The sequence below is a fragment of the Grampus griseus genome (genome assembly GCF_964374135.1).
Source record: "Grampus griseus genome assembly, chromosome: 14".
Lineage (NCBI taxonomy): Eukaryota > Metazoa > Chordata > Mammalia > Artiodactyla > Delphinidae > Grampus > Grampus griseus.
The window spans coordinates 44611450-44745898 of NC_139008.1; the positions used below are offsets into that span (position 1 = coordinate 44611450).

The 134449-nt window shown below is 50.3% G+C and overlaps 1 protein-coding gene across 2 annotated transcripts; it reads left to right on the forward strand.

Annotated features, from left to right (window-relative positions):
• Positions 1-24911: 24911 nt before the first annotated feature.
• SYNDIG1 (synapse differentiation inducing 1) lies at positions 24912-81389 on the forward strand (the record flags this gene model as incomplete). Of its 2 annotated transcripts, XM_082671291.1 has the most annotated exons (3): positions 24912-25388; positions 48458-48595; positions 81231-81389. In XM_082671291.1, the coding sequence occupies 3 exons, from the start codon at positions 24912-24914 to the stop codon at positions 81387-81389; spliced, it is 774 nt and encodes a 257-aa protein (XP_082527417.1). The 2 variants fall into 2 exon arrangements, with proteins under 2 accessions (XP_082527417.1, XP_082527418.1); XM_082671292.1 differs by lacking the exon at positions 48458-48595.
• Between the last annotated feature and the right edge of the window lie 53060 nt (positions 81390-134449).

A 134449-nucleotide genomic window follows, 5' to 3' on the forward strand; every position in this document is an offset into this window, starting at 1 on the left:
GCTTCACAATACTGTGTTAGTTTCTGTTGCACAACAAAACAAATCAGCGATATGTATACACATGTCCCCATATCCCCTCCCTCTTGAGCCTCCCTCCCACACTCCCTATCCCACCCCTCTAGGTCATTGCAAAGCACTGAGCCGATCTCCCTGTGCTATGCTGCTGCTTCCCACCAGCCAACTATTTTACATTCGATAGTGTATATATATCGATGCTACTCTCACTTCGTGCCAGCTTCGCCTTCCCACTCCATATCCTCAAGTCCATTCTGTATGTCTACCTCTAAAGAGTAGAATAAATTCCTGCCCTACAACTAGGTTCATCAGTACCATTTCTTTTTTAGATTCCATTTACATTCATTAGCATATATTTGTGGTATTTGTTTTTCTCCTTCTGATTTACTTTACTCTGTGTGACAGACTCTAGGTCCATCCACCTCACTACAAATAACTCAGTTTCGTTTCTTTTTATGGCTGAGTAATATTCCATTGTATATATGTGCCACATCTTCTTTATCCATTCATCTGTTGATGGACTTTTAGGTTGCTTCCATGTCCTGGCTATTGCAAATAGAGCTGCAATGAACATTGTGGTACATGACTCTTTTTGAATTATGGTTTTCTCAGGGTATATGCCCAGTAGTGGGATTGCTAAGTCATATGGTAGTTCTATTTTTAGTATTTTAAGGAACCTCCATACTGTTTTCCGTAATGGTTGTATCCATTTACATTCCCACCAACAGTGCAGGAGGGTTCCCTTTTCACCACACCCTTTCCCAGCATTTATTGTTTCTAGATTTTTTGATAATGGCCATTCTGACCAGCATGAGGTGACACCTCATTGTAGTTTTGATTGCATTTCTCTAATAATTAGTGATGTTGAGCATCTTTTCATGTGCCTCTTGGCCATCTGTATGTCTTCCTTCGTGAAATGTCTATTTAGGTCTTCTGCCCATTTTTTAACTGGGTTGTTTGTTTTCTTGATATTAAGCTCCACGAGCTGTTTGTATACTTTGGAGATTAACCCTTTGTCTGTTGTTTCATTTGCAAATATTTTCTCCCATCCTGAGGGTTGTCTTTTCATCTTGTTTATGGTTTCCTTTGCTGTGCAAAAGCGTTTAAGTTTAATTAAGTCCCATTTTTTAATTTTTGGTTTCATTTCTGTTATTCTAGGAAGTGGGTCAAAAAAGATCTTGCTGTGGTTTATGTCAAAGAGTGTTTTTCCTCTAATAGTTTTATAGTGTCTGGTCTTACATTTAAGTCTTTAACCCATTTGGAGTTTATTTTTGTGTATGGTGTTAGAGAATGTTCTAATTTCATTCTTTTACATGTAGCTGTCCAGTTTTCCCAGCACCACTTATTGAAGAGGTTGTCTTTTCTCCATTGTATATCCTCACCTCCTTTGTCATAAATTAGGTGCCCGTATGTGCATGGGTTTATCTCTGGGCATTCTATCCTGTACCATTGATCTATATTTCTGTTTTTGCACCAGTAATACTGTATTAATTACTGTAGCTTTGTGGTATACTGTGAAGTCGGGGAGCCTGATTCCTCCAACTCCGTTTTTCTTTCTCAAGATTGCTTTGGCTATTCAGGGTCTTTTGTGTTTCCATCAAATTGTAAAATTTTTTGTCCTAATTCTGTGAAGAATGCCATTGGTAGTTTGATAGGGATTGCATTGAATCTGTAGATTGCTTTGGGTAGTAGAGTCATTCTCACAATATTGATTCTTCCAATCCAAGAACATGGTATATTTCTCCATCTGTTTATGTCATCTTTGATTTCTTTCATCAGTGTTTTACAGTTTTCTGAGTACAACTCTTTCGCCTCCTTAGTCAGCTTTATTCCTAGGTATTTTATTCTTTTTGTTGCAGTGGTAAATGGGAGTGTTTCCTTAATTTCTCTTTCTGATTTTTCATTGTTAGTGTATAGGAATGCCAGAGATTTCTGTGCATTAATTTTGTATCCTGAAAACTTACCAAATTCATTGATTAGTTCTAGTAGTTTTCTGGTGGCATCTTTAGGATTTTCTATGTATAGTATCATGTCATTGGCAAACAGTGACAGTTTTACTTCTTCTTTTCCAATTTGTATTCATTTTATTTCTTTTTCTTCTCTGCTTGCTGTGGCTAGGACTTCCAAAATTGTGTTGAATAAGAGTGGCAAGAGTAGACATCCTTGTCTTGTTCCTGATCTTAGTGGAAATGCTTTCAGTTTTTCACCATTGAGTACAATGCTTGCTGTGGGTTTGTCATATATGACCTTTATTATGTTCAGGTAGGTTCCCTCTATGCCCATTTTCTGCAGAGTTTTTATCATAAATCGGTGTTGAATTTTGTCAAAAGCTTTTTCTGCATCTATTGAGATGATCATATGGTTTTTATTCCTTAATATGTTAATGTGGTGTATCACATTGATTGATTTGCATATATTGAAGAATTCTTGCATCCCTGGAATAAATCCCACTTGATCATGGTGTATGATCCTTTTAATGTGCCATTGGATTCTGTTTGCTAGTATTTTGTTCAGGATTTTTGCATCTATGTTCATCAGTGATATTGGTCTATAATTTTATTTTTTGTGATATCTTTTTCTGGTTTTGGTATCAGGGTGATGGTGGCTTCATAGAATGAATTTGGGAGTGTTTCTCTCTCTGCAACTTTTTGGAAGAGTTTGAGAAGGATCAGTGGTAGCTCTTCTTTAAATGTTTGATAGAATTCACCTGTGAAGCCATCTGGTCCTGAACTTTTGTTTGTTGGAAGATTTTTAATTACACTTTCAATTTCATTACTTGTGATAGGTCTGTTTATAGTTTCTAATTTTTCCTGGTTCAGTCTTGGAAAATTGTACCTTTCCAAGAATTTGTCCATTTCTTTGTGGTTGTCCATTTTATTGGCATATAGTTGTTTGTAGTAGTCTCTTATAATCGTTTGTATTTCTGCAGTGTCAGTTGTGATTTCTCCTTTTTCATTTCTAATTATATTGATTTGCATTTTCTCCCTTTTCTACTTGATGAGTCTGGCTAAGGGTTTATCAATTTTGTTTATCTTCTCAAAGAACCAACTTTTAGTTTTATTGATCTTTGCTATTGTTTTCTTCATTTCTATTTCATTTATTTCTGCTCTGATCTTTATGATTTCTTTGCTTCTGCTGACTTTGGGTTTTCTTTGTTCTTCTTTCTCTAGTTGCTTTAAGTGTAGGGTTAGATTGTTTGAGATTTTTCTTGTTTCTTGAGGTGAGATTGAATTGCTATAAACGTCCCTCTTAGAACTGCTTTTGCTGCATCCTATAGGTTTTGCGTCATTGTGTTTTTGTTGTCATTTGTTTCTGTGTGTTCTTTTATTTCTTCTCTGATTTCTTCAGTGATCTCTTGGTTATTTAATATCACACTCTTTAGCCTCCATGTATTTGTGCTTTTTACAGGTTTTTTTTCCTGTAATTGATTTCCAATCTCATAACATTGTGGTCAGAAAAGATGCTTGAAACGATTTCAATTTTCTTAAACTTTCCGAGGCTTGATTTGTGACCCAAGATGTGATCTATCCTGGAGAATGTTCCATATGCACTTGAGAAGAATGTGTATTCTGCCACTTTTGGGTAGAATGTTCTATAAATATCAATTAGATCTATCTGGTCTGTTGTGTTGTTTAAAGCTTATGTTTCCTTATTTACTTTCTGTTTGGATAATCTGTCCATTGGTGTAAGTGGGATGTTAGAGTCCCCCACTATTATTGTTTTACTGTCAATTTCTCCTTTCATGGTTGTTAGCATTTGCCTTATGTATTGTGGTGCTCCTTTTTTGGGTGCATAAATATTTATAATTGTTATATCTCCTTCTTGGATTGACCCTTTGATCATTATGTAGTGTCCCTCATTATCTCTTGTAACAGTCTTTATTTTAAAGTCTATTTTATCTGATACGAGTATTGCTACTCCAGATTTCTTTTGATTTCCATTTGCATGGAATATCTTTTTCCATCTCTTCACTTTCAGTCTGTATGTGTCCCTAGGTCTGAAGTGGGTCTCTTGCAGACAGAATATATATGGATCTTGTTTTTGTATCCATTCAGCCAGTCTGTGTCTTGGTTGGAGCATTTAATCCATTTACATTCAAGGTTATTATCAATATGTATGTTCCTATTACCATTTTCTCAACAGTTTTGTGTTTGTTTTTGTGGGTCCTTTTCTTCTCTTGTGTTTCCCGCTTAGAGAAGTTTCTTTAGCATTTGTTATAAAGCTGGTTTGGTGGTGCCGAATTCTCTTAGCTTTTGCTTGTCTGAAAAGCTGTTGACTTCTCCATCGAATCTGAATGAGATCCTTGCTGGGTAGAGTAATCTTGGTTGTAGGTTTTTCTCTTTCATCACTTTAAGTATATCCTGCCACTCTGGATACTTCTGGAAACTTCTGACCTTCAGAGTTTCCACTGAAAAATCAGCTGATAAGCTTATGGGGATCCCTTTGTATGTTATTTTTTGTTTTTCCCTTGCTGCTTTTAATATTTTTTCTTTGAATTTAATTTTTGTTAGTTTGATTAATATGTGTCTTGGTGTGTTTTTCCTAGGGTTTATCCTGTATGGGGCTCTCTGTGCTTCCTGGACTTGAATGACTATTTCCTTTCCCATGTTAGGGAAGTTTTCAACTATAACCTCTTCAAATATTTTCTTAGATCCTTTCTTTTTCTCTTCTTCTGGCACCTGTATAATTCGAATGTTGGTGCGTTTAGTGTTGTCCCAGAGGTCTCTGAGATTGTCTTCAATTCTTTTCATTCTTTTTTCTTTATTCTGCTCCTCGGCAGTTATTTCCACCGTTTTGTCTTCCAGCTCACTTATTCAATCTTCTGCCTCAGTTATTCTGTTATTGATTCCTTCTAATGTATTTTTATTTCAGTTATTGTGTTGTTCATCTCTGTTTGTTTGTTCTTTAGTTCTTCTAGATCTTTGTTAAACATTTCTTGTATTTTCTCAATCCATGCCTCCATTCTATTTCCGAGATTCTGGATCATCTTTACTATCATTACTCTGAATTCTTTTTCAGGTAGATTGCCTATTTCCTCTTCATTTATTTAGTCTTGTACGTTTTTGCCTTGCTCCTTCATCTGTGACATATTTTTTTGCCATCTCTTTTTTTTTTTTTTTTTTTTTTTAATTGGTGGGATTGTGTTTCTGTCTTACTGGTTGTTTGGTCTGAGGCTTCCAACATTGGAGTTTGTAGGCTACTGGGTAGAACTGCGTCTTGGTGCTGAGATGAGGAACTCCGTGAGGCCTCACTCCAATGGATATTTCTTTGGGTCTGAGGTTCTCTGTTAGTCCAGTGGTTCCGACTCGGAGCTCCCACTGCAGGAGCTTTGGCCCAACCGCAGGCTCAAGAACCAAGAAACCACAAGCTGTGTGGGGCAGCAAAAAAAAAAAAAAAAAAGAACAATAACAAAGTAAAAAATAAAATTAGACTAGGAGACTATAAGATATGTTAGAAAGAATGTAAAAATAAAAATATAGATGAGTAAACTGGAAGGTACATCAGTACCACAATAGTAAAAAAGAGGAGGAAGGAAAAGAAAAAAAAAGGAGGGGGAAGGCCTTGACTGTGGATGGCAGGGCCTAAGCAAGGGCAAGATTTGCACAGTGGGCAGGACCAATGCTCAGGACCCATAGCACTGGAAAAGCCCCTGGGGGCTGTAGGGGGTTGGACTTGGGCTCACGGAACAGAAGGGGCCCAGGCATGCCCTCCACCCCAGGTCTCAGAGGGCAGGGGACCTCACCTGGGAGCCCAGCAGGCTTCCTGGGCTTGAGTGGGTGGGGCAATCACCCTCCACTCCTCTCCCACTCCTCCCAGAGGGCCCCTCCCGCCTGCCTCTCCTGATCTCCCCAGTCTCTCTCCTATGCCCCCAGGACCTACACGGCCTGGATGGGGCTTTGGAGGTGGGGTACCAGCTTGGGAGCTCAGCAGGTTCCGACCCCAGTGGGCCAGGTGATCGCCCTCTGCTCCTCTCCAGCTTTTCCCAGAGAATCCCTCCTGCCTGCCTCTCCTGATCCTGTCTGGCCTCCACTTCTCCTCCCCACTCAGTCCCACTACGTCCTACCAGTTCACTTTGGGGTTCCTCCTGTCTCCTTGGGCGTCAGAGTCCCCCACCAGTGGCCAGTAGGCACCCTAGTTGTGGGAAGAGGCTAACTCCACGTCTTCCCACACCGCCATCTTGACTCTGCCTCTCTTATTCTTTCAGTAGTATTTTAATGAGATCTCCATCCAGGGTCAGAAGCCCGGCTTGGTCATGGGCACCCAGCCTCTCATCAGGGCCACCAGAGGGTTTTCCAAAGAACAGACTTTGTTTTTGCTGGTTCCCTGTGTTGTGCCTCTGCTTTCTATTTCACTATTTCTGCTCTTATCTTTATTACTACCTGTCACATGTATTCATTCCCTTTGTTATTATTTTGGCTAATTTATTATTTGAATGTTGACTCATTATGTTTCAGCCTTTATTTTCCTAATATATGCATTTAAGGCTATCCCTTTTCCTCTAAGTATCTCTTCATCTGCATCCCTAGGTTTTGATATGTAGTTTGTTTTATTTTTTTTAATTTATTTATTATTTTTTTGGCGGGGGAGCTGTGTTGGGTCTTTGTTGCTGCGCATGGGCTTTCTCTAGTTGCAGTGAGCAGGGGCTACTCTTCATTGAGGTGCACAGGCTTCTCACTGTCGTGGCTTCTCTTGTTGCAGAGCACAGGCTCTAGGCCACGTGGGCTTCAGTAGTTGTGGCACGCGGGCTCAGTAGTTATGGCACGCAGGCTCTAGAGCACAGGCTCATTAGTTGTGGCACACGGGCTTAGTTGCTCCATGGCATGTGGGATATCCCACTTCCCAGGCCAGGGATCGAACCTGTGTCCCCTGCATTGGCAGGCAGATTCTTAACCACTGCTCCACCAGGGAATCCCCCATGTAGTTTGTTTTAATATGTAGTTTTTTCACTGTGATTCAGTTCTAAATAAATTTATATTTTGTTATGATTCTTCTTTGGTCCAATGTTTCTTAAGAAAGTATTTCTTTTTTCTTCACTGCCAAATGAGAGTGGTTTTTACTAAATGTATTGACTGCTATATCAACGGTGTTGTGGTTAGAGAACATGGTCTATAAGATACTGATTATGTGAAATGTGTTGGTACTTCATGGCTTAGTACTTGATCTACTTTTGAAAGGGAGGGAGGAATGGACGGAGGGAGGGAAGGAAGGAAAACTAAGGAGAAACAGAAAAAAAATACATGTGCCTAGAAGAATCTATTCTTTAATTTCTGGATGCAGAGTTTTATATATGCTCATTGCTTAAAATTGCTACCGTTGCTTTTTGAATATTCCATGTCTTTCTTATTTTTGGTCTATTTCTTAACATAATATAGAGAGTGTTTTGAAGTCTCTTGTTCTGGTGGTGAAGATATCCCATTATCCCTGTAATTCTACCAATTTCGCTTTGTAGATTATGATATGAATTGATTGTGTGCACAGAAGTTGATCATTGAGCCTGGTGAGTTGAACCTCTTACTATGTATTATCTATGTTGCTATGTAGTGGCATTTCCTACTCCTTGGTGTCTACTTTGTTTTTGATTCACTAAACTGTGCCAGGTTTATTTTCTGCTTAGGATTTTTCTTGTATACATGTTTTTCATCCTTTTGCTTTCAGTACTTCCACGTCCTTATGCTTTAGGTGTGTCTCTTATAAATAACATATGTCTGGATACTGTTTTGTTTATTTATTTATTTTTAAAGAGACAATTTTACTTCTTTCTTTCCATTCTTTTTTCTTTTTCTTTTTTTTGGTTGCATTGGGTCTTCATTGCTGCACACAGGCTTTTTCTAGCAGTGGTGAGCAGGGGCCACTCTTGGTTGCAGTGTGTGGGCTTCTCATTGCAGTGGCTCCTCTTGCTGTGGAGCATGGGCTCTAGGCACGTGGGCTTCAGTAGTTGTGGCACGCAGATTCCGTAGTTGTGGCACAAAGACTTAGTTGCTCCATGGCATATGGGATCTTCCCAGACCAGGGCTCAAACCCATGTCCCCTGTATTGGGAGGCGGACTGCTAACCACTGTGCCACCAGGGAAGCCCTGGATACTGTTTTAAACCCTGAGTAAAAATCCATTTTAATTGGCATTTTCAACTAATTAATACCTATTGTGAATGCTGATATATTTTCACTAGTTACCTCAATTTTTTATTTTTATTTTTGTACTGCTTTTTTTTTAAGTCTTATTCACTTTTTCTCTCTCCTGATTTGAAATGTGTATACTATTTTTATTCATTTGGTAGTTATCCTTGAAATTTACCCAGGCGTATTTAACCTAAGTCTAAAACTGAATAATTTAAGACATTTGTGCAACATTGAAAGGTTCTTAGTATCACCCACTTCCTGATTTACATACTATTGTTTTCCAGTGTTTAAATTTTTTAGATGAACCTCACAGTTCAGGGGCGGGGGTCGTATATCCTCATTATTTGTTTGGATTCACGAATGTGATGTTGGTTTCTCTGTTCACCAGTCCTTGCCTCCCAAGCTACCTGCCAGCATCATTTCTCTTCCTCCTGAAGTGCATCGTATAGAATTCTTTTTGGCTTAAGTCTCTTCATTTCTCAATCTATCTTATCTCACGTTGTTCTTGAAAGACGATTTTACTGCATACAGTTAAAGTTGGCAGCTACTTCTGATACACTGAAGCTCTCAGCCCATCCCTGTTACCTGATGTCGGTTGTCATTCTGATGTTTGTTGCTGAGTAAATTATCTGCCCTTTTCCTGCAACTGCTTTTAAGGTCTCCTCGAAGTTCACATTTATCAGTTTGACTACAGCATGTACATGTGGCATTTCCTGTGCTTATCTGCCCTTTCTTCTCTCTTTCTGGAACTCCTACTAGAAGTGGTTGAACCTTCTTATTCTGCACTCCACACTCTTAACCAACATTTTCTATTTTCTATCTTTTCTTTTAATGATGTATTCTGGGTATTTTCTCAGATTCATCTTCTAGTTGTTTGTTTTTCAGCTGCATCTATTTTGCTATTTTAATTCTTCTGTTGTGTTTTTCTAACACATTAAATATTTTCACTTTTTAAAATTCAAGCTATTTTTATTTTTTCTGTTTATTTCTGATAGTCTCTTGTGACTTGCTCATCTTTAAATATTTCTATTTCTCTCATAAATATTTCACAAATTTTATAACTCTACATTTCTACAAATATTTCTGTAAATATTTTATAAACAATTGTTCTATCTTCCTACTATTCCAATATCTGAAGTCCTTGATTGTCCAAAGTGCTTTTTTTTTTCTATTGATTCTCACTCACAGGGACATACAGTCTTTGTGTATGGGGAACTTTAATTGTCAGCTCATTGCTTGATCTTATTATGTGCTTACATTTGGGAGGCTTTCCACCCTAGAGTTTTGATTCTATTTCTGCCTGTGGCCAGGGGTCATCACTTACTTGATGCTATGTCATAATCTACAGAACAGTGGGTCTCAAAGTGTGGTCCGTGGATCTGCATCCCCATCCCACTGAATGCATCCCCATCCCACTGGGAGTCTATGCTTGGACAAGGCCTCCAGGTGACTGTAGTGTGTGCTTACACTGACACCACTTCCATCAAGAGTCTTGGCCAAGAATAGGGGTCCGGGATCAACTTCATCATCTTGTTTCTCTACCAAGGCTGCATAACTCACTGTCATTGTTGCATTTGTCATCCTAAATCAGTACAACTCTGCCCATCCCAGTAGTTATTTAAGGAATGGCAGTGATTTTGGTGATTTTGCTTCACAACCAGCACGTCTCCAAATGTGTTCTAATCCTGGGTTTTATTTTGTAGTAAGAGAATCCCTTGGAGCCGCTCGTCAACTTTAATGCCAGAGTGGACAGTCTGTCCATTGAGGTTTTAATTTCAAAAAATGTCATTTTTTTTTACTTTTAAAGTTCTAAGTCCTGCATTTTCAAACACAGTAAGCGTGTTCATTCTACACCTTGTACCCGATGTCAATACCTGCAGCCAGTGTGATCCTGGTCGTGCAGCGTTTGCTTTGCCCCTGCTGACTGGAGCTTATTTCCTCAAGTGCTTCATCCCAGACTCAGGTTCCAGAGCATGATCTGTGAACATGTTCTGAGACCCGTCTTTAGCACATTCTTCCAGAAGGGATTTTCATTTGCTTCTGCCAAGAATCGGGGAAGGCTGGGGGGGAAGTTCCCAGCCCGAGACACTCCAAGCTGAGTGTTCAAGGCACACGGAGGGTGAGGACTCAGGGTGTGAGGACTCGGGTGCGAGTGCAGGCTTGTGGCTGCAGGTTCACCCACAAGATCTCAGGGACAAGAATACTTCCTTACAAGGCTTCTCTCTCTCTCACTCACTGGTGGGGAAGAATATTCTTGCTTGATTCTGTGTCCTCATTCACAGCTTTTTCATGGGATTCTTTGACCACGTGGGTGGTCTCCACACCTCCAAACCATAGAGTGGTATGGGCGGTGGGGGTGGGGTGTCGTTGCTGTTGATGGTGATGGTAGTGGCAACATCACTTGTGCTGGTGGTAGTGGTGTTAGCAGTGGTGGTGGTGGCATGGGAGGGGTTATGGTCAGGAATCACTCAGCTTTCCCTGTGAAGAGCCAGATAGCAAATACTTTAGGCTTTGCAGACCATATGGCCTCTTATTAAATGTGCTCAACTCTTTTCTTTTAGTGCAGAACAGTCAGAGGCATATGTGAATGAATGGATGTGGATGGGGTTCAATAAAACTGTATTTATAGACACTGACTTTTGAATTTCTTAGTTTTCATGTATCATGGAATATAATTCTTATCTTCAATCATTTAAAAATGTAAAAATCTTTCTTAGCTTGTGGGCTGGATTTGTCCTGTGGGCTATAGTTTGCCATTTCCTGGTGGTGGTAGTGGTGGTAGTGATGTGATGATGAGGAATGTGATGATGAGGGTAGAGATGGTGATAATAGGAATGTTGGTGATGAAGGTGCTGGTGGTGATGGTGGAGATGGTGGAGATGGTGGTGATGGTGGAGATGGTGGAGATGGTGGAGATGGTGGTGATGGTGGAGATGGTGGTGATGGTGATGGTGGTGATGGTGGAGATGGTGGTGATGGTGGAGATGGTGGAGATGGTGGTGATGGTGGAGATGGTGGAGATGGTGGTGATGGTGGTGATGGTGGTGATGGTGGAGATGGTGGTGATGGTGATGGTGGAGATGGTGGAGATGGTGGTGATGGTGGTGATGGTGGAGATGGTGGTGATGGTGGTGATGGTGGAAATGGTGGTGATGGTGGAGATGGTGGAGATGGTGGAGATGGTGGTGATGGTGGAGATGGTGGTGATGGTGGAGATGGTGGTGATGGTGATGGTGATGGTGGTGGTGATGAAAACCTGGAGGTTGTGAAGATGGACATGGAGGTGCTATTGAGTGGAAGGCTCTTCTCAGGACATCTTTAAGACTGAGATGGAGACCCACAAAGCTAAAGGAAGTTGACACAACTTTCACAGGCAGCAGAGGCCCTGATACGCAGCTTTTCTCACTTCCGATATCACAGCATTTCCTCTCCACATTCATGAATCAGACTCAGATCCCTGCGCTCCTCCCAGAGGTGCTGTGACAGAGACTGGCTCCTGGCAGGAGTCTGGATCGGCTGTGTGAGCAGGAAGTCCCAGGCCACCAGAAGTGATGAGTTGGAGCGATACAGCATTTTGCAATTGTTACATGCCATTTAAACGTTAAATAACAATAACTCATCTGGTTCTGAATGCTCCATTAACCATCTCCAGTGCCAAATCACAGGCTTCTCTGTGTGTTTGTGTTAAAGGCAAATTTTAATTGTTTTAATAAGGATTTGCAAGCAGATCTCTTCTCTCGACACTTGGGCATTGGTGGGAACACATCTATTATTTGCTTAGCAGGAGGGAAGTATTGCTGTTGACACAAAAGTCGTCTGACAGTGTTGGGGTTTAAGGAAGACCCCGCACCTGGTGCCCTCCTGACGTTTCCTGATTGAGCTGCATGAGGGCAGATTGTGTGAGGAACAATCCAGGCCTGTCACCTGTCCCAAATGTCACGCTAAACGAATCTGTTAATTAGTTTCATTCTCCCCGTCGGCTGCCTAGCTACTTTGCTCCATATTCTCTTTTGACTCAGAGATGCTGCTCTAAAGGTGGTTTTATGTGTGAAATGGGACTGTTGCTGCCCAAGATCTTTGGCACATAAGGGTCTTATTTAGCCACAGAAGCACGGACATCAGGTACTACTTTGTGAAATTCCTCCCGCTCAACACACACATACATAAACAAGCCCAGCAGTGCAGATCCTCATGTCTTCCTGTGGAGGTGGGGGTGGGATGAGTGAGGGGGTGGGGCAGGAGACAGATTTTTTTCAAAATTTAGAATTGTTCACAGGCTCAGAGAAAAGGACAACTCATAGAAAGAAGGCTTACTTCTTCATTTGTCTTTACTTCATTGCTCATACCTGTGTTTGGAAATTATTACACTTACAACACTGCTTCCCAAAACTTTCTTTTGATTATTTCCTAGTTATTTCCTCAGAGCAGAGCATCTATGAAACATTAGAAACAAGGTTGAGAAAAACACAACCTGGAATGTATAATCCCAGTTTCTACACGAGAGGTCCATGTATAATTCTGCCGTGTTCATAATAGAGGATGCTGGTGGAGCATGTGTGTAGCAGAGCGAGATGCAGACGGAGCTCAGTATCGCTCAGACTCTGTTTCTGGTGAGAGAGACGGGGCTGAGGCTGCAGGCTGGGCTGCCTTGTTCTGAAGCACCTGCTGCATTTCTGCATCTGAAGCATGTTCTGTTCTGAAGCGCCTGCTGCATTTCTGCATCTCCGACAGAAAGTCGGAGCTTTCTGTCCAGTGAGGAGACAGGCCCAGCCCATGGTGTTCCCTCCATCAGCAAGTTGCGTGGCCTGCCTGCCTGTGGGCTTTCTCTGGTCCAGCTGATGCAGGGGAGATCCCACCTCTGCTCACTCCACACCTGTGGCATCTGTCACTCTGTGTTCTGGCCTGTATGTGAAATGCCTTTACCATACTCCAGAGGCACAGGCTGAGGGTTTGTTTTGCTTTGTTCTGTTTTGAAGACAGTTTTATTCTATGTATTTGCCAGAAAAAGAAAGCTCAATTTTATCAACCGCTCAACAAGAGAGATGCAGTCATAATTAATCCAGTATTACATAGTATCTCAGTGAGAACCCCCCCCACCCCCGAACAAAATGCCATGCAGCCACACAACAGATGACCACTCGGCCGTGGAAGGAAGGAAGCACTGACACGTACACACATGATACACCTTGAACACATGACACTCAGTGAGAGAAGCCTGTCAAGGAGACCACGTGTGTGATTCCTTTTATGTGAAACGTCCACAGTCATCAAATTGTAGACACAGGACTTCCCTGGTGGCACAGTGGTTAAGAATCCACCTGTCAATGCAGGGGACACGGGTTCAAGCCCTGGTCTGGGAAGATCCCACATACCGTGGAACAACTAAGCCCATGCACCACAACTACTGAGCCTGCGCTCTAGAGCCCTCGAGCCACAACTACTGAGCCCATGTGCTACAGCTACTGAAGCCCGTGTGCCTAGAGCCCGTGCTCTGCAACAAAAGAAGCCACCGCAATGAGAAGCACGAGCACCACAACGAAGAATAGCCCCTGCTCGCCGCAACTGGAGAAAGCCCGTGCGCAGCAACGAAGACCCAACACAGCCAAAAGTAAATTAAAAAGAAAAAGAAACCCGTAGACACAGCAGGCAGACTGGTGGTTGCCAGGGGCCGGGAAAGGGGGCAGTGGCTGCTTGCTGTGTAGGAAGTGATGAAAATATTCTGGAATTAGATAGGCGTGAAGGTTGCACAACTCTGTGGGTATGCTGCAGCCCTTGGAATTGTACACTTTAAAAGTCAGGTGAATTTTTTGGTGTGTGAATTATATCTCAATAATGCTGTTATTTTTTTAAAATGAACAAAATTACTAATTAAAACAAGAGAGAGCAACAAAACTGATCTTCAAACACTACACGCCCCTCAGATGTGAGGGCTGACGATGGAGCCCACAGTCTCACGAGCTTCCCCAACTTTCTGGGTGACACGACGGTGTCACTCCAGCTGAGCAAGGAGACAGTACACCTTGGAGTCAGACATACCTGGTTCAAATCTCACCTGTTCCTCTTCCTGGCTGGAGCATCTTTTCCGTTTGTATTTAGATCAGCAGCTGTGATGACTTTGGACCGTGTAGAATTTGAAAGCCACCACCTGAGACATGGCCCCAGGCTGAATCTTTGAGGCCGCTGGGGGCATTCATTTTCTTGGTGAAGAGTCGGTGAGTCGGGGTCTCACTCTGGGCCTCAGAGGTCAGGAAGCCTAGTCGTTTCCCAGCTCATTGTGAGAGAATCTTTTAGGGTCAGCTTAAATGATCGCGCCTTCTGAGACTGCCCTACAGAACCAACCACCAGTTTATCAGTTGGCAGTGAGCACGCCTCCTCCCCACACGCCCCGGCCCCATAACAAGGCAGCTTATGCATTTACAGAGAGAATTAACTGACTCCCAGGCTGCTTTTGCTTTTCGCTTTAAAATGTGCTCATCCGAGCCAACGTGTTACCCTTCAACCTTGCTGGCCCTTTGGGGCGGCCTCTGTTTGGGACGGGAGGGAAACATGTCCCCTCTTCTCCAGGTCCTGACAAGGGGAGCGAGCTGAGGTCATTAGGTGACACGGAGATGAGGTCTGGGGACACACAAGGTATCTTGCTTGGTTTCTTGTCTGTGCAATAGCAGGGGAGGTACCTCACGGGCCTGGAGGACAAGAGCCTGGTGCATTGGGTTCCTTCCCCAAGAAGCAGGCCCAGGACAGGGATTCGGGGGAAACAGCAGTAGCGGAATAGGGAAGTGAGATGGGGCGCAACCGGCAGCAAAGCAGGCTCTGGGCACCAGGGTGCCGGCCTGTGGGATGGTGTGCAGGACCCTCCCACCCAGGGGCAGAGATGCTGGGCATTTGTCCGTCTGTCATTGGCTGGAGCCACACCAGGGCCTTAACCCCTCTGACCTGGCCTGTGTGAGCCAAGACAGCGCCACTGGATGGTGGCAGCCAGGGCCTGGGGTGGGGTACCTGTCAGTCAGCCCACCTGGGAAATGTGAGTTCATCACCAACCCCAACTTTCCCAGATCCATCCCCCACCGTTTCCCACCTTGGCAAATAGCACCTCTGTCCACCAGGGCTTGGGGCAGGAGCGGGGAGTGGGGTGTGCTTCACCCTTACGTTCTCCATGCCCCGCTTCATGCATATTCAAGGAGCCCCGGGCCTGCCGACCCTGCCCCCCGACACCTCCTGGGGTGCACTTTATTCATCTGCACCCTGTCCTGAGGTCCAGCTGCCCGGGCTGCGGCCGGGATCCCTGCCTCCAGCTTCTCAGATGCCCACCCAGGCCCCTCCTCTCCAGCCCGCCCCTCGCTGCACCCCAGGGCTGTCAGGACGCACTTCCCACACGCCCGTCTCCCCAGCCCTCTCTCCATCCAGCAGCTTGTTCCCTGCCTCCTTGTTCTCCCAGCCTGTCCCCTCAGCCTGGAACACGTCCCCTCGGCCTTGGCCCCCAGCTTCACGTCTCCCCTAAGTGACATCTGCACAGGAGGCTCGTTCTGAACCCCCAGACCCAGGTACTGTGTTCATTCCCTCCAGGCCAGCTTCGCCTGGTCTGGAGCCCCGGGCTTACTTCCATGCTTGTTCAAAGACCATCTTCCCCTGTGCTGTGTGCAGCGCCCAGACCAGATGGCCGTCCGGCCCCCCCGCCCAGCACACTGCCCACTCACCATCGGCGCCCACCAGAGCCTCTCGGTGGATGCACGAAAATGCCCCTGCGTGCTCGCCTCGCCAGGTGCTAGGTGCTAGATTCCTGCCAACTTGCTTCTTCCCCTGGTTTGGGGGGCAGGAGTTCAAATTCCCTATTTTGAAACTTTTATAGGTGACATTGCATTGGGGATTAAGGCCACCTCTGCTCAGGCCGCCGTCCACTCTGGACACTGGCTTTTGTCCCCTGGGAACCTGACTCCCCGGGGTAGTTTCCACTTGTACGGAGAGGGAATCATCACTGGGGTTGGGGGGGGCGTTTGCTGGTCCAGGTTTAGAAAGCCTTCGACGGGCAGAGTCATAGGAAAACAGTGCTTCTATTATCTTTAGGCATTATTATCTTTAATTAAAATAGGAATGAGGTGGGAGTCATTGCCTGGATTAAGCTGGATCATAGATATTTGCGGCTGTTTCCCCCTGGCGTCTGTGCAGACACCTGGGTGGGAGCAGAATGGTAGGTCTTTATGCCAAAGGAAGTTCTAGGAAGTTGCTTGATGAACGTCCAACCCTCACACCAAAAGTACAGGAATATGCTTTCCCCTTATGACACAGAATTTCCAGCTGGAATGGCTTCTTCCTAACTGAAAAGTTACTTATAAATCAAGAAAGCCACTAGCATTCAGTAACTGGGTCTAAGGTCGGAGAGCTTTTAGGTTACCTGTCTTTCCACGTTACTAACCAAGCAAATAATTTCTCCTGATTGAGGAAGAAGGATGATTTTTGTCTTCATCAGTGAGGTTCTTGTCACCGTATTTGAGCGTCCGGTTGTGGCCTATGTTGGCAAACAGCCTTGGTTACTCATCAAGCATTTGTGGGGACCATGAGTGACCCAGCCTTCGCCATCAGAATCGCAGATGGGTGGAGCTGGTCTCTAACGCAGAGGAGCTCCAGGCCTTGGAGGCAGGGTCCTGTCCGAAGTGCATCTCAGGGCAGCGTGGCTGGTGGTGTCAGAGGCCTGGCCAGACTCTGCTCCACAGGGGAAGTGACGTCCAAGCCAAGGCCGGTTGTGGAGTCAGGGCAGCTTTGGGGGGTGGGGAGGGGTGGCGGTGGTGGGAGAGGTGGGCCCAGCATCCGCAGAGGCCAGTTCAGAGCGGACAGCTGGGTGTCTTGAGTCTCGGTGTATGGGGTTAGGGGGTGGGAGGTGAGCTTGGACGGGGCGGTCACAGCCGGGGGCCCAACCCCAGGCCTAGAATGTAGGAGTGGGCACAGGAGAGCCTCTCACGGGGGGACGGGCTCAGAAACCCCAGCATAATCCGGACCCTCCTCCCAGCAGCCCTGGGGAGGGATTTGCCGAGCAAATCTCATGGACTCAAGGAGCACTGTTCATAATTTTTGTACAAAAATGAGCGAACAGGAGTAAATTTGGGAGATTTTTCATAAAGTCTCCATTTTCAGCATCTTTTAAAAAGTTAGACATGACAACATGGAAACTGGGTGAGGCACAGGCAAAGCAGGGGTAGGCTAGCAGCCGTGTACCCAGTCACTACGCGGGGCCCAGGCCTGCCCTTGAGACCCACTGCCCGACCGCCGCCGAGGGGGTTTTCTGGTCACAGGATCCAAGGGGCGTCTCTGAGGAAAATCAACAGAATTGGTGACTGGACGGAACGGAGGGGGAGGAACAAAGGGCTTTTGAACTTGGGGGACCAAAGGGATGAGCTGTGTGGAGAGCGATTTTGAAACCAAGCTTAACGCAACAGAAGCACCAAGAGTCAAATGCGGAACAAAGCAAAAAACCAATCAAAAATGGATGGCGGGCGGGGGGCTTCCCTGGTGGCGCAGTGGTTGAGAGTCCTCCTGCCGATGCAGGGGACACGGGTTCGTGCCCCGGTCCGGGAAGATCCCACATGCCGCGGAGCGGCTGGGCCCGTGAGCCATGGCCACTGGGCCTGCGCGTCCGGAGCCTGTGCTCCATGCTCAGCTTCTCCCAGACCCCCACCCCATCCTTCTCCTTCCTGTTCGACTGATTCCTCTTCCTGGGCGGCTCCTCAGCCTTCCAGGCTGCTCACGACTATTTTCTGTGAATTGTTCACAAGTGCTCTCAGGTGGGTCGTCCTGTCTGGCCTGAGCAGCCACAGGAGTCCGGCCACTCTGTCGCCTTTACCTCCTCCCGCACGAGCCCCGCTCACCCCGCCAGTGACCCTGGGCTCCCAGGAAGATGCTGCACTGAGCAGGCAGCGCAATGCGGTGCTCGGAGGCCCAGGCTTGGCCGCCCCTCCCTGCGGGGGGACGTGGCCAGGTCAGTGCGGGGAGCACGTACACCCGCCCAGGACCCTCCCCAGCCTGTGTCCACAGCTTCGGGCCACATGGCCACTCAGCTCTAGAAACACACAGAGATCCTCAGTAGGTGACCCTCTTGGAGTACAGCCTTGCGGACACTGGGTACCACCCACAGCCTGGAAGGGTGAGTGAGTGAGGGGACGGACGCGCCAGTTACCCGGGAAGGACCGTGTGTCTCCCGGGCGTCCCCGCAGGCTCTCCAGGCGCCTGTGTCCCCCAGGAAGCCCTCTTGTCCGGTGGCAGCAGCACAGGGGCTGCCGGCTGTGGAATCCCCTGACCACTGCCCAGGCTACTCAAATAGCCTCTTTACAACCCATTTGTCAGAGACAAAATCGCAACCACGCTCTCCTGGATCGTGCCACCCTGAGGTCCCTGCAGTCATTGGCCTCTGGCTGCCCTAGAGCAGCTGAGCTGAGAGGGGTACCCGCGGCATCACAGCCACGCCCCCATTGTCCCCTGCACCCACTCCCCGTGCTGCCCACAGACCCCGCTGCCCGAGCAGCCTCCGTGATACCACATCCACTCAGGAGCTGATCTTCAACGACGCCCAGAGTTTATCACAGTAAATGTTTTATGTGCAGATGACATTCAAGACCCTCCAGTCGAGGCCCCTGCCCTCCTCCCACTTGACCCCTGGCCCCTCTGCTAGGCGTCCCTGCCTCTTGGCTTTTGTTTCATGCTGTTTCCTCTACCTGGAACATCTTTCTTACACATCTTCATCTGTTGATTTTTTTTAACTCTTTGTTATAGAAAATTTCAAACGTACATGAAAGTAGAGAGAATTGGATAATGGACCCCATGTACCCATCATCCAGCTTCACTGATTATCAACCCAGAGCCGACCTTGTGTTCTCTGTACCCTACCCAGCTCTTCCCTTCCCAGATGATGTTTAAACAGATCCCAGACATTGAATCATTTATTTCATCTGTGAATACTTTAGTATGAATCTCTAAAAGTAGGTAGCTCTTTTTTAATCTTCATCATACACCTTCCAAAAATTAACAATACTTAAAAAAATTACAAAGCTCCAGCCAGTGTACTCATTTCTTCAATGTCTCAATACATAAACATATATAAATGTGTGTATAAATGTAGAGTCATTTAATATGAATATGTATGTGTAAGTATATGCATGTGTTTGTGTGTACATACATGGGCACGATACATACAGGTACATATATATACATACAAAAAATTGAATCAGATCCAAATTAAATTAATACATGCAATTAGGTGCTATGTCTTCTAAGTCTCTTTAATCCACAGACTCTTTCTCTCTCTCTCGGTTTGATAATCCTTACAATTCCTGGGTTATTTTTCCTGTAGAGTTGTCCACATTCCGCATTTTGCTGGTTTCATACACCCATGATGTCATTTGACCTGTCCCTCTGTTGTCTGAATTTCCTAATTGGTAGTTAGATGTAGAGATTTGATGAAAATAAGGTTGTGTTGTGTTTTGCTGTGTTGTGTTGTGCTGTGTTTGTTTGGCAAGAAGGCTTCATGGGTGACGGCATATGTTCCCACAAGAGGGAACATGTCGTCTTTGTCCTGCTTGTAGCCCCTGACCCCTGCCAGCCCTCACGCCCGCCCCTCTGGTCGTTCATCGTAGCTCGTAGCATCTGGATTCCACAGGAAGGCCTCGTGGGACCCACACTCCTCCCGTCCGCTCACCCACAGGCTTTAAGCCCGGGGTCAGTTTGAGTCAATGTAAAACCTTTGACTCAAGTCTCCCTGCCGCTGCATCTTCAGTGTGTTACTCCATTGGCTTCTGTTCTAAAGCATTTTGTGGGCCAGCCTGATGACAATCTGATTTTCTTATCCTTTTGAGTGACCCAGGTTTTTTTTTTTTCCTGGATAACCAAAGGTGTTATGTTTGTTTGTTTTTCTTTAACATTTAGTAGATTGCCTGTAACTTACGTTGGGATTAGTCATTCTTGGTCTGTTTCTCTGGGCGCTGACTCAACCCGTTCAACATTCACTTCGGGAACATTTTCTTAAATCATAGTTTTTGTGTTTGCTGTTTTCCATTGTTTATTTTCTTCTCCAAGGTTTCCTTGTATATGCATATTGTACTTTCTTTGCATTTATTCTGCATTTATTGCTTTGTTTCACAATAGTTTCAGCACTTTAAATGCACACAGTGAAATGCACGTCTTTGGTGTTACAGTTTGATTAGCTCTGGCAAATGCAAACGTCCACCATAACCCCTGCCCTACCAGGATACTGAGTCATTGCATCGACTGAGATACTGCCCTGTGTCCTTTGCACGAAATCGTCCTTCCAACCCTGATCCAAACAATGTTTTGATTGCTTCCACAACAAACACTCTGCTAGAATTTCATATAAATTGAAGTATTCATGTTTTTTTAATTTAAAACATTTTTGTTTTCCATGTTCTGTTTCTTTTAAGGGATGATCCGCTGTGTTTATTCGCTCCTGTGTCCCTTCTGGCTTAGCCTTGATTTCTGAAATTACTTTCTCTTTTATTTCTAATTCTTTCCTGGGTTCTTTTCACGTCTCTTTCTAGTCTCAAATTCTGTTGTTTCTGATTATTTTCCCAATCCTGATTTATGTTGCTCTTCACGATGTCTACCATTCTCTCCATTCCTTGTAGCTCATTCTGAAACATTAGATTTCAGTTTCACGTTGATGTGACTTTCTGACAGGTTGGTTGTGTAACTACTGTTACACTGGTTTATGTAATTGTTGTTCGCTGATTCGGCTTTTAATATCGGGAAGTCATCTTTCTGTCTTCAGCGATCACCTAACACAGTGCCTCGCAACAGTAAGCAGTTGACAGATATACATCTTATTGAACCGAAGCCTAGCCTGTTGTGGTCAGTGTGAGGTTTTTCACCACCTTGTGGAAAAGCTCCCTCTGACCCCATAAAACCCCAAGGCTCATGGGCCATGAGGTACAAATCATAGAGCCGAAGGGACCTTAAAGCTTTTCTCGCTCAACTGCGTTATCAGTAATTCCTCTTCCACAAGCAACTTGCTAAAGATCATAGGAAGTAGCAAAACTGAGGGTAAATCCCTGGTTTCCTGACTCTTAGTTTCGTCCTCTCATATCCTGACAGCCTCAAAGTAAAGAAAAGTGTGTTTCTGTACAACGCAGAATTTGTACAGCTGTTGCCTGTCTGCTTTCTGTCTGTTTTCTTTCACAGCGCCCCTCAGTTTCCTTACCTGCCTGGTGTTCACCCAAACCCGTGGGTGGGAGGGCTCTCTGAGCTGTGGTTCTGAGAGAGAGAACGAGGGAAGGAGGAGAAAGGGGATGAACCTTAGGCACCAGGAGACCCCTGTTCATCCTCTCCCCTCCCCCGACCACCAGCATCAGTAATGTAGCAGCTGTAGCGCGAATGACCAGCTTCCTCTGCCAAACTCGTCAAAGCAGACTGCAGGGCCTCACCCGGAGGACAAAATTGGGAGCGCTTGATGCAGCCCAGGAAGATCTCTGTTCACAGAAGGCAGGCAGCATCCTCGACAGAGCGGAGGCTGTTCAAGCAGAAAGAAAGGATCCAGTCAAAGGGTTTCCTCTTTGCAGCTGCTGGTTCTGAATATCATGGACTGAGAAAAAAATGAAGTATCATTTGTTATATAATATAACCGATTATATTACATAATTTTACGTCTGTTACAAAGAGCCTTGGAGGAATGGCACCATCATGGGTAAGACCCCAGTAAGCGTCGTGAGGATGCTGGAGGAGACCCCAGGCTCTGGCACGGGACGTTTTATCTCAGAGCCGCTAAACTCGGGTTCGGGAACGGCTCTAGTCGGGGAGGAGTGCGTGGAAGTAAACACAGAGGAAATGAGCGAATAGGAATTAGGGGTTAGAGACAATGACAAGCCAGTCTGTGTTAGAAGAAATAGTACTGAAGGAGGCTGAAGTGACAGAAATAAAATTCCACTCATTCCAGCCCCTTTACCTCCGATGTAATCATAATTTATCATACTCAACGTTGGAAAAATTCACTCCAAGAAGAAAAAAAAGCTCTTTAAGAATGTAAGTTGTTGGGGAATTCCCTGGCGGTCGAGTGGTTAGGACTCCGCTTTCATTGCCGAGGGCACAAGTCCAATCCCTGGTGGGGATTAAGATCCCACAAGCTATGCAGCGCGGCCAAAAACAACCAAAAGATGAAGAATGTAAACTGTTGGATGTGTTTGTTTAAATACTAAAAAGAAGGATAGGAAATAGCTGTAATAAGGAGCCAACAGCCAGAACCCACACTATGCACTACAGAGCAGGGCCCCTCCCTTCAAGGTGCAAAATAACCCTTGTGGTCGTGTTAATGCGGATTCTGACTCGGGAGCTCCAGGTGGTCGAGACCGTGCCTCCCCGACAGAATCCCAGGTGGTGCTAATGGTGCAAGTTCCCAGCCGCCTCTAGGTGGAGACGTAAGCTGCGCCTGCCTCAAAGCGCCATGATTTCGACCCACTTTGAGGCTGGTGCAGCTCAAGGAGATGCCCACGTAGCGTTATCCCAATCCCATAACCCTTGAGACTGTCCATTGGGCACCTGCTGCATACCAGGACCAGAGGGGTGAAGGAGCCGTGGTTCTTTGGTCTCAGGCTCTGGGCAGGGCAGGGGCTGAGGAGGAGGTGACGTGAGTAGCTGTCACGCTGGCAGAGAAGGACGCACAAGGAGGTAGAGGAGAAACCGGAGCCCGGCTGCCGGGAACACACCAGAAAAGGGAAGGTCACTCTGGCTGAACTGCAACAGGAGACTCCGTCCAGGAGGAGGAATTTGAATAAATGTAACCAAATGTCTTTTGTGAGATACTCACTTCGGATCCAGGCAGGAGCTGAGTCTGAGAAGCCTAACTGAGTTTCAAGAAGGTTATTCTGGTCTTGTTGGTACATCCAGCCCTGCATGAGGGGCCCAGCAGCTTCGCTGTGGAAGGATGAAGATCAGAGAAGCTGGATGTTTGCACCAGAAACGCCTGGATGAGCTTGGAAGGTGACTGGGTGCGGAGGTGATGCGCACACACAGGACATGCTTCGCAGGGGCTCAGAATCGGTGGTTTTAGCTCTCGGATTGTGACTGGGCCCCAGGGCCGAGGGCTTCTTAGAGCCACAGCAGCAGAGCCCATACTGTGTCCTGCTCTAGGACATGTGACACAGTGTCACAATGGTGACACCCACACCTCCCAGTGCATATACTGCCCTCGACTGGTCATCTGTCGACTCAGTTAAACTGCTCTTTTCCAGTTAGTCGCAAGGGTGTCTTCGCTCTCTCCTCCTCTGCTCAGTCTGAAAATTTGGATACCTGTAGCTACCACCAAACCCAGCAGTTATGATGTAAGAAAATTCTTAAATCTCATAGAAAGCCGGAGCACCTGAAAGCCCCAAGAGGGAACGTTTTCCTACATAACAGTTATTAATTTGCAAAGAGGAAAAGCTGTCTCCCAAAATCTTAGGCTTGGGTATCTTCTTTTCTTTTTTAACATTTGAAACCCTAGAAAGGAGCATGATCTAGGGAGAAACAGTTTAGAAGACTTCTTAATTGTATCCCAGCTGTTTCTCTAAGCTGAGCACCACTGAGGCAAGGAAATTTCCAGTCTGCTTCCTGGGACCCTGCTGAAGGCCAGTGGCAAGTGTGAGCGTTGAGATAATTCTAACACAAGGAAAGAACATACGAGAATGTGTGTGTGAGATTTCCTCAGCCGGGGAACTTAGTCCCTGTACAGCACTAACATGTAGGTCTTCCTATCACTTCTAAATCTGTGTGGGGCGTTTTTTTTGTTTTTTGTTTTTATCACACAGAGGTATTTTATTGTAAGTTATATGCGAAAGCAACTTAGTTCTTCAGAAAAATTTTTTTAAATAAAATAGATCAATATTTAAGATATACTAGACCAAAAAAAACCCTGAATAAAGATGATAAAGATAAAAATATATTACTCAAAAAAATCCTTGAGGGCTTCCCTGGTGGCGCAGTGGTTGAGAGTCCGCCTGCCGATGCAGGGGACGCGGGTTCGTGCCCCGGTCCGGGAAGATCCCACATGCCGCAGGGCGGCTGGGCCCGTGAGCCATGGCCGCTGAGCCCGCGTGTCCGGAGCCTGTGCTCCGCAACGGGAGAGGCCACAAAAGTGAGAGGCCCGTGTACTGCAAAAAAAATCCTTGAATTTATTAGAATATAAAACTTTAATGTCCCTCTAGTCAAAATTTTATTCACAAGAGGTCGTAGGTTGGTTGTTTGTTGGAAAAGTTCAAAAACTAAAATAGTTGCTTTATTTCTTTGTTCCATTAGTACTAAGTCACAAGATCTTTGTAAGTCAACCCTCTCTTCCTTGGTGTGAGTTTTCTGCTGGGACGAGGAGCCGCGGGCCTGGGAGGGTTGGACGAACTGCCCCACGTCCCCTGTGGTCGAGGCTGGTGAGGGTAGGCTTGCCTGTGGGTTTCAGCAGGTCGGTTGAAATCATGAGTTTCTCTAGAGCGGCAGTGGTTCCAATTCCTGCAGAGTCGCCTTCATTTGGAGCAGAGACTAGAGTATAGATGCAAGGAGTCCACCTCTGGCTCCCTCTGGCCGCTGCCCCCATGGAGCCTGTCTAACTCGGCAGAGCAGGTGGGCTCGGACCAGCGGCTGTGCACCCCGGTGACCGGGAAACCCTGAGACAGCCAGGGTCTGGCTGATGAGCAGCTCTGCAGGCGTGATTTTCTTGTCTCATCTCCGTTTCTTCCTCCTCCAGGAGAAATGGGCCCCGTGAGGCAAGCGTGACCCTCAAGTCCAGCCCGCCAGCCCGACGCCCGGCCGGGAGGACAGCGCCATGGCTGGAGTCGTGGAGCAGAAGAGCGGGCTGGTGCGCGGCAAGCTCGGCGAGGCCGGCAAGAGGAATGGCTTGATCAACACCAGAAGCCTCGTGTCTGAGAGCAGGGATGGCCTGGTGTCCGTGTACCCGGCGCCCCAGTACCAGAGCTGCCGGATGGTGGGCAACGCAGCGCCGGCCGCCCCGGACGGCAGCAGGAACAAGCCGGTCCAGCAGCTGCTGGACCCCAACACCCTCCAGCAGTCGGTGGAGTCCCTCTACCGGCCCAACATCATCCTCTACTCGGAGGGCGTGCTGCACCCCTGGGGGGACAGCGTGGCGGCCGACTGCTGTGAGACCACCTTCATCGAGGACCGGTCGCCCACCAAGGAGAGCCTGGAGTACCCCGACGGCAAGTTCCTCGACCTCTCGCCCGAAGACATCAAGATCCACACGCTCTCCTACGACGTGGAGGAGGAGGGGTTCCAGGAGCTGGAGGTCAGAGCGCGTGTCTGTCATGGGCCTTCGGGAGCAGGGTGTGGGGCTCCGGCGGGATACAAGTGCCAGGCAGAAGTCGGGGCGTGAAGCCAGTGTGCGCAAGTGCAGGGAAACCGAAGTCTTCTGGGTGCCCTTCACTCAGAACATTTGTGGAAGATGCGGGGACGGAGAAAGAGCTGAGGACCAGGACCTGGGGGGCTTCAGCAGAGATTCTGGTCAGAGAGGGCACAAGGTCACAGCCGTCGGACAGGGCTAAGATGGATTTAACGGTTGACAGTGCTGGCAGGGGGTGGGGCTCTGCTGACACCCCGCCCACAGGGGAGACCGGTCACTGGCAAAAGCGAGCAGGGGAGGGGGACTCATGGTCCTAGGGCCACACAAGGCTGGAAGTACACGTGTGGGGACAATTTGGGATATTTTTGCTGCTACGTGTGGTTTCCTTAATTTGACATTCCAGAGCGTCTACTAAGGATCATTGGAATAGCTGAAACCTGCTGGAAGAAACAGTTGAAGTTGATAGCATGAGGGACAGACGAGCTGAATTATTGCAGGATCCTGTCTCCCGTAGGGCAGGCACAGGCGTCAGATCACACGCCCAGAAATGTGCGTGTTGGCTGGGGTGTGATGCACGGCCGCCCCCGTGGAGGGCAAGGGTGAGGCTGCAGCGGTCTGAGCCCAGGAGGCCAGCGCCCAAGCCGGGGGGCAGTCATTTTGCTGCTGTGAGGCTAGAGGGGGTTCCTCCAGGACATGCATGGCAGGGAGAGAAGGGCTGGTTTCTGTCAGTTGGGAGGGAGAGACCTTTAGGAGGAAGCGTGTGGTCAGAGGGAAAGGAAGTTGGTTTCCTACTTTGATAGGTGAGAACTTTTTGTGGGTGGAGGGACACGTCCAGGGCAGAGGATGCTGGGGGGCTGGGGAGGCAGGAGTTGGCGTCCAGGCAGAAGTCTGATCTTTCTCAAGCAGTCCACACAAGGCTTGTCTGAGAAGGTTACCAAGTCCAAGTGCTCTAGGTGGAAGAGGATGGGATGAGGGCCCACGTGCGGGAGGGTCATGGAGCTGGGGGAGGGTAAAGACCCTCAGGGCGGTGACTCAGGGAAGCAACCATCCTAGAAGAGACAGCCAGCGTTGGGGGTGGGGGTAGGGGTCTGTGTGCAGGTGTGGTCAGGCCCGAGCGCTGTGACCTTCCCCGTGACGGCCGGCCGCCCTTCAGCAGGGGAGGCTCAGGGCAGAGCAAGCTCGTTGCTTCCTGCCTGCAAGCTGGGAGAGGCAGGAGAGAGCAAGGGAGGGTGTCGAGTAGACAGCCCCACCGCGGGGGCCCAGACTGGGGAGAAGGTCAGTGAGGTCACAGGGAACTGATGGGCCCAGGAGACCAGGGGCGTCAGGACCGGAGGTAAAACGAGAACGAGAAGCAGCTGGACAGGTGGTTTTAGTCCAAACAGATATTCAGAAACGGAAAACAAAATGTGCTTTTGTAGCAAACCCTGTGAACACAGCCCCGAACCCAGCTGACGGGGAGTGGAGCAGAGGGCAGCTGTCGGAGGCCGTCGGGAAGACCAGCACACCCGGGGGACCCCGTCAAGGGGCAGAGCGGGGGTGAGCTTGGGCCATGCTGAAATCTGAGAAAGTTGGGCGAGTGCTTTAGCTGCCATTCAGGAGCCTCTGTTGAGCGTCCACCTTTACCAAGGTCTGGGGTTTTGCCTAAAGCCAAAGTGTAAGTGCTGCGTGGAGTTTAGGAAGCAGACATACAAAGATGCAATTTCAGCGAAACGCGGGAGTTATGGTGATGGAAACCTGCTGCTCCGAGAGCCTCCAAAGGAGAGGCTGACCCCCGAGCTCAGCGTGGGGCTCAGTTGTGGCTGCAGAGGAGGCGCCCGGTTGTACCTGGCCAGGGAGAGAGAGACCCTCCGGCAAGAAGGTTCATCGGGGTAGGGGGTGAGATTCAAAGGGACGTCGTGAGCAGATGACACACAGAGGTGTTCAACCTAGATCTGTGGGGACAGCGAGGGGTTAGACCTGGTGGGGCCGGGAAGGCAGGACCAAGGGGACGCGGGGTCCTCTCCCTGAGGACCTCACTGCCGTCTCGGGGAGACTGGATTTTAGGTGGGGACACAAACCCAGAGGCTTGGAGACAGGAGGGACAGTAATAGGGTCAAGAGGAGCCCCACGGAGGGGCGGGGCCGAGACTGGGAGCCCAGCCTGTCTGCAGCTCCAGGGGTGCCGCCATGCAGGCTCGTGTGTAGGGGATCCTGGGGGGATGGGGGTGTTTCAGGTAGGGGTGCATCGTCAGAGCTGCTCTGGCTGCAGAGCAGGACGAGGGGCCTGTCGTAGAAGAGGATGAGAGAATCAGGGCAGCATTACAAGTGAACAGATGCTCAGGAAGTGGTACCTGCCATTGTCTGGAGGAGATAGGAAGGAAGGGTCGGGGCCTCTCTGTGCACAGAGGGTCCCAAGCCCCCCATTGGCCAGGCTGGCTGGCACAGGGTTTTCAGCTTTGTCACAAGTTCTTAGAAATCAGCTCCAACACATAACATCCCCAGCAGTGAAAAGTGGGGGACACTTAGTAGACTGAAAATGTAGAGGTAGCCCTGCCTACGCTGTTTCTTCATCACTCGTGTGGGCTTCAGGTCTCCCCTCTCTCTGGTCACATCCTACAGGCAGGAAGTGTTCTGTTTTCCCATTCCATGAAAAAATAATGGACATGTACGCATTAGCATTTGCTGTGTAACAAATATCCCCCACATCGGTAGCTTCTAACAGCCCTGTGAGCTCGTGATTCTCGGGGTCAGCATTCTGCAGGGGTCTCAGCTGGATGGAGGCTGCTCTGCTGGGCTTGCCGGGTTCCCCCACTGGCCTGAGCCTGAGAATGTGGGCTGGGCTATTGGCCCGGGTGACAGAGGTGACAGGACCACATGCCTCTCATCATGTGGCGGCCGTGGTGGGGATTCCGGGAGCAGAGAGCAGGGTGAGCAGGGAGCCAGGGCTTTTCAAGTCTCTGCCGTGGAGCACACGTTATACATCTTATCTTCCAAAGCAAGTCACATGGCCAAGACAAAAGTCGGTGTGGGAGGGGCTGCTCAGGGTGACAGGATAGGAACATGCCAACCACAGGGCCAGGACTGCAGCAGCTCCCACAGAGCAAGCATCACTTTTTAAGATCATTGAACTGAACAGAATGAGAACAGTCCTGGTCGTATTGTTACTCAAATAAAAAAAAACATGGTCCGTATTGATGTGGGGCTCTTCCCAGAAGGCAGCTCTACTTCCGATAAAAGGGAAAATGTGGTTTTGACTCCTTGGGGAATTCCATGGCTTCACTCAGTCTACAGCAGATCGATTCTGTTTCCTGGAAATCACAGTTTTCAGAGAGCTTTGCCCTGGTAGGAGCAGGGCCTTGTCACCGGAGCCTTTCCTCTGCCCCCACCTCTGCCTGGACTTGCCCAGCACTTGGAGTGGAGGTGGCCTGGTCCAGACGGGTCCGCTCACTGGGCGCACATCTGTAGGAGCTCCTGCAGCTTCATTTGCCTCTGGAGCGGTGGTGCTGGCATGAGCGGATCTGCAGCTGATTGAAAGCATCTTGTGCGGAGGCCTCGGCCACGGCATTTGCCGTGCGCTGCCAGGAGAGTGGGAGCCCGTCACAGCGGAGAGTCAGCCTGGGGAGTTGCGGGGGTGCGAGGGGATGGAGGGTGACCGGGCAGGCGCCTCGGGGGCCCTCGGGACGCTCTGGGTGCACGATCCGGGGCCTCCTCCTGGTACCCGACCGCAGCTAAAACCACAGCTCACGGGGCCCCAACCGCAGGAAATCACGTCTCCTTTTCACACAAACAAACTCAAGCAGAGAGATTTCAGGCACAAGTAATAAAGCAGTTCTGCAAAATATAAAATTTGAGCTTAAAGTTATGAAATGAAGCGGGTGCGGGTCAGGGCTGGAGGGGCCTCATTGCATGTTGAAAGGCTGATCGTCGCCCTTTTGTGACAAAGCCAAGCCTCCAGCATCCATTGGAAAGCACATGGGATGTCATCACTGGGAAATAGTGACACGGGAAGAAAGCAGAAGGCGACGTGTGTTTGTGGAGCATCTTCCTGTGCCAGCCCCTCTGCTCACCCTGCCGTCGGATCCCGGCAGCCACACTGGGCGACAGGCTCTGTCCCTAACGCTGCACATGAGAGGTGGAAGGTTGGAGGGGTCCCAGGTGGCTCTCCTGGCATCAGACTCCTGTGTCCTGATGGCGATACTCTGTGGTCCCTGAACGGCTGTTTCAGACACAGCTACCTCCCCATGTCTGAGCCCTCACCTGGGCTGTCCAAGCCCTGAGTCTGCCCTCCCGTGAAAAACCGGAAACCTTTTGGGAGAGACAGGGTTTCACACTCAGGGTAGGACCTTGCAGAGGCCTCTTTCACACACAGGAACGAAGCAGGGAGGACTCGCAAACATTTGACGAAAACCCCAAAGCGTGAAGAACAAAGAACAGAAGAACAAAAATAGAAGAGTGCACCCAGAGGAAACTGAAATCACTCAGAAAATAACAGGCAGTGTTTTAACCACGATCTTAGCATCCTATGAGGATGTGAGAGGCTGCTCCGGGGTGGGGCGGGGAGGCCGGGTTTCGTTTGGTTTGTTTGCCTTGTACCTGGGCTGGACCCTCACGTGCGCTGGTGACAGAGGTGGTGACTGGGGGTCCTCGCCTCGCTCCTGGTTCGGGGTCAGTGCTCAGACTCAGATTAAGGACCAAGTCCTTGAGGCTCTTAATCGGGTGCAGGGAGCAGCCTTTGTCAAGACTTGGTTAAACAGGAGTTTTTTTTAATATAAAAAATGGCAAATGCTGGGAATTTTTGTCCTTTATTGTATTTATGTGACCTATTATATTAACTGATTTTCATATATTCAACTGTCCTTACATTTGGGGATAAACCCCCCACGGCCATGGTGTTTGCTCCTCTTTAAATATTGCTGGATTTAATGAGCTAACAACTCGGTAAGGATGTTTGTTTCTGTGCCCGTGAGGGGTCTTGGTCCTTGACAACTACAGCTTCCTCTTCTTGTCTTTTTCTGACTTTGGTGTCAGGGTGACCCTGGCCTCATAGGATGAGTTGGGAAGTGTTTCCTCCTCTTGTCTCTGAAGGACTCTGCCCAGCATTGGTACTGTTTCTTCTCAGGTATTCATTCAGATTCACAGTGAAGCCATCTGGGCCTGGGCTCTTCTCTGTGGGAAGATTTTTGATTACTGATCAGCCCTGATTTCTCTATGATTTTAGAGCAAATCTTTAGGTTTTCCTTTCTTCTTGACTCAGCTTTAGTAATTTGTGTCATTCTAGGGATTTGCCCATTTTATCCAAGTTACCTAATTTGTCAGCATAACATTGTCCATAATATTCCATTTAAATCTTCTCACTTTCTATACAGTTGGCAGTGTCTCCTCTTTTCATGCCTAATTTTGGTGAGTTTCCATTTCTTGCTTGCTCAGTCTCAGTCTAGCCAAAGGTTTATACATTTCCTTGATCTTTTCAAATATCTGTCATCTGTTTCCATTGGTTTGTCCTTGCTTCTCGGTTTTCTATTTCAATGATTTTCACTCAGATATTTATGATATTTTCCTCTCATTTCCTATGGGCTAAATTTGCTCTTCTTTACCTAGTTTCTAAGTTATTGATTTGAGATTTTTCTTCCTTCGTAATATATGTATTTAAAGCTGTAACTTTCGAACACTGTTTTAACTGCCTGCTATAAATTGTGATATATTTTTTCATTTTCGATTTAGTTCAAAATATCATCTAATATGTGATTATTTATTTTCTTAATGGGTTTTTATTTATTTATTTTCTTAATGGGTTTATTTGTTTTCTTAATGGGTTTATTTATTTTCTTAATGAGTTTATTTATTTATTTTCTTAATGGGTTTATTTATTTATTTATTTTCTTAATGAGTTATTTATAAAAGTGTTTTTGTGATTTATTTATTTTCTTAATGGGTTATTTATAAAAGTGTTGTTTAATTCCCAAATTTCAGGGATTTCCCACACTTTTCCTATCATTTATTCCTAACTTAATTTCATATGGTTGAATAACATAGTTTGTATAATTTCTCTTCAAGTTTATTGAGATGTGACGTGTGGCCTAACGTACAGTGTGTTCTGGGAAACGTGCCTTGTGCATTTGTGAAGGAACTTGTATTTGTCGTTGTGTGAAGAACCCATGAATGTTTGTTGAGTTGAGTTGGCCACGCTGTTCACGTTTTCTGTCTTTGTTGCTTATCTTCCTGGTCGTTTCATCAGTTTTGTCAGCTTTTGCCTCATGTATTTTGGGCTCTATTGGTTGGTGCATGTACATTTATAATTGTTATATGTTGCTGGAATATTGACCATTTTATCATTATAAAATGCCAGTCTCTGTGTCTAATAATATTTGTTGTCTTCAGGTCTATTGTGTGTGGCATTAGTACAGCTGCCACAGCTTCCTTATTATTACTGTTTGCACGAGGTATCTTTTTCCATCATTTTGCTTTGAGTTTATTTTTGTCTCAGAATTTATAGTGTGTCTCTATAGAAAACACATAGGTGGGTCTTGTTTTTTAATTGTCTTACAATCTCTGTCTTTTGATTGGAGTATTTAATCTATTTGCATTAACTGTAATTTTGTAAATGGTTGGATTTATGTCTGCCATTTTGATTTTTGTTTTCTACATGTTTCTTGGTTTTGTTATTGTTGTTCCTCTTTTTCTTCTTACTGCCTTTTGGTGGCAAATATGCATTTGCACAGCCTCACATCAGCCTGGGATGTGAGGAGAGATCCCCAGGCCGCTGTGGTCCTCTCCTTTCCAGGAGCTCCTTGTTAAATTCTTGAGTTATCCTGCTGTCTGCCACTTGGCCCAACCAGGACTAGAGCCATAGTTTGGGAGAGCTGCAAGATTTCCAATTTGTATCTGGGACTGGAGTTTCCACCCTGTGCTCCCCAGTCAATTCAGCTCCTTCTAGCAGTGAAGCTTCTGGCCTCCAAGGGTAGCTCCACCCTAGCAGAAATACTTCATGGCCAAGCTGGTGGTGGATTTAGATCAGCCCAGAGCAGGAACACCCCAGACTCACACTATTCTGACTCAGAATTTAGCAGTGGTTCGTAAGCACATGCCCCTCAGTTTATCGTTGGCCCTGGGTCAGTGCAGAGGGCCCTGATGAGGCTGTTTGGACAATTCTGTTCAGTCATTTCTCAGGGACAGGCCTGCCTCCTGTCTCTGTTATACCAGAAGTTTTGCAGGATATTATTTGAAGCGCTAGATGCATTTCCCAACAGGCACTAGACATGGACAAGAATATGTTCAAATGCCCACAGATGGCTGGTGGTTAGGTTAAGAATTTTAATCGAATTAATTATCTTTAAATAATATGACATATATCCACTTACAGCATTAGGAAATTCAATTACTCATTTTCCTCCCTTGAGACAGTCTGTAAATAAAGAAATGTATTTAGATATTCCAGTTTCTTTGGATCTATGCATGGACCATTCGCACAGGAAATCTGTTTTATTTCCTATAGTCACATCTTACCTAGCACTCCTCAAGCACCTCATTCTGTAAAGAGGCCTGTGGGAATAACTTCTCACCTGGAAATTAAATTTACCTTTACGAAGTAAATGTTTTGAGGGCATCCTACATACTTACGATTTCCAAAGACAAATTCAAAACTATTGTGTGAAATACAAGCATGATTGGAACAGCAGTGCGCTATTTACCGGTTTAATTTTCTATGTCAAGGAAAACTCTCATATCAATGTGGGACTTGCGGCATGTTTCTTACACAATAAAAATCAATATCGTTATACTCTCATCTCACACGTGCCAGGAAAATGCACTGGAGCCTGTAATTAGAGCCGTTTGATGAGGAGAGAACCTCTGAGGTAATAAACCCATCTGTCATAAGAACACAAGGGGATCGTTCGTCACGTTTCCCTGAAACACTTTCTGATAAGCAGAAGGGTTGGGACATCAAACCAAATTTGTATGCCAAGGAAATAAAAGCCTTTTTACTCATTCAAGCTCACACTGATCTCTCAGCTGTGGCTTCTGAGCCCCTGCTCAGAATTGCAAGTGGGAGAGAGCCATCCGTGTAGCTGTGGCCACCTGGAACTGGAATCTTTCATCGTTGTAAGACTACAGTTACTGTAATGAAATCAGCTTTTACGTATTTACGGGTAGCTGTGAGCTGAACGTGCTAACACGGTAAATGTGGTTTGAATAACAGTGAAAGGCGGGCCCGTGACTTTGGTGAATCTCTTCCATACTCAGTTTTGAACAAATACCAGTAAAATTTTGTTCTAAACCAAATTGTGGTTTAATAAATTTTCCCCAAGCTTAGCCAAAGGTCCACCTATTTCAAGCAATACTCGTGAACAAAACTCGGTACCAAGAGGATCCTTTGGAGTCCCCGAGGGGCAAATTTGCTCGACGGTGCATGAAACGTGTCTCCTCACGGGCCTGCCGCTAACTCCTGCGTTCAGCGACCTCCAGGTGTGCAGAAAACGCTCTTCATGGCCTGGAGCCCAGGGGATGCCATTTAACCTTGGCCCCTCAGCTCCCACCTGCCACATCATAATGTCATAATGACATTATGTCATAAGAAAGTTTCAAGTTTGTTAGAAGAAGCACATCCTTTGAATTCAAAGTATTGGTGATGACCACGTCCTTTTTAAGGGAATCGTGGGAAGTGTCACCCCCATATTATGGTCTGTTCAGCTTTCTGTCCGTCCCGCTGCTGGGGAAACAATGGCAGCATAACCACAGAAATCCATGATGAGCCCAACTTCATGACTGCCAATATTTTCCATTTTTTCCCTAACAAACCATTTCACGGCATTTCTTAAAAACAGAAGGAAAAGCTCACAGGACTGACACACAGGTAGTTTGGGTGCATTGTGAATTCTGAGATGCAAAAAGAAACTAACACGGGGGAGGCAGTGCAGGTGGCCGGCACTCGTGGGCTGAGGTTAAGCTAGGTTTTTGTTAACAAGAGGCATTTGGCTGGTGCGAGAATCATCAGATCGTTCAGACCGTTAGCAGGTGAGGGAGACTCCATCGTTCCGGATGCAGAGCCTGCACACCCTCCTCGCGGCCCCGGGCAGCGGGTGCTCGGTGCTGATATTCACCTGGAGGAAACAGACACGGAGGAGGCAAGAAAGAGGTCTCGCTGTGCAAAGTGCTGAGGATTCCCGTCGGGCTTGTCTCCAGGGAGGGTGCTGCCCCCCTTCACAGGTGGGAGGAAGCGGGATGGCCCCACCTGGCCTGGCCTGCGTGTCGGCAAGGGTCCCAGAAGGAAGGCTGTTTCCTCCTGGATAATGAAAACCACGCTGTGCACCACAGCCCCGTCACCGGAGAAACACGAGGCCAAGTTAGGAAAACAGCCTTTGTCCAGTTAAAGAACAAATCCACGCAGCAGGATGTGTGTGCTGTTGAGAGCAGTGTTAGTGGGAAAATGTTCCCTTTGCACGGTTGAGAGCAGTGTTAGTGGGAAAATGTTCCCTTTGCACGGTTCATCTGAGGCACCTGTAAGTCTTCATGTCGTATGAAGCCAAACGTACACCAGCCTGCGGTAGTGCCGTGTGGACAAGTCTGGAAAGGTGAGAACCACCAGGGGGTCTGGGGGGCGTCTGTGTAATCATCAAACAGGTAAAACTTGAGAAGTTGGGGAACATTCCTCAGAGTGGAAAGGAGTATATTGAGAAACAGAACACGTTGCTTGGAGTCATAACCTTACACAAGACCTTACCCAGAGAGGTCTACACTGTAAAATGCAGATTCAGGAAGAATTTAGCAGAGAAAGCAGTGGTGTTTCAGGGAGGCTTGATGGTGGAGGGTCAGGGATGCAGTGGAGGGACAGCTGTAACTTGAGGTCAGATCCCAGAGGATACCTGTCTCTCCAGCAAACCATCCCGTGCTCTGCTGGCCCAGGCTGGGTGAAATCTGGACATGGTTCAATATGGTAGATTGTACGGGATTTTCCTCTCGTGTTTCTTCTAGACAATAGATAGATTTTCAAGCCTTTGGTAAGCTAGTCAATTACTGTGTCTCCTCTTCTAGTACTTTTGCTTTGATCCCTTTGATACATCGTTAGGTAGCAGATCACCCAAACTGAGTTAAATAAAATGCAGACACGCAGGGGCCCCGTGAGCAGTCGCCCACCCCCATCGCCTCGCCTCTCACTCTGTCCCCACCACCTCCAGCCTCCTGGTCCCCCTCCGTTTCCCAGCCCCCAGGCGGCTTTGCAGCCCCCTCTGGACCCAGAGTGTTCTCTCCTCCCCTTCACTTGGCTGCCTTCTCGCCAGCATCCAGGTCGCAGTGCTGATATGCCGTTGTTTATGTGTGTGTGTGTTTACTTGACTTTCTGTCCTGTCAGACACGGCCGAGCCACCTTAGGCTGAGTTTCCCAGAAGCAGACGCAATGCAAGGATTCATGAGCACGTGATTTACTAGGAAACGTCCCCTGGGAAACCAGCCGGTCAGCGGGGGAGCAAGGGGCAGCGTGTCGAGAAAGGAGGGGGTTTCAGACAAAGCACAGAGGGGCCCAGCCTGACCTCGGGACCTGAAGTATGGGCGGTGCCCCCATGGCCCTGGGGGCTCTGGGCGAGTGGATTTTAGCCTCCTGGGAAAGGAGCAGAGACAGGAGCTCCTGGATACACCCCGAAGCTCAGCACCGAGTGGGCACCTAATGATCCTTTGTGCCGATTGGTTTCTTAGTAAATGAATGACTGTCAGAGGAGCCCTCCTGGTCAGTGTCATGCTTTTTTCAATAGAAATGAAGCCAGACGCTACCTGTGTGAGCACCCAGGCTCCTTGAGGTCTTCCTGGTGAGCATTTATGTGACCTCGACTTTGTTTAATGAGGTGCTTTAAAAAGTGTCCCACATCAAGTGCACGGAGCAGACACGGGACCCGGGCCTCTGGTACTTAGCGCCCCGTAGGCCCTGCGGCAGCCCCGGGGCCTCCGCGTGGGACATCCTGCAGCAGCTGACTCTGTGCTGAAACACAAGAGCAGACCATGTTTCCCACAAACCACAAAAACGAAGACAGGCTCCAAGTAAGGACTAAGGAGAAAGCACGACGTGAAGACTATTATGAACACAGTGCCATCGGCATTTCATTAGAAAAGAGAGAAATCGTGAGGTCATTCTAGCCAGACAGAACTGCCCCATAACTGCAGGGGGAAGGGAGGAGAGGAGCCGGTGCCCTGACAGCCCTGCTCAACCCCTGGCCAGTCCTCGGTGTGTCCATGGGGTTGAGCGGGAGCAAAGCGCCCAGTGGCAGCCATGCCACTCCTCTGGGGAGGACCAGCATCATGTCACAGGGACGTAGTCAGAGGTGCTTCTTATGCACAAGGACAGAGAACAGAAGGACTGACGGTTTGTCACCGTTGTTGTTTACTTGCTGAAGCGGATGTTTGTCCAGAGGTGGGTAGCAGGGCAGATAACCGGGGACGTTCCTGACACACGAGGGTGGAGAGACAGCGACCCCGCCACCAGCGATGGAGCATCCCCCGTGACTCCCCATCCAAACACCTCTCCTGAGCCTGGCAGCCTCCATGTGGGCAGGTCCCGGCTGGCCGGGGTGGGGCCTGGGCATCTGCATTCCTGACGGCTCCCAGCAAGGCCGACACTGCAGCCCCTGGACCACACTGTGTGAGCAGTGAGCACAGAGAGCTCCGCTGACCAGTGGTCCAGGCGGCTTCTAACCCACCTCACAGACAGAGAAGATACAAGGCTCACCCTTTCTGGAAACGTTTCCCTCTCTAGAGATGGGCCGCCTCTGGTGCCCCTTTGGATGCCTGAGGACCCATCTCTCCTTCTTCTAAGGATGGCCCTTAACACATGGAGACAATGCTCACCCCCAACCCTGCCCTCCCCGGGGTCCCCCTCTTCCCGGTAGGGCATCACTTTACTCTCCTCACCATCCTGGTCGCTCTGAATCCCTCTTGAAATGAGTCGAGAAATGGATAATCCAGAGGTGATCTGCCCCCTGTGAAGCAGACTGGAGGTCCCTGACCCCCTTTCTGGACCCTCCCTCCCCGAGGCCGGCCAGCGCTACCGGGCAGCACCTGCACCACTGGCTGCCTCTCTCCGGTCCCCGCCCCCGGCCAGTCTCTTTCCATGAGTCCTCACTGCCTCACGCTTAGCCTCAGGGTGGCAGGGGGCAGGTGAGAATGGCTTGAGATCCTCTACACCTGTCTTCTAGAAATGCAGCAACTGCTGCAGCTTCACAGAGGAGGCAGGTGAGCTCCTGGCTGGGTAGCTGCTGGAGGCTTGGGCTATGTCCTGGCTTCGGGCCGTGTGCACAGGAGGTCAGTGTGCTCCTACGGGCTCACAGCTCTGTCCTTTGTTCCAGCTGGAACTGTCCCCCCATGACAGCCCCATCTGCTGTCCTTAGCACGGGCTGGGTGCCCACAGGAGGCCAACCACTGATCTGCCAGCTTTGAGTCCCTTCTCATAACACCTGGAGTCCACCTGGCGGGCAGAGCGTCTACATTTGGGAGGCGGAAGCTAAGGTAGGGGTGACAGGGATTTGCAGGAGAGTTTGGATGGAGCCCAGCTGCCACGTAATGGAGAGAACGGGCACTTCCCCAAGCAGGAGATACGAATGGCAAATAAGCACACGGAGATGTTCAACATCACCACCTTCCGAGAAATGCAGACTAAAGCCAAGATGAAAGAGCACTGCACGGCCCTTAGGACGGCGGAATGCCAAGAACTGACACCACCAAATGCTGGTGAGGACGCAGAAGCGGGAAGGCCTCTCTGGAAGACAATTGGTCATTTTCCTGTAAAAACACCAACACCGGACAACCCAGCAACCCCATTCCCGGGTATTTACTCTAAAGAGACGAAAACCTATGTTCACACAGAAACCTGCACGAATGCGTCACAGCCTTTATTAGTAAGAATCAAAAACTGGAATTAAACGCCCTTCGGTGGACAAACGGACGAACACACAGCGGCACCTCCCTATTGTGGAAAATCACGCAGGAACAAAACAGAGTGAACTGCTGACAGCCCCAGCAGCCTGGGTGACCCTCGGGGCGTCATGCTGAGGGGGCTGGTTGGGGGTCTTGCATTGGACAGGGTCGGTGTCCTGATTTAGGTGCTGGGCCGTGCTTATGTAAGAGGTGGCGGTCAAGGATGTGGGACTCTGTTCTATCTTTGCAGTCCCTACAGGACCTCTGCTCTATTTTTGAAACTTTTATGTGAGTCTAAAATTGTTTCAAAGGGTATGTGTAAGTGTGTGTGTGTGTGTGTGTGTGTATACACATATACATCTCTGTGACCAAGACTTAGTTGAAGAGTTTTTAGATGTGACATCACATCTCACACACACACACAGAGTGAAATAATCTATATGTATACATACATACACATATTGTACTAGGCCATCTTTAATGAATTTTAATACTCTATAAGCTTCAAACTAACTAATATATAATTTAAATATCTGCTTTCCTTTCAATAAAGCAGAATATTTCAGAACAGTAAACTGGGAAATTAGTGATTTTTAAAAAACGGCTGGTATCTGATGACCTAGAACAGCCCCAGCCAGTACCTTGACATACAACCAGAGGTTTTCTGTAATGGGATCTTGCACAGAGGCAGCCCTTGGTTTAGAAGATATTCTCATTCTTACAAACTAGGGAACCCACCTGGGCCATAGGCACATGCAAATGTGCAGGGCAGTGGCCATGGTCAGTGGCGAGGGGCTGAAGGGTGAGGGGCTCTGGGGTCCCCGCTCCCAAGTTTCGGGCAGACGGCTTTCTCCTTGCTGCAGAGATGGGAGACGTAGCTCCAGGGGCCTCACACTGTACAGGGGCTGGTGCCTTGGGCCAGTACCTGATGCTATGAGAAGATGAAGGAGAAATCAAACAAGCCAGGCGGGGGATCCACAGTCTGCCCTCACCGGAGCAACACAGACGTGACTCCCACTCAAGCCAGAGAGGTTTCTGGAGCCTAGGGTGGAGGGCATGCAAGGGTCCGTGGAGGGAGGTGGCCGCCAGCCTCTCAGAGGAAGGCACGTGGTTCCCACCTGCCCCTCCCGTGGCACCAAGTAGCTCTTGCACTTCCTCGGGAGTCAGGGCCTTTCTGGTGGGTGGACAGATGGGTGAGGACAGGTGGATGGACGTTGTATCCCCGTAGCTTGTTCCTGGGAGGTGCGTGCTCCGCTGGGCCCTCCACCCTCCTCGCCTGTCAGCCAAGGGCAGCATCCCTGTGGGCCGTAGTGAGCCACCCGCTGCCAGATTCGCCCGGGAGACCTTTGCGACCCGGGCCCCAGTGGTGGGCATGCGCAGCCTCCTGACTGCTCAGTGCCCCAGCTTTGTTCCAGAAGCCGCCTTGGGCTCCGCAGGCCTCTGAGCTCCCGAGGGCAAGTGTGTGACATCCAACACTACTAAGCAGCTTCTCTGTGGAAACATAAAGAGGACGAACTTGATGAAATACCAGCGTAAAACGAATTATTCACGTGTCATGAAAAGAGTGAATTTGATATTTTTTTCATTTTTCCCTGCAATGCTCACAGCGTTTCCATTAAAGCATAATGAAAAAAGAGGGGAAAGTGTATGCAATTTTTAATCCCCAAAAGAAAGAAATTCAATTTAAAGTATAATTTTTTTCCTCCTAAAATGGCACACGTGTGAGGGGTTTTTTGACTTTTTATTTTCAAAATAATTTCGGACAGAAGAATTGCAAGAACGGTACAGACAACCCCTATATATGGTTGTCACCGGTTTCCTTCAGTCTTAACAGTTTACCGTGGGTGCGTTCCCATTCTCTCAATGTACATATGTTTTCCTGAGCTCTTCGCAAGAAAGTGTCAGACAAGATGTCCTTTTACCCCTAAATGAGCCAGTTGTATTTTCTAAAAACAAGTTCAATTATAAAAGTCGGGAAATTGAAATCGTTACAATACTGTCATCTCGTCTATAGATCTTATATACATTTTCCTAGTTCTTTCAACATTGTCCTTTATAGCGAAAGGCAAGAGTCAGGCCCAGAATCCAGTTCAGGAGCCCATCTTACATCCTCTTGCTGTGCCTCTTTAGTCCTCTGTAATCTGGAACCTTCTCTGTCACCACCCTCATTCCCTTGACATGCTTGGAGAGTACAGGTCGGTTATTTCACAGGAGAGCCCTCCCTCTGGGTCGTCTGGGGATCCTGCTGCTTGGATTCAGGTGACGGCGCTCTGGGCAGGACCGCCGCGGAGGACATGCTTGCCTCCCCGTATCGTGTCGCTGGTGCGTCCCTGGTGCACGTGCCCGTGACCAGCGGTGACTCCATCCCGTGTTGCAGGCGGTGCCTGCCAAGTGTCTCCTGGTTGAGCCACGTTTCTCTGGAATTGGTAAGTGTCTTGCAGGAGGTGCTACGTGAGGATGGGGCACCCTGCTTGTCACTGGTTGTTCCCCTACTGGTCTTAACGTCCTTCACAAGCTCCTAACCCCACTGTTCCTTCTGTATTTATTAGCTGGCATTCAGCTGTGGGGAAGAGTTTTCCCTTCCCCCGTATTTATTTGTAGGCATTTATTACTTCATTTCAGGCTGGACCATTGATTCTTACTTTATGGGTTCCTGTCCATCCGTTACAGTATTTACTGTGTGTTTATTCTCACTTTGTTACAGATTTGACAGCAGGCGCCCCTTCTGGTTGGCTCTGTGTCCTTTTGACACAGCTTGTCATCCATTAGCCAGTGTATCATTATTTCCTGCGCAGAGAGCTGTCCCAGGTCTGTCTTGGATGTTGACGGCCCTGACCCTGAAATCAGCCGTTTCTCCAAAGCACCCTGGCTCCTTGTGTTGGAGAGCCGTGTCTAGAAACCAACGTCCGGGCACTGGGTCTTCTCAGCACCTGGGGGGTGGGTGCGTTGTTCCCAGGCCCTCCGGCAGACTGAGCCAGGAGAAACATGTAGCACATAGGTACATAAACACACCTGTGTAACCATGTGTGTGTACACAGACATACTTATTTTTTATCTACTTATAGATAGAAACTAACATCCTCAATCCCATCCAAACAGCTCACACCACTACCACACACTTTTTTCACCTGCGCTTTATCCCATGCGGTGGATGCCTCCTAGTTTATGTAACCACTGGATGCCTCATAGCTTATGTAACCACTCTCGTTCGAATGGGCATTTAGGTCGTTTCCAATATCTTGCAATTACATACTGCGTTGCCATGAATAACCTTGAGCGTCTGTATTTTTCTATGATTGGAGGTGAATCTTCAGAATAACACCTAGAATTGAGATTACTGAACCGAAAACTCAGCACGTATTTAATTGTGTTGCATGTCGACAGATCTGCTTCCTAAGGTGTCACAGTTTGCATCCAGCCAGGCTGTGTGCCCACAGCCTAACTGACAGGATGGCTGGTTGTGCTTTTTCATCGTTGACAACTCGATAGGTGAAACATAATATCTCAGTGTGGTTTTCATTCTCCTTTCTCTAAGTGAGGATGCACATCATTCCACCTGGACCAGGTGAGGTCAGCAGAGCACCCAGGCCACGAAAGTTCAGATGCTGACCCTGCACTCACGTGAGTCAAGTCCTAGTTCAAACCAATCCAAACCCACAGTGCCAAAACTATCAATAACTTGGACTTTCCATCTGCAAACCGTAGGTTACCCTCTGGCAACCGTAACGTAAAGGGGAAGCAAGATCTAAAGCAGCGACCATCACCTCATGCAGTTGTACACGTAGCTCTTAGGTGCAGAATATCACACGTGGAAATAATGCAGGTTTGAAGCAGGGATTCACATTAGAAACTGCATCCGCAGGTGATAAACCGACATGCCAGGGCTGGGCTCGGTTGTGACACCCACACCTGTGGCTGGTCCTGGAGGGCTGTGTCTGTGTGTATTTCCTGGTTTCTTGTCTGATGTGGGATAAGCCCTGGTCGCAGCAGTGGAAAGCGGCCCGCACTCCACACGGTCTGCTGGGGGCCCCTCTCCCACACCAAGTCCCCTCACTCCCTATAGCTCTGCATGTGTGCAGTGCTCATTCCAGGCCCAGGGCCTTTGCCCACGCTAGTCCCACCTCCTTACTGAGCAAGGGGCCTTCAGAGGGGCATCACAATTTCTTGGACAAAATCTGAAGTCCAGTGAACAACCTGATTATATCCACACTGTGAAAACAAAAACACGACAGGGGAAAAATAATATAATTTCCAACATAGATTGACTGCTTGCTACATGCAGGTTGGTTTTACCTGATGCCTGTAGTGTTATTTCAAACCAGGTCTTCTGTCTTTGAAAACACACGATGTGTATTTGTTCTTTGTGCCTGTTTATTTGGAGGTAGATGGGATTCATCATCCTGGATGTCCACGTTCCTCTGTGTCCCCATCTTCTCACCCTCCCAGACGTTCGCTGAGTGTGGTGGTCTTGCCCTGGTTGAAGTTTTAGGGTGTCTTAACCCCCCAGTTCTTCCACAGCCTCTGCAGCAGATGCTCTCAGCCCACCCCCGAGTATCACCCCTGCAGGAGAAGCCCCCTGGCCTGGCCTTTGCCTACCTGAGGACCTTCTTTGGGCCCTGAAGGCTTCCCCGCAATGTGGGAGAACCTCTGCCCCCAGGCACTCACCAAAACTGCCAGGAGGCGGTTCCCCGGGGGTTCCCTCTACCACATGGCCCCCGAGGTCCCAGAGGGACCAGGCTCCAGGCGCCCACAGAGGACCTGCCTTGGTAAAACGCCCTTTACAGGCTCTGGTCTGGCCACGTCCCACCTCCCCTCTTCCCTGCCAGCATTTCCCATGGTCCTCTACCAAGAAAACAAGTGCACCCAGTCCTTGACTCAAGATCTGCTTCTGGGGGAACTAAACTAAGACGGGTCCTGAGAACGTTTGGTAGGACTGTCCTCAGGACCCCTGAGCACTTCCAGATCAGAAGAAGGGCAAGTCTTAGAGGGAGCCTGTCATCGTAACCCAACCATCGGATTGAAGACCATAGCTGGTGAGGAAACGGTGTTTAAATTGATTCAGGAAAGTTGAGTAACAGCCCCCCGGTAGCATTTAGGGCACAGCGTGTTTAGATACTAAAATATGTCCCCCAGGTTCCATGCCGTTGAGCCCCCAGACCCCTGCAATTCTTTGCATCTATGACCCCGTGTGAAATACACGGAGTGGGTCCCCAGCAGAGTCTGGTTTTGATTCATCTGATTCCGGGTAAAGGAGAGGCCAGTGGGCCTGAGGTGCCAGGGGAGCCTGGGCCAGAGGATTCTGCCGAGCGCTGAGGGATCTGGTCTTCCATAGCTCACCTGCCCATGGAAGACCCCCAGGTGGACACAAGTGGACCAGTGGGGCTACCCCAACAGTGCAGGTGAGGGAGTGTGGCCCAGCGCCCTCCCTGCAAGGACTTCAGGGCTCACAACCCAGACAGTGGTCAGGAGAGGCATTTCCGTCCGTGGCTGTGGAAGCTCCAGGTGTCAGCGGCGCTCACCCACTCTCCTCGCTCCTCCGACGTGGACGGGATGTTGCAGCCCCAGAACATCTGGAGGGTCTGTGACCGACACGAGGAGGATGGGGGGCTGCGTCCACCTGCCTTTGTCCTCGGTTCTGTCCATCAGCTGCCCTGGGTGAGACAGCCTTGAACCTGACCGAGTCACCGTCCTCCCACTGTGGTCCCACCTGAGTGGACGGTTAGGACCCTAGGGCTCACAGGAAGGAGAGGAGCCTGGGGCAGCGGGGCTGACTGCCCACGTGGACTGAGGGCCCGGTTCCTCCCACGCACTCTGGGCAAACCCTGGAGCCTGGCTGCTTCTCAGATGCTGTCCATGTCGGCTAAGGGCACTTGGAAATTCTTCATGCGTTCAACACGTGTGCTGTTGGTACCTGCTATGTGCAGTCTGTGTGCTGTCCCGTGTGATGGACACTGGCCACCTGTGCCACCTGAGGCCCTGGCAGGTGGTAGGGTGGCTGAGGAACTACGTCGGGCATCTTTGATTTGGGTAATTTAAGCAGCTCCGTGGGGCGGTGGTGCCTTGCTGGTCAACACAGACTTGGGCTCCGCGGGCTGAGGCTCTGATCTTCACCCTCAGTGACCTGGTGGGTCTGACCTGCATCTCGGGGAGCCTGGGTGCTGTGCTGAGTTCCCATCCTGCTCTGCCAGCTGCTCCTTGGGCCCCCGACACAGTGTCTCCAAGCAGGGCCTCAGGCAAGCGCTGAGGGATCCCACTCCACAAGAGGACAGAGGGCGGGGGGACCCCCCACCTGTCAGCACGTCTGCATCTTGCCCAATAACCTTGCTTATTGTAGAGAAACTATACCCCAGAAATGCAAAAAGAAAAAAAAACAAAAAGCACTGATATGCCCGCCATCCAGACGCATCTGAATTTCTGACTTTCTGGAGGAAATGTGACTTCTTCCACTTTCTACCCTGGTTTTTCCCTCGGTTATTACAAGCACCTTTCCAGGGCAATGAATAAACATCTACATCCTCATTTTCCACGACCACGTAGAGTCCTCTGTGATTTTCCGTTTTTGAAGTGGTGTTGTCGGGAACACACCGTGCAGGCTCCACAGGGCATCCCGATCCCGAGTCCATCCTGGTCTCCACCCGCCGCCCCCGCCCAGGCCACGCAGAGATGCTCCCCAGAATTAGGCAGCAGAGAAGGCCAGGGGATGAGGAGGGAGTGGGGCTCCAGGCCGGGCAGTGGTGAGGGGACAGTGAGACCTTGAGAGAGACGAGGGACGAGGCCGAGCCCCTGCACCCCTTCACCCTCGGGGCTGTGCTCACAGGGCCGATGTGCGTCCCGCCTGGTGCTATGATTATCCTAGTCAATCTTCCTGAGGAAGAAACCCCAGGGGACAGAGAGCCAGCTCCCTGCGTGGAGGTCATGGACGAGGGCGGACTGTGTGGGCAGTGGTGGGCTGGGGGAGGAGGACGGCAGCCCCTGTACTGCTCTGCCCCCTCATAGTATCTGTTCCTTCAACCACGTGAGCTGTGAACGTCTCTGGAAGCGTCCACCCTGCCTTGCAGATATTCTAAGCTAATGCCCCGTGAAGAGGATTTTCAGAAACAGCTGCTGTGCGTGGTGTGTTTTCTCTACTCGGTTTGATGGTGTCTCCGTCGCCACCCGCCCCCAGGGTCCTCCTCTCCTCTCCTCTATCTGTTGGTGCGATGCCCATGGCCACTTGTACCCACAGCACTGCCGTGGATGGGAGGGAGATGGTACGGAGGGCTGGGCTATTTTTGTCTGCCCTGTCATTTGTCTGAGTTTTTAAAAACCTATTTTAATGAAAATGGACTAGTTATTTTGGTGCCGTGTAGCCACAACTTTGTAATTTACAGGTGTGTTTCCCTTATGCTCTAAGGAAAAGTCTGTGAAGACTTTGTGGGGGGAACCTTTGCTTCACAGGCATGATGGTGTCATTTGAAGTTGTTTCCGAAGATGGGGGTCGACGCCCAGGCAGCCCTGTGTGGTTTGTGGCCACTGCTCACTGATTGCGGAACTTTCCACTGACCACCCTGGCCACTGGCCACCAACAGACCAGTCGAGAAGTGGTTATCAAAACCTCAGGGCCAAGGGGTACAGAGAGGACGCCCCAGCTTTAGGCAAGAAGCAACTAAGGGCAGTGGGGCTGATTGGTGGCCAGACGCTGGTGTCCAGACAGCTGACAGCACAGAAGTCTGCAGTAAGCGGCCACTGGCCAGACGGTTCTGTAGTTTGGGGACCCTGTAACCGCCCAGATCCCAGCAGTGTCCTTTGTAAAGTAGAAATGACAAGAGAAATAGCCACAGCAGCTACTTCCAGATTTGGAGTAAGATTCCAGCCAGCCCAGGTACTTAAACCCTCAGTAAACGAAAACAAAACCGAAACACTCCACTGCAGCCAAAAGCCTGAACAGGTGCCCACAGACAGAGCTGCGGCTTGGGTGCATCCAGACCCGTCGAAAGACGCGCATCCGCCGGGCGTCTGTCCTTCAGCCCCGTCCTCCGTGTCTCTCGGGGGCCTCGGATCCCGCCCTGCAAGTGTCGCTTCAGGGTCCCTCCCCAGGCCCTGTGCAGAGGGCCATCAGGGCAGGTCGGCTGTTGCAGCCCAGCCTGAGGCTCCGAGTGCTGTGCTCCCAGAGTGGACACCGTGGGCCTCCTGGGCAGCTCGTCCTGGGGACCCTGCCTGGCGTCCTTCACCTGGATGGAAGGTTCTGGCCTCCCTGCGGGCCGGCAGATGTGCATCTGCCCCTCAGCGCTCAGTCCCCAGATCCCACCGAGCGAGATGCCTCCCTGAAGGCTGCTCGTTCCCTCTCTGCAGCAGTGAGGATGGGCCTTTCCCTTTCCCTTTATTGTTTGAGAGGTGACGCTGCAGAGGAAAGACAGGAATTCCGCAGACCTGGCCCAGCGGAGGGGAGGCTGCAGGGTCCTGGAAAGATGACCCCAGGGACGGTGACCAACCAGGGCAAGAGCCTGCCCTGCAGGAAGGAGCTGGTCCTCACTGGGAAGGGATGCCTGGGATTGGGACCCATGGGGTGCATGCATGTGTGTGTCTCTATGTGTGTGTGTCTGTGTGTGTTTGTGTGTCTGTGTGTGCGTGTGTGTGTGTGTCTGTGTGTGTCTGTGTGTGTATTTGTGTGTGCGTGTGTGTGTCCATGCGTGTGTGTCTGTGTGTGTGTCTGTGTGTGTCTGTGGGTGTGTCTGTGTGTGTTTGTGTGTCCATGTGTGTGTGTCTCTGTGTGTTTGTGTCCGTGTGTGTATCTGTGTGTGTTTGTGTATCTGTGTGTGTACGTGTGTCTGTGTGTGTGTCTGTGTATCTGTGTGTGTGTCTCTGTGTGTTTGTGTCCGTGTGTGTATCTGTGTGTGTTTGTGTATCTGTGTGTGTACGTGTGTCTGTGTGTGTGTCTGTGTATCTGTGTGTGTGTCTCTGTGTGTTTGTGTCCGTGTGTGTATCTGTGTGTGTTTGTGTGCCCGTGTGTGTACGTGTGTCTGTGTGTGTATCTGTGTGTGTGTCTGTCCATGTGTGTGTATCTGTGTGTGTGTCTCTGTGTCCGTGTGTGTGTGTCTGTGTGTCTGTGTGTGTATCTGTGTGTGTGTCTGTCCATGTGTGTGTATCTGTGTGTGTACGTGTGTCTGTGTGTGTATCTGTGTGTGTCTGTGTCCGTGTGTGTGAGTCTGTGTGTGTATTTGTGTGTGCGTGTGTGTGTGTCCATGCGTGTGTATCTGTGTGTCTGTGTGTCTGTGTGTGTCTGTGGGTGTGTCTGTGTGTGTTTGTGTGTCCATGTGTGTGTCTGTGTATCTGTGTGTGTCTCTGTGTGTTTGTGTCCATGTGTGTATCTGTGTGTGTTTGTATATCTGTGTGTGCACGTGTGTCTGTGTGTGTATCTGTGTGTGTCTGTCCATGTGTGTGTACCTGTGTGTGTGTCTGTGTGTGTGTCTCTGTGTCCGTGTGTGTGTGTCTCTGTGTGTGTGTGTCTGTGTGTGTGTGTGTGTGTGTGCGCGCACATGCGGGGGGCAGGTGGGTACCGTGTGGACAGTGCATCACCCACTTCCATCCTGGGCCCCTAGAGAAAGTCCCTGTTTGAGATTGGGGTGAGCCCCTCCAAATTCACCTGTTTTCTCTCAGATGAGACACAAACAGTCCAGCAGGAAGCTTCTAGCACAGGCTGAGTAGAGGCTCTGATTGGCAGTTTTACACGTGCTTGATTAACCAAAACAGGAGGGACACCCGGGCTTGAGACCAGGCCCAGTGACGTCCTTACTCAGATCAGAGTCTAAGGCAAGAAGGGGGTTCAGGGCAGGTCCTGGCCCCGACACCTGCCCTGCCTCACCCTAAAACCAGCTTGAAGTCTTGGAACAAAGAGTGGACTCCAACTCTGCCTGTGCGCTTCCCATCCAGCCCCGTCCTCCGATGGTCAAACCTTCACCCAGCTGTCCGCACCCCATCCCAGAGATCCGCAGGTCTGTGAGGTTTAATCTCCCATGGAGCAACCCAGAGCCCACCCTTGAGGTTTTTCTCTTCCTGTGGGGGACACACACTTGCCAGGAGGGCTTGCCAGGCCTGAGCCCCGCTTCGGGGGATGATGGAGAGACCCCTGGTAACCTCGCTTTCCATCCCCATCTCTCCCGGCAGAGTGACTACTCCAGTGACACAGAGAGCGAGGACAACTTCCTCGTGATGCCCCCGCGGGACCACCTGGGCCTTAGCGTCTTCTCCATGCTCTGCTGCTTCTGGCCCCTGGGCATCGCCGCCTTCTACCTGTCCCACGAGGTAAGGCCTCCCCGTGGGTCACGCGCACGTGGCTGGTGCACCCAGGCCATCGAGGAGAGCCTGCTCGGGGGCGGAGAGCCATCTGGGGGGACCGGGCAGGGGGTGCCCAGCCTCACCCCATCAGGCCCGGGACACATCCTCTGACAGTGGCCACTGGGAAAGCAGCGGGTTGGGAGCCCGGCCTCCAGGCCAGCGGGACTGACCCCATGTTGGGCGCGGACTTGGTACACACTGGGAACGGAGGCAAAGTGGGTTTGGTTTTCTTTGTGAAAGGCTCACATGTAAAATAGAGTCCGGTCTTGCGGCGCCTGTGTGCTTATCCCAAACTAAGGTTCTGGAGGAAACGGCCTGTCTGGTGGGTAACCGTGCCCTCCGTGCTTTAAGGGTGTCGATTCCCAGCCCTTTCTCACAGCAAACGTCCTCCATGTGCCTTCACGGAGCCCAGGTTTTGAAAGATTTCCTCTAGCAGATGGGGAGCCTTCATTCAGAAATGATCTACATTCCCGTTTTTATTAATCAAAGGAAGATGTGTACGTGCCAATTAAAGCATGAGTTTCAGCATCACCTGTCATCCCCACCAGACGGGAGATAAAGGCAGCCCCTTCCGCTGACCCCGGAGCCCACCGCATCCTCAGGGCACCGGGCTCCCTCTCCAGCATCCAGGGCTCTGGGGCCTACCGGCCAGGTCTCACGCTTGAAGCACTGATTCCTCTGGGCTTGAGAACAGACCCCTGGCCTCTCACTGCTTCTTGCCATTGTCTGTACTGATTCGGTTTTTTGGGTGAGTGGAGAGTCCCTTTATGTGTGTTCCCGTGTCCCCTGACCCCCTTTTCCTGACCCCACGAGGAGCAGGGGGAGAAGAGGACCCACTGATGGCCCCCTGAGGGCAGGCACCTCTTCACAGGGACACTGAGAGGCCCCAGAGGCCCTTCCAGGGGCACGTGGCGGGGCCGCTGCTTGAGGTCCTGTCTCTGGAGGATGGACGGGTATGGGGAGGGGTGATGGGGACCGTCCTGCACCGCTGGGGTTGGGTCAGGTGGCTGTTTCACGTCCAGCTTTGACCTGGAGGATGTGTCTGAGCTTCTCTTTTGTGACTTTGTCCCACACATGCCAGAGGCCTCTGCTCTGGGGGCACAAGCCGAGGCTGCAGGGCAAGACTCCAGGCTGTCAGGGGCCTGAGCAGCTGTGGGTGGAGCGAGGCCGGGATCTCCCAGACCCAAGCAGTGGCCGCGGTCACTGCGTGCACCAAGGATTGGGACGCACAGCGGGACACAGACAGATGCCCTCGATGTGTAGATGGTGTCCCCAGAAGACCCCAGGCCCAGAGCCCAGCGCCCCGTGTTAGCTGCGCCCTGAGCCTGGGTTAACGCGCTGCAAACAGGCAAGAGGGTTTTTCCAGGAGAAGGAAGCTCAGGAGGACAGAGCCCAGAGAACCAGGGCCCAAGTGTAACGTCAGCCACCCCCTGCATCCCAGTCTTGACACGTGGAGGGGTGAAGGGGGCGGCCCACTCCCAGCCTCCCAGCCTGGCCTACTGACAAACCCCATCACCCCCAGGGCGTGCCCTCCAAGCCAGAGCTGTGTTCTGATTGCCAAGTTGTAGAACGGGACTCATATTTTTACCATGGGTTCCACAGGGCAGATGCTCCCTGTTCAGAGAGATGCAAGTGGACATTGGTGTCACTTGTCACCTGCCGGCAGAGTCCAGGTGAGCCCTGGATAAGCGGGGGCTGGGGGTGGGGGCTGCCCAGGAAATGTTGTCTACGTGCCGGGATGCAGAAGTCATCCCTGGTCTTGGCTTCTCCACGTACCCTGGGGGAGGCCTGTCTCTGGGGCAGGGCAAGCCATGCACAGCATCCTTGTCTAAAAGATGGTAAATATAATAAAACTCCAGCCACAGTAGAGGAGACTGGCATGAGATCCTTCTTCTCAGAAAGTAACGTTACCCTTCACACCTTAAGAACCTTCTAGACTCGGGCCTGATGAGTCAGGATGTTTAATACCTTTGATGGGAAAGGATTCTGATCATCTGTTAACGGCAAGTGAAACAGTCTCCGTGGAGGCCGCTGGTCACATTCTCAGGGGTGAAGAGCCAGCATTTTGAGGCCTGCGGGGTTGCCTTTGCTGTTGGAATAAGAGAAGGGGCTCTGGGGTCCCCGGCCCTCAGCCCCTCTTTTTTTTGTGCTGTGAGCGTGGACCCCTCGGTGGACACATCTCCACGGGAACTCGCGGCTGAGACCCTGGCGCGCGGGTCCCTTCAGGGTCAGCGTGGCTCTGGACTGCACTGCAGGCCCAGGAGCTGGCAGCCCCTGGCACATGGTGCTTCAGCCCAGCCTTGAGCCCACCAGGTCTTCTGTTCGTGCCTCTTCAGCCTGACTGTAGACGCAGGAAATCGGAATTGTCGGCACACACGTGGGTCCCCAGGTCAAGGGACACCTGGAAGGAGACGTGGGATCTTTTCTCCAACAGATTTTATGATTCGAAAAAGGCCTCAAGTAGCAGTAACAGAGTGGTAAAAGTGTCAGGGAGGTGGGTACCACCTGCACCTCTGGGCCCCGGCCTGCGTTGAACACCGCACACCTGCCTTCTTGGGTGGTCCTGGCCAGCAGTGTCGACACCCCCAGCTCACTTAGAAAGGCGTGTCGTCTGGCCCACCGACCCGCTGCATCAGAGCCACTGGGGGAGGGGGCGTGGAAACGGCTTTTGAACAAGCCCTCCCCCCGCTCCTGATGCTGCCGTAGTCTGAGCAGTTGCACACGCGTGATCTCATGGGAAGTCCGTGACAGGGCACTGCCATCACGTCACTTTGTGGCCATGGGATCAGGGGTCAGTGAAGGCGATGGCGTCCTAAGGCCAGACCTGCTGGCGGTGGGCCTCGCCCCCGGCCTTAGTGTGGAGGCCTGAGGGCAGCGTTCGTCCACAGCTTCACTTTACTCCAGTGCTAATCATTTGATCCAGCTCCCAGTGCAGGCAAGTTTTATACACTTTTTACAGAGGAAGGTGTTGTGTGTAGTTTTGGTGGGTCCACCCAGAAAACGATGCTCTGAATGATGTGGAAGACAGAAAGGACCCCAAATTTGCTGCGCGATGGCTGTGAGCTAGTTGATGTGCCCACTTTATCTTATTTAATCTTGGCAATGAGTCTGAAAGGTGGGAATTTATTATCCCCATTTTTATGGATGAAAAGACTGAAGTTTCAAGGGATTAAATAACACAGAAATCAGAGAGGTAGCAAGTATGGATACATGATGCAAATATCAATGCTTCTAACACTTAAAATCAAATTTCCTGCAACATAACTTTGACTTTTATCTGCAAACAAAAATAGAAAAGCACAGTTCTCGCTTCTAAATCTTGTCCCCACCTGCTTAGAGCGTGTTACAGTGAGGAAGAGAAGCCTTCTAGGCGGGATTGGGCGCTTACCTGGGCACCTTCACCAGCAGGCAGGTGTGAACTTGAGACTGGAGCTGGAAGACCCTCCCCGACTCCCCAGCCCACCTCCGCTGCCCCGAGGCCCTGGGTCCGCAGCTCCCGCTGGCGGGAGGCCTGAGGGCTCCGTGCACTGCGTCGGCCTCAGGCATCTTCTACATTTGAGCATCTATTATGTCTTGATTTCACTCCCTAAAATGTTTCTTTCCTTTCTTAACTGCATTATTATAACTATAATTAAATGAGAAAAGGGAACTAAGCGTCAGATGACGAATTTTATGAAGAGCAGCAGAGTTTCAAAGTACTCTTTAGTGTTTCCTAAAGAATCTCTAGCTGTCTTCTGCAGAAGGATCACTAGTGGTGTCATTAGAAGCAGAAATCTGTAGTCCTTCTACAGAGACCGTGTTCCTCTTACAACAGGAATGTTTCTTAATTAGAAAATTGAAGGCTGGGTTGAGGAACTTAGATTTTCTGTCACCTGAATGCCCGTTCCTTCCAGCGCTGACAGGAACCCGCCCTGGCTCTTTGCATGAGTGGCCTAGTGCAATGGGACGAAGAGAACAAAGCCCACGGGAGCCTTATTCAGACTCAGAAGTGGCATCGCCGTGTGAATAAAGGATGGAAAGCCCCGGGGGGCTTGCCGAGTCCCGGCTACACGTGTGTCTGATGCAGAGACCTGCACACCCGTGTTCTGTTCAGTCATTTCGTAAAGATGAACCATGTGGCTGATAAACGTGGCATCTCTTGAGGGTGTCCAGACCCAGCTGGGAGGAGTCACCACGGCTCAATATCGAGTCAAGCTGCTAAATGCTCTGGGCACGCGCCACACGCAGGTCGGTGAGCAGCCAGCACGAACCCCTCCTCCTCTGGGCGCCCTGGAGACAGTGCCGAGCTCCCTCCTCTGAGCTGCCCACCAAGGAGGGGCTGCCACCAGTCGTAGGCTGAGGGCTCCCCCCAGGAGGAAGCAACAGAGACAGAGGTGACCTGGGGGGCCAGGGAAGACAGGGAAGGGCTGGAGAGTCTTGAACGCAAACTGGAGTCTGTCTATTAACTGAGCGTTTTAAGCCAGAGAATAAGGGTGGGCAATACAACAGCATAAAGGGTGGTCAGAGGACACGGCACGGAAGCAGCACGTTCTGGAATAGAGTCAACTCAGAGCAGAATATCCTTTCACAAGAAAGCAAGCAGACACGTGTGCCAGGCACTGCGGGGCCTCTGCGGATTTCTGCTGCGCAGCCTTGGGGTCACATGAGACAGATGCAGCGAGACGGGCCTCTTCACCTCCCTCCACCCTCCCATCCGCCAGGAGCTTAGTTACAACAAAGCCTTGAGCGGCAGATGCCTCAGATGCTTTTAGGAGCTGTCACCTGTCCATCTCTAACCATTCATCTCACCAGAGAGACCGGCATTTCCACGTTCTCTTAGCTAAACCTTGTCACAAACAAAGACAGGTTTTGGAAATGCTCATTTTTTTTTCAAAGTTGTGTGCTTAGAACAGGTGCATTACATAAAACTGGACCCCGTGTCCTCCACACACTCAGTGGTGTGGTTTATAATCATCCGTAGGTCTGGAGGAAATGTTTTATATATGTCACCATGCACCTCTTTTATCCTCAAGTTCATTATTCTCCGATGCCCCCTGATTTATAGTAAGTTGAATACCGCCTGGTGACTGCGTCTGTAAGCGGTAGCAGATTCAGAATTAGCACAAGACCCAACTTCATACGTGAGAGTCACGGGTCCTCTAACAGGTGGAGTTATCATCTGGTTTAGCAGGGTAACTAAGTACTAAAGCCATGAACTCTGCTGGAGTCACAGAGGAGGACCTGGCAAAACCTGTTCCAGCCCCAGGAGGTGTGGAGAAGCAGGAGTGATGGGACCACCTGGGAAGAAAGATGCTACCAAGGGGGCGAGGGGGTGGGAAGGATTTGGACCAGGCCCACCTCTCCCCCCAGGGTTATGGTGAGGGAGCGGCTAGGCTGCAGGAGCCCCACCAGGCGCGGGAATGGCACTGACTTTGCAGAAATGGAGTATAAACGTGACTAGAAGGATGGCCTGATATATCAGATGGATATATTTTAACCTGTATCAGGAAAACATGCAACACAGCTTAATGGTCTGGAGTGATCACTTTCCCCCTCCCCTCCCCCTTCTCTCTCCCTCCCTCCCCTCCTTCCTCCTCCCTGGATCTCTCCTGCCCCATCTCTATCTCCCTCTCCATATGTGTATTTGATATGCTGATTGTAGCTTCTGAGAGCTGTTTTGCAACTTCTGGATCTAAACAATTCTGTATAAATATTAATGATCTGGTGCAGCCAGGACAAATCAGATTTCTGATCTATTTTTCTTCCCCCAGAACGCATGCTGGAGTTGAGTCACTGATCTCAGCTTGTGTTGGTGGATAGATGAACAAATGCATCATATCTGTTCCGTTCCCTGGAGAGTATTAGATGGATTTTTTGCAGTTATCGTTTATGCATCATCTCAGTAATTACTATCTCGATTTTGTGATTATTTGTCTGGAGCAGAGAAACGCGTGCGTTGATTGTCCAAGGGCAGAGCCCACACAGTGCCTGGGCGTCCGGAGTTAAAATCCCAGTGTGTGTTACATTCTTCCCTCTGGCCTCATGCTCACCTCAAATTACGTTTGCAAATGCGTGATCTTTTTGCTTTTAGATGATGTATCTAAAGCTGTAAGGACGTAGCCCCTAAAAGCATGGTTGGTCTTTTCTTTCCCATCTCTTCTGAGATTGAGGCTCTGCACAGGTCCTATGACATCCCGAGGACCAAACAAAAGGTGCAGTCCCAGGAGCTCCTGCTTCTGTGCAGTGGCTGTGCCTCTGAAGGCTGAGTCCAGCCTGCCCAGAGCCTAGACACACTTAGCTGAACATGCCCTGGTCCATGACAGACGCCAGTCTCACCACAGGCGTCCCTGGATGTGGCCACGGGGAAGGCCAGGCCACTGATCCATCTCACTGTCTGCAGCACGAAGCCTCACCTCACAGGCAGGACAGTACCTCCTGTGTCTGGACTCACAAGTATAGTGATGCCAACAGAACATAGAAATTCGGGAACAGTTGTGATGAGTCACTGGTTGATGAGCACATCATAGATTCTCGTGGGAATTAGGGTCATTTGAGGTACATCTCTGATGTTTTGATGTTGACGATGATGAAATTTAAGTCTTCCTCACTGAGAGACCCCTCACTGGACTACCTCAACCATGGGGCCAGCTAGCTGTACATGGGAGTCAAAAGTACTGATGACATTACACCTGCACCTTGGCTGTAAAAACTGGTGCATCAAGAGGACGGGACCCTGGCTCAAGACTCTGGGTGGGCTGCTCTCAGGAGGGCCCCTCTTTTCTTGCTTCCTTGATGAGCTTTGGCATTTTCTGGCACTTGAGGGTTGCATGAATCCCAGTCATAGAGCCTAGAAGATACTGAATTTAGAGCTGGAAAATTACCTTGAGCACAGCATGTACTGAGACCTGCAGCCTCTTACCTGTGTGTAAAGCTTCTCATTCTTATTTTCCCTTCTCTCCTTTTAGACGGGGGATTCTTCATTTCCAACCTTTGGTTTTATTTAAATGATTGGTACATATAAATAGGAAGGAGTCCTTGAAACACACCTGCAGCGCGTGTTTACTTTGGTCTGAGCTTTGCGTTGCGGTGATGTTCACACACACACGAGGGCAGGGTCGAAGGAGCCCCACGTACTCAGCGTGAGCTGGTTGGGGAGAGCTGTGGAGCCGGCTGCCTCCAAAGTAATTCAAAGATAAATGATGAAGCAGCGAGTTCTTAGATGACACGACGCAGATTGCTTAGGGGATGCAGGAAACAGCAAGACGTGTAGGCGGAAAGTATCCTTTAGAACTGGCCCTGCGCCGGGAGAGAGCAACACGCAGGTGGTGAATTTGGCCCTGGACCCTTCCCATCCCCCATCCCCCATCCCGGCCCATCCATGGTTCTCCAGGAAGTGCCACAGTTTGGGTCCACTTTGGCCCATCTCAGTCCCACGTGGACAGCATCACCCCTCAAGGCCCCAGCACTGCCTGCTTCATCCAAACTGAGTGGAGGTTTCAAAGCCAGCCTGAACCCCAGAGCTTCCCCATTACCCCCATTCTGCCATCACCCCAGCCTCCTGCCACTCCTGCCTCCCTCCAAGACCACCGCCCCCATCCCAGGCCCGCACTGCCCACCACCACCAGACTGGGTCTCTGGGGGTCCCTTCTTGGTCGTCGAGAGCCACAAGAGCTTCCAAGGTGTCCAGGATGGTTCACAGGCCCAGAAAGTACCAAGAACAGACTGGCAGTGCTTTGTGGTCCTCCCGGGAATCTAAACACAGTGGACATGTGGTAAGTCCATCTTGAGACCCTGCCCCTAGAGCTCAATTCTAAGATGATTCTCTGCATTCCTGAGATGATTTTGCATCATTTTGCCTGGCCCTCAGAGGTGTAACAAGTGCCTTGCTTTCCTCTGGAAATGACATGCAGGGTTTGAAAACCAGAATGGAGCTTGTAAGTGAACAAATCTTCATCCAGAGCCATCTGTGTCCACGTAAGGATCCCTGGGCCTTGCTCATCAGGGGCGCTGGGAGTGCGTTTGTGCCTGTCTCATCGCACAGGGGGCAAGTGCTGGTCAGACCTGGGATCCTGAGTCACGCTCTGCCCACAGAGGGTACAGCTGATCGCGCTGGCTCTCAGGCTGATTTTCAGGTAATTGGCGGGGTGTCTTGCAAGGACTGATCACAGTGAGGTTTGATTTATTATGCGTGAATGTTGGATGGGGGGTGGGGCACAGAGTTCGGCTGACTCTCTGGAGTCTGAAGGAGGCCGGAGCCCCGAGGGTTGCAGGTCACCTCAGTACATGTGGCCACTCTTCCCGAAGCTGTCCGGTGGCATCCCCGGAGGCCGGAGCCCAGGGTGCAGGGAAGCACCCTCTGCAGCTTTGCCTCTCGGAAGTGTGTCTGTCCTGCGGCTGCAGCTGCAGCAGGAGCTGGCGGCTCAGCTCCGTGGTCAAAGGGCTGCTTCTGTCCTGGGCCGGCTCTCAGGCACGGTTCCTGGAGGAGTGTCTGGAATCTGCTCCCGGGCCTGGACCTGGAGACACTCAGGGTGTTCTGGGCACCTCCATTCTTGGCCTAAGAGCCTGTCCTGAGAAAGGCCAATTCTTTCTGAAAAGTCTTTGGTACTCCTTGTCACCACCTGTGACCAGGGAGGCCCTGAGTAACTGGGTTCATTTCCCCAGAGGGCGGCCCTTCCCCAGCAGACAGAAGCCATCTGACTCCAGCTAAGGGCTTGGGGATGTGGGTGTGCTGTCTTTACTCAGGAGAGAGGACTTTGCCCTTTGGCACCAGGACAGAATCAGATGTGCCCCCAAACACCCCGCCATCCGATCGGGAAGATTGTGACTCCCTGCCGGGGCCCACCTGCTGCCCTGGTCTCCCCACAGGTGCGAGAGGAGATGGGATGCCCCGGGCCCGACGCAGGCTCCCGGCGAGCTGTAAAACCGAAGAACGGCCTGGGCAGCAGGACGTAAAAGTGTCCTTGACGCAGCCTGCACTAACCTGCAAGATGATTAACTTTATTTCCCAGTAACTTGACAGAATTCAAAAGCCAGGGGAAAGGCTTAAAGCAGAATCAGCTTGAGCTATATTTCTAAATATATCTAAACTCAGAGCTCTTCCCCCTCAGCTCCCAGCAGAGGATTATAATAATCGTTTGTCACGGTCAGAAAGCTTGGCTGACGGGTTTCAGCTCACGGTGGTCTGTGGATGGAGCGTGTTGGCCACAGGGGCGCTGCAGTCCGGCTGCATCTCCAGGATGTGGTGTTCGTGGTGCGTGGCCTGAACAGGAGTTTAGTAAACACACTCTGTCTGCTTGGTTGGCATAAAGACAGAGACGGGGGAGCAGGTCCAGGAACCAGAGGCCTGGCCAAGACAGCTCTTCCCCAAACCGCCCGCTCTTCTTGGCTGGAAAGAGGCACTGTGAGAGGGACTCATCCAAGTTCCTAGGCTGAGATTCTGTGGTGGTCAGGGCAACAAGTCCACTGAGACCTCGGGAAGCAATGAGGAAATGGGATGAGGAGGGGTTTCTGGCCTTTGGGAAACAGTCAGCCCTCCTCGGTCCTTCTTGGAGATGGTCCGGGAATAAATAAGACAGACCCACGGTTAAAGTCCTAACTGACAAGCTGCTGTCAAGGAGGAGTCCTGCTTCACCCATTTAAATGCTCAGGATAGAGTTCTTTATTACACTGAGATTAATGTAACCCAACGGGCATGTCGGGGAAAGCAATGAACAGAAGGTAACAATACCTGAGAGCACGGATCCTCAGATGTTGCCGCAGTATTGCTCCCAAGGACTTCTGTCCCCTAGAAGTTAGTGGTTTATTTTCAAAGGAGTTCTTTCAGTGGCCTCCTTTAATAAACGAAAGCGTATAGTCGAAATCAGCCAATGAGCTGTATGCATTTATCAAATTCTTAACGACGTTAGTATCTTAAGTAGGTAAGGCAACTTCCTCAACGATGTTTTAACATCTGTTCAATCGGCCACACCTCAACACCCTAACTCCAAGGGACAGAGCTGGGAGGACACCTCCGTGGGGACAGAGCACCAGGAACCCCAATGAGCCCGCACGTCCTGCTCGTGGACCCGCAGAGCTGACTCCTCCCCTCCAGGGTCTCCCCTCCTGGGCGGCTGGGCGGCGATACAGGACACAGTCACCCCCACATGCCGTTCCTGAGATAGGCACCCACTTCCACCCACCTTCACCCCCGTCTCCTCCTGTCCCCAGAGTCCTGGACGTCCTTTCAGCCCAGGGAGCTCGGACACCTGGATCATCTTGCCCTTCCTGCCCCCCTCCTCTGGGGGGATTGCCTAGACCCCACGAGGGCAGGCAGGCCGTCCGGGACATCCACGGGCTTGGTGGGAAATGGGTTCATCATGATTTTCACCAACTTCTCACTGAAATTCAGCATTTCTCCTGTTTGTGAGCGTGGCCACCAGCGCCAGGGGAAAACTGTTTAACTCAGGGGAACCAAAGGGCTGATCCTGGGGGAGCCAGAGGGGTGGTCCTGGAGTGGGGCTGGAAAGGTGGTCCTGCAGTGTCTCTGCAGGTCAGAATGCTGGACTCACTCGCACCAAGGGCTCAGCCTGTCTCCTTCTCTTTCGGGGGTCATTTCTGACCCACAAATTATGCTCCTACTAGCCCGTTTCTCTGCCAACCCACAAAGCCCCAAGGAGAAAAAGACATCATCCCAACAGCAGTTTCATTACCTTTATATTTTACTCTCATCTTTGAAGCTGGAAAAAGATGCTCTGTATTAAAATGTTCCTTCCCGCTGTGCATATGCTAATGTCCTCCACACAATAAAGCTAAGGGAATATTTTACACGCTGAAAGTAGCTGCAGTGACCTTTCTTCTTCGTGAAAGAGTCTCTTCTGTCCCTCATGGTCCTTCCCCTCCTCCTTCGCTCTTTTTTCCCCCCTTTGCATGTCAGCTCTCAGTCCCCTATAGCCAAGTGACTGGGCCATCTTCCAGAAACAACAGCAAAGAAAATTATCAAAGGACGCGGAGGAAACAGACACACTTCTTTCCTCCAGTTATGGCCTCTGCAAAGTCCTAGATTCTTGGAGGAGGAGACTGAGATCTTGGGATGTAGCTGGGAGTGCAGGTCATACCCCGGCCCAGGGCCCTTGTCTGAAGCCCCCTGTTACTTAGAACTGCCAGAGGGTCTAGAGGGAGGCTGTGGTCTTGAGTTTATCATTTTTTCCAGGTGTATTGAGGTATACTTGGCAAATAAAACTACATATTACACTTCTAGGAGGTGATGAGAGAAATAAGACAGAGGTTGACCTGCTTGTACCTGACCCGAAGGTGGGACCCACCAAAAGGAATTGTCTGGAAGGGGTGGGAAATACGGAAGAGCAAAGTTCAGATGAGTCTGTTGTTTCTAACTGCCCGGCCAGAAAGGCACTTTTCTCCTAGAGATTTTGCTTGTTTCTTACAATGGAGAAGAAGGTGGCAAGAATATTGAGGCTTCCAAAGGGACAGACACACACAAAAGGAAGACCAGAGAGAAGGTGTGTGGGCCCAAGACAGCTCTCCCCTCCCCTTCTCTGTCTACCCTCCGTGTGTTCCCATCCACAGACGATCTCATGGGAGCTGGTCTTTACGCGGCATAAACGGGCCATGCATGTGCGTGCACACACATGCACACACACACAATTTAAGGACCTTACCCATACCTTGTACTTATTTTTAATGTTTGTAAGTCAGATAGATATAGTGGTGTCACTGTATAATAGTATAGCCCTTACTGACTACAATACTTTCATTAGCTTATCAGACTACAAATCTCCAGGGATAGAAGGATTGTCTCCTAGACAGTGACTAGAACACACCTTATCCCAAATCGCACGCGATGTGACCCAGCCTCACTTTCTTGTCTAACTTCACAGAGGGTAGATTTTCCAGTTGAGCAACACTGAGGTAGAGAAGGAGTGAACCCGAGCCTTCTGCCTTCAGACCCTGCAGGGACCAAGGAGCACCGTCAAGGTCTGCACATGAGGAAACTCAGGCCCCGTGTCTAAGTGGACTCGTTAAAAGTATACCAAGAAATAAGAGGTACAAACCCCAGCCTCCCCAGAGAAATGCCCTCAGACTTTTATGGAAGGGGTGAACCCTGCTGCCTTGGGGAGCAAACTCTCGCAATCTCCCCGCACTTCCTCCTGCTTCTGCAATGAGTGTTTTGCACACCACACCTGCTCCTGGCTTTCTGATAAACCTCTGCGTTTTATTTTGGGTGCTGATCCAGTTATTCCTGCAAAGAAAACTGCCCTGAACCTCGTGGCATGAAATGACCTTTTCATTGTGCTCATGGTTTCTTGGGTTGGGATCCGGGAGGCGCCATGGGGAAGGCCTGTCTCTGCTCCTCAATGTCTGGGGTCACTCGAGCCTGGAACATCTGCAGCGTCTTCACACCCATGTCTGGTAATTGATGCCGGCTGTTGGCTCGGACTTTACCCAGAGTGAGCACAGGGGCATCCAGTACCTGGCCTTCCCACGTGGTCCCTTCACATGGGCTAATTTGCGCTTCCTCACAGCATGGTGGCTGGGCTCCCAAAGCAAGTGTCCCAAAAATACCAGAGCAGATCATGAGACCTTGTTATGACCCAACCTCTGAAGCCATGCAGCATCACCTCCACCAGATCCTGTTGGCCGAGGCCTTGGTAAAGTTCTACCCAGACTCATGGGAAGGAACATAGAGGTCAAGGATCTAGAAGAATATGAGGGATGGAAAACACTGCAGCAGCCGTTTCAGGGAAAATATAATCTGCCACAGCTGCATTTACAGGGATGAAAGAAAAGTATACACATAACATGTTTATATTATTAGGTCCATCAGAAAATGAATAATGAGAGAACAACGTTCTTTCCTAAATACTATATTCAGAAAGAAAATATCAAATGAACAAAATTTCTGAGACCTAAAATGCCTTCTAATAGTTTATGAGGTCATGACATGATTATAGTAAGAAGCAAAGGGCATTTTTACTCCAAAGCTATTATACTTATCCAGTGCACACTGGCACACATGACAGTGATGATGAAGATGTTGCCTAGTGAAGACAGAAGGGCTGAGAGTCTTGTGAATCTTCAGTTAGCAAAGCAAACAGCATTGTGATGGTAAGGCTAAGTGACAGCATTAAATATTCTAAATGATTTTTAAAATAAGCTAAGTTAACCTATTTCTTCAAATATCTACAGCCTTACAGTATGTGTGTGTACAGGAGAGGAACAGAAACTACCTCAACAAAAGAGACCCGCCTTAAAGCATCTGTTAATCTCCAACATGCATCTCGTTTGTTATCCTAAAAGCAAAGTGCTGCAGGGTGGTCTCTGGCAGGCTTTTGATGGGGGCGGGGTGGGGGGTGGGGAGCAACCCTACCTGGAGGAGAGATGGAAAGACCGTGGAGTTCATCCCTCTTTGTGGAGTGCACCCCTGGCCCACTGTGCACTCCAGTTACAAGACTTAGAGGGTCACAGAGCTTCCCCTCCCCCATACCCTTCCACCATGTGAGTATAAGCTTCCAGTATGATAACAATGGATGTGAGCTGGGGGGCATGAGGTGTATACTCTGTTTGAGGCAGTACACAGGAAAGCCCCAAAGCCAAGAGGAAAGACAAAAATAAAGACATTCGAAGAGGTACCTAAAGCTACAACAAACATCAAACACGCTTCACTTCTTGCCAGCTTAACATAAATTCTCACACTAAAGGCCTATTTACTTTAATATCTACTGCTCTATAAAGATGTCTTTATTGCAAGGCATGCTAGAAGTCAAGAAAAGTCTGAAGAGACAAAGCAATCATTAGAACCAAACTTGATTATGACTCAGATGTTGGAATTATCAAACAGAGGATTTAAAACAACCGTGTCCAATATGTTAAAAGCTCTAAAGGAAAAGGTAAACCACATGCATGAACATCTGGGTAATGTCAGCAGAGAGATAAAAACTGTAAAAGAAATGCTAGAAGTAAAAAACAGTAACAGAAATGAAGACTATTTTGTTGGTAGACTTGACACAGCTGAGAAAAGCATCAGTGAACTTGAAGATGGCCCAAAAGAAATTACCCAAACTGAAACACACATTGAAAACAGTGAAGAAAAAAAAAAAGAACACAACATCCAAAAACTGTGGACTGCAAGACCATAGGAAATGGTGTAACATGTGTAATTGGAATACCAAAAGAAGAAGAAATATTTTAAGAAATAATACTGCAGAGTATTACACATGTTCCAAGAAGCAGAGAGACCATCAAGCAGAATTCAACAAAAACAAAAAGACCCTAGATGTATTATACTTAAACTGTAGGAAACAAAAAGAAACTTTTGAAGATTCCCCAAGGAGAATAAAACACCTTACCTACAGAGAAACAAGGATAAAAACTGTGGCCAACTTCTCATCAGAAACCACACAACTAAGAATGCAGTTCAATTCAATCTTGAAAGTGTTGAAAGAATAAAACAAATAAACAAAAACCTGCCAACCTGTGTGTATATCCAGGGACAATATCCTGAAAGAGTCAAGGATAAATAAAAACAATCTCAAACGAACAACTGGGGGAATTCACTGCCAGCACCCCTGAGGTCTAGAAAAATATTAAAGTTCTTCAGGCAGCAGGAGAACGATATGGGTCAGAAAACTGGACCTACATTGATAAAAAAGAAGAGCAGCAAAAAATGAATAAATAAAAATGAGATGTAATCTTTTATTTTTCTTATTCTCTAAAAGATCACTGTCTGTTTAAAGCACGAATAGTAACAGTGCACTGGGCGATTAGGGAATAAGTAAAAGTGAAAAGTGACAACAGTGTTGAAGAGATGAGAGGGAGGATTTGGGAATATTCCATCATAAAGTACCGGCACTACACTTGAGACAATATGGTGCTATTTGAAAGTAGGCTTAGCAACTGAGATATATATTTTAAATAGAAGTATAAATGATAAGGCAATAGAGGAGATAAAATGGAATCACATAAAATGCTCGATTAAAACCAGAGAAGACGGGGACTTCCCTGGTGGTCCAGTGGTTGAGACTTTGCCTTCCAATTCAGGGGGTGTGGGTTCCATCCCTGGTCAGGGATCTAAGATCCCACATGCCTCGCGGCCAAAAAACCAAAACATAAAACAGAAGAAATATTGTAACAAATTCAATAAAGACCCTAAAAATGGTCCACATTTTAAAAAGAAAAAAAACAGAGAAGGCTGAAAAGAAAATAGAAACAAATGCAACAATATACAAAGATGGTAAATATTAATCTGATTATATTAATAATTATTTATATGTCAGTGGTCTGAACACACCAGCTAAAACAGAGATTGTCAGATTGATTTTTAAAACAGTGAGACCCCACTATATGTTGTCTACTTATAAACTATATACTGTCTACATTTAAAGAAACCTGTATATAAAGCCCAGACAGATTGAAAGTAAATATTAAAAGTAAAGATATGGAAAAAGATATACTATGCTAACACAAATCAAGATAAAACGGGAGTATCTTATGTGAATTTCATGCAAAGCCGACCTCAGAACAAGGCATATTATCGGGGATAAAGAGGTGTGTTGCATAATGATAAAGGGGTTAATTCTCCAAGAACAAATAACAATCGTAAGCGTAAAGTGAATGCACTAACCCCAGAGTCGAGATATGAGGCAAGACTACAGAATTAAGAGAAGAAATAGATAACAGTTACAGTTGGAGACTTCAGCCACCTCTGTCAGTACTTGATAGATCAAGCAGACAGAAAATCAGTAAAGATATAGATGACCTGAACAGCACTGTTAATCAGCCAACACTGCAGAATACACGTTTCTTCTGAAGAGCACAGGGGGCGTTCACCAGGACAGGCTGTATTCTGGGCCAAAAAAACAATCCTTAAAAATTTTAAAGAAAAAATACAAAGTACATTCTAGACCACACAAGAATTAAAATAGAAGTCAGTAACAGAAACGTAGCTGGGGATTTCCCAAATTTTGGGCACTTTAAAAATGTACTTCTCAATAACCCATGGGTCAAAAATGTCTCACAGGAAATTTAAAAATATTCTGAACTAAAAATGAAAATAAAACATCAAAATTTGTGGGATGTAGTTAAAGTGGTGCTTAGAGGGAAAATTGTAGCATCAAATAAATCTGTTAGAAAAAGATAGATGCATTTGATGGAACCTAACCAGCCACCTTAAGAAACTAGAGAAACAAGAATAAATTAAAGCAAAAAGAATGAAGGGAATAGTTAAAATTAGAGAAGAAATCAACTGACGCTGAAAATAGGAAAACAGTAGAGAAAATCAACAAAATCAAAAGCCAGCTATTTGAAAAGATTTGAAAAGACGAAAAACCAACAAAACTTGAAAAGTCAATAAAACTAATAAACCTCTAGCCAGGCTAACCAGTAGAGAGAGAATGAGATTACCTATACCAGGAAAGAAAGGGTCATCTCTACTGATGCCCTGGATATTAAGAGAAGAATAAGAGAATTCAACAAGTGTGAAGAGCTCTGTGCCCGTGAACTCAATAACCCAGATGAAATGGACCAATTCCTTGAAAGCAAGGAGCATTGGCTCCCCCGGAATTGCCATCTCTCTGTGCCATCGACGGTTCTCTCCTTGGCTGCATGTTGGCATCACCTGGAGACCTTGAGCAGCTCTTGTTGCCTGGACCCCCTCGTAAGCATCTTTCTGTAATCGGGGTAGGGTCTGCGCGGGGCCAGGACGCTCAGGTGTCTCCACCTTCTGACATCCTTTGAGCAAAATGGTGTTCCCTGCTCTTATGAAGCCTTTCTCTTGGTGAATGTTCCAACAGCTAAAAGCATGACATCTCCCCAGTCCCAGTGCCTGGAGCTGACACTGGTTTTCATCTTCAGGCTTAGAAATGGAAAACCTTAGATCCTCAACAGCAAGATGCTTTGCTCTCAAAGTGGAAGGGACCTTTGTGAGCCTGTGTTTGAGGCCGAGGTGAAGGAATCCTAAGGAAGGGGCCCCTCAGGACTCCAGCCCCACCCCGGAAGCAGGAACCCCCTGTAGACAGTATAAAGGCTCACAAAGGATAAAGTGTTTTCACGTCACTGGGCACAGAGAACCTCGGGGCCTGAAAGCAGAGGTAGTGATAAAAAATGGAAGAATGGTGCTCTAGGCTGTGGCATATCTTTAGATCTTTTATTCATGTTGTGGGTGTACAATGTGGACGTGAAACCATTTTTGTTGGTTTGTACTTACACCCGCGAGTGAGAGGGGAGTGGTCCCCGCTGGGAACCAGGGAACCGAGTAAGAACAGCTGAAACGGGCGAGTCGTGGGTACAGCTTGCCTGTTCTAGCTCCCAGGCCATCCTTAGCTGCTCAGCCCCCTTCCTACATAAAAATCCCTTGGAAGGAAGGAAGAGAGGAATTAGCCCCGGCTGCCAGGGCATGTGGGAAGCTTTCCGGGGCAGCCAGGGCTCTTCTGAAGCGAACACGGGCCATGAACCTGGAGTCTGGGTGGAGTGGAGCATCTTCCACTCGGAGCCCCGTGTGGCTCTTCCTCCTGGCCTGTGTGTTGGTGGGGGGCCATCAATGGGGGTCACCCCCTCAAGGCCCATCGATTTATAGCAGAGGGAACAGAAGCCATCCACGTAAAGGTCGTAGTCAGTGCACAAAGGGCACATGGAAGTGCATGGACCTGGTAGGGTGTCCGTGCCTTGTAACTGCACAATGCTTTCCTCTGGGTGCTGGCATCCAGAGCCTGGGGTTTCAGAGGTTTTAGGTGTTCTACCTCCAAGCAAAGGAGGACAATGGTGTGCGTGCAGAGAGACCAGTAGAATCCGTCAGAAAGGGGATGACCGGCCGTGGCCAAGCTTGCTGTGCCCGCAGGGAGGCACCCAGCCCCTCACCCGCCCTTGTTCTGCCTGACGCACCCCTGTGTGGCCCTGGCCCTCATCTGAAGCTGATCCCCAGCCCAGTGCTCCAGGGACAGCTGCCTGAGCGCCCCACGTCTCCACCCCCCATTTTATTCACCTGCTGGTGGGCACCCCTCTATAAAAACAGTGACATGGAGACCCTATAAAGAATGACAACAAATCAATAATGAAACAGAAACCTTTGTCGTTCATGCACAAAGGAAGGTGCACGAAGGACCAGGGAGCCCAGGAGATGGGCGTCTGATCATTCATCTTCAGGGGAGCACAGATGAAAATCACTGGCACACACAGCACCCGGTTCATGTTGGAATCACTGGGCCCACGGGCTGGGACCCTCCCCCACCGTTGGGAGTGGAAAATGCTGTGATACTTTCTTATAAACGTAAACATCCTTCTCCCTATTTTGCACCTAGACATCTGCCCAAGAGAAACGCACCCACGTGGTCACAGAGGTTGTTCACAGCAGCATCCTTGGTCACAGCCCCAAAATGGAACGACCAGGAAAGCCGGAAACAGCCAGGGTTGATCTCAGGGCTTCTGTGGATGGAAGCTGCTTTACCAGCCGGGTCAGCTTGGTTGGGGCAGCCTGAGCCCCTCGGTTTCAAGGTTGGCAGAACCCACTCTGTAGCTGCAGTGGCGCCCACGCCCCTGAGATGTCGGTTCCTGGAAGCCCCTGTGCTGACCCTTCAGAACCAGTTCCCTTCATACTCTTTGGGCCACCCACACTGCGAGCGCCACCTCTCTCCCATTGCTTCTAGAACCCCTGAGTTGTGGAATCTCCTGGCCAGAAGGGTAAGTGGTTCTGAAGCAACCAGTTGCAGTGATATTAACACCAGACAAACAGAATTCAAGGGAAAAGCCGTAAAGAGCGACAGAGAATAACTACAGAGACAAGAGGGCAGCAAGAAGGAGCCGTGATTAAGGTAGAAGAGTAACTAGCGTGGCTACCCATGTGAAGGGAGAAGGGTTTACCGGGGACGCCACGGACCCGTGCCCCGTGTCATCCACAGGGTGACGCTGGGAATTAAATATGTCCCTAAAGGCCAGCCTGGGGAGCCTCTGTCTGTGAAGTCAAGGAAGACTGGAAACCCAGGAAGATATGGGGGGGGGGTGGCTTTAAATCGACATTTGGGGAAATCGGAGAACAGACTCAGAATTTCTGGGCAGTGGCCCCAGGTCAGGTTGAAACCATGACCCGGCATCGGCCCACAGCTGAGCCGTGAGGTGGAGAAGTTAAGCCGCGGCGGGTCTGGAGCTGAAATCTCCCCGGGGGTGCGGGCCGTGAGGGCAGAGGTCCAGCAGGGGGTCCCCGGGCCTCGCAGCTACCCGCGCCTGCAGACGTGGCCTCCTGGTCTCATCCAGAAAGCAGCAGCATCGTTCACCGGCCCCCAGGACTATCAGCCTCGACTGCAACATTCCTTGGTCTCGAAAGAATTTACCAAAACAGTCATTTCCAAAGAAAGGAGATGTTTTAGCCTCACAGACGAGGAGGAATACGGTGAGTTGGTTAGGAGTACGCTGGACGGACCTCAGAGCACCAATCACGGTGTAAGGTCTTCTGGGGTGTCTGGACGTTGGGGGTCCCACCTGCAAAGGAGCAAGTTGTGAAAATGGCATGAAAAGCCCTGGTGCTTCCTGGTGTCTCCGGCGCCTCCCCCGGTAGACAGCACGCAGAACCCTGTCCGGAGAGGCCAGCGTTGCCTTCAGGGACCCTTGGAAGGGTTGTAATGACACTAACCTGTACCCCACCGTCGCCTGTCTTTGATGGCGGCTTGCAGTGTTGACGGTTTCTGAAACCCAGGACCCAACGTTCTGATAAGAGCTTAGATTTCTAGAAGTTTCACCAACCAGGACCCTGACCACCCAACACATCCCTGTGGTCTTATCCTGTGCGCTCAGACCAGACCAGAAGAGCCCTTCATTTTCCAAATGTGTGCTGGGGTGGCGCTGCCAGCCTGGGTGGGGAGGGGTGGGCAGTGAGGAGATCACTGGAAATCAGTTCGTTTTAAACCTTTCCAGTCAAGTGGAGCCCCTGCTGCCTGGACGGAGCACCTAACTTAATGACATTATCACACAGTGACAGTGTGCAGATCACTAGCAGGTCATCTCAGTGAGATTTTATCAGAACCGTCCCAGGGACTCGGGTCCCGTCTCTCGTGCTTTGTAAGGAGTCCAGGCAACAAGAGGGTAGTTCGGCCGCTGGTGAGGTGAGCTGGGAAGGGCAGCAGGACGCTGCCCTTTCTTTTGAATATTTTGTGAGTGTTTGGGGGAAGGAGGGCAGCAAACAGCTGTGCCTTCACAAGGAAACAGGTCTCCTGTAGCCAAGAGGACGAGGGTGTGGGAGAGACGCCCGGGCTTTGGCAGACTGGGCCTCACAACTGTCTCCTCACTTCTGGAATACATGTGTCAGAAGCCATAGCATGTTAGAAGGCCCTGGAGCATACACCGTGGCTCCTGTGAAGTTTCTTAGTTTCTTCTTGGTCAATAAAGTTGCCATCGCCTTCCGCAGCTCAGAATACTCTTCCCCATCATTGCCGGTGGTTCTTCGTGTTCTGCTCTGGTCCTCATCCCCTCCAGGAACTCAGGAGCAAAGGATGGGTCGCAGTTAATGTGAACGTGGTGTGCTTGGTGGCCGGCAGCAAGTTCCTTGCCATTATAAAAATTCGGTGAATAGGCAGGCCTGGAAGCTGTCTCCCCCTGGTCGAGTTCACCTCCAGACCCAGCATACATTTCCTCTCAGGTCTGGGCAGATGTCACAGCCCTACGTGCAAACGAGGCATCTTGACTCTTCACCGTCTGTGGGTCCACCAGTGGTTGCCCCCCACCGGGCTCTGCCGCCCGACCGGCAGCCCCTACGCCACTGCCACCTGCCTGGCTCCTGACGCCACCCCTGGCATCCCCTTGTTCCCAACCCTAAGTACCTCAGCCAGAGGCAGAACCTGCCCTTGCTTCCCTCCCATGCCTGGGAGGTGGGAGCCAATTGCCAAGGTTTGTCAAAGCGCTTGAGAGAGACACACCCTCCTGAGCCGCCTTGGGAAGACAGGCCCTAAAAGGGAACAGAAATCAGAGATCAGGGCGGAGCTGCAGAACTGCCCTGCCGCCCACGGCCAAGGACTCTGCCCTCAAGGCCTTGGGAGCCTGCCGGTGGCCCTCACCTGCTGCTGCAGGTGCAAAAGTGGATTTTTTAAAGGAAGCGCAATGACTGACAAACGTGCAAATACGTTAAGAGCAGCAATATGGTGGAAGGTAAAAACAGAAGTGTATGTTTTCTAAATTCTCCACTGCATGAATATCTGCAGGTGCGATTGCTGCCGGAACAAACCAACCAACAGACTAACCAAGGGAACCGTGGGACGGGGGCAGCTGATAAACGGTGGCTTAAGTGTGAAGCCAGAACCGGTCTGACGTGAAAGGCTCCCCTGGGGTGTACGACCCTTCCTTTCCCAAGTCCACTGAGCGAACACACTGGGTTTTTTATGAGAGATGCTCAGGGCAGCCCAGAAATGTTGAAGATCAAAGGCCGCATTCTCAAGCTTGGCACTGAGAAGCTCTGAACCCAGCCGGAGGGCCACCTGCCCTGGTTCTATGCCTGCTCCCTCCAGGGGCTCCAGGGCCCAAGAAGCAGAGGTGGAGCAGGCGGGGTCCCCACGCCAGGCCGACCCAGGCCACGCGGGAAGGACAGCACAGCAACCCACGTCTGAACGTGGAGCAGCACAGACGGCGTCTCTGTGCAGGCGCCATGGCCGCGAGGCCGGGACAGGTTTAGGAGGGGCTGGCAGGCAGCCAGCCAGAGCCTCATCTCCAACGGAGCCCGGACCAGGCCCCGGCCGGTGGCCTCCAGCCCCAAGCTCAGCGACCGTGTGGGTTTATCAGCCATCAGGGGCTGCAGATCAGGCCTGAGAGCAAGTCTGGGGTAGAGAGATTCCCCCCCCAGACCCAGGCCCCAGGCATCAGGCTCAGGGGGTCCCAGCACCTGCTGTGCTGAGGGGAGCTTGGGTGTCACTGCCCTGGGGCTTCCTCCCCACGACCAACACTGACTCCACAGGCTGCACACACTGGGAAGGGTAAACCGAGGCATCGGCCCGATGGGAAATGACACCTGTGGGATCAACAGGTTTTTTTCTGTTTACCGGCACTGAAATTCTGGACAGCGAATTAAACTATGAAGCAACAGGGGGAAACTCAGCATTTACATTTAAGACTTTGGTCTGTTCCGTCCAGTCCTTTCTGTGTGCATTATTCCCTGTATAGGCAAGATTAGGGTTTAAAATATGCCTTTTTGTAACCAATATCATGAGTACTTGTCATGTAATTAGTGATGTTTGTGGTGACCTAATGTCTCACCATAGGGATATAACATGGTTATTTAATTATTCATCTTTTAAAGCATTCAGATTTTCTCCCAAATTTCCAGTCTACTAGGGAACACTGAATTTTTTTCATTTTTTATTTAAATCTTTGCTAGTCTTTGCTTCTTAAGAAACAAGCTTTTCTTAATTTCATTGGAGCAATATAATTCGTGATTATCTAGTGGCCCTGTCACGGGAAGACTTTTTAAAACAAGGGTGTTTTGTTTGCTGTGTGATTGGTTTTCTGTGCCATGGACTGGCAGGAAAATAAAAGGACCATCACGTCACCCGTAATGTAACAATCTGAGGAAGCTTGTTGTGCACAAGACAAAGCCCAGTCATGGGGGCTCTTCTGCAGGGAACATGGGGGGCCCCCAGATTCCGTAGAGGCACCGACCCAGCACCTGACAGGTTTCCGCTGGCACAGAACAGCCACCACACATGTGCCGGAGGTGTCACACACATGGTGAAAGCGGCCACACACATGGGGCAGACATCGGCCAGCCTGCGTCCACTGTTGGATCCAAAGGGCCCAAACATTCATTTTTGTTCCTAAAAATTTTTCTCGTCCCCAAGGGGTATTTAAAGAGAAAGGTCTGATTTTTCCCCTCCTGGGTTTTAAAATCTTTAATCTCCTCCTTATTTGTTTCCAGAAAGGAAGCAGGACTTTTGCGTAAAGAATGAAATGATGGAAATAGTTTCCGTTCGTGAGCACCTGTTAGGATCCAGGAGGCAGGTGCTCTGTCACTTGACACCGAACCTGAATTCCCCATCTCTCATTCTCCATCAATGGAGTCATATGCAGACGTGCTTAGCAGGGAGTGTCTGCAACTTACCCTGACACGCATCCAAAAGAAAAAAGATGGGTTGATGGATGGATAGAGAGCTGGATAGATGAACCTAATAACATAAACAAAATGCTAATAGTGAACTGATGGGGTTGATATGCTCACTGCAGATTCTTTTACCTTTTCTGTGTGTTTGAACATCTTCCTAATACATTGTTATATTAAGGGTACGTTTATGGAAACCAGTATTAACAGCAGTCATTCTCTGTGGTGTCAGGAAGGAGGAAGTAAGGCCAGGCAAGTGAGTTGTTGGCATGGAGCTCGACGTGGAGCAGTAGGTCAGGGTGTCCTGTGCTGACATTGTCACAACACCCACTAGACAGGTGTTATAACTCTGCTTTAGGGAGGAAAGTAAAATCAGACACAGAAATAGTGAGTAGGGCTTCCCTGGTGGCGCAGTGGTTGAGAGTCCGCCTGCCGATGCAGGGGACACGGGTTCGTGCCCTGTTCCGGGAAGATCCCACATGCCGTGGAGCGGCTGGGCCTGTGAGCCATGGTCGCTGAGCCTGCGCGTCCCGAGCCTGTGCTCCGCAACGGGAGAGGCCACAACAGTGAGAGGCCCACGTACCGCAAAAGGGCTGAGCGAGTTCCCTGTCAGTGCTGGTTTGAGCAGGTGTGCCGGCCCCTCCCCCCGCCTCGCCCCCCCCCCACCCCGGCTCTCAGGGACGGAGCCCAGGAACGTGCCCCTGCACCAGACAGGCCTCTCACCTGCCCCATCCACACCCCGCCTTTTAAATAAACAGCTTATCTCAGACCAATTTAGCTCTGCAGAAAATGGACAAAGGGGTGCAGAGCTGGCGGCTTCCCTGAGCCCAGTCACCCACCAACCCCCATCAACATCTCACATGGGGCTCGTCTGTCCCCCAGGTAAAGGCCAGTGTTGCTGCACCATTGTACTCTAAGTGCTCTGTCCAGATCGCCTTAGCGGTTGTCTGATGCCCTCTTTCTGCCCCCTGGGTCCCAGCCAGGATCCACGCAGCACCTGGCGGTCAGGCCTCCTCGGGATCCTCTGGGCTGTGACACGTCTTAGGCGTCCCCTGTTTCTGATGACTTTGACATCTGTGAGGAGACCTGGTGGGGTACGGTGTGGGATGTCCCTCTATCGGGACTTGTCTGATGCTTTCCTCCTGCTTAGACCGGGGTTATGGGTTTGTGGAGGAGGAGCATGGAGGTGAAGGTCAGTGCTGCGTCCCAACAACATGACCTGTCACTGCGGATGCTGGCTGTGGTCGTGTCTGTCGGGTCTCTTCACGGCAAGGTCACTCTTCCTCCCGCCGTCCATTCCGTCCTCTGTCCTAGGAAGTCACTGCGCAGCCCACCCTCAAAGGGTGCTTTACTTCCCTGAGGCCGGAGGACCTACATAGATTATTTGAAACTTGTCTATATGGGAGATTTGTCTATTCTCCCCGGTGAACTTATTCATCCAATCATTTATTTATATCAGTATGGACCCTTGGATGTTTATTTTACACTTTGGCTTATAATCCAATACTACATTATTTATTTTGTCACTTTGGCTATAGGGAGCATTTCCTGCGTCCCCCTGACGTGCCCGCATCCTTTTGATCTTGGAGTATTTTTCCTTTTTTGTACTATAAGATGCCGTCCCGGGCTCATCTTGTGTATTACCTGCCTGAGTCCTAAAATCAGCCGCTTCCCCATGGAGTTCTGACCCCTTTTATTGGAAAGCGGTTTTAGAAACCACTATCTGGGCACTGGGTGTGCTTGTTGCTACTGGGGTGTCATTGATTCTGGGTTTGCTCAGTAACAGAGCTAGGAAATAGGAAATAATACACATGTGTGTACTCGCATGTTATTGGTTCTATATGTAGAAATACATGTGTCTACATCTTTATAGAGAGAAATATTTCCATCTGTATAATTATTTTTGTATTATCCATCTGTGCCCGTATGAAGCTAGACATGAGTTCATACTGATTAGTCACAGGGGGAAACCAAGGCAGGCTTCTCTCCAGCAGAGCCCCATGGCCAGCATAGGGGGGAGGCCTGAGCTGTGGGAAGTGAAGCACTGGGCAGGGCCTCTCAGGAACCGCGGGTCCTGGGGCTCCTCTAACCTCAGCTGGAGGATGGAAACAAGGTCACTCAGGCTTCTGCACAGGACGGCACAGGGGCCGTTGCTCGTACTGATGTTTTTTGTTGTGTTTCCTACAAAATGACCTTGATGACAGGGGCCCTCAGACACCATCATGGGTAACTCCCCGCCCCCGCAGTGACCCAGGCCAAGGCCAGGTGAAGGGGCTTGGTGCTAGCACCCAGGGGAGCCTGTGGTCCCATCCGGTTCTACCCAAGCACAGGGGGTACGTTTGTTTCATAACTGATCTGTCTGCCACTCAGACCTAACTCACAAGATTTATTTTTTTTTCATGGCTTAAAATAGAAGGGTTGCTTTAAAAGGGGGAGGGGAGGTCATAAAAATGCTCCTGGAACGAAAGCACGTAAGGAAAGCAGCGTGCATGTGGGTCTGAGTGAGCCCTGGCCTGAGAGGCTTTCCCTCCTCCCCATGGAAACTGCTAAGCCGCCACGTGGTCCCCTCCTCCAGCGCAGCCCCGGGTACCCGCCAGCACACAGCAAGCGGTAGACAGTCATAAATAAGGGAAATAAGCTTTGCAATGATGCAGAGAAATGTAATCCAGCCCGACAGATATTGGTGCAGGAGGAAAAATGAGCCATAAAATACCCAGAGTGCTATAAATTTCCAGAGAGATGGTTGTGGAGGAGAGAGGGTGTCTGTCACACGCCTCAGAGGCGGGGGTCTGGCGCCGAGGCCATCCCGGCTGTGCCGGGACCCAGCTCCTCGACCGGAGCGGGACCACGTGTCTGTGGAAGACGTGGATGTGGACTCCTCCAACCTTAGCGATTCCTGGCCCTAAAATAAGCGACCGTAAGGAAAACAAAGCAAGGGGAATTCCGTGGCCGTCCAGTAGTTAGGATTCAGCGCTTTTGCTGCCAGGGCCCAGGTTCGATTTCTAGTCGGGGAGTTAAGATCCCACAAGCCATGCGGCTAAAAAAAAACAAAAAAGAAAAACAAAGGAGAGATATATTGCAGAGAAAGTCATGTTTTTCCTGAAACTCAAACAACAGTGGGTATTTTACAGCCAAAGGAAATGAGGACTTTGACAAAAGCTTGTGGTGAACTCAGTCCAGGACCAGACCCTGGGAGCATCGTCTCCCGGGGTTCGGGGGAGGTGTCCCCCAGCAGGGATGGAGCGCAGGACCTTGCCACACGTCACGGAGGCCTGGGGCCCAGTATCAGCCCCTGATAGGTTCCATCTGCGAGGGATGCCAGTGGACCCCAGACCAGGACGCCCACTCCACACCCCGGGTCCAAAGGCCCCCCTTCCTCTGCAGATTTCATGGGCATTGCCCTCTCACAGGGCCACCCCAACCTCCTTCATCTCCACCTGACACTGAGCTACCAAAATAAATTCACAGTTAAATGCACAGAGGCAGGCGTGTGTGGAGCAGTTTCCCGAGCGCGGGGAAACCCCCGCCCCCCAGCACTGATGCCTGAACCGCCGCAGGGTTTCCACCTCCTTTGGGTTCATCCCGCCCACCACACCGCTCCCCGTGGGACTCTCTGCCCGTTTCTCCTGGGTCTGTGCTGCCCACCATGGTGGCCCCCAACATTTGGCTATTTACGTTTATATTAATTAAAATTAAATGATATTAAAACTCACAGTCACACCACATCCCAAGTGCTAAGTAGCCATAGGTGGCTCGTGGCCACCAAGCGGGGCGGCACAGATTAGCTGCCTCCATCGTGGAAGCGCTCCCCTGCCCGGCAGCCACCAGCCACCCTCCTGGCTGCCCTCTCTCCTCCTTCCTGGACCCCCGAGGACTGTGGACCCCTCCCCTCCATCATGCAGGCACCACGTCCTGCCCAAACTGGCCTCCAGGTCCTTGGGGGTGCCTGGCAGAGCCACACCCGCAAGGAGCCGTGGTCGTAGACGCTTCCTTCTCGGCTACGCCTGATGCCTATCCTCCTAATCAGCTCGTAGACTCTGCGTAAGACCCGCGATTACCAGCCGAGGGCTTCCTGGACGTGGGGGTGCTTCTGACCAAAGCGTGTCACCCTCGAGAGCTGGAAGGAAAGGCCGCTGGGTCATCAGTTCACTGAGTGGTCCTGCGCGGAGCCCGCGAACCTGCCGTTGCAACGCTCCGTGGTGAGCCTGGGATGGAGACTCGGGAGTCCCGGGGGCCTCCCCTCCCTCAGGGGGCAGGGACAGCCCCGTGGACATATAATAGATGAGTTAGGGGTGAAAATGGTGTGAAGGACGGTCATAAAAGGCCCAGCAAATGCAGAGGCAGAGAGCAGCGTGGAGAGGAAGCCGGCTCTCGCTCACTGAATCTCACCTGCATCCGTCTGTAGGGAATCAGCATCTTCCTTTCCTTTTCTCTTACTTTCCTTCTCTGGTTCTGATATCAAGATTTTACTAGTTTCACGAAATGGGTTTCTCTATTCTTTATAGATGGTTCCTATTTGTTCATTTAACTCTTGGTAGAATCATTTCTAAAATCATCTTAGGGTGTAAAAGTAAATTGTTTTAACTGTGTTTTCTCCGGTTACTGACCCTCCCCAAGGACACCACCAATCTGGCTCCTTTGCCAACAGTGTGGATGACTTTGGCCTGTTTTGTACTCGACGCAATAGACTCCTGTGTCTGCCTTCTTCTGTTCAACGTCATGTTCCCGAGATTTATTTCATTACCATATTGGGTACCATTGTCATTTATCCTTTTACTGTGGTTGGATGTTGGGATGACTTCCAGGCCGGGGCTCTGATGGTCGGTATGGCTACGGACATGCTTGTAGGTGTCCTTGGTGCACAGACGCATCGTTTCTGTTGAGTATTTGCCGGGAGTGGAACACTTGTATCGTGTGTGTGTCTATATGTCCAGCTGTAAGCAGTGTTGCGTTTCCCAAGTGGTGACAGGAATTCACACTCTCAGCAGGACCAGATGAGAGTGTGGATTTCCACTGTGTCTCTCTTCCCTTTGAGCCATTCTTGGGTGGCAGATAGCACTGTTCTTTTACAATGTACCGGGTGGGGTATGCCTGAGCCGTTCCTGGGAAGGAGGGGTGTGGTCTCTCCCCACCCCCAGGCTGCCACCATGGGGTCTGCCACTTTGGGGCGAGGCATGGCGAGTGGAGACAGATGGGGGTAGAAAAGTCTCACCCACTCACATCACCATGGGGGCCTCACACCTGCAAAGGGTGTGCAGCTCTCTTCCTCACCCAGGCATTTGGCGGGTTCTCTGCAGACCCCACACACACATTCGCACACTCTGCATCCTCGACTAGAGTTTGGAATTTTCCTCGGGGGTCTGCTTGCCCCTCCATTGGGCTCTGTCGGACACGGTCTAAGATAGCCCGGGCAGCCTGCGTCTGCCCCAGGAAGTACCCACTCCTCCCCTGACCGACGGGAGAGCTGGCCCGTCCCCCCAGAGAGCACTGACCCCGGCTCCCCGCCGACGCTGCTGCCCAGCCCACCCCTACCTTCTGGGTCGTCCAGGCGGGAAGGGTTTCCTGCCCTCCATGCAGGGGACACACATCAAGACAGACGCCCAGTGTCCCGTCGGAGCTGCTCTCAGTGGGACTGAAGGGGGAGGCGGCGCCTATGCCCCTCATGGAGAGAACCCGGACTCGCATTCTGGTCCCTCAGATCTCCTCCCTGCCTCCACACACCCAGCCCCTTGTCCCCTCGGGGGGCGGGGGGATGGAGGGCTTCAGAACCTCTAATTCGGTTCCGTTCTCGTTTTGGAAATTGGCAAACGCGGCTGTGCAGCCCCGTCGCCATCCTGGGCCGTTGCCTGTCGCGAAGTCAAACCTCTAGCTGTTGCAAGTGAGCAAAGGAAGGAAGGAAGGAAAGGGCTGAGGAAGGAGTAAGGACCTGGGCCCCCCGAGCCGAGGGCCAGACAAACCTCTCAGGTGAGCCGGGCCTCAGGTGGGAGGGAGGCGGCGCGCACTGGGAAGGGGGTGAGGATGGCCGCAGGTCGGGGCCAGACTGGACGCACCAGAAGCACCAGAAGAAAGGGGGCCTGGCACCTGTCAGACCAGGAGACGAGCCTGCTATGAAACCAGCCCCTAAACGCTCCCAATCACCACAGAGGAAGTGTCAGAGGATAAGGGCAGCCGAGGATGTGAGTTTGACTTCGTTCCCCTGCAAACGGGTCATTTCTCACCCTAGAAACCTGCACAAAACGAGCTTGAAATGTGTCTGAGGACCTTCCCGACTTCTGATGGCCGGTTCCTCCGCGTGGGTGCTTGACCTAGAGCCGTCCCAGCCTCAGAGGCTGACGGGGGCAGCACCTGGGACGGACCTCACGCTGTATCTGGATCACGGTTCTGATGGTCAATTCTGGCCTAAGCACATTGGTCCCAGCTGTGCGTTCTCTGTTTCTATGATTTTTATTTCCTCCATTTAAATAACACTTCATTCAAGGGAGGGAGTCAGTGTTTCCATGAGTTTTAGCACCAGTATTTTACTTCTGCTCTTGAATTTAAAGTTGGGTTTTCTACATAGCTTTAAAACCAGGTGAGTGAGGGTAGTTACTTACCTAAAGAACCAGAGTACATGTTTGAATGTGGAATATCCCAGTGGGCTATGCGTGAGCTCAGCACGTCCTGGGTAGGTTGGGGGACGTTTCCCCAGGTCAGGGCGGTGGCTACACCCAGTCCCCAGCGAGCGGTGTCTCGGGGGCCCAGGCACTCCCTGACTCTGACCTCCAGCTCTCTTCGACCTGAGTTAAGACTCTCTCCCTCGCCTGTGACGTATACTCCAAGCAGTGTCCATGAGGGTGGGCAGCACACTCTCTGGGTCCCTCTGAGCCCCTGGCGCACAGAAGATGCTGCTCAGAACCAGGCCAGTCACCTGCACTTTCTGTTTTCTGAGCAAAAGACCTCAAAAAAGAAAGGAATGAACTTCACTTGGTGATCTCTGGCCAAAAGGGCAGGGAAGGAAAACCAGCTGCAGGGACGTTCCCAGCCTGGGGGGAGTGGGACGGCCATTTGCAGACAGGGCCCGAGGGGCTGTCCGGTGACACACGCCGTGCCCCTCCCTCTGCCCAATGCGGCAGCCCTGGGGTCGGCCTCTGGGGTCACAGAGGCCACACGGACAGAAAGCTGCCCCTGGGGACCCCCTCAGGATGAGCTTCAGCGGGACCCCCATCTGTCACTGCCCCGAGGCTGCACCCCCCGGGATTCTGCTCTTCCTGGAAGGAGGGGCCACCCACTGTGTCGCCCTATGTGTGCGTCCTTCTTCACAAGAGTTTCCTTTCAGCTGTGCAAACGTCAGCCAACCCCCAGCCGCAGCCCCACTTCTGTGCAGGGGCCCCAGGAGCTGGTCCCCAGAGACCGTGAGGCCAGGCCGCCGTCTGGGAGGGGACCCTAGGTGGACCCAAGGGCTGCGGGGCCGCAAGGAAGGAGCGGGTGGGTCCCAGTAGGGGGACGCTGTGAGCTCCTGCCTCAGCCCACAACGCAGCCAGGACGTCAAGAGACTGCAGCCCAGGCCCCTCCAGGCCCAGGCAGAGTCACCCACCGAGGGGCTCCCAAACCCCTAACCCCGGAACCTGGGAGAGGTTAGCGGCTTGTTCTTGATTTAAGCTGCCCGGCTGGGGATGATGTAGGTCAGCAGAGGACAGTGAGCCCACCCGTCAGGAGAGAGGATGGAGCGCCCGGATTCGGTCCCACACCCGCGGGTCAGGCCGTCCAGGGCGGCCCTCGGGGAGCCCAGCCGATGCAGGCATTATAAGCAGCTCACCGGGGCTTCCAGCCGTGCATGGACCCAGATGAGACGGACAGCCCTTGGAGTTGGGAGCTCCCCGCGGGGTGCGAACGCCCGGCCCGGCCTCCCGGTGTGTCTGTCTGTCTGTCTGTCTGTGGCTCCTGCAGCAGAGCCCCGGCTGGGCTGGGGCTGGGGGGCCCACTCTGACAGAGGCCGGGGGCCAGCAGGGAGGGGCCTGGAGAGTTTGGGGTGAACTCAGCTGAGACGTAGTTACTGTTGTCCTGGGAGCTTCGTGCTCACGTTCTCTTCACTCCGCTTCATCAAAGATCGTCCACAGGGAACCCCCAGGCTCACTTCCAAGCCCAAAAGTTGGGGACGAGGACATAAAACTGGCCCTGAAGAAACAGAAGTTAGAGGAAAAAAGAAAAGGACACGAGCAGACCAGAGGCCCTTCTCCACCTGACGTCTCATCAGGTCGGGGGCAGAGCTGCGGAGGACGGAAAGTCATCTCCTAGTGACCTCTGAGTCTGGGACCTCGGTGTCTGAGTAAACAGGATGCCATCTCCCATCCTGCCCGCAAAAGTAGAAATACACTCAACACGCATGGAAATGGGATCCGGTGAGAGTCCGGTTTCTGGAGATGGGTCCTGAGGGGGTCAGGACGTCCCACACGGGGAGGGGCTCTGCCTTTGCCCTGACGAGGAGGACCCCGCCCTGCCGGGGGTCAGCCCTCCTCAGCGCCCCATGACGCTCCGGGGGCACCTGCCCTGCTGGCCTCCACCCTCATCTGCCATCACTCAGGGGGCATCAGCCGTGATGTCACAGCTGGATCACATGATGGTCCCCACAGCCCGGGGCCTCCCTTGTCGAGGGGACAAGGAGGAGGGGGCTGGCAGTGGTGGAGGTGGAGTCCAGCACAAGACGCCAAATCAGGGCTTCCCTGGTGGCGCAGTGGTTGAGAGCCCGCCTGCCGATGCAGGGGACACGGGTTCGTGCCCCGGTCCGGGAAGATCCCACATGCCACGGAGCGGCTGGGCCCGTGAGCCATGGCCGCTGGGCCTGTGTGTCTGGAGCCTGTGCTCCACAATGGGAGAGGTCGCAGCAGTGAGAGGCCCGAGTACCGGAAAAAAAAAAAAAAAAAAAAAAACACGCCATATCAGACACAACACCCGAAACCTCCATGTTCCCAGCTGCCTCATGACCCCGAGGCAACATGAATCTTACTAAACTAACACCTCACTGTGCAATCGGGTGACCAGAAATAGAGGCGCTGGTCTCACCTCGCGTTATTTCACTTGTGGATGAATTTTCCGGCCCCGCCACGGCAGGGAGGGGGCATCGGGCGCGCAGATTCCCGCGCCGCCGGCTGAGGGAGTCTCAGTACCCGCAGTCCACTGGAGGATCTTACGCCTCGGGCTCCTCTCCGGTAACGAGAACTGCGGTTTCCTTCCCCACACCGCCGTACACTGTAAGGACCAGAGGAGGTAAGTGTGAACACACTTTAGAAAACTGTTCACGTATCTTTACCGGGCAAAAGGGGGCCGCTGAGCTGTGACGTCCCCGCCCTCGCGTCCTGGTGCCTGAGACCCGGGACTCCCGCGGCTGGTGCTCAGCTGACAACTGCCGGCCTGGGTGTCCCTGGGGCTTCGCTTTCTTTCCCTTAAGCTTTGACTGCCTTGCAGGGCAGGGGGGAGCAGTGGTGAGCGACAGCCCCCCGCCTTCCCTGCACAACTCCCCCTCGGTGAGTCCCCTCTCGGTTCACCTTGCTCATCCTGGCCCCCTTTTTCCTCTCCCTCCTCCCGCTGCAGACAAACAAAGCCGTGGCCAAGGGAGACTTTCACCAGGCCAGCACCAGCTCCCGGCGGGCCCTCTTCCTGGCCGTGCTCTCCATCACCATCGGGACCGGCATCTACGTGGGCGTGGCCGTGGCCCTCATCGCCTACCTCTCCAAGAGCAACCACCTATGAGCCTCCCCGGGCGCATGCGCATGAAGAGCCTGGGCCAGTTGTGTGCGGGTGCAGAGGAGCGGGCCTGGCAAGGGTGGACACACAGGTAGACACACCTGCGTGATGCTGTACAGTGTAAGTCATCGCCAACGACGCCATAAAGCCCTGGGACCTTCTGCCCATGGATTCCTTTTGTTTTCACCCTTTCATATCGTTTTCACAGCACTGTGCAGAGCATGGGACAGATGGGCACTGCTAACCCTTCTAAGTGGAAGCTCCATAGATCCCGACCCTCGCGGCTGTCTCTGGATGGATTCTGGTGGATTAACGCTGGTGCCAGTGCCTGGAATGCCATAACATTAGCAATAGACGAACAGGAACATGTGTTTATTTTTATGGAATATGGTGCAACAGGCAGGGGGCAGGGGACACGTGCTCTTCTGTCTGTGGCCCCACCTGACTCCTCTGGCACTGCCCCCCAGGCCACGTGCCTTTCCTGCAGGAAGGCAACAGGGCTGGGCGGCAAGAGAGACAGAGCAGCTGCTGGCAGGACCCCCAGCTGTCACGGCTCTCCAGAGGGGTCCAGCCCTGAGAATGCAGAGCCAGAGTCGTTCCCAGGCCCAGAGTGTCACTCCCTCCACGCTGTCCCCAGCCTAGGAACGTCAGGCCTCCTCTGGAACGTGTCTATACTCCGCAGCCACCACGCGGCAATATGCAATCCCGGGGCCTCGTTGACCTGGGGCCCAGGGCAGGCCGGCCCCTCCCCAGACTCCTCCCAGAAGGACCCAGGTTTTCTCCAGGAACTCCAGGCCAAGGAGCCAAGACGCCCCCTCAGTGTGAGGACGAGCGCAGGGGGATGCTTCTACCCGCCTGCGCTGACATTCACCTTGGTGATGACAGTGACACTAGTGATCTTACAGAGGACACGAACCTTCTCTGTCAACTAAATGAATAGCTATTTTCTTGTCATTTTTTTTAAGTGCAACTATTGCTTCATGCTGCTTTAGTTATCAGATGAATGCTGAGAAATACGTAATCACAGACATTTTAATACCATTTCATTGCTGTTTCACGAGTGTTCATTGTTGAACAAAAGCTACCTTTTACCTTTTTGCTTAAGGCTTTTCTTTCTGATTAATATCAACCCTTGGGTTTCACCAATACCTTTTCCTTGTTGTTGAAGTAGCTGCAGAGCCGCCAGGGCTCAGCTGCTGGAGCAGTAGCAGGGGGTCCTGAGATGAGAATCACAGCATTCCCAGCTGCTGACGTTCCCACTTGAACACACTAGTAAATATTATTATACCGATACCCTCAGTGGACACAGAGGCCGTCTCTCCAGGGCAGTGGTTCCACCCACAGCACCTATAACATCCCTGCTGCCTGGGTCCCAGCCCCAGAAATCTTATGTGGTTGAGCAGAGGTGCAGCCTGGTGATTACAAAGTGCAGCAGAAATTAAGAACCACTGTCCTGGAATAAGGACTCAGGTTTGATCCCCTCACTTGCCTCTCTTCTCCTCGACCTTAAATGCTTAATATTCTGAAAATCATTAGCACTGCTTTCCTGGGTCAAATCCGAGGTCCATCAGGCACTTGCATCTATGGAGGCACCAAAAACACGCTCTAAGGACACAGGGAAGATGCCCAGACATCCCGGGATGAGTCAGAGGAACCTGGTGATAGAGGGCTGATTTGGAACCAAACCAATCTGGGTTTTTTAGCTGTCTGATCCTGTTTTTTAGTGTCTGGGCGCACTTCTCTGGACCTCATCTCTAGGGGAGGGTGACGGTTAGGCCGCCTCCTTGGACAGCCGGTAGGGGAAGCGGGGAGGCCAGGCCTGGCCACGGGCATGCAGAGATGGGTGGTCCCCATCACTCAGGCCCTGAGGGTACGTCCACCGGCTGGTTTGTGCCCTCCTGTCTATTCAGCCCAATCTCTTGGGTTTATTCATTGTGAGCCCTTGTGTGAAATGGTCTTTGTGTGTGTCCTAAATTGTCCATTTTTAGTTCAAGAGGTGCCCAAAGTTGCGTATCTTTGGATTTGATTATGTCCTCTCCCCCATCTCCTCCACCACCATCAGGGGGCTCTATGCCAGCCCCTCTGGGGTCCTGGACCCCCTTCCTGTCTCCCCCTGGCCTCCGTTTAAAATGTTTAGCCCTCCCCATATCGTCTCGGTTCCTCCAGGCCTCCCCAGGACCCGCACCACAACCACACGTGGTGCCTTGTGGCCATGAGTGTGCAGGGGGCGGGGTCCAGCCTGTCCGAGGACAACTGACCGGCCGCGTGTGGCCCTGCAGCTCACTTGACAGGTGGACACAGCGCGGCCCAGCACTGCCACCAGCTTGGCCTCGTCGGGGAGGTGCCTCTGTGGGCGGCCGCTGCCCACACGGCATCTTCGAAGTGTTTGGGGGCCACCGTGTGCCCCCCTAGGGCTACGTTGTCCCACTGTCACTACAGCCGCCCCAGACGAGGCACCACCTAGGCAGGCCCTGCCCCAGGCCCTGGGCCCAGTTTCCCCACAAAGTCCCGAGAGCCCCGGCAGGTGGGAGTCAGAGCTGAGGGTGAGAGCAGGTAACTCGCCCGGCACCAACTAAGTGTCTGGAGAGTGAGGACAGGCCCCGCCTGGCACCCACCCCCCAGGCCACAGGGTGCCTGGCGGAACCGCAGACACAGTGTCCGCTCTGCACCAGCTCGTTGCATTCTCGTCAAAACACTTTCTGCAGCGGGGACCCAGTGCCTGTAATTTCTCCAAAGTCACGCTCCCCGGAAACAGCAAAGTCAGCTGCCACCTAGATGGTCAGACCCTAACCCGTCACCCCCTCTTACGGCACGCGGCCTCAGCCGTGGTTTACCAAAACAGTGAGGAATCACATCTGCGCCCAGATGTTAGTGGGTCAGGACTCTTAGGGACCCGAGAGGACTTTGGTTTATGTTCTCAGCCAGTCTTTGCCAGTGGGTGGTGGGGCGAGTGGGGAGGGGGCCTGAGGCAACCTCCATGGAAGTGTCGTCTTGGCAAAGGTGGGTGTCTGGTTCCTCTGCACAGCAGAGGTCCGCCCACATCCTTGCAGACGCCACAGGCTGCCGGGCTCCTGCCGCCCCGAGGCCCCTCTCTGCCCCTGCTTCCCTGGGCATCCTGCTCCACCGGGTGTCACCCCCCACCAGGCGTGCCCGCTTGCCCAACTATTCCAGCTTTCCCCAGGGAACTACCCCGGGTCCCGAGGAGAACCCTGTCGGGGAGGCCACATCCCTCAGTCACTGTGCCATCAGCGGCTGCCAGAGATGCCACAGACAGTGGGGCCACACAGCTGCCTGGGAACGGGGTCCCACTGACACCAAAAGCCAGGGCAGGGTGTCCCTCACCCCTGCCACTCACCCTGTGCCTCTCCGGATGCTGGAGGCCACCTCTCATTCAGGGCAGCATCCGGGTTTAAAATCATCCACGAGCTGCCTTCCCGTAGGCCAACAGCTGCTACCACGAATGCCCAGTGGTCATGGCACTGAGCTGCCTTTCCAGGGCCCCTGAGGCTTTTTAGGGCCTCCCAGGGGCCCCTGTGGATTGGCTTCAGCTCCAGCCCTGAGGACAATTTTGTGTCGTCCCCTCAAAGTCCACCTGCCTTTGTTGCCACGGGTGTTGACATCTGTTGACCCAATTTGCCGATAAACAGTTAAGTGTAGATTCAGATCCTGAGCTGACCTGACCTCTCGGAAACACACCTGTCCCGTCTCTAACCAACTAGAGGCCAGGCTCACGTCTGTGCTCTGCTGTCAATGACCTTGGGAGCGTCGGGTGGAGCCGGAAGTAGTGTGAGGCTGTGGCTGTGATGTCGCCCCCTTGACCTCTTGAAAGCCCCTCCCTGGTCTTCAGGATGAGCTGAGCTGCCCGGAGGGGGACAGGGGGCGGGACCTCACCCCCTGGGAATCTCACCTGAAGATTCTGTTCCTGGTAGCAAACCAAGGGTGGACGCCAAACCCGCAGACAGCCGGGGCCTGCGGACGGCTGACTCCCCGCCAGACAAGCATGCATTTGTCATCTCCCTGACCCACGGGAAGGGGTCAGAGCTCCACGTGGGTGAGGATGGACAGGGCATTTAAGGTGCTGCGGGAATGACAGGTGGGGCCCACTGCAGCCTTGGAACAGGCTCCAGGGTCAATGACAAGGGCACGTACAGCTGTCCCACACGGCAGGGCATGGTGACCCCTGGGAGCGGGGCTCCCTGTGGGTCTTCATAGCAGAGAGGGTGTCTTGAGTGAGTCATAGGGTGGGGAAATCACAGGGGTCTAAAGATTTTCCCACTTCTGCTGGATGGAAAAGACACACAGCAGGATCAGGAAGGGTGGTTGGGGTGACGGGGGCAGAATGTGGGGTCCTCCAGGGAGAAGCCCCAGGTGGACACATCCCAAGGGTGAGGGGGCCCGGGCTCTCCAGGGGGGAGCCGTGCATGGCCTGAAACGGCTCAGGCTTCCCGCCTCCACCAAGCCCATCAGCAGCATCGGGATGGCTCTGGCCTTTGGCCGAGGCTCCTGTTTGCCGCTGCCCCAGGTCCTGCCATGCAGGGACACCGAGATGACTGTTCCTTTAGCTGAGCACTGCCCAGTGTCCTTGTCACCCAGAGGCGCACTCCCCTCCAGCAACCAGTGAGCTGGGGCCACACTTACCTGCCAGACAGACGGGTTCACGCATCTGGGCACTCGACTGACCAGCAGAGATTGATTGAATTCACAGTACTCTGTAGGGGCCAGTTAAGTGCCAGGGAGGGTATCCATTGCCCCTATGGCCTCTAGGGGACTGGGCTTGTGTTTTCATTGGAATCAGGTCATTTGAGGCCAGTTTGAAGATGATAGGTAGGTAGGTTGGTAGATAGATAGATAGACGGATAGATAGATAGATAGATAGATAGGGATGGACGATAGATAAAATAGCTGCGCATCTTGGGTGGGAGGCGGGGGGTGTCTCACAAAATCCCAGCACGACACTCAGCTGTCCATTCCCTAGGGCCTTCGGTTGTAACCCCTCATGTCACCAAAGCCCAACTTGTGACTCAGCTGAAGAATAAACAGTGGCTTGGGCGGCTGTCTGTCTGTCTACACCAGGGAATCCCTATGTGGACTCAAACTATGTGTAGGTGGACAAGTTGGGGAAGCGTGGGCATCTTCTCAGTCACCTACTGTAATGTCTTCGTTCCCCGGATGTGGTCCCAGCAAGGTTTGTAAGACACGTGTATTCTGTCGGCCTCGGGGATGGACCTCTTGCCACGGGACTGAATTGGGTGAAGGGCTGTGAAATTTTTGTGTCTGGTGGACGTTCGTCCTGGGAAAGGTCATGGACAGGAACAGGCTGAAAGGCAGAGAGCAGGAAGAGTCCCTGGACTTCGTGAATGACCACTTTCAGGGCCCCACCTAGAAATGCCGAGATCCGGTGACTCAAGAACTCACCAGGGGGCCTGGGCGTGGGCAGCCCAGTCCCCCCTCTGGGCAGGGGTCTCCTCTGATGGTGGAGGTGGTGGGGGCAGCAGTGTCTGCAGGGACTGAAGTCCTGCTTCGGCCCCAGGAGTCCCGAACCCTCTCCCTGCCCTTGCTGATGCCATGGTGTTGTGCCCTGTCTGGCTGGAATCCCTGGCTGCCTCCTGACCCATGAAGGCACCTAGCAGAGTCAGGCCCATCCTCAAAGGTCCAGGGGGTGCAGCTGTCACCAAGCCTGGCTTTCAGGCTCCCGCAAGCCCAGGACTCCCCCCTCCTCCTCTACCGGGCACACGGAGTCTTTACCCCCCACACCTGCTGCCTTCACTCAGCAGCGTTCATGGACCCACTGCCATCAGCCCTGCCCTGGAGGGAACGGCAACTGTCTGAACCTCAAGACAGCGGCAAGCAGAAAACACACGTCTTAGAAGATGCCTGTCGTGGTCCATTTACATCTGGTTCAAAGGAGGAGAATCTAAACTGTAGTGATGCTTCCTTAGGTGATGAAAGATGATGGGGAGAAAGTAGAGAGGGGGTGCAGTCAGCAGAGGGGAGCTCGGGCTGGGGGGCCACGGTTCTCAAACTGTTATACACATCACTGTGTGTATGGTATGTTTCATGGTTAAGAAAACTCAGAGGGCTTCCCTGGTGGCGCAGTGGTGGAGAGTCTGCCTGCCGATGCAGGGGACACGGGTTCGTGCCCCGGTCCGGGAAGATCCCACATGCCACAGAGCGGCTGGGTCCGTGAGCCATGGCCGCTGAGCCTGTGTGTCCAGAGCCTGTGCTCCGCAACGGGAGAGGCCACAAGAGTGAGAGGCCCACGTACCACAAAAAAAAAAAAAAGAAAACTCAGAGACTGACTCTGCTGGGCTTGAGGCACAAGGAGGTTCAGAAGACACAGCCCCTGCTCCCAAGGGTCACCATCTCCAGTCCCAGCAGGACAGGCTGGGCCCTGCCGCCCCCTTGCAGGCATGTGATGGACCCTCGTCATTAAAGTGGGGGCAAGGCGGGTAGCAGGGTTGCCATGGAGACGGGGTCTCGGGACTGTGATTGCCTCGTGATCACCAGTTCAGCCCTGCATCCTGGTTGTTGACATAACTGTACCTTCCTCTGAATTTTACGATTTTTTCGAGGATGGACATCTTATTTTACGAGTTTGTTTATTCCCTCAGCATCAGTCATTTGGGAAGCAGTAAGTGTTGTACATAGATTGTTGAATCTGATTAAATCTGGTCCTCTTGAGAAAGGCCCTGTGACGCGGGAGGGTGGGAATTAGTTCTCTGATTCACAAACAGGGAAACTGAGGTTCAGAGGCCGAACGGAACTCCTCTCAGCAGACAGGGCGCTTCTTCTTCCTACAAAGGAAAATGCAACACAGGACAGGTTCCAAACCAAGAGTGTGGATTTTCTCTGCATCTGAGAATCTACCTGCCCACCTAAAAGGAAACGTTCAAAGTATTCCGTGACGGAGGCCCTGGCCGTCCTCCCCCCTTGAGGTCGGACCTACCAGCATCCTCCAAGAGCCCAGAACTGCAGACACCTGCTCCACTTGGAAAACAGTGCAGTTAAAATTACAGCGAGAGGGGCGCCTTCAAGATGGCGGAGGAGTAAAACGTGGAGATCACCTTCCTCCCCACAAATACAACAAAACTACATCTACATGTGAAACAACCCCTACAGAACACCTACTGAATGCTGGCAGAAGACCTCAGACTTCCCAAAAGACGCACTCAGGCGACCTACACGCAGAGGCAGGGACAGATCCAAAGCTGAACCCGAAGAGCTGTGTGAACAAAGAGAAGGGGAAATTTCTCCCAGCAGCCTCAGGAGCAGCGGAGTAAATCTCCACAATCAACCTGATGTACCCTGCATCGGTGGAATACCTGAATACACAACAAATCATCCCAAAATTGAGGCGGTGGACTTTGGGAGCAACTGTAGACTTGGGGTTTGCTTTCTGCATCTAATTTGTTTCTGGTTTTATGTTTATCTTAGTTTGGTATTTAGAGCTTATTAGCATTGGTAGATTTGTTTATTGATTTGGTTGCTCTCTTTCTTTTTTAATTTTTTTATATATACATTGTTTTCTTTTTTCTCTTTTTGTGAGTGTGTATGTGTATGCTTCTTTGTGTGATTTTGTCTGTATAGCTTTGCTTTTGCCATTTGTCCTACGGTTCCAACTGCCCATTTTTTCTTTTGTTCTGTTTTGGTTTTTTAGTATAGTTTTTTGCACTTGTTATCATTGGTGGATTTGTTTTTTGGTTTGGTTGCTCTCTTCCTTCTTTCTCTCTTTCTTTTTTTTTTAATTACTTTTTTATTTTTAATAATTTTTTTCTATTTTAATAACTTTATTTTATTTATTTTCTTTCTTTCTTAATTTCTCTCTCTCTCTCTCTCTCTCTTTCTCTCTTTCTTTCTTTCTTTCTTTCTTTCTTTTCCTCCCTTTTCTTCTGAGGTTGACAGGGTCTTGGTGCTCTCACCAGGCCTGAGCACTCTGAGGTGGGAGAGCCAAGTTCAGGACATTGGTCCACAAGAGACCTCCCGACCCCATGTAATATCAAACAGCAAAAGCTCTCCATCTCAACACTAAGACGCAGCTCCACTCAACGACCGGCAAGCTACAGTGCTGGACACCCTATGCCAAATAACTAGCAAGACAGGAACACAACCCCACCCACTAGCAGAGAGACTGCCTCAAATCATAATAAGCTCACAGACACCCCAAAACACACCACTGGACGTGGTTCTGCCCACCAGAAAGACAAGATCCAGCCTCATCCACCAGAACACAGGCACCAGTCCCCTCCACCAGGACGCCTACAGAAGCCACTGAACCAACCTTACCCACTGGGAGCAGACACCAAAAACAACAGAAACTACAAACCTGCAGCCTGAGAAACAGAGACCCCAAACACAGTAAGTTAAGCAAAATGAGAAGACAGAGAAATACACAGCAGATGAAGGAGCAACGTAAAAACCCACCAGACCAAACAAATGAAGAGGAAATAGGCAGTCTACCTGAAAAAGAATTCAGAGTAATGATAGTAAAGATGATCCAAAATCCTGGAAATAGAATGGAGAAAATACAAGAAATGTTTAACAAGGAACTAGAAGAATTAAACAGCAAATAAACAATGATGAACAGCAAAATAAATGAAATTAAAAATTCTCTAGAAGGAATCAATGGCAGAATAACTGAGGCAGAAAAACAGATAAGTGACCTGGAAGATAAAATAATGAAAATAACTACCGCAGAGCAGAATAAAGAAAAAAGAATGAAAAGAATTGAGGACAATCTCAGAGACATCTGGGACAACATTAAACGCACCAACATGCGAATTATAGGGGTCCCAGAAGAAGAAGAGAAAAAAAAGGGACTGAGAAAATATTTGAAGAGATTATAGTTGAAAACTTCCCTCATATGGGTAAGGAAATAGTCAACTCCAGGAAGCTCAGAGAGTCCCATATAGGATAAATCCAAGGAGAAACATGCCAAGACACATATTAATCAAACTATCAAAAATTAAGTACAAAGAAAAAATATTAAAAACAGCAAGGGAAAAGCAACAATTAGCATACAAGGGAATTCCCATAAGGTTAACAACTGATCTTTCAGCAGAAACTCTGCAAGCCAGAAGGGAGTGGCAGGACATATTTAAAGTGATGAAAGGGAAAAACCTACAAGCAAGATTACTCTACCCAAGAGTTCCTGTGCTGTGCAGTAGGTCCTTATTAGTTACCTGTTTTTTACATGGTGGTGTGTATGTGTCAATCCCAATCTCTCAATGTATCCCTCCCCCACCTTTCCCCTCTGGTAACCATAAGTTTGTTTTCTACATCTGTAACTCTATTTCTGTTTTGTAAATAAGTTCATTTGTACCATTTTTTTTTAGTTTCTACATATGGGCGATATGATATGATGTTTGTCTTTCTCTTTCTGACTTACCTCACTCAGTATGACAATCTCTAGGTCCATCTAGGTATGTTTAAATAGGAGCTTCCCCCCAAAATCGTATCTACCTGCTAGAAAAAGAAATCAGAAAACACTACAATTATATTTCAAAAAAAAAAAAGATTACTCTACCCAGCAAGGATCTCATTCAGATTTGACAGAGAAATTTAAACTTTCACAGATAAGCAAAAGCTAAGAGAATTCAGCACCACCAAACCAGCTCTACAACAAATGCTAAAGGAACTTCTCAAGGCAGGAAACACAAGAGGAGGAAAAAACTTACAATAACAAACTCAAACAATTAAGAAAATGGTAATAGGAACATACATATCAATAACTATCTTAAATGTAAATGGATTAAATGCTCCAACCAAAAGACATAGACTGGCTGAATGGATACAAAAATAAGACCCATACATATGCTGTCTACAAGAGACCCACTTCAGACCTAGGGACACATACAGACTGAAAGTGAGGGGATGGAAAAAGATATTCCATACAAATGGAAATCAAAAGAAAGATGGAATAGCAATTCTCATATCAGACAAAATAGACTTTAAAATAAAGACTATTACAAGGGACAAAGAGGACACTACATAATGATCAAGGGATCAATCCAAGAAGAAGATAACAATTGTTGATATTTATGCACCCAACATAGGAGCACCTCAATACATAAGGCAAATGCTAACAGCCATAAAATTGACAGTAACACAATCATAGTAGAGGACTTTAACACCCCACTTTCACCAATGGACAGATCATCCAAAATGAAAACAAATAAGGAAACACAAGCTTTAAATGATACATTAAACAAGATGGACTTAATATTTACAGGACACTCCATCCAAAAACAGCAGATTACACTTTCTTCTCAACTGCTCATGGAACATTCTCCAGGACAGATCATATCTTGGGTCACAAATCAAGCCTTGGTAAATTTCAGAAAACTGAAATTGTATCAAGTATCTTTTCCAACCACAATGCTATGAGACTAGACATCAATTAAAGGAAAAAATCTGTAAAAAATACAAACACATGAAGGCTAAACAATACACTACTAAATAACCAAGAGATCACTGAAGAAATCAAAGAGGAAATCAAGAAATGCCTAGAAATGAATGACAATGAAAACACGACAACCCAAAACCTATGGGATGCAGCAAAAGCAGTTCTAAGAGGGAAGTTTACAGCAATAAAATACTACCTCAAGAAACAAGATACATCTCAAATAAACAACCTAACCTTACACCTAAAGCAATTACAGAAAGAATAACAAAAAACCCAAAGTTAGCATAAGGAAAGAAATCATAAAGATCAGATCAGAAATAAATGAAAAAGAAATGAAGGAAATGATAGCAAAGATCAATAAAACTAAAAGCTCGTTCTTTGTGAAGATAAACAAAATTGATAAACCATTAGCCAGACTCATCAAGAAAAAAAGGGAGAAGACTGAAATCAATAGAATTAGAAATGAAAAAGGAGAAGTAACAACTGACACTGTAGAAATACAAAGGATCATGAGAGATTACTACAAGCAACTATATGCCAATAAAATGGACAACCTAGAAGAAATGGACAAATTCTTAGAAAAGCACAACTTTCTGAGACTGAACCAGGAAGAAATAGAAAATATACACAGACCAATCACAAGCACTGAAATTGAAACTGTGATTAAAAATCTTCCAACAAACAAAAGCCTAGGACCAGATGGCTTCACATTCACATTCACCAGGCAAATTCTATCAAACATTTAGAGAAGAGCTAACACCTATCCTTCTCAAACTCTTCCAAAATATACCATAGGGAGGAACACTCCCAAACTCATTGTATGAGGCCACCATCACCCTGAAACCAAAACCAGACAAAGATGCCACAAAAAAAGAAAACTACAGGCCAATATTACTGATGAACATAGATGCAAAAATTCTCAACAAAATACTAGCAAACAGAATCCAACAGCACATTAAAAAGATCATACACCATGATTAAGTGGGGTTTATCCCAAGAATGCAAGGATTCTTCAATATATGCAAATCAATCCATGTGACAAACCATATTAACAAATTGAAGGAGAAAAACCATATGATAATCTCAAAAGATGCAGAAAAAGCTTTTGACAAGATTCAACAACCATTTATGATAAAAACCCTCCAGAAAGTAGGCATAGAGGGAACTTACCTCACATAATAAAGGCCATATATGACAAACCCACAGCCAACATCATTCCCAATGGTGAAACACTGAAACCATTTCCACTAAGATCAGGAACAAGACAATGTTGCCCACTCTCACCACTATTATTCAACATAGTTTTGGAAGTTTTAGTCACAGCAGTCAGAGAAGAAAAAGAAATAAAAGGACTCCAAATCGGAAAAGAAGAAGTAAAACTATCACTGTTTGCAGATGACATGATACTATACATAGAGAATCCTAAAGATGCTACCAGAAAACTACCAGAGCTAATCAATAAATTTGGTAAAGTAGCAAGATACAAAATTAATGCACAGAAATCTCTTGCATTCCTATACACTAATGATGAAAAATCTGAAAGAGAAATTAAGGAAACACTACCATGTACCATTGCAACAAAAAGAATAAAATACCTAGGAATAAACCTACCTAAAGAGACAAAAGACCTGTATGCAGAAAACTATAAGACACTGATGAAAGAAATTAAAGATGATACAAACAGATGGAGAGATATATCATGTTCTTGGATTGGAAGAATTAACATTTTGAAAATGACTATACTACCCAAAGCAATCTACAGATTCAATGCAATCCCTATCAAACTACCAATGGCATTTTTCACAGAACTAGAACATATTTCACAATTTGTATGGAAACACAAAGACCCCAAATAGCCAAAGCAATCTTCAGAAAGAAAAATGGAGCTGGAGGAATCAGGCTCCCTGACTTCAGACTATACTACAAAGCTACAGTAATCAAGACAGTATGGTACTGGCACAAAAACAGAAATATAGATCAATGGAACAGGATAGAAGGCCCAGAGATAAATCCATGCATCTATGGTCACCTTATCTTTGATAAAGAAGGCAAGAATATACAGTGGAGAAAAGACAGCCTCTTCAATAAGTGGTGCTGGGAAAACTGGACAGCTACATGTAAAAGAATGAAATTAGAACACTCCCTAACATCATACACAAAAATAAACTCAATGGATTAAAGGCCTAAATGTAAGGCCAGACACTATAAAACTCTTAGAGGAAAACATAGGCAGAACACTCCATGACATAAATCACAGCAAGATCCTCTCTGACCCACCTCCTAGAGAAATGGAAATAAAAGCAAAAATAAACAAATGGACCTAATGAAACTTAAAAGTCTTTGCACAGCAAAGGAAACCATAAACAAGACGAAAAGACAACCCTCAGGATGGGAGAAAATATTTGCAAATGAAGCAACTGACAAAGGATTAATCTCCAAAATATACAAGCAGCTCATGCAGCTCAATATCAAAAAAACAAACAACCCAATCCAAAAATGGGCAGAAGACCTAAAGAGACATTTCTCCAAAGAAGATATACAGGTTGCCAACAAACACATGAAAGGATGCTCAACATCACTAATCATTAGAGAAATGCAAATCAAAATTACAATGAGGTATCGCCTCACACCGGTCAGAATGGCCATTGTTAAAAAATCTACAAACAATAAATGCTGGAGAGGATGGGGAGAAAAGGGAACCCTCTTGCACTGTTGGCGGGAATGTAAATTGATACAGCCATTATGGAGAACAGTATGGAGGTTTCTCAAAAAACTAAAAATAGAACAATCATACGACCCAGCAATCCCACTACTGGGCATATACCCTGAGAAAACCATAATTCAAAAAGAGTCATGTACCACAATGTTCATTGCAGTTCTATTTACAATAGCCAGGACATGGAAGCAACCTAAGTGTCCATCAACAGATGAATGGATAAAGAAGATATATACACACACACATATATATACAATGGAATATATATACAGTGGAATGGCACATATATACAATAGAATATTACTCAGCCATAAAAAGAAATGAAATTGAGTTATTTGTAGTGAGGTGGATTGACCTAGAGACTGTCATACAGAGTGAAGTAAGTCAGGAGAAAAACAAATACCATACGCTAACACGTATATATGGAATCTAAAAAACAAACAAACAAACAAAAAAAAACGGTTCTGATGAACCTAGGGGCAGGACAGGAGTTAAAACGCAGACACAGAGAATGGAACTGAGGACACGGGGAGGGGAAAGGGTAAGCTGGGATGAAGTGAGAGTTTGGCATGGACATATATACACTACCAAAGGTAAAATAGATAGCTAGTGGGAAGCAGTCGCATAGCACAGGGAGATTCAGCTCGGTGCTTTGTGTCCACCTAGAGGCGTGGGATAGGGAGGGTGGGAGGGAGACACAAGAGGGAAGAGATATGGGGATATATGTATATGTATAGCTGATTCACTTTGTTATAGAGCAGAAACTAACACACCATTGTAAAGCAATTATACTGGACAGTCATAACTAGGCTTGTGTATGTCACTGGTCCTCTGTGAGCCTCTGTTTCCTCTTCTGCCATTCCTGGTGGTGCTGCTGTGAGGGTACAGAGGAAACACTGAATGATGGCCTGTCGTGACTGGTTCCTACCAGGGAGCACCAGGGATCCTTGGGCGTCGTGGAAGGAAGAGATGCCGGTAACTGCTGGAGGCACCTGGAGCTGGGAGCAGAGCTGCCTGAGCTTCACGTGGGCCAAGTGATTGACGTGAAAGTGCGGAGGGCCCTTCGCTCGCCAGAGCCCTGTGGCCATGGCAACCCTCATCAGGGTTGACGATCTGAGGATGATTAAGGAACACTTAAATTAATTAAGAGTCCAAACATCCCGCATCCAGGTAGGGCCATGGCTCACACATGCCCCTTTCCAGCCTCTTGGGCTCAACGTGGGGCAACTGCTGGGCTGGAGGCGGGCCCTGTGGGCGGAGTCCTGGCTCTGCTCCCAGCCCCCCAGCACTGGGGGCGTGGAGCGCGCTCAGAAACCCTCTTGTATTAACACGCTCCCGCCGCCCCGTCCCCCTCCCTCCTCCCACCAGCATCCTCGCACCCACCCCAGCCTCTGCCTTACTCTCTAAACTGTCAGCACAAGGGCATGCTGGTGCCCGCCCCCCTTTCTCCAAACAGAACATATTCTGTTTGAACCAAAATTGCGCAAAGAGAGAGTACCTTTTAGTCACACGAGGATGTGTGACAAGTGGAAACAGAAGCCAAGCCCAGAAACCTCCCTCAGATGATGGCAGTGAGCCTGGGTGTGCAGGACCCCAGGTGGAGCCAGGGACCATGGGGCTACACTGAGGAAGCAGGCAGGGTCTCGCCAGGCCTGTGCATCTGCAGTGGGGTCACCCAGACCCCAGACTCCCCTGGGGAAGCTGCCCCCATGGCTCTGGCCAGGCAGCTCTTTGTGGAGACGGGGTGTGAGGGCAGGAGCCAGGCAAGTCGGCACCCCCGCGAGTAGCAGCGCCCAGCCCAGGCGATGAGGCTCCCTGGGAGGGCACTGCCCAGCCCTTCCTCCAAGCCCAGGCTGCAGTTTCTCCCCACAAGTGTCCATCCTGCTCGGGGTCCAAGCCACATGAGTCTCCTTCCCACACGCTAGGGCAACAGAGCCGCCAAGCCCAGAGCCCCGCTGTCCTGTGGTGAACGCGGGTGAGCATATTTCCGCCGACATGACCAGAGCCAGGGGCTGAGGGCTCAGATGGGCTCCCGACACGGCTGTTTCCCATTCCCTTGGGGACTGCAGGGCACAACACCCTTCACGCACAGTCCCCACACCCATCAGAACCACGGTCCTGTGCCCTCCGCCCGGTAAGGCCTGCGACATGGTCTGGCCTCTACTGTGGACCAGACGGCACTTTGTGCCTGGAGGACTTGGCCTCACGTTCACCTTGGAACAGTGGGTGCTCAGGGCAGATGCCGGAACCCTGTTTGCAGGAAGTCACGGAGGGCTTCCTGAAGGAAGGGGAAATCGGAGGAAGACTTGGGGCGTTTTACAGCCTGGCTCAGGGCGCACCACTGAACCCTGGCTTTGGGAGCCACATCGAGCGAGGCACTGGGGAGTTGCAGTCACAGAAGCCCCTCCTCCACCCCCGAGTTTCATCTGAGACGTGACGGGCTCCTTGGACGCAGGAAGAAGAGGTGGGCCTCAGCCTTCCCCACCCAGCAGGGCTGCTAGAGGCCCCGGCCTGTCCTCCCAGCAGAAAGGCCTCAGGCTCGCTGTTGGAAGGCCCTTGGTACAAGGAGGCCCCCTTGGCTAAGGGACGGGGTTGAAGGGAACCTTGCCCCTTGCCTGGTTCCAGCTGCACGATGGAGCCTGACACCAGAGCCCTGGCTGCAATCCTGGCTGCGTGGCTCCCCCGTACCCCACCCCCTGCTTTCTTCATCCTCTGCCACTGGCTGGGCTCCTGGTCAGAAGGAACTGATGACCCACGAGCAACAGGGGGCCCTTCGTTGCCAAATCCACTTCCTCCCCTGCCTGGAGCCTCCAGCCGTCCCCCTCCACCCGGGGTATCACCAGGGCCCGGGTGGGCCAAGGATCGTCCAGGACACCCCGAGTCCTCCCTGGGACAGTCTGCAGCCCCAGCCTGTTCAGTCCCGGCCCAGCAACATTGTCCTTGAGTGTCCAGCTTGTACAACCGCTGAGGTCACCTCTGTAAAACGGTGGCCTGGACGATGAATTTCTAAACGTGGCAGCACTGAGATGCGTCTGTCCCGCGCGCCCTTCCCAGGATGCGATGCTGACGACGGAGGCTAAGCTGCCTCTCTCTCCTGGGGCGTGGCCTCCACAGGGGGCCGGCCGCCTGCCACTAAGGAGCTGGAGACCGCATGGAGAGGGCTGTGCTCATCCAAATTCCTGACCCACACACGCACGGTCAATAAACAGCGGTGTGTAAAGCTGCTAAGGTCTGGTCTGGTTTGTTGTGAAGCCATGGTAACTGAAACAACAGGTGTGTCTCCAAGGACGGCTCTGCTTGGGCTTGGGGCCTTTGGGGACGCACTGGATGAGGATGTGATTACAGGTGGGGGGCACGGGGATGCAGCTCATCCCAGGCTCTGCTGGTCCCCCTTACATCACATCTCTTGGTCCAAACGTAACTGGGGCTTTTCTGGGGTGGCTTTAGGGTCCCCGGTGGTCAACTACAGCAGAACAGCAAACGTGCAACACTGAACAAAGGGCAGGACAGAGCGTCCCTGTGGTGGCAGGTGATGGGGTACAGAGCACTGTCCCCTGATCTCCTCCAGGTGGGTGTGCCCCCCAGGGAACCCCTGGAGCCAGCCTGTGACCCGGCACCTCCCGCCGACCCACCATAAGGCCCTCTGGATTTGGGGGTGAGTTCGGCAAGTAGCAAGGCACGTGTGAGTGAGAAATGAGATGCAGAAGGTCTCCCAGCAGGGATTCATCAGACAGCTGTAAACACATTGCAGAGTATCCATCCGATAGGGCCGCCGGCCCGTCAAAGCCTGGAGGTGTCCGAGCCCAAACGCCTCTGGGAAGCGGTCTGAGACTCGTGGCCAAGGGCACCCGAGGCTGCAAAAGTCCTGCCATTTTATAGGACACAGGCACACATGAGTCATTAAGGAGAGAACAGCTGTAGAGAAGTAGGTACCAAACTACTAATGTGATCCTTTCTGGGCAAAATTACAGAGAACATTCTTCTTATAACTTAGGAAATTTCTCCCTAAGCAGGAGAGTCTGCCTTTCTAAAAGCCTTTAAAATATTCTCAAAATCCCAGCTTCCCAAATATACATAAATAATAATATGTGCAATATATAAATATATCAAATAATATAACATAGTATACTAGAGTTTATTATTTATATATTTGGAAAGCTGGGACTGTATATTACATATTACTTTATATAATATATTAATGTTATAATATTGTGTATTCTATATTTATTTGGAAAGCTGGGGTTTTGAGAAGGTATTAAAAGGCTTTTAGAAAGAAAGACTCCCCTGTTTTGCTCCCTTTTCCAACCCCGGAATCTCAGGAGGGGCAGAACTGTTATTGTCCGGCTCCTGGAGTTCATCCTGCCCAAGGCAGGTCAGGCTGCTAGACAGGGCACTCAGGCCATCCAGCCCGGACGCCTGGCCAGGGCAGGAACACTTGACCCTGTGACCTCCCACATCACCACCAGAGAGAGGAAGGCAGCACAGTGGCACAAGCGGGAGCTGGGACTGGTCTCAGTTTGGTCCCTATGAAGCACAGCCTGTTTCCATCTCCTGGCTATTGTAAATAGAGCTGCAATGAACATTGTGGTGCATGACTCTTTTTGAATTATGGTTTTCTCAGGGTATATGCCCAGTAGTGGGATTGCTGGGTCATATGGTAGTTCTATTTATTTTTTAAGTCCATCATCAGATGAATGGATAAAGAAGATGTGGCACATATATACAATGGAATATTACTCAGCCATAAAAAGAAACAAAATTGAGCTATTTGTAATGAGGTGGATGGACCTAGAGTCTGTCATACAGAGTGAAGTAAGTCAGAAAGAGAAAGACAAATACCATATGCTAACACATATATATGGAATTTAAGAAAAAAAATGTCATGAAGAACCTAGGGGTAAGACAGGAATAAAGACACAGACCTGCTAGAGAATGGACTTGAGGATATGGGGAGGGGGAAGGGTAAGCTGTGACAAAGTGAGAGAGTGGCATGGACATATATACACTACCAAACGTAAGGTAGATAGCTAGTGGGAAGCAGCTGCATAGCACAGGGAGATCAGCTAGGTGATGTGTGACCGCCTGGAGGGGTGGGATAGGGAGGGTGGGAGGGAGGGAGACGCAAGAGGGAAGAGATATGGGAACATATGTATATGTATAACTGATTCACTTTGTTATAGAGCAGAAACTAACACACCATTGTAAAGCAATTATACTCCAAAAAAGATGTAAAAAAAAAAAAAAGCACAGCCTGGGACAACTGCATCGCTCTGACACAAATGCACCTCAAGGACGCAGCCGTGAGGCAGGGGAGCCAGAGACCAGGCCAGGGGCCGGCGGCTGGGCACAGGGCACAGGCCTCCTGGGACTTCTTTGGGACCATGTGGCTTCCATCTTCTGTGGATCAAAGCTCACCCACCACGTGCCCAGGTCGCACCATCTGAATCCCAGAAGCAACTGCGCCCTCGCCTGCACCCACACAGGGGGACCCTGCCGCCAGGTGGCGATAGAGCTCCAGGGAGAGACCCAGGCTCTTCGCTCTGTGAAAAGATGCTGGCGCCAGGGATCTTCCCTAGGGCCAGCCGCCCCACAGAGACCCTGGGCGCCATCCGTGACATAGAACCCGTCCTGGCCCTGGGCGGGAGTTTAGCCCTGAATTCCTTCATCCCACCTTCCCAGGGGGCTGTAATCAGGAGGGGAGGGGGTGTGTGCCAGTCGCCCCGTGAGCAGGCACCTGCCTGGAGGGGCGGCAGCATCCCCCTCCGCAGAGGCACCGCACAAGAAACCTGCTCCCCGACCGGGCTTCTAGGGCTCGGACAGGTTCAGTTTAGGGAGCTGGGTGTTAAACTGTTAGTGGTTTCGAGTCTGCGGTGGTCAGAGTGTTTACACTGCAGAAATGAGGAGACGCTGCAAATCAGGGGGTTTTCTGGGTTATTTCCGTTCCACGTTGCTGGTTCACAGAACACCGCTGCTTGGTACCATCAAGTCTTTACTTCTCAGATTAAAGTAGGAAGGGTGGTCCTGGAACCACTTGCCAAGACTGCAGACGCTGTAGTGTCCTGAGATGTGCAGATTCTCTGGTACACCCCTGTCCCTGGCTCAGGGTCTGAAGGGCAGGGCCTGGCCTTTGTGTTCTGACCCACGATGGGGGTCAGTTCTGTGCAGTCTTCAAGGAGGCACTGGGCCAGCCTTTCAGTTGCTTGATCCAGCGGCTCAGAGACATTGCACCCTTGCCATTGTCCCCCCTCCCCAAGCCTCCTCTCAGGCAGTCACTTTCCTGGTGAATACAGTGCCTCTGCGTTGACAGTGAAAAAAGACCTCTTTTACTGACTTTTTTCTGATGACTGCCACATGGCCTGGAAACGTACGCTGGTAGCTGGGAACATGAGTGCTGATTATTCCGTGCGTGGGGGCAGTGAGACCTTCAGTGGATGAATCACTCCCTTGCAAAAGTCTCCAGGGAGACCAACACCTCGAAATACATTTGTGTGCAGACGGTCACGACCTGCTCGCAGCCCAGAGCATGGCATCCCCGGGGCTCACGACCCAGAACCCGAGATGTGAACGTGCTCATGGAGCACCTGGAAATCGCGTGGAGAGGAAGGTTCTGATTTGGCAGGGCTGGGGCAGGGCCCGAGGTTTGGGGTTTTTAAGAAATGAACAAGCCGCCCCGGCATGTCAGTGCTGCTGGCATGGGGACCACACTTGAATCATAAGGATCTTTGCTACACTGTACTTCAGAGTCCTTGTGAAGCAGTCGGAGCTCTGACTGCATTACAACGACAGCATCATCGCTCTCGGTGTATTTATTTCCTGCCTCTTCTCCCTTTCCTCAAGGTGCGTCTCAGCTTGGACCTCTGGCCCTTGTCTAAGCTGCACAGGACACTTCAAAACTTAGCGGCTTACGTAACAAGAAAGGATTTGAGCCGGGGCTCAGTTGGACACTTCTTCCTTCCAATTAGTGCGCACTTGGGCCGCGGGGCTTCAGCCAGGACAGCTGACATGGCTGGGAGTGGATGGCACAGAGCTCTCTCCATCTGACCTTCTACTGGGCAACTTGGGCTTCCTGACGACAGGTGGCCTTGAACCATTGTCCTTTGTACATGGCAGCTGGCTTCCACGACGCAGCGTCCCAGGAAGACAAACCCCAACGTGCAAGCACTTACCAAGCTCACGCTTGCTAATGCCCCACCCTAAACAACCGCCTGGCCAAGCCCCAGGTTAATGGAGCGTGAGGTCACCATGGGGGCCACAGAGACAACAGTCTGCTATGGCCTCTGACTCTGACGCCCCTGTTCATTAGTCTCAAGATCAGTTCCCTTGGAGAGTATCTCACCAAACGGCTACTTTAGGGGAGTCTCGGATCTTTGCAATTATCATCAGAGAATTGAATTCAACTACACTCAAACACTTTAAACAGTTCATTAGAAGTTCAGACACCCTCACTGTTATGCAAGATTTGCTTGCTTCAGTCATTACATTGAAAATTAATTAATTCTTTTAGTCGTATTTTTTAATGGAGAATGAATTTAATTCTTAGCAGAAATATGACAAATTTCTGCTAAAGACTGACAGCTATGGGCATGCATCACTGTTCTCCTTTCAGAAGCCATTCTGCCAAGCCAACTTTATTATTTCGTGGTAAAAGAATGGGTCAGGGGCTTCCCTGGTGGCGCAGTGGTTGAGAGTCCGCCTGCCGATGCAGGGGACATGGGTTCGTGCCCCGGTCCAGGAGGATCCCACATGCTGCGGAGCGGCTGGGCCCGTGAGCCATGGCCGCTGAGCCTGTGCGTCCGGAGCCTGTGCTCCGCAACGGGAGAGGCCACAACAGTGAGAGGCCCACGTACCGCAAAAAAAAAAAAAAAAAAAGAACGGGTTAGGACCGCCACTGGCAAAAAGAGACTTTGGGCCACAAGCCCGGGGTATTATCACTGCCAACAGAGTACTTGGCCAGTGGGACACGTGGGGTCATTACAGGAGACCAACATCTACACACCAGTCAGGACACTCAGCACACTCGGATGACATCCCAAGTTTTCCTCAGCCTTGTATCTGGGGGTGTTTTTAATAATAGGCATGGGGAGACCTCTTTGGCATTTGTGAAACTATTTTTCCCCATTTTTTTTCATTAAAAAATGACAAGAGGGCTTCCCTGGTGGCGCAGTGGTTGAGAGTCCGCCTGCCGATGCAGGGGACGCGGGTTCATGCCCCGGTCCTGGAGGATCCCACGTGCCGCGGAGCGGCTGGGCCCATGGGCCATGGCCGCTGGGCCTGCACGTCCGCGGCCTGTGCTCCGCGGCGGGAGAGGCCACAACAGTGAGAGGCCCGCGTACCACAAAAAAAAAAAAAAATGACAAGAGCATGGTAAAATCAGCCAGATGGATCAAAAGGATGTGCAGTGGAAACTCAGCTTCTTCCTACCTGCATGCCCAAGTGCCCAGAAAACAACGGTGTCTTGTGTGCATATGTACACAGCTTACGGCAGCAGCTCCACACACTAAATGCAGGCGTGCACCAGTGCGCCATTGCCCCTGTCACAGCCGATGCTTCTTGAGGGTCATTTGAACGACTGCTCAGCTTTGGACATGGCCACCGACCTGTTAGTCTCCTGGGTCTTCTGGAATCAATCATCCAGTCCCCATGAGTTTTCAAGTTTATGTACATAGAGCTAAGCAAAGTATCCTTTTCAATTTGAATCTGAATGCTTTTTCTGCATCTGTGGTTTCTCCACTTTCTCATTGTGAATTGTCCTCTTATGAGGCTGAGTTTACTGTACGACTGTGCGTGTACATGCGTGTGTGTGCGTGGCAACGCACACACGGCAGTTTGTGAGTATCCACACACGTGTGTCTTCAAGTCAACTTGAGATTATTTTTTACTTCTCATTTTCTGTTTTCAAATTCGCCACGTCCTGCTTTTATTGTCCTTAATTTCCTGTCTTGCCTTTTCTAAGGACAACTTTGTTGTTTTTTCCTCTTTGCCCAAACTGAATGCTCACTTTATTTTTCTTCATACTTGTCAACAATTCACCAGGAAAGCCTTCTCGTTCTGGGTTTTTCTTTGTGGGAAGCTTTTGTATTACCAATTCAATCTCTTGTTATGTCAATTTATTGATTTTCTATTTCTTCTTGAGTCAGTTTGGGCAGTTAGTGTCTTTCTAGGAATGTGTCCATTTCATATAGATCATCTAACGTGTTGTCACACACTCACAGTGTCCCCTTACAGCCCTTTTTATTCTGGGTGGCCCACAATAATGTCCCCTTTTCATTCCTGATTTAGTAATTTGTGTCTCTCTCGTCCTTTCTTGATCATTCTAGTTACAGGTTTGTCAATTCTGTTCCTCTTTTCAAAGAACCGATTTGGGGTTTCGTGCCTCATTTTCTCTGCTGTCTTTCTGTCCTCTATTTCATGTATTTCCATCTATCTTTATTATTTACTTCCTGCTGCTGCTCTGCCTTTTCTAGTTTCTTGAGATGAATGGCTAGGTTATTGACTTCAGATATTTCTTCTTTTTTAATGTAGGCATTTATGGGTATAATTTTCCCTCTGACACTGCTTTCACTGTGTCCATAAATTCTGGTATGTTGTGTTTTCATTTTCATTCATCTCAAAGTATTTCTCAGTTCCTTTTGGTTGTTTTTGACCTATTGGTCATTTAGGAGTGTACTGTTTATTTCCCACACTTTTGTGAAATTTTCAAATTTCCTTCTGGTATCGCTTCCTAATTTCATTCTATTGTGGCCAGAGAACATACTTTGTATGGTTTTAACCCTTTTAACTGCACTAAGACTTCTTTTGTGGCCTTATATATTGTCTACTCTGTGGAATGTTCCATGCGCTTGGGAAGGATGTGTCTTCTGCTGTTGTTGGGTGCCGTGTTGAGGTAACATTGTTTCATGGTATTGGAAGTCTATTTGCTGATGTCTGTCTAGCTGTTCTATACATTATTGAAAATGAGGTATTGAAGTCTCTCTTTAAATCTGCCTGTTTTGCTTCATATATTTGGGACTCTGTTGTTATCACTGTTACATCGTTTTGATGGATTTTCTATTTCATTATAAAATGTACAATTTTCCCTAGCAACAATTTTTGCCTTAAATTCTATCTTGTCTGCTGTTAGTACAGCTACTCCAACTCTCTTTGGGTGGCTATTTGCAGGCAATATCTTTTTTCATCCTTTCCCTTTCAATCGATTTGCGTCTTGAAATCTCAAATATGTCTTTTTTAGTCATTCTATCAGTGGATCATGGTGTTTGTCCTGTTCTTCCATTCTCTGCCTTTTAATTGGAAAGTCTGGTCCATTTACAAACCCACCTTCCCCACTGGATTAACGGGAGGAGAATCCTTACTTTCCCTTCTACCCACGAACCACAAACAATCGCTCGTTCTACTCCTTGACAAGGTATCTTCAAGAGACCTGTAACCTTGACCATCATGTTACTTCTCCGGGCTCAGCTTCCTCCTCTGTAAAATAAGAAGTTGGAAGGCTTCCCTGGTGGCGCAGTGGTTAAGAATCTGCCTGCCAATGTAGGAGACACGGGTTCGAGCCCTGGTCCAGGAAGATCCGACATGCCGCGGAGCAACTAAGCCCATGCGCCACAACTACTGAGCCTGCGCTCTAGAACCCGCGAGCCACAACCACTGAAGCCCGCGAGCCACCACTACTGAAGCCCACACGCCTAGAGCCCGAGCTCCACAACGAGAGAAGCCACCACAATGAGAAGCTCACACACCGCAAGGAAGAGTAGCCCCCGCTCTCCACAACTAGAGAAAGCCGCGCACAGCAACAAAGACCCAATGCAGCCAAAAAAATAAATAAATAAGTTTATTTAAAAAATAATAATAATGCGTATTTTAGGTATAATTTATAATATTTTGAAAGTATATTTTAAAACATTGTAAAAACTAATATAATCAATTCATATTTATTTTATAATAGATTGTGAAAATAAGCCTAAAGCCTGTTTCTCATTATTGGATTTGTCATTATGCAGTGTCATAATGCCCTATGTAGGAAACATTATTTATGAAATAGTACATGTGATAGAAGCCTCGAGAATAATTAAGAATAATCTATTAAAATCATAAACAGCCTTATCTACTTTGAGACATAATGACCATAGTTTCTTTTTATATTTAAGAAAAACAGAAGGTGAAAATGATAAAAACCTAAGGGTTTGGGGGTTAGGTTTTTGGTGGTTGCTTACAATTTTATTTTTTGTTAATGAGAATAGGAATCAGTAAATTTAGTAAATATTTGTTTTGATAAAATAAGGATTGACTATAATTTGAATAAATATTTCACTCTATGATTTGAAAATTGGGTTTCAGCTTCCTTTAGAATAATGCACACAAAACTGTAATCAGCCACAGATGTAGAGAACAAATGTATGGACACCAAGGGGGGGGGGGGAGGTGGGAGGTGGATGGTGGGATGAACTGGGAGATTGGGATTGACGTATATACACGAATATGTATAAAATAGATAACTAATAAGAACCTGCTGTATAAAAAATAAATAAAATAAAATCATTTTTTTAATTGTAATCAGCAAGTTTTAGCTTGTGTTTATATTGAAAAAAATGGTTATTCCCCACCCCAAATTCAAAATACATTGAAAAACATAATCTTACTAAGCTGTAAGCATCACTGCTCTGGCTGTTCAAAGATACTTTTCTTTCTGGCCAAATGACATACCCAGATGATAAGCATTGCCAAAATCAGGGAGAAAGCTGATACTTTTAAATTCATGAAAACAATTAATTTCAATGTTTCTTACTCACGTTCTCTCTGCTTCACGCCCACGGGACTGTCCCCCAAGAGCAATGCTGCCTTTGGCTGTAGTCTGCACCAGCTCCGCGCTCCACTGCCCACATCTCTGGATGCAGACCCTCCCAGCACTTCTCCAGACCGAGAAGGTTTCATGTGGGAAGGGTCCCCGCGCTCACCTGCCATCTTCCGGCGGCCCTGCTTTCCAGAATAGGAGAGATGAGGGGCCAGTGGGCACCGTTAGGGGGGAAAGGGACACGGGTCCTGCGTGTCCCCTGATTGACTAAGGAGGCCAGCATGTGGACGCTGAAGATCTGGAAATCTGTCCCCTTGGTCTGTGTACCCCAGGGTGCAAGCGCCCAGGTGAGAATTCACATCTGCTGCTTATCCCCAAGTTAACATTGAGTCCACATTTCCCTCGGACCCATGACTTTCTCTGTATCTTACTCAAGGCCCAGGAAGCATCCAGGAACTCCTGAGTCACTGTGTATTAAGCCCCCACCTGCTAAGAGGCCAGGACAGCCCCGTCCACCATGGGCAGCTCTGGGCTTGGGGCCCAGGGCCCCCCAGCTTTGGGAAAGAGAGGTGGGCACACCCCCACCTGGCAGGGCAAGCTCTGAGCCCACAAACAGCCTGGATCTCCAGGCCTCGAGTCTCCATCTCTGGGGAGGCCAGGTGAGTACCCTCCCCCTCCGCGAAGGCCACTCAGTGCCCCAGAAATCCTCTCTCTTGCCGCTAAGCAGCTCCAAGCCTGTCAAACTGGAGTCTTCTCATTAATCACTTACAGACTTTCATCTCCACTGGTATTTGCTATTCGTTAATTGAATAATTAGATATAATTAATAACCTCATGCATTAGCATCATTGCAACATTATGGGTGTCAGGAGCATATAGTTAATTAGAGATTAATGTTTTGGGGCTCCAAATCAGATGCTTAAGTTGTGTGTTGGGAAAGCATGAACTGTGTCCCTTTAATTAATTTTGCAGTGTTTCTGGGGTCTGGAAAAGCAGATTAAAAAATCTACTGATGTCTTGGGATTTGATAGTTTAAGAGAAGTTCCCAGAAAACCACACCAACGTTGTGTATCAACACTTACTGAAAAACCTGCCTTTTATGGGACTACATGTAAGCCACCTTTGGGGACACAAAAATGAGTCAGATGCAGACCCGACTTTATGCCTGCAGCCAGGAAGGTTAAATCAGCCAGCACGTGGGTCCCTGCAGTAGGAAGTAGAGAGAGACAATGGCCGTGGCCAAGGGGCTGAGCTGCTCCAGATTCACGGTGCCTGTAATCAGGGGATGGTGGCTCTTTTACCAAGATGACCCTTTAATAAACCACTAAATTCCTGTAATGAAATTTTCAGGTCAGGAAAAGAAACTCTTTGTCAAGGCATTAATCATGATTTTGGACTTAGAAAATATGGCTCTTAAGGGGATAAATGATAGACACAGGCTGTGGGAGTTGCAGGGAAGGTGAGGATGTCTCTGCTTGAACATGTTAGAACTCTTTTGATTGCAAGCGAGGGCTCCCCAATTCGAGTTGGCTTTAACAAAGAAATCAAAGGTGCAATTGGCACATAGCACTGAAAACTCCAGGAGTGGATATCAGGCATGGCTGCCTCCAGGAACTCATTGTCACTGGGAAGCTCTTCTTGTGTTCTCCCCTTTTTGGATGGGGGAGGGTTATGATTCCCTCTGTGTTGGCATTTTTGCAGCCAGGCTCTCCCCATGTATGGCCAAATGACCAGGTTTAACTCTCTGCCCCCTTAGCTACTCCAGGGACAACAATGGTGGCAGTGATGCTGAAAGAGCTGACATCTATTCAGTGGTCAGGGTATGCTGGGCAGCAACCTAGGTGTTGTGTGTATTGATTCCTTTAATCTTCAACTCTTGGAAGGGAAGGGGGGCATGTAATGGGGTGATTGAGAATCTGGGTTTAGAGCCAGACACCTGGGTTATATTCCGAGTCTTCCTCTCGTATATGTTTGAATTTGAATCGTGACTTAACATCCACGCCTCAGCTTCATCATCTACACAGTTAACGCCTTGTTTAGAGAGCTGTCTGGTGGGGCCACCTCCGCCAGTTCTGTGACCCAGGCTGGCCCATGTGTACTTAACAAATATTGGCTGTTCACTTTACCAGTTATCTGTAGCAATGATGACAGGGATCATGTGTCCGTAGCAGCAATCAGCTCAGACTTTTAAAAACAGGCCCCGTGTCAAATCTTCCATTTAGCTGTCCCAGAAATTTTAACCCAAGCATCCTTCAGACAGGCCTTTGAACTGGGGAACCCCACAAAACCCTTTCTAAGACATGTTCCAGGGCTGGGGTCAGGACCCCAGCAAGAGAGTCACGTTCCTTAGGGCAGCCACCGCAGCTGACCACCAGCAGATATTTGGGAAGTCGCTTGGTGAGTGCAACAGCCTCTCTGAGCAGGTGAGGAAGGAGCCCAGCCCCGGGTCCCTGACTGCGAGGGCTCTGAGCCCGAATCCTAATGCTGCAAGGCCAGCGGATGAGACACAGCTCGAAAGCTCCCGTTCTCAGTGAACACAAAGCAACCGCGCTGGTTCCCCAGTAGTGGCCCCGCTGTGCAACCCCATCGTCATCTCGCGAGTATAGTGAGGACGGTACTGCCTATTTTCTCTGCTAATTTTCCTGGGAGAGTGCTTCCCCGCCACAAAATGGCAATTTAACGGCTGTGTCTAAAGGAGAGAAGCAACGTCACGGCCAGATGCAGGCAGGTCCCAGGGCTTTGTACAGATTCCGCCATTCACGTTGCAATGTGCAGGCTGGGGCACTGGGGTGAGACAAGTACGGGAATATTCCTGTCCCGGAAAAGAGAGATACTGATAAAATGTGTCTGGCTGCACATGGAAGCAAGCGTGCTTTATTCACATTAATGCACTGAAATGTACGCCGGCCAGAACACTAAGCCTGGCTAGCCCTCGGCTGCCATCCCCAGACAGTCACTGCCCAGCCAGGCAGCTGGCCGCTCCAAAAGGCTGCAGATCAGCAGGCAGACGGCACTTGGGCACCATCTCGAAAGATAATTGGACATTTGCTTAGTGGCCTCAATTTCTATTTCTAGCTCACGGATGCTTTTTCTGTTTTTTTCCTCTGCTGGGAGACAACAAGAGCTCCCCTGAGCGACAGCAGGGCAGCTCGTGATGGCCACACCAACACCAGCCACCTGGAGTGCTGCGGGGAAGGGTTCTGAGGTCGCCCGTGCGGCAAGAAAATAGCGTGAAAAATTAGCAAACGCCCCCTCCCCGGGCTGGGGCCTGGCGGTCTGGTGAGGTGGGGATGGGGGTGTCCATCCACCAGCCGGGGTCCGGGGTCCTCAGGGCAACATCAGTAGGCTCTGGCCTGGCATCAGAGCCCCTAGCTCAGCCCCAGACTTCTTCTCCCAGTGCGACCTCCACTGGTCTTTTCAGCTGCCACCCCTGGACTCTCTGAGGACCCCTCGGGGATCCTGCAGCCGCCCCCCACCTCGTGCGGGCCGGGGTGGGGGGGTGGGGGGCGGGGTGGGTGCTGGTCTACATGGAGCACCTTACCCCTCCCACCCCTCGGCCCCCACGCTCCTGGGGAAATGTCGTGCCCTTGGCTGATCAAATAAGGAATCCGAGCTGACTCTGCCTTGCGTGGGTGCGGGTGTGAGAGCGCTGTGGGCGGAGGGCGCTCCCGCCCCCGGGACTCCCCCTCGGCTCGAATGCAGCGAAAGCGCCCCTTGCTTCCCCGAGATGAAGGGACCACGAGGCCCCTGCCCTTTACCCCAACCCCGGACTCCACGAGCAGGGACGCCAGGGTCACGGTACCCGTGTCAACTCCATCCCTGAGCGGCGCCCGCGAGCCGCTGATTCTCAAGGGTTCCTTCTGTCCTGCGGGTTGACTGCTTCCCAACCAGTCCGCCGTCGGCGTCCTTCTAGAGCCACGTGTAAGCAGCGCGGTGCCAGATGCCCTCCGACGGGGCCCCTGACCGTGGAGCTGGGTCTCGGCTGCCAGGGGGGCTTCTGTCTGTTGCCGCCCTGCCCTCCCCAGGTTCCCTGCAGCTGCCGGGCTGGAAGGCACGGCCGTGCGAGGGGATGGGGAGTTAGGGTTAGGGGCGTCTGATGCCCAGACTCACAGCTCTTTGAAGACACAGAGGCAGGACGGTAACTGGAGCCACGGGCAATGGGAGGTGGGGCCCCTGCCCCTCTACCGTGGGTCCTAAAGCGTCTCTGAGGGGCAGACACACCCAGTGCTCAGGCCTTCACCTTTGCTCCCCTTTCCCTCCCCACCCCCACTGCCTCGTATCCCCGGGATCACACCTCCAGCCCCCATAAAAGGTGAGAGCAGGCTCTGTATGTCTCAGGCACTGCCTTCTGGGGGACTCAGCCAGGATGCATGAACCAGAAGATGACCTCACACGGGTCACCATCCCGCTCCCGCCAGGAGCAGGGGCTGTGACTGCCTGGCAACCCTGTCCCTGGCCTCCTCTCTGTGCTAGAAACAAAGGACAGGACTGTACGAAGGCACATCTCTCCTTTTAGGATAACATACGGCCTGCCCCCCGCCACACCGGGGTTTCTCCAGAACCCATTGTTCCCCCCACCCCCCGGAATTCCGGCCCGCACCAGTTCAGGGTCCAGCAAAGAAGCTGCCCAAAGCCCCAGGAAAGAGGAGACAGGTTTGAAAAGGAGTTGATGAAATGGAATTTAGATCATTCATTTGAATGTTAAATCACGAAATTGCAGAGAACTCTGGTTATTTTTATGACACACCTTGGGAGCTGAATATTTTGACATATTAATCAGTTCTCCAAAATGGCATTTACATCAAAATTTTGCTTGCTTTTGTTGAGTTTCTGTCTTAGCTGTTACAGTTTATCTCCTCCAGGCTGGGTGAGGGGAGGATGCCATGGATGACTTGGGGCCTGTCTCCTGGCTTCCTGGGGCAGCTCCACCCCATGAATGGGAGAAACTGCCCATACCCTGGAGGAGTTCCTTGGAAAAGTTTCCCAAAATTCTGGTTGTTCACACATTGGGGCTGACAGTAACGCCCAGCACCCCTGCAGCTGTGGAACAGGAGCGACTTTCCGAGGCTGATGGGGGGGGCCACCTGGTCACCCGGAGGTGGCCCGGCCTCGGCAGGGCTGGCAGGACCCGCTGCCATGTTCCCGCCACAGCGCACATCACCGGGGAAATGAAGGTCGCCCACCAGTGTCCTCCTGTCACAAGAAGCCAGCCAGGCTGCCACCGTGCGCAGCAGCCACAAGAAAAGCTCACGTGCTCACGTTCAGAGGGGTCCATGGATCGTGTGCCTCTGTTTCCCACTCAAGTTCAGAACCAACAGAGTCACATTAATTACCAATTTCAAAACCAACTGAGACACATCAACTGCCAATCTAGTCGTCAGAAACCAGCACCACCCATCCTGGAGACGCAGCCAAGATGCAAGGTGCGCAGACAAGCTTCCGCGTCCTGAGCCTTGGAAGAGGCCCTTCACCACCAGTGACAGGAGCGCTGAGCGCACAGCCCTCGGCCTGGGCAGGGTGCCCTGTGCTTACCAGCCACTCCCTGCAGGGAAGTACAGCCCTAAAACCAAGGCAAGAAGGAGCCGGATTCCTTCTCCCTACACTGTCCAACCCAATAAAGCGCCCCTCATCACCGGGGGAGGAAGGAGCAAGGGGGAAATGAGAGGCCAGAGGTGTTCCTTTCCTGGACGGAAACGTCCCAAGTGAGGGGCGAGGGTCCCACCAAAGAGCCCGTTTCGCAAGGTTCTAGTTCTAAACAACCCTCTGCTCACGCCACTTAAACCGGGTCGCTCTCTGTGGCCTAAAGCAAAATTCCCTAAGGTATTTCCCTCAGGAGTACCTGTTTGCACAGTGAGGTGACCGAGTGTATGTACTTAACCAAGTCCCCATGCCTGGGGACAGCGCACGAGAGCCACCACCCGCCCCCAGCAGACCGCAGCTCAGCGCAGAGACGGGGGTGCTAAGGGCTCACAGTTCACACTGGCCCAGTTCACACTCCCAGGTGTGATGCCGGCGAGGAGCACAGAGGGCTTCTCACTCAGTGAGGACGGGCTGTGTTCCCAGCCCCCCAGCGCCCACCTGCGTGGCGGAGGGGCCCTCAACCCGAGGCCACAGTCACCGCATTGTGTGCGTGTACGGAGCCACGAGGGTGATGCTCACAGCATCCGGGCTGGGTCTCCCCAGAACCAGACCCTGAGGCAGGACGTGAGGGCAAGAGGCTTGTCTGGGAAGACACACCAGAGACGCAGCCGGAGCAGATGGGAGGCGGGACGGGGAGGACACCAGCCCACCAGGCTGTGGCACTGAGTGGTCAGGGAGGGGACGTGGGTGGCCTCATGCTTCCTGGCCGTGTTCTGCAGGGGAGGTTGGACAACATAGCAGTCACTCTCCTGGGCAAAGCAGCCATTCCCACCGCGCTCACCACGGCCATGGCAGGACCCCGTCCAGACCCGCCGCCCAGAGCACCACCGTCCACTGCCCTGAACTCTCAGTCGCTGTTTCCCCCCCACACGTCTGCCCATACCAGGACCACGGAACACGGAGCCGGGGAGGCGTCTGCATTTGCTGTTGCTCTGCCTGGACGCCGCCCTTGTCCCTCCCCCATCCTCCCTCCCTCCATCATCAATTCTTATCTCCTTCCTTATTCTTCTTCCTAGAACTCACCAGTTCCCAACAACCTGTGCCCTGTTCTTATTTGTCTTGTCTACAGTCTTCCTCCTTTCCCACTGGGATGAAACTCTTCATAGACAAGGATTTTTGTCCATTTATCTCACCACTTTCTCCCCCAGCACCCAGAAAATTTCCTAGCACACAGGAGCTACCCAACATATATTTGAATGAATGCATGAACTAGATCCAAACAAAAGAAGGCAGCTGAATGTGCACACTATCAAAGGCCAACTCTTTAGCCCAAAGGAGGAAACCATAGGGATGCGTTTCCACACCAGCCGCAGCCCAGCAAAGGCAGGTCGCGTCCCAGCCTCTGAGGGTCTCTCCACGCGCAGTGCAGTATGAACAAGCCCTTGCCTCAGAAACACACACAGCCTCAGTCCCTAGCCCAGCGGTGGGGACAGTCCCTCACCTCTGGGCTCCAGCCACCACCCTTGTCCACAAGGGAGTCAGGCAAAGCCTTCTTCTCCAAACTGCTTCCAGGAGCCCCGGGGTCTATGGAGCTCCTCTGCAGGGAGTGTCCAGACATCCTGCCCTCAAGCCCCGGTCATCACCGAAGGAGCAGGAAAAGAACCACTAGGGAGGATGGCTGCACCCATCACACGCTGTGCACCTGAGGGCACGTCACAGGTCCCCTGTAGCCCCACAACAACTCTGTGGTTTGGGGACAATTATCACCCCATTTGCTCGTGAGAATAAGGTCTCAAGAGTCTTACTCTACATCCCAAACGCAAGGAGAGCTGGCCTTGCATCCACTCCTGTTGGACCCCAGGGCCGACGCCTGTGACCGTCAGGACCCTCCATGTCCCGCTGGGCCCCTGACTGGCCCATGGGGCCTGGAGTCCAGCACGGCATTGGCCTTACCAGGGACTCTGCTCTGGGGTCTGTTCCCACCCTGCCTCGGACGGGCCACAGCGTCTGCGATCCCTGCTGGGGGCATGGACGCCCCCCGCTCCCGCACCTCTCCCCGTGTGAGAGCTGGTGCACCCACCCAGGGCTGAGCACGACACCTGAAGGGCATCCAGGCACATGCCCTCAGATCATGGTTTCTCCAGGTGGACAATTCCCCCCTTTGAGATGTGACAGAGACCAGGGCAGCCATGCAGCTTCCATCCCAGTGAAGGGACAGATGTGGGGAGTAACATGTGCATCTCTGAACTTCAGGAATTCAGTTGCTCCAGGGTTTACACCAAACATAGGCTCCTCGGGTGCAGTTGTTTACGTTGGCACTTTTGTAACAAACCACGGAGCTTCGCCACAGGCTGGCTTCCACCTGCCTCCCCTCTCCCCACTGCAGAAAAGACAGAAACGTCCAGAGGCCCTAGGGCGGCTTCTGAGCCCCAGCCCAGCCTGGCCACTTCCCACCCAGGGGCCTCTGCTCTGTCCCATGTACCTTTGGCCTTGCTCATCCTGGGATGACCGGGGGTGCCCTCCCTGCTCCCAGCTCTCGCCCCACCCCAGCCCGTTCCAGTTGCCAATGCAGCGCAACAGCCATCCAGAAGTTAATGGTGGGAAGCACTGCTTCATCACGCTTTGCACCATTAATTTCAGCACTGCTTCATCACGCTTTGCACCATTAATTTCAGTATGGCTGCTGCACTGCATTGGCAACTGGACTTCAGAAAGGGCACAGCAGGGACAGTTGTGTCTGCCCTACAACGTCTGGGGCTCCTGAGCGCAGGGGGCCGAGAGACATAGGTGCTGGCAGTGGAGTCTGGCTGGCATGAGCTACAGAGGTAAGGGAAGGCCCCTGGCAACATCTGCTATGATGTGAGTCCTCAAACCTAAATCACAGACCGCGTGCATCACATCGACGAGACGTGAGAAGGATGGAAGGACCGTCACAGCCGTGGGTTATAGAGCAGCTGGTGGTGGGGAAGTATATCAGCCAGAATTCAGTGCTCGTAAGAACTGCTCCGACCCAGAGAATTCACTGGAAGTTATCAGAAGCCCATAGGTCCAGGGGCGAGGCTGGGGACAGGCGCCCCGGGGACAAGGAGAAAAAAGGATACTCACTGCAGTGGGTGATCTCTGCCATCACTGGGGTGGATATAGCAGCCACTGTTGACTCAAGATGCAAACACTGCGGCTTGGCCTGAACTGGCCCCTACGCTGGCCCCTTGGAGAAAGTGTAATTCCCGAAAAGGAAACCAGGCTGTGAAAGGACGGGAAAGGGATGCAAGTGCACACAGTGAGGTGAGACGGAAAGAATTCCCGCTGGATTCCAGCTCCGTTCTTCCCACCCCACACCCCCCCAGACACACCACCACCTCCCACGCGCCGGGCCCAGACCGCCTCTCAGTGGAAAGATCTCGGGTTCTCTTCCCCAAAGAAGCACCTAAACACTTGCGGGCAAATACCCGAATACCAAACAGTGCTTGGTGTCTCTCCTCTGAAATGAACAAAGCAGTCCCTGCAATCTTTGTGCTTACGAAGTGTAATGCAGTCTTTGTTTACTGAGGTATTTAAAGATGGCTAATTTCCTCCAAGCTCCTAATAGTGTGAATTCTCTTACTGCTTTAAATAGTTTATAATGTATTATTTTAGATTTTCAGTAACCATATGTATTCAGCAGCTAAGGCCACTATTGCTGCCAAGTGATTTTGAAAACTGAGTGTGGACGGCTAGAACAATGCAGTGCGTGTGCTTGTTCTGTTAAATGGGAATCCAGGTCACGTGGCTTTATCCCAATCCTCTAGTCCCTGAGTTCCCCAGTTAACTGGAAGCACAGACAATATACTTTTTTCCCATCTAAATAGACTCTGCTCCATACTAATTCCCAAAGGTTTTACACCGGTCACCATGTTCCCAAATTGTCCCATAAAAACGATGGTGCCTAGGGTACCCTGGCCACAAACCCCAGCTCTCCTGGCTCCTGGCACATCCGTAGCTTCCCCTGCGGGCCCTGGAGACCCTGCCTGAGGGCTTTCCTATCGTGGGGTCTGGCGGGAAGGGACAGAGGGTGGATCCCCAGAAGGAGCCCTTAGCCGACTAGAAATGGGGATTGGAGGGAGAGAGCCCAGCTTCTGGGCCCCTCAGTCCCTGGGCTGGGACAGCTCTGGCAGAAGGGAAAGTCAGCTCAGGAAGCCAGTGGCTCCAGCGGGAATCCACAAAAATCTTCAACCTGCGTTTCAGGTATTTCACAAGGAGATCTTAGATCAAAGGGTACAGGAAAGCACTGCCAGGTCCCGTCAAAAGTCCCTCCAGGGGCAGGAGTGAGGAGTACACTGACGGGCCGATGCCTTGCTGTCCCCTCCCTCACTTTCCATCCCTCCATCCCAGCCAGCGGGTCCTGGGTCAGGACCCACCACCCTCCCGTGGCCTTTGTTCCTGAGACTCCTGGAAGGAAAAAAAAATAAAATTCCGTTCAATCCCCACTATAACCTGTCCTTGCAGGAGCATAAAAATAACTGATTGCTTATGTTAAACACCTGACCAATCTACTGCGGCAGCAACTCAGAAAATCTGATAAGGTGATAATGGAAAATGTGTCACGCATGAATACCCATTTTAAAAACACACGTCACACTTCACATAAAGGTCAAAATTAATGTTATGTTGAAAACATTTTTCAAAGTACAATTATCTTGACTCGTGAAGCAAACCAAATTCCTATTTGGTTTACAGTCTCGGTTTTAAGCCACACACATTTTACCAAGAGGGCCTTACCCATCAGACTGAAGGCTGAGTCAATGCAATATTACGGGACCTTGTATCCCCCAGCCGCTGTCCTGGTCCCCGCTCAGCTGCCTCATCCTCCCGGGAGAAACTGGTGCCCCTCCTCCGCCCAGCCCCACGTGTCCCCTCCACGCTGGGCTCCGGAGCCCCTGGCCTGGGAGCCGCTGGCCACACGTCCTGCAGCAGCGAGGCGTCCCCACGGCACCGCAGGCCCACAGATGGGGGCTCAGCCACTGACAGGGGTCCAGCCGGGGGACTGTCTTCCAGAGACAGACAGGACGTACTCAGGGTCTGCAATGGGGGAGCTGGTGAAGAAAGTGAGGACTGTTCTACCCTCCCTGGTTTCTAAAATTCAAGTAAAACAAACGGGCAATGAGCCCAAAGGCATAAGAAATTGTGGATTCCCCTCCTGAGAGAAGAGCCGGCAGAGATAAACCAGGAAGGCGGGGAGCGAAAGATGGTCTGGACATCTGGCCCTAGGGACCTTCCTGTGCCAGGTAAGTGGAGGAGAGAAGACTGCAGGACACCCCTGGAGCCTAGAACTCGGTGGTTAAACAGAGGTGGGTATCAACGCAGGTGGCCCAGGGATTCTGAAGACCAGCCCCGCTGGCGCCCAGACCCTTGGGTTCAGGGACTCTGTCCTCTGCTGTCCCCCAGTGTCTGGAACAGTGCCTGCAACAGAGCAGACATGCCAGAGGTATTTGCTGAATAAGGAGCCAACAGAAGCAGCCGACCCTACAGGAGCGAGCCTTCTGCCTGCCGTGGAATGAGTAGGAGACAATTCTGGGGCGCACGTCCGCTGCCACCAGTACCTACGGGTGGAGAAAAGTTAGACAAGTCACCTCGGATCCATTAGGGACATAACAACCTGCTTCACGGCACTACTGTTAACCTAGTGTGGACCATCCCTGGAAAAGCTGTCGTAAACCCTAACACGTTGTGCAAATAAGCTGGTGACGATGATGGAAAAGGCATAGCAGGTGTTTCAAGCCGATTTCAAACAAATAAATGCTTAAGTCCAAAAAAGACAGAGACAGGACAGATTTCGATGTAGGGAAGATTCAGGGGAAAGACCAGACCCTGTATTCAGGAAGAGCCAGGCTCCACGCCAGCCCATGGCTGCCCCCCCTCAGGACAGTATGTTTCTGGAGGTCCGATGTCCCATTTCAAGTGAACCTGCCAAGTTTTTAATCAGATAATCGTTTGGTGGAGTAAAAGCCAGACTGGCGTTGATAAGGCTGGTGTCTGTCACCGTCTCGCAGGGCAACCGGCGATGTGCTTTGCTGAGCCTCTTGTGCCTCTGGTTCGTCGGTGCAAAGGGAGAGGAGGAAATGGGCTCGGTGCTTTTCTAACGTTTTCATAGCAGAACTATGTTTTCAAGCAAAGCCCTGCACGCACTGAGGTCAAAACGGCTTGTCCGCGGCAGGCACACATGTAGAAATTGTAAATGGGCACCTCTGATACAGTGAGAGCTTTCTCCCACCCACCCTAGCCCGGCCCCTTCGGTGTCACCCTCCCAGGACCCGGGAACACATCCGAAATGCCCGAGTGAGATGACCCTCTGGGGTGCTTTCCTGCTGCAGAAAATCTGGGCATATGTGACCCCAACCAGCAGTTTTCCCATCTGCCAGTCTGTCCTCTCCCCCAGACACAGTCCTTGATTTCTTTGGAAATATGTCTTTGACTGCCCTTGTTTGAACGAGACGGCCTGAACGTATGCGCAAAACCAAAGGTTAATGGTAAAACCTCTCCGGAAAACATGCTGCTTGAACGGCCACGAGCCCCAGCTCCAGTGACTGCAGAGATCTTTGTTGGGTTTTCCTTTTGAAATCACACATGGCGCAGCCACAGGAGCCCAGGGCTGGCCGCCTCCCAACTCAGAAACGATTCCAACCATCTGCTAATGCCACCTGGCTATGGGGGCTTCCAGAAACACATGCTCTGGGTCGTGACCAACATGCAGTAAGGTCCTTCTACTGGACAAACACCCACTGGTGGTTTGTTTGTAAAGAGCAGGTAAGTGTGTCCGTTTGGGGTGCTTTGCAGGGGAACGCAGTATCCCTGCTCGTTACTGTTATTATTAAGACATCATCCACCTGAATCTTCGTACCCACTATTGGTTTATCTTCCCCAAGGATCAAGTACGAGCATCTATCACCTCCGCCTTGGGGATCATCCTCACAGTTTTCCACTAGCCTGTGTCACTGTGGCAGGGGAGGTGGATGGGCAACAATTAGATAAGAGATGACCAGCGTCTCCCTAGAGAAGACCAGGGTCCCCTCTTTACTGTGCTCCCGTGGCCAAAGACAGGTGGAACCCAGGCAAGACAGAGATCTCCCCGTGGGGTCAGCCCACATTGGCAGCCTCTCCCCTCCCACCCGCCTCCCCCACTCCCTGCCAGCTTCACCTGGGAGCACTTCCTTAGAAATCACCTGCCCATGAACCATCTTAGGGTCTGGTTCCGGGGCCTCCTCTCTCCTCAGCCACTGGGGGTCAGCCTGGGCTGACGAAGCTTATGGAGACTTCCAGAAACTGTATCTGCGTTAGGGGCGTTGCACCCATGGACAGACACAGATATAAATCCTCTCTCTTAGTCTGGCCCTGCTGGTTATGGGGACAAGCTTTTCTGTCCAAAGAGTAGCAGCAGCTGTCTTGTCATCTTTATCAGCCCCTGGAAATTCCAGTGCATTCCCTCCAGCGAGGGTGACATGGCAGACACAGGACAGAGGCAGAGAGTGGAGAGAGTATCCAGGTCAGCCTGAGAGATGTGACTAGTCAATGGCCATCCCAAGAGTAAGGGTGGAAAACAGGATGGGCGCAGGGCAGGAACACTTGGTTTACTGGGGAAGTAAGCCTCGTCTTATTTGGGTCCTTAGGGCAGGATGCTGCATTGTCCTGCCCCCCAGGGGTTTTCTAGGTCACCAGAACACCCAGAGGGCGGGTTAAAACACAGATTGGGAGACCTCAGCCCAGAGCCTCTGATCTAGCAAGTCTGGGACGGGCTCCAAGAATCTGCATTTCTAACAAATATCCAGGTGGTGCTGAAGCTGTTCTGGGGACGCTACTTTGAGAACCTCTGGGCTGCACCAGACACTCTTGTAGACCCCACCTGGAGTACCGTTCATCGCAGCACATGACTCATTATCTGCTCAATCCTCAGGCTTCCTGAGCAGAGCAGTAATTCCTGGGTGTTTAACACAGGTCTCCATCCTTAGGAGGACATACTCTACTGAGTGAGTGAATGGCCTCAACACTCAGGCCCTGGGGGGACCCACTCAGAAAACACACTTAGCACATACAAAGAGCACTGACTGACCAGTCACCAAGTGCCAGGCAGCGTACACCAGCCACCCCTTAAACCCCATAGCAATCCTACACCGTAGATGTGGGCGACAACCTGTTTTCACAGATGAAGGAACTGTGTCTCAGAGAGGTAAGTAATTTGACACAGCTAGGAGGGGGGCAGAATTGGAGCTGAAATCAACAGTCTGACTTCCAAACTTGTACTCATAACCCCTACACACTAACCATTATACTCTGACTCCTACTCAATGACCTCTAGACCCTACCCCTCTACATGACCTCTACACCTTAACCCACTACACCATGACCTCTACACCATGACCACTACACTCTGGCCCCTACACCGTGACCCCTACACTATGACCTCTACACTATAACCCCTACACTCTGACCCCTATACCGTGACCCCCTACACTGTGACCTCTACACTATAACCCCTACACCTTAACCCCTAAAACATGACCCCTACACCCTAACCGCTACACTATGACCCCTATAACATGACCTCTACACTATGACCCCTACAACTCCACAGACACAATTCAAGAGGCTGCTCAAGCATCCTTCTCCCGGGAAGACTTCCCTGAGCTCCCTGCCACCCGCAGCCCAAGCGGAATTCACTGTGCATCCCTTTTGAGGGGAGTCTGGGTTCTGTTAGAGAAGTAGGGGTGGTGGAGGGAGGCAGGGGCTGGCCCCGGGGGAGCCCCGCAGCCGCACTGTAACACGGCATCTTGTTCTAAAGGTCAGCCACTGCGGGGCTTTCCACATGGAAGCAGGATCAGGAGCCACATTCTGGACTCCCTCAGCCTGCAGCCTCCAAAAGCAGAGTCTGAGTCAAGGGCATGTGGGGCTGTGATCCCAGGAGCAGGAGTGAGGGGCGGGGGTGAGAGAGGGAGGGGAACGTCCACCTTGCTGCTTGGCCGCAGCTCAGGCCCCCAGACACTCAATCGGAGGGGCACTGGGTGAGAAGCCTCACGACCCCCCTCGTCTACCCCTCGGCTCCCTGGAAGGCTGTCCTGCCCCAGATGTCCAGGAGGGATGTGTGGGGGCCACATGGGTCCAGGATGTCCCTCACTGAGGTATCAGAGAAGGACCGAGCAGGACAGCGGTCCCCAACCTTTTTGGCACCAGGGACCGGGTTCGTGGAAGATAATTTTTCCATGGACAGGGTGTGGGCATGGTTCAGGCGGTAATGTGAGCGATGAGGAGCAATGGGGGGCGGCAGATGAAGCTTCACTCACTCGCCCACCACTCACCTCTTTCTATGCAGCCCGGTTCCTAACGGGCCGTGGACCGGTACCCGTCCACGGCCCGGGGGTTGGGGACCACTGGAACGAGAGGACAGAGCCAGGCCATGTAGGGCTGTATGAGGCTGGTCGCAGCCTGCAGTAGGACAGGGGCCGGGAGGACCAAAGGGGTGCCCAGTAGGGTCCCATCCCAAGACCAGCAGGGACAGGGAGAGAGCCCAGGCACTGCCTCTCCCCGAGCAGGCCACCGAGTGGACAGATGTGTGGGTGGACAGACAGAGGTCCCAAAGGTGTATTGTAAAAGCATGAAGAGGACAGAATAACTCCCGACTGAGAAAGGCCTCGAAAAACCAGAAACGACCAAAGAGAAGGTAAAGACAGCATTGGACTAGAACTTCCCCAGCTTCTGGAATTAACATATTTCTCCAAATTTTTCTTGCCGTCAGTACCAATTCACCACTGATTTCTGCGTCCACCTACCTCATCCAGTGAAGAGCAGGACGAGGGGTTGAACGGGGACGTTAAGGAAGGGAGAGCAAAGGACTTGAGCAGAGAGTTGACAGGAGATCATGTGAAAAATGGCAGCAGCATAGTAGAGAAGCCAGGCGTCATCATGACCAGGAAGCGCAAGTTAACCACAGCAAGGGGCTCCCCTGGTGGCGCAGTGGTCGAGAGTCCGCCTGCCGACGCAGGGAACACGGGTTCGTGCCCCAGTCCGGGAAGATCCCACACGCCGCGGAGCGCCTGGGCCCGTGAGCCGTGGCCGCTGAGCCTGCGCATCCGGAGCCTGTGCTCCACAACGGGAGAGGCCACAACGGTGAGAGGCCCGCGTACCACACACACACACACAAAATGCACTTTATCTTTACAATACAGTTATTTTCAATGATAAGCATTACTGTAGAGCTACAGAAATAAAGACAGTGTGCACTGGCGTGGGACCTCGCCCAGCACCCCTCCAGCGCCGAAACCCAGACGGCTTCCTGTTCCCAGGGAAAGCCTGAGCTGTGGAAGAGCCAAGGCCGTCTTTCTGTCTCACAAAGCTGGAGACCAAGAAAGGTGAAAATGCCCCGAGCACATTGACTCAGTGTTTATTGTTTTGAGCCAACCCCTCAGGAAGGGCCTGCACCGAGTGATGGGGTAGAGGCCGCACAGAACCAACCCGGCTGGCACGACGGAGGAGACGCTGGTGCATCGGGGCCCACGCCGCATGCCTCCCCTCTGACCACAGGAGCACCTCCTGGAACCTTCCCCACCCACCCACCCCGCTCCCAGGCAGCACCTCTCTCCAAGGCCCTCCCGAAGCCCCTCCCTGCCTGCACTGGGCCGGAGTGTCCATAGGGAGCTCAGGTCCCTTCAAAAAGGCAGCCCGAGGCTGAGCGGCCCTCTGACCACAGGGGACCACGGCTCGGCGAGGGGCATCGATAGCTTTGTTGGGGGAGGGGGCCATCATGACCACCCTCACCTGCAGGAGGGGGAGGAGGGGTGTGCGCTCCCACCCCCCCAGGGCCAGGGCACTGACGCTGCACTGCTGCCCGGATCCCGGTGGACAGAGCAAGACAAGGTGAGTGGACCAGCAGCCAGAGGCGATGGGATGGGGTGGGGGTGGGGGGACAGGGCCGGGGGGAGGGGGTGTAAGTCCCGGGAAGGACACGCTGAGGATCCACACAGGGGCAGCTGCTCCTCACTTCTAATCGATTTTGGCCTCGTCTGCCCATCTCATGGTCTGCGTGACACGCAAACTGAAGGAGAAATTGTTTATGCCTGACTCACAACTTTTTAACCTGCTAACCAACCACAGGAGATATTCCTTGTCGACAAAACGTTTCCTTGTTGGGTCATTTGTAGAGACATGGATGGACCTAGAGACTGTCATACAGAGTGAAGTAAGTCAGAAAGAGAAAAACAAATACCGTATGCTAACGCATATATGTGGAATCTAGAAAAATGGTACAGATGAACTGGTTTGCAAGGCAGAAATAGAGACACAGATGTAGAGAACAAACATATGGACACCAAGGGGGGAAAGTGGGGAAGCGGGGAGGGAGGTGGGATGAATTGGGAGATTGAGATTGACATGTGTACACTAATAGGTATAAAATGGATAAGTAATAAGAACCTGCTGTACAGCACGGGGAACTCCACTTCGCTGTACAGTAGAAACGAACGCAACATTGTAAAACAACTCTACCCCAATTTAAAAAAAACCAAACTTTTCCTTGCCCCTGGCTAATGTAAAAGAAGTTAGCTGCTAAGTGCAGAGGCGGTTGGATTTCCACGGCCTTCTTGGTTCCGGGCCATCCTGGCCACACACCCTGCCCCCAACAACTAGGCCAGGACTGGCGAGGTCGAACGCCCCAAACTGGGGCGAATCTTGGGGAGCATCTAAACCTGGAACCCATGTGCTGCTGGGGAACAGACATCACAGCTTCAAACTGGGCTCCCACACGCCACCCACACGCCTGCTCTTCCCTTCTAATTTGCCTGCCAGTCTCTGAAAATGTGATGTTTAAGAAAGACGAAGAAAAAGATTTTAACCACTTACACCATTCCTCACCATCTTTCCACAAATAACAAAGAAATTGTCTTATGATTTGGGTTGGGACAGTCCCTGGCAGAGAGCGGGGCTTTTTCTGACTCCTGTTTTCCCTTCAACACAGCGGGCTGTCTAAGCGTCCTTCCAGTTTAAAACTCTTCCAGGGACAGGAAAGGGGGCCCGAAACCACAGTCAGGTGGGTACGTCCAGGACGGCCAAGGCACATGACCTGTGACCTCTGCCCACACACTCATTCAGGGACCTCATGACAACGACCACTGCCCCTCGAGCAGGTGGCGTCTTTGTGCCCCACGCACAGAACTGGGGGGCGCTGAGCTGCAGGCAGGAGCTCCCAGGGTCAGGGCCACACCCGGAGGAGCCGCAGGGCCCTGCTTGGTCAACAGCCCCGCCAGTGGGACCGCACCATGGAGGCAGGGGCCACAGGACTCAGAGGGCCGCACATCAGCCGGGCCCCGTAGGCCAGAGTCAGACTAGAGACAACCAGACGTGAACTCAAAGGATCAGTCATCCAGGAATGCGATGGCAGAGACCTGAACTGTCGGCAGTTCTGATGGAAAAGTCCTACATTTTGAGCTCATCACAAGCTTAATATGAACCAACACTGTGATGTGCTGTAGAGATGCTAATTAATAAGCTAGGACCTCGTCAGAGGGCTTCCAGAGAATTTCTATGGCTACTGCCCATCACCCCCATGTCTGTGCTGCCCATCACCCCCGTGTCTCTCCCTCCTCCCTCCTGAGCTCAGACGTGTTTACAACTGTCTGTGAGACCTCCCCACCTGAATGTGCACAGACCCCTAAACCTGAACAATACTCACCAACATCCATTACCCACCCAGCACACCCGTCACACCTGCGGCCTGTTTTCCGGATCTCCTGGTGGTCCCGGCATCAGCCCCTGAGCCTTGTCTCACCTCCGTCCATGTCTCTCCCTCACCTCCTGCCAAAGCCTCTTCCTGGGAAGCAGCTGCCACTGACCTCCACACTGTTCCCCTCAGCTCAGCATCGGCACCTCCTGCCTGGACACTTGCTTCCCATCTGGCCTCTTTTCCTCGTCCACCAAAGAGCCCTGCAGAACGATTTTACAAAATGCACTTCTGACTGTTATCTCATCCCTTCGTAAGGCCCCAGCTCCTGTAGAATAAAGTGAAAATCCCGTAGCCAGGTCCCCCTGCACCTGTCATCTCGTCCACCTGGAGGACGTCCTGCCACGGGCCACACTTTCGTCCATGCCGGACTCTCATGCGGACAGTAACTCAGCCCTTTCAGCCCCCCTAGTTCAAGAGCTGGCCTGAAGGTGAACTCTGGAGCGTCCCCTGGTCACCCAGCCCTGCTCCCAAATCTCTGCCCTCCTCTCCACCCGCATGCGCTTCACCTTGGTGATTTTCACACTGTGGAATGAATCTCTGTTTACATGTCACTCTTGGCCATGAGAGAGCAGGACACGAGAGTGTCCTGTGTTTGTAACTCCAGCACTAGGCTTAGAGCCTTCAAATACTTGCTGAAAAAAAGAAAAGAAATTAATAAATCCATACCTAAGTGCATGGATGGATGGACGGATGGATAGATGGGTCCCACCCCACCTCCATCCCTTTGCATATTGCATCTCCCCCTCCTGCCTACACCAGCGAAATCTTCCCCAGGCATCTTCTCGGGTGCCATTTACAGCAGCAGGACTGTCCTTCCAAGGCCAGCCCACGGCCCCCCAATGTGCGAGCGTGCCTTGGGGAGGGTTTCCAATAAGACTCGTGAAGCACAGAAGCCTCTGGGCACAGCAACACAGCCTCCGGAGGGGCTGCTTCTGGAGCTGAGGCACCACCTGCCAGAGGAGAAGGGGGCCTTTCCGGACGGGCAAGTGAACCCAGGACGAGAGAGGAGTCGTCATGTGTGTCATCTCTTATAGGAACACAAGGCCTTGATGGAAAAGGGAGCAAGGGGCCTGCCACCCAGAAGAGGTGACAAACAAACCTCCTGAACCCTTCACAGCTGTGACTGCCACGCAGCCCCGACAGTTCAGCTGGGCGGGATCCCAGATCCTTCACAGTGAAAGCAGGAGGGAACTTTACTGACTGTGAATTAACATCTTACCCCCTTTCAGAGCATCTGGCACTGGAAGCAAAGGTTCTCATTACATGCACAAGACTTGAAATACACGGGCAGTCAGAGTATTTTATCTTTCGAGAAATATTCAAAGGACATGACACCCCAGTCTTGGGAGCTCCAGTTACCTGAAGACACCCCAGCAGACCTTAAACGCCATGTCTGAGAACGCCTTCCAAGGGGGGCAGCCGCATGGGATGTCCCTCTGCCCAGCTCTTCCCCTCTTCCTCATCGTGGCTCAAAGGTGAGAGTTACCTGAATTCCGGTTGAAGATTTATTACACCAGCTACCAAGAGACTTTTTATGTCGAAGCTTTTTTGGGGGTTTTCTGCCCTCCTGGCAAATCAGAGAGGCAAGAAGACACCAGCGGAACAGATTAAGAGGTGAAATACTTTCAAAGAACCGCTATTATATTGCAAGGAGAGCTTCAATCTAATTTAATACACAGTTCAGGTTTTCTGGTGGTCTGGGCTTAATAGTTACTCTAAGTGAGGGAAAATGGGTATAAAAGAAGAAAGAAAGGGAAGGAAAGAAATAATTTAACTGCCATTAGAGTACTGCTATGTGGCCACGTTACAGATGAGGAAACTGAGGTTCAGAGACGTTTTTTAAAAACTAACCCAAGGTCACAGAGCTGCTGAGCTTTGATGCCAGGATGCAAGCCTGTGCATCGGCAGAGGGGGGAAGCGGACTGGACCCCGGGTCTGCTGAGGTGAAGGGTCACCCACAGGCACCCGGCAGGCAGAGGAGTTGGCCTGTCCAATGCAGAACCTGCCAGAGAACAAGGCCGGAGGTCTGCCTTCCCACAAGGGGTCACTGAGCATCCCTGACGCTGGACAGAGACTTGGGAGCTTTGAAAAGGGAAGGAATCTCCCCCAAGAAGACAACACGCCCAGGGCTTTGGGGATGGGAGTCACGCTGCATCTGTGTGGAAAATAAAAGCTGAAAATCCAGGTTACAACAGACCTAGATTCACAATCTCCAGGCTCCTGACAGAAGCAAACGTATATCCTTTCTGGAGGTATTTTAAATTCAGGCCACAAAGAATCCCCACAGATAAACTTGAATTTTTTTAATCATGATATGTATGAGGAAACAAACCATTTCAATCTAGAATCAACAACAACAACAAAAAGTGAGGAGAGAGGATTCACTGAGAAAATGAAAGGGAATTATCAAATTCAAAAATATAAAGATGCTTAATATGCTGAAATGGATAAAAACCAAAGGAACAAGAGACTCTCAAAATTGACCATATAGTTTTAATAAAGTACAAAGTGGAATTTCTGAAAATGAAAAATATAATAATTGAAATTGAAAACTCCATGGGTTGAAGAGCAGAATAGATTTAGCTGGAGAGAGAAATAGTCCATTGCAGAGCAGAGCTGACAAAATTACACGGAAGTCTCACCTGAGAGAAAAGAAATGCAAAAGACAGAAAAGCACTAATAGTGGAAATCCTACCAACAAAGATAACGAAACAGTCCACGTTCTGCAGTGAGACAGCCACAACTGGTGAAAAGTATTTTTAAATAATCATAACCGTTTTGAAGTCTCTGGAAACCGCCCTAAGGGCATAGAGCAACTGAAAAGATATTTGTCCAAGAAAACCTGCCAAATCTCAGTGAAAATTACCAGAATCTGTAGCTCTTGAGCCACCACCAACTCCCTCCCCTCCCCACCAGCTGCCTTCCAGAGGGCTAAACCTTCTACCTTCTGTCTGACAAAATTGGTTTTGCATCAAAGGGAGATTTTGAGAACGGAAAATTAGAGGTCAATCTTTTTCATAAGCATAGACACAAATATCTTAAAGAAAACATTAGCAAATCCAATCCAGCAATATATGCAAATGGTAATAGCATGTCCAAGTTGGGTTTATTCCAGAAATGCAAGGCTGACCTGTCATTGAAAATCACTTACTGTGTTTCACCACATTAAAAGAGTAAAGGGAAAGTACAAGGCCACATCAGTAGGTGCAGATAAGTATTTGGTCAAACAGCCACACACAGGTGGGGACACAAGGGACCATAGTGGGGCTGACCTGGGTGATGGTGACATGGAAGACCCATCAAGTTGTAATACAAACTGGGCACGTTTCCAAATGTAAGTTACACTCAATTTGAAAACCTTTCTAAGAATGATGGCCCAAATTTTCTCATAACAATTAAAGAAATTAAATAAGAAGTTAAAATCTTCTCACATACGAAGCATGATAGCCATTCTGACAGGTGTGAAGTGATACCTCATTGTGGTTTTGATTTGCATTGTTCTAATAATTAGCAATGATGAGCATTTTTTCTTGTGCCTGCTGGCCATCTCTATGTCTTCTTTGGGAAAAAAAATTTCTATTCAGGTTTTCTGCCCATATTTGATTGGGTTGTTTTTTTTTTTTTTTTTTGAGGTCGAGTTATATGAGCTGTTTATGTATTTTGAATATTAACCCCTTGTTGATCATCATTTGTAAATATATTCTCCTATTCCATAGGTTTCCTTTTGTTTTGTTGATGGTTTCCTCTGCTGTGTAAAAGCTTTTAAATTTAATGAGGTCCCATTTGTTTATTTTTGTTTTTATTTCTTTTGCCTTCAGAGACAGATCCAAAAATTATTGCTATGATTTATGTCAAAGAGTGTTCTGCCTATGTTTTCTTCTAGGAGTTTTACGGTTTCAGGTCTTACATTTAGGTCTTCAATCCATTGTAAGTTTATTTTTGTACACGGTGTTAGAGAATGTTCTAATTTCGTTGTTTTACATGCAGCTGTCCAGCTTTCCCAGCACCACTTGCTAAAGAGACTGTCTTCTCTCCATTGTATATTCTTGCCTCCTGTGTCGTAGATTAATTGACCATACATGTGTGAGTTTATTTCTGGGCTCGCTATTCTGTTTCATTGATCCATGTATCTGTTTTTGTGCCAGGACCATGTGGTTTTGATGACTGTAGCTGAGTAGCATAGTCTGAAGTCTGGGAGGGTGATTCCTACAATCGTGTATGTTTAATGAAAAATCAGTCACCCAGGATGCACCCACAGATTTGTGCACAAGGAGGTCTGTTACAGAGTTATTTACCATCATGCAAAATTACAAACAACAGGCTGCTCGGATAAGTTACATGCAAAGATTACTCTGTGTAAAAATCACATTTTCATGTGAAAAACCAGTTGAGCCACACACTTATGGTGCGTGCACTCTTTTGTGTATATTATACTTCAATAAAAAGTTTACCCAAAAATTACACTTTTAAAGAATACTTGGGCTGCCCTGGTGGCGCAGTGGTTGAGAGTCCGCCGCCGATGCAGGGGACACGGGTTCGTGCCCCGGTCCGGGAGGATCCCCCATGCTGCGGAGCGGCTGGGCCCGTGAGCCATGGCCGCTGAGACTGCGCATCCGGAGCCTGTGCTCCGCAGCGGGGGAGACCACAACAGTGAGAGGCCCGCGTACTGCAAAAAAAAAAAAAAAAAAAAAAGAATACTTAATGACATCGTTACATGCAGATAATATAATGTTAAGTAAGAGAGAACTGTATACATAATAGGAGTCAAATTTTAAATACACAACATTTAATATATATATATTATATGTGTATAAATGTATGTGTATCACTGAAAGAAATCCACAAAGCTAGTGTGGGAGATTATCTGAGGATAGTGAGATTATGTGCAAGTTTGCAAACTTTTTTTCTTTTTCTTTTTTTATTCCTTTGGCTGCACCACGTGACATGCAGGATCTTAGTTCCCCGACCAGGGACCAAACTTGTGCCCCCTGCAGTGGAAGCACAGAGTCTTAACCACTGGACCACCAGGGAAGTCTGCAAGCTTTCTTTTATTCATTATACTCTGTGGTATAATCATTCAAATGTTCTACATAGAGCATTATTAGATGGAGAGAGGAAGGGAGGGAGGGAAGGAGGAGGAAAAGAAAGAAGAGAGAGAGGAAGGAAGAAGGAAGGAAGGAAGGAAGGAAGGAAGGAAGGAAGGAGGAGGGAGGGAGAGAGAAAGAAAGAAGAAAGAGGGACTTCCTTGGTGGTCCACTGGGTAAGACTCTGAGCTCCCAATGCAGGGGGCCCGGGTTCCATCCCTGGTCAGGGAACTAGATCCCACATGCTGCAACTAAAGATCCCACATGCTGCAACTAAGACCCGGCGCAGCCAAAATAAATAAATAAATATTTTTAAAAATAATAAAGTGCTGTACTTGTGCAGGCCCTGTACTCTAGGTAATACTTAAAAGAAAAAAGAGAGAGAGAGAAAGAATTTCATGGAGGCCCCTTCACTTGACATGTCACTTGACACGTGGACACGTATGGACAGTTGAAATGCTGAAAGGCTCAACCTCTAGTCAAATAGGTTTTGACGCTTTGAAAAGCATTTCCGTGCTTTGGTTGCCTGGCCCCAGTCCCCACAAAGCGCCCCAGAGTGGAGGAGGAGAGAGCGGCTGGGCGTGTTCCTCATGCTCTGGACAAGGCTGTGGCCCTGCATGCACACCGCTTCCTGGGCTCTAAGGGCACCCTCCTTCCCAGGGTGCAGACGCCCTGCTGGTGGTTGGGTTGGAACCACGCCACACCGAGGCCGGCGGTGCCAGTTCCACAGCGGCCAGGAGCTGGTTCTCCAGCCACAAAACCCACTCTCGGGAAGAAAGCCTCATAAACAAGCTCAGTCACCATGGAGGGAGGTTCAGATTCAGTCACGATGAATCTGATCCCGGCGCGGGTAGGATCAGTCCTCTAAAAAGAAACCACGTCCAGGACACTAGGGCGCAATTACAAAACTGAGACGGTCCCTATAAAGCCAGCCGTAATCAAAGTCTTACCCAGAAGCTGCGCACTGGATTCCCAGGGAGCTCAAGCGGCCACAAGGCCTGTCGGCAGGGCCTGAGGCTGGAGGAAAACACGTGGGGAGAGTCACATCCATTTCAAATGATGGGAAATCACTGAATGAGAACCAAAGATCTCCTAAGAATTGGTTTGAAACACGTCATTTGAGAAGGACAAGGTGAAGAGCAAGGGAGAGTGTTGAAGACAAAATGGGGAGAAAGAGAGAAAAAGAACATTTCTGAACAGCAAAGAAATCTGTAGATAATCTGTGCAAGTCAGTTTTTAAGATGAGTTCATAGAAAAGCACAACTGGGCTGCAGGGGGATGAGTACGAGTGTCATCGCCCATCAGACTGACGTACACGTTAAGTGACAACAGCCAGTGCTTGTGAACGGGACACAGAACCTCACCCACTGCTGTGAATTCCCACAGTCTTTGGGGGAAGAATCTGCCAGACCTGTCAAGTCTCAAAACCACACACTCAATGACCCAACGGTCTCGCACTGGGAATTTATCCCACAGGAAAAAGGCAGCAGCTTCCAAGGCCTGTGACATGGTGAGGTGGTGTGAGAGCTGTGTGCTCAGATCCCAGCATTGTTTGAGGCAGCAAGAAACTGGAAACAACCTGAATTCCCAGCAAAATAAAATGATAAAATTCTTTAAAAAGAGGAGTTAAATAAACCATGGCACAGCCATTCTCTGGAATATTAAGCAGCAACGAAAAAGAAGGTGTCAGATCTCCATCTGTGTTGCCTCCGTGGATGAAGCACTGTGCTGTGACGTGAGAAGGCCAGTCCCTGAGTGTGGAGTCCAGGCCCATCTAAGTGAAAAAAAAAAAGGGCAATCTCACGTGGGTGTGTTTGCAGCGTGGAGAAAGGTGAAGGAGGATACAGGTGAGGCTGCCAACGCCAGTTACCTTGGGGTGAGCAGGGGATGTATCATGGGAATAATGAAATTTTTTACTTTTTTTTTAATTGAAGTATAGTTGATTTACAATGTTGTGTTAATCACTGCTGTACAGCAAAGTAATTCAGTTATGCATATATATACATTATTTTTTATATTCTTTTCCATTATGGTTTATCACAGGATATTGAATATAGTTCCCTGTGCTATACAGTAGGACCTTGTTTATTCATTCTATATATAAAAGCTTACATCTGCTGACCCCAACTTCCCACTCCACCCCTCCCCCAACCCCCTCTCCCTTGGCAACCACCAGTCTGTTCTCTATGTCCATGATTCTGTTTCTGTTTCATAGATAGATTCATTTGTGTCATATTTCAGGGAATAATGAAATTTTCTAATTAAAAAAACTAAACTTACAATCCCAGCTCAGAGAGTCTATGTACGTCTCAATTACAAAAGTAGAAAGCACTCATCAAGATGAAAAACTTCTGCTTATGAAGACAAGCCCCAGATGAGGAGAAACTTGTGTAATGTGTATATCTGACTGTTGATTTCTACCCAGAAGATATAAAGAAATACAAATCAATAAGAAGACATGGCAATTTAAAAATGAGCAAAAAACATGAACAAATACTTCACAAAGTGAAATACACAGTTGTCCAATAAGTAGATGAGAAGAAGCCCAACACCATCAGTTTTCAGGAAAATGCAAATGAGAATCTCAAGGAGATACTGTTGTGCACCCACCATGATGGCTAAAGTTCAGGGTTGACAGTATCAAGTGCTGACAGCACTGCTGCTGGGGGTGAAGAACGGTCCGGCCAGAAAACAGCCTGGCAGTTTCTCATGAAATTGAACACACACTACCCAACGACTCAACAATACCCTCCAAGAGAAACAAAAACAACAACCACACAAGGGCATTATGCAAGAACGTTTATAGCAGCATTTTTCATGGTGGCCAAAACCTGGACAAAATGTAACACACGTCAACAAGTAATGGACAAACAGATGGGAACCCTACTCCTCAGTAAAAGGAAAGGAGACGCTGACACACAAACCACAGGGCTCAACCCCAGGGACGTCACCTGACACAAAAGAAGGGGGATGGAAAAGTCCCTCGTGCAGAGCTCAAGGTGGCCAGTCTCTAGGGGCCATATCAGAACACGGTGCCTGGGGAGCCAGCAGACTGGTGCCAGGGCTCGAGGGAACCCAGGGCTCCGTACCCGCTTGTGTGTATCTGCGGAAGCTCATGGAATCATCCGCTTACAATCTTACATTCACTGCATGTAAATATTACCTCAATCAAATCGAAGTAGCAAGCCTCAAAGATCAATGTTTGGATAAATTTGGATTTGGAGCCAAGGGGAAGCCAGTGGCACAGGGATGCAGGCCTGGCAGGCTGCGGTACCCGCATCGTGCAGACCTCCACCCCCTCTACCCCCAGGAGTCATGGTGAGCTTGGGCTTGTCATCCCCCCAAGCCCTTCTGGTCCTGTGGGCAGAGAGGCAGGGACTGCGGGCGTGGGTGGAATGTGGCAGGTGGCTGCTGCAGGGGCCACAGGCTGACAATGTCTGTCCCCTGGCTCCCACCCTGAGAGGCCAGGCAGCCATGGACCCCAGACCACAAGCCAGTGGAAGTCAGCGTCTCTGCATACACCTATGGCCGTGAAGATGCCCCCGCACCTGGCCGTCTAGGGGCAATATTCCTGCCCTCACCTTCAAATGGAGGGAAAGGGAGCCAGAGGTGGGCGTGACTCATCCTCCACCCCACAGCTTCCAAGCTTAGATCAAGGCCCAAACTTGAGTCCCAGACCCCACTTAGCCTTCAAGGGCATGGCCAAGGTTGTATCTCCAAGCTCAGCACCTTGGCTTCTTTTTTTAAATTAATTTTTATTGGAGTATAGTTGATTTACAATGTTGTGTTAGTTTCTGCTGCATAGTAAAGTGAATCAGTTATACATATACATATGTCCACTCTTTTTTAGAGTCTTTTCCCATATAGGTCATTACAGAGTATTGAGTAGAGTTCCCTGTGCTATACAGTAGGTCCTTACTAGTTACCTATTCTATATATAGTAGTGTGTATATGTCGGTCTAAGCTCAGCCCTTCGGTTTCTGATGCAACAAGTTCTGACTCCCCAGAACAGAAGACACCCCCCACTCGCCCCCGCCATCATCTCTGACGGAGGAACTGCCCTTGAGCTGAAGCCCATAAAGCAACTCAATCCACTCCCGTCCGCCCAGTGGCCTCTGTGGCTTCATGACGGTGGCTGGGAACATCCGTGTAAATTAGTCTCGGGGGGAGCCTGTCGGCTACAGAAGGTAATAAAACATTGACACTGGCAAGAGTTAATTAAAGCTTTTACAAGAGTTTGCTCATGGAGGGCCTTTGAGTTCAAGCCAAACCCCAAAAGCCTGGAGAAATTAATGAAATTCACACACATCCCCAGCCTGGCCGTCCTCCTAGGTAGTAATAAGCCATCGACAATTAGCACAAGTTTACTCTTTGTTTAATGACTTAACTTGCAACAGCAGAGTGTGAAAGACGGCATTGCGCAGTCCACAGAAGGCGGCAAAGGGGTTCTCAGAGATAACACTTGCCTGCTTACAGAACATTTTACTTTGGGTGGTGAGGAAATAAATTAAGCAAAGAAAGGTTATTGGTGCCACGGCCCATCCAGCTGTAATGATGATGCCTCTCTGTGGGGACTCAGCCAGGACCCCATCTCCTGTCGGTCGGTAGAGCCATGGACACCAAGGCATTGAGGAGAGCCACAGAGGCCACTGGGGCGGCCGGCGGCAGACCTGCAGAGACGTGCAGCCTGAAACACACCCAGACAGTAGTAAGTCGCCGCCCTGAAGGTGCCCGCCCCACGACCAGCAGCCTGGCGT